Raw genomic sequence first — 108,026 nt, 5'->3', positions numbered from 1 at the left:
CCCCTCAGGACTCCTTGGGTTTGGCACCAGGACCCCACCCCCACCCCTGTGGGGAGCTAGATATGGTGTGAGGCAGGGTGGGAGCCTGGGCTTGGCTGAAGCCCAGTTCCTGCTCTGCTACCCACTCCACTTCTCACCCTCTCTAGGGTCTCAGATGAAAAGGGGTGGGCTGGTCTGGTGCAGAGCAGATCCCATTCAACCCTAACGTGCAGTGTTCCCATGCCTCTGTCAGGCTGCAGGGCCCTTCTGGGGCCTTGCTGAGGTCCTGGGTTCATCAGGCAGAATTCCTCAAGTTGGGGGAGGCACCTGGGGTGCTGGTTGCTTTGTCTCTGCCTGTCCCTCAGGTGGGACCCAAGGCCACACTGCCAGGACAGCGGTGTCAGGTTCTAGCTGAAGGGGGCCTAGACTCTGAGAGTCCTGACATGGTCAGGAGCTGGCCAGGATGCATCAGTGCACCTTCAACACATCACTCTGCCCTCAGGCCCTGGCCAGGAATGGGGGTGTACATCACGCTCCCTGACTTCTTGGCTGGGTGACCTGGTCACTTGCCAGGTGGGGGCTCAGCAGCTCCACAGCCCCTCCGCTTCCTGGCCCAGAAACTTGGCTCAGTGTGTGAAGGGCTGGGTGAGAGCCCCAGGGGAGGAGCTTCATGGTGGGCTGAGGGTCCTCCCTGGATTCATCCCTCCTTGCCCAAACAAGAGAGACATCTGGCCTCACACAAGGCTGTCAGTATCCATTCACCGGAGCTTACCTAGCATCTACTGCACACCAGCTCCTTTTAGCAGGACACGGGGTCTATGGAGTGGAAATGGCCACCAAGTCCCCCTCCTGACCTGTGGTCACAGCATTCCTGGGCCTGAGCTGGGAAACTGCCCTGCATCCTGGCAGAAGCCCGCGGGTGAGAGACATGAAGTGGATGTGGATACGCAGGGTATACCAACGTGTTTATACCAACTCTAAAATTTACAATGTACTGTACACACTGTCAAGTCCGTGACTCAAATTTGTCCTGCTGACCAGCATCATAGTGGTCACCAGAAAGCTATCCCGATACCAGCAGGATGCAGAAAGGGGGTGCACGGGGCTGCAGAAACCAGCCCATCTCAAGGGGCAGGGTTAGGTCCATCAGTAGAATGGCAGGGGCCACTGGTGGGCTCTGGCCCTTCTCACGTCATGGTGGTGCTCGCTGGAGAGACAGAGGCTCCCAGGCCACCTGGAGACGGACTGGGTGTCTGTCTCCATGGCACGAGTCACCCACTCTCAGGAGTGACACTGCAGTCACCCGACCCCTTGGGTCATCGCCGAGGACAGACAGACTGACCAACAATGTGAGCACCACTGTCCTCAAGGCAGGGTCCCTGAGGCACGTGCCACCCCTGTGTTTGGAGGCTCTGGGCCCTTCCAGGGCTGAGGTTCCACAAAAGGTGGAGAAAGGTCTCCTGTGCTGTGTGGTCACTGTGACGGGCACCAGGCCACAGGGTCACGGTTTGCAAAGCAGCGAGGCACCAATGCCTCCTCCTCCCACTGGGCTGGCTGGGGCAGGGCGGCAGAAGGCTTCTGCCGGCTTCCTCTCCTCCTCCTCCTCCCCATCCTCCTCCAGCTCGGTGCTTTTCACGTCTTCCCCAGAATAGAAGACCTGCAGATTTAAACATGCCGAGCGAGGGTGGTGAGAGCCCGCTGGCCCGGCCCGTGGTTATACTCCCGCCCAGCCCCCCACCCCACAGGGGCGTGCGCAATCCTCTTGGCTCAGTCCTTAGAGCCCGCTGCTGCCTATCATTTCCAACCTCTGCTCGGCTGTGTTAACAGGCCGAACAAGCAGGAGGTGGTGTGTGTCTCACTTTCTGACATAAGAGTATGGACTGGTGTTCCAGGCCCTGGGGCACACATCTCAGCTGCCCATGGGGCAGCCTCCAGTCATGGGGGATCGTGGTTCCAGCCTCTTCTCCGTACCCCAGTGCTTAAGTTCCTTCCCCGCCTCTAAGACCCTGGTCTGACCTGCCCTTCCCCACGGAGGGGCTCCCAGGAGGCTGACAACCGGGTGTAGATGAAGTCCCTCCACTCTGTCTTGGCCCCAAGCGCCCCACCCGCTCCCTCCACCTGCCTCCCACACTTGTCTTGGCACAGAGACTCACCTTAGAGATTTCCACCTCTCTTTTTCTGTTTGGTTTTCTGGGCTCTCACTTTCATAAGAAGCCAAATAAAGACCTAGTCAGAAAATGAAGTGACATTATGCATTTATGAGCCATGACAATAACCTCTTCTACACCCAGAGTCTCACCTGCTTTTTGTTTTTAAATTAAATTGTTGTTGGGAGGTAACTGTAGATTCACAAGCAATTGTAAGAAATAATACAGGGAGATCTGTGTATATTTTACCCAGTTTCCCCCAATGGTAACCACTTGCCAGACTATAGGACAAGATCATCACCAGGATATTGGCGCCAACACAGTCAAGATATAGAACATTCCATCACCACAAAGATCCCTCATGCTACCCTTTTATAGCCACACACACTTCCCTCCCATCCCCACACCTCTCTTAACCCCTGGCCACTACTAATCTGTTCCCTGTGTCTATATTTTGTCATTTCAAGAATGTGATATAAATGGAATCACACAGTATGTAACCTTTTGGGATTGATTCTTTTCACACTGTAATTCTCTAGAGATTCATCCATGCTGTAGTGTGTGTCAGTGGGGTTCATTGCATTTTGTTGCTGAATAGTATTCCATACCATACTTTGTTTAACCATTCACCCACTGAAGGACATCTGTATTGTTTCCAGTGTTTGGCTGTGACAAATTAAGCTTCTGTAAACATTGGTGTATGAGTTTTTGTGCAAACATGTAAATTCATTTCTCTGGAATAAATATATGCCCAAGACTGTAATTGCTGAGTCACATAGTAGTTGCATACTTAATTTTATAAGAAACTCTTTGTCTGGTTCTACATCCTGAAGATTTTCTCTTGCTTCTTTTTTTCTAAAAGTTTTATAGTTTTACATTTTACATTCAAGCCTGTGATCTATTTTGAGTTTATTTTTGTATAAAGTGTGAGACTTAGGTTGAAGTTCATTTTTTGCCCTATGGATGTCCAAATGCACCTGCACCATTTGTTGCAAAGACTATCTTTCCTCCACTGAATTGCTTTTGCACCTTTGTCAAGAATCACTGGGCATATTTGTGTGGGTCTCTTTAGGGGTCCTCTATTCTGTTATATTGATCTATGTGTCTGTCCTGCAAACACCACACTGTCTTGAATACTGTAGCTATTCAAGCTATATTGGCCTTAATATTGGGTAGAGTGATTCCTCCTGTTTCATTCTTCTTTTTCAAACTTGTTTCAGCTATTTTAGTTCCTTTGCATTTTCATATAAACTTTAGAATAATTTTGTCTGTATCTATAAAAAATCTTCCTGGAATTTTGATAGGAATTGCATTAAATCTGTCCTGAAATTTGGAAAGGAGAACTGATATCTTTGCTATGTTGGAGTCTTCCAATTTATGGATGTCATGTCTCTCCATTTATTTAGATCTTTGATTTCTTTCATCAGCATTGTGTAGTTTTTAGCATACAAATTCTATACATGTTGTGTTAGATTTATACCTTAGCATTTCTTTTTTGATTGATTGTAAATGGTATTGTATTTTTAATTTCAGTGAACTCACATTCATTGTGAGTACATGGAAATAAAATGATTTTTGCTTGTTTATTTTGTATTCTGTGATGCTTGCTGAACTCATTTTTTTCTAGGAGTTTTTATGGATCCCTTGGGATTTTTTACATCTGCAAATAGGGGCAGTGTTAATTCCTTTCTGATATGTATGTCTTTTATTCCTTTTCTTGTCTTATTGCACTGACTAGGTCTTCCACCAATGTTGAATAAGAGTGGTGAGAGTAGACATCCTTGAGTTGTTACCAATCTTAGTGGGAAAGCATTCCATCTTTCACCATTAAATATGATGTTAGCGGAAGGGTTTTTGTAGATGCAATTTATCAAGTTGGTAAATTCCCTTCTATTCTTATTTTTCTGAGCGTTTTTTACCATGCACGGGTGTTGAAATTTGTCAAATGCTTTTTCTCCACTGATTGACACAATCTAGTTTTTTTTTGTTCTTTGACCTGTTAATATGGTGGATTATATTGGCTGATTTTCAAATATTGAATAGCCTTGCATTTCTGGAATAAGGCCACTCGGTCATGATATATGATTATCTTTATATTTTGCTGAATTATACTAGCTAATATTTTCTTAAGGATTTTTTGCATCTATATTCATGAGGGATTATCTGGGTAGAGTGTATTATCTGTACTGTCTTTGTCCAGTTTTGATATCATGATAATACTAGCTTCATAAAATAAACTGGGAAGTTCCCTCCTCTTCTTTTTTCTGAAGGAGATTGTGCAGAGTTGGTGTTACTTCATTAAATATTTGGTAGAATTCTCTAGTGTAACTATCTCGGCTCAGACATTTCATTTTGGGATGTTTTTAAATGAAAAATTCAATTTCCCTAATAGCTATAGGGCTATTCAAATTATCTATTTTATGTTGAGTTGTGGCAGTTCGTGTTTTTTGAACAATTGGTCCATTTCATCTAAATTGTCAAATTTACATGCATAGAGTTGTTCATAGTATTTTCTTACAAGTCTTTTGATGTTGGCAGAGTCTGTAGTGATACTCTGTTTCATTCCCGATACTAGTAGTTTCTATCTTCTCTCTCTTTTTCTTTGTCAAGAAGTTCTTTGCTAGAGGATGGAAATTTTATTGTGCTTTTCAAAGAACCAGCTCTTCAATTAACTTTTAAAAAATGTTCTGTTTTCTGTTTCATTGATTTCTGCTCTCTTGTGCTCTTATTTCCTTCTTTCTGCTGACTTCTGGTTTATTTTGCTCCTCTTTTTCTAGGTTCTGGGGGTGGGAACTTAGATGATTGATTTGAGGTGTTTCCTTTTTTTCTAATGTATGCATTACATGCTGTAAAATTCCCTCTCAGCCCTGCTTTAGCTGCACCCTGCAAATTTTGATAGCATTTTCATTTAGTTCAATTTTTAAAAAAATTTCCTGAGACTTCTTAACTCATGGATTATTTAGAATTGTGTTGTTTAGATTATAAGTGTTTGGAGATTTTCCTGTTATCTTATGTTATTGATTTCTAGTTTGATTCCACTGTGATCAGAGAACACATGCTGTATGATTTCAATTACTTTAATTTGTTGCACTTAGGATATGGTCTATCTTGGTATATGTTCTGTGGGCAAATGAAAAAAATGTGTATTCTGCTGTAGTTGTATGGAATATTCTATAAATGTCTATTAGATCCTGTTGTTTGATGGTATTGGTGAGTTCTGCTATGTCTTTGCTGATTTTCTGTCTAGTTGTTATATTAATTGTTAAGAGAGGGTGTTGAAATCTCTAAACTATAATTGTGGATCTATTTATTTCTCCTTTCAGTTCTATTGGGTTTTGCTTCATAAATATTGCAACTCTGTTGTTTGGTAGATACACATTTAGGATTGCTATATCTTCTTGGGAGACTGACAATTTTGTCATTACATAATGTCCCTCTCTGCCTCTGGAAATTTTCTTTCCTCTGAAGTATACTTTATCTGATATTATTATTGCCATTTCTGCTTTCTTTTGATTAATGTGTCCCCATCCTTTTATTTTTTAACCTGTCTACATCATTATATTTGAAATGAGTTTCATGTAGGCAGCATATAGTTGGGTCACATTTTTAATTTACTCTGCCAGTCTCTGTCTTTTACTTGGTGTATTTGGACCACTTACATTCAATATAAGTATTGATATGTTAGAGCTTAAGTCTGCCTATTTATTTATTTACTTATTTATTATTTTCTATTTGTTCTGTGTTTTGTTTTTCTTCTCTTTCTGTGGGTTACCTGAACAGTTTTTAGAATTCCATTTTGACTTATCTACAGTAAATTCCTAAAGGATATTTTCACTGGATGTAGAATTATGAGTTGGCAGTTGTTTTCTTTCAGCACCTGAAAAATGTGCCACTGCCTCTGGCTATGGTTTCTGATGGGGAACCTGATGTCATTTGAATTGTTTTTCTCCTATAGGTAAAGTATCATTTCTCTCTCAGTGTTTACAAGATTTGTTTCTTTTTCTTTAGTTGCCAGAAGTTTGACTATGATGAGTCTTGGTATGGGTTTCTTTGGGTTTATCCTGTTTGGGATTCACTCAACTCCTTGAATCTGTAGGTTTATGTCTTTTCCACATTTGGGGAATTTCCAGGCATTACTTCTTCAAGTACTTTTCAACCATACCCAGTTTGTCCTCTCCTTCCCAGACTCTGATGACATGAGTGTTAGATCTTTGGTTATAGTTCCACTGGTCCCTGGGGCTCTGGTACAGTCTATTTTTTTCTCTGTTGTTCAGATTGTATAATTTCTATTATCTTCCAGCTCACTGATTCTTTCCTCTGTCCTCTCCATTATGCTGTTGAACCCATCTGTTCAGTTTTTTATTTTAGTTATTGCACTTTTCAGTTCTAAAATTTCCATTTGGTTCTTCCTTATATCTCCTGTTTCTCTGCTGAGATTTTCTATATTTTCACTTGTTTCAGGGAGCCTGAGACTGACTGGATTGCCAGCATGCCCTGTCAGGGGAGGTCTGATGGAGCTGAGGGCAGGGCCAGGCTTTTGTCAGAGGCTTTTATCATCCCACTTGGGGCCCAATACATCTTAGGTCCCTTCTCTTGAATTTCTCAGCTCTTTGGGAGGGGGTAGAGGGAAGGATAGGAAGAAGAGAGGGTCAAAAGAGAAGGTGCTTCTCTCTAAGGGTATTCCAGAAGGGCCGGGATTTTATTTGCAAGTTCATAGCAGTCTGTCTGACTGGCACACAGCAGACTCTCTAGAAGTATTGTTGACTGAAGGAGTGAATGAAATGCCCCCACCCCACCTCTGCCCTTCCTGCCTCTAGACTCTCCCCACCTCTCTCCTAATGTGCCTTTGACACATTTTATTGCCCAAGTTCCACTGGGTAATGACAACAGTCATCATAATAACTAGTGTAGTAGGTTGAATAATGGGTCCCAGAGATATTTAGGTCCTAATCCCCTGAATATGCCCTTTTGGGACTTCACAGATGTGATTTAGTTAAGGATCTGGAGATGAGGAGATTATCTGGGTGGGCCCTAAATGCAATCACAGGTGTCCTTATAAGAGAGAAAGGGGGAGACGACTACAGAAGGCAATATGATGGTGGAAGCAGAGGCTGGAGTTAATGTACTTTGAAGATGGAAGAAGGAGCCACAAGCCAAGGAATTCAGGCAGCCATTAGAAGTCATAAAAGGCCAGGAAATGGATTCTCCCACCAGAGCCTCCAGAAATAACCAGCTCTGCCAACACCTCTATTTTAGCCCAGTGGAACTGATTTCAGACTTGCTAACTTCTATAATCATAAGAGGATCAATTTATGTTGTTCTGAGGTACCAAATTTGTGGTGATTTGCCACAGCACCAATAAGAAACTAATACAACTAGTATTGATAGAGTGCAGTCCTGTGGGCTTTGCTTGTGTCACGTCAATTAATTCTCACCATGGCCCTGGGAAGTAGTTTCTCACATTACCTCATTACCTACCCTTTATAGATGCAGTAGGTGAGGCTTAGAGAGGGTGAGAAAGCTGCCCAGGGTAACACAGCTTCTGGGGTGGAAGCAGCCAGGCTGGTTTATCCATCAGGCTGCTGAGCTTCTCATGTATGTGGGGTAGGGGAGACTCTAGATATGGATGAGACCCCCCCAAAATTACTGGCTCCAAAATATAAAAAATAAAACGGCAAAATTGAAAGTATTAACGATTCAGATGCAAGTCATTAAAAAGTCCTTCCCCCTAGTTTTTTATTTTTGGCAGAAAATGTTTTCCTGAGCATGGGTGTGGGTCCCTGTGTAAAATGCCTGCCATGACAAGGAGCCAGGCCTCCTGTGTGCTGAGCAGCGTTCTCCCAGGGTGGTACCAGGGCATCCTGCATCCAGAGAGCAGCTAACCATGGGGCCACTCTGCTCCCCACAGGGCTCATCAACTCAGCCAGATGACTGTTTGCTTCTCCAGCACTTTCTCTTCTGGAGGAGGGAGCTCCAGGAGTATGCTCATTTAACAAATTCATAAGCAAATCTGTTGTGTCTGACAAATGATCGGATGGAAATACTGACTATTTAAGGGGACAGACATCAACAGTGCTCTGGAGAAAGGGTGCCTCATTTCATGCTGGTGTGTATTACACATGAACACACACACATACACAGGTACACACTTACACACACAAACATGCGCATGCACACACCAGTTGTGGAAAGACCCACGGTCAGCCTAGTGCTTTGCCACCCCCACATGAGTCCTGGAAGGGCTGTTTTTATAATCATGCCCACTTTCCTGTTGAGGAAATTAGGGTCAGACATCGTTCAGATTTACAATGTCCAACGGCATCCAAACTGTGCCTGGGGGAAGCCTGGCCTTGGGGCCCAACCTGCAGCTCCTCAGACCCTGTCCTGTGCTCTGGGGGTAGCAACTATTCAGTTGGGGGATGCAGACTTCCCTGCTTCCTCGCAGAACTAGCACACATGTGGTGCATCCCTGCTCAGAGCAGGGGCCCTGAATGGTGATGTGACCAAGAGACCACCCACGAGTTCTGTGGCTGGGGGTCAGGGAGGCCATGGGGCCACCTTACCATCCTCGCTGAAGATGGGAGCAGTGTGCAGGTAGTGGGTGATGCTGGGGTCTTGCTCGAAGGGACACTCCACTTGTTTCCATGTGATGAACTCTCCTACTTGCTTGGCCAGCTCCAGAAATTTCTGCCAGGGACACAGAGACACAAAACGATGCACCCTGAGTGCCTGGAGGTCACCTGTGACAGTGGGGCCGGCCCTGGCCTGGTGTCTCTCGTCATCCCCAGTGAGGCCTGCCTCTAGGGTGGGCAAGGTGGGACATGGGGCAGAAAAGTGACGGAATCACCCATCAGGAAATCTGGACGTTTGTCACATCTCTTCACTCTCTCTGAAGAATTTGCCATGCCCAGCACCTAGGGTTCACCTGTCCCCCTTGTCATGGCGAGAGAGCAGCCTTGGGCTATGCCATCAGCAGGCAGTGCATTTAGCTAAAGGTGACTATTACTTTAGTTTCATTCTGTTTATTTTTGTGGTTGTCTCAACTAATGGCAAGCGATATATCCCTACTTACAGCAAGTTTGTTTATGTAGAGAATGAGGCAAATACATTTAAATAAATGTATTTAAGTAAAATTTAATTCATTTAAGTAGAATTTTAATTGAGTAAAATTTAAGTACATTTATTTAAGATTTTAAAAACTGCTAACTTAAAGCAGGATTTTAAATACAAAGCTGTGACTGGGTGAGAACCTCACTCTGTGGCATTCTTTGATCAGCCTTGGTGTCTGCCCCCAGTCCCCACTGCTCATGCCCCGGGACCTGGGGCCACATGAACACCCTGCCTTCTTGCCCCTCACTGCTCGCCCGCCCATCCTTCCGCCCAGGCCTTGATTCTGAGGACCAATTCAAGAAAGGCAAGAGACAGATTGTGTGTTGGGATCACCTGGAGAGTGAGCTCGCAGGCCCCCTTGGCCCCTGCAGTCTCTCCCAAGCCCAGCCTCTTCCATATCGCCTCCAGCCTGGACTGCCCCCTGGGATGCAGAGCCCAGGCAACCTGCTGGACTGGGCTTCCTCCAGCTATGCCGGCCCCTAGGGGTAACCAGGCCTGTGGGCAGCATGTGAAGGTCTGCTGGGGTGTCCATGTGAGGCCCCACAGCAGAGGCAGCTCCAGGCCAAAGGGCCCAGGCGTTCACTGTGGGCCCTGTCAGCAGGAGACACGTGCAGAGCCTTTGGCGGGCCATGCGGCATGTCCACTCCTCCTAGCCACTCTGTGTGGTCATGGTGGCAGCCCTGTTTCACAGAGGGAGAGACTGAGACTTGGACAGAGCGAGGGGCTGGTCCAGGACTGCTGCTCCTTGGAGTTGGATGCTGAGTGGGGCAAGCACTAGGGTAGGGCTGGCCCTCTCGCAGGAGAAGAGCCCCTTCTTTCCTGTGGATTGGGGGGGTACCACTGCTCATGGCATGCTCTGTCTGACTCAGTGACCATCTGCTGTCACTGTCCTGTGCCCTTGGGGCTCCTGGGCCCCATTCCTCCCCTTCCCTATGCCTAGCCCACCAGCCACTTCAAGACATACATGCTGGGTAAGCCTGTATGTGGGGTCGAGACATGGAGTGGATCAGCCTGGCCTTGCTTCTAAAGAGCTTGGGGACTTGGGTGCTGTGACTGAGGGATAATAGCCCCCTATAGAAGCGGCCTCTCTCCTCCTGTGAGGTCAAGGGGAACTTCCTGGAGGAGGGAACACTTGAGCTGACAGTGATGAGTGTCTGCAGAGGGAGAGGAAGTCTTTCTCTCCTTCTTCCCACTCTGCCTGACACTTCCTCCTGTTGCTAAGGGCTCCTCCTTTGGGAGGCCTCTCCTGACCGTGAACTGTGCCCCTGTGCAGCTCCTGTCACAGCACCGCGTCAGTTGTCACTGTGGGTCCTCAGGGCTGTCTTTCTCGCCAGCCTGGTGCTCCTTAAGGACTGAAAATGATGCCACTTCACCTGTGCTAGACACGAGGCCTGCACAGAGCGGGGGTCAATGTCTTCATGAGCCTCAGTCTCTTCCTATGGAAGATGTGGGGAGACCCCAATAATCCCACTCTGATGTTGGCTGCAAACTGCTGCACTCTGCCTCAGAGTCCTCCTTTAATCGCACCATTCGGGGCCAGAGCTCCTGCTCTGGGAGCTTTTATCAGCCTGCTTAACTAGGTGGCAGGCCCTCCAAGGCCCCTGGACCCTACCTCAAAGTTGACGTGTCCATTGGGGAGGCGGTTGGCACAGCCTTCGTTTAGGAAGTAGATGTCTTTGATGAGCAGGCTGAAGAAGGGGATGACGATCTGGAAGGGAGAGGGTGCAGATCAGCCCTCAGCTGGCCTCCCCACAGTGGCTGCATAGGAGAGAGGCAGCGTTGCCAGCAGCCACCTGCCCCAGGGACCTCAGATACAACACCAGGATGCAGAAGGTGGGAGAGACTTCCCACCTGGGCAAGGCTGGCCAGCCTCAGGGCTTCATGGGCCATAGGCTACTTAGTGTGTACCATGGGGAGCCATGTGGAAACCACAAAGAAAGGAGGCACAAACTGGGGCCAGACTGTTTCTTCCCAGGTCCCATCAGACCCCAGTGCAGTGCTGATTGAGCTCCTACTGTATACAATGCCATTCCCCCTCCTATTGGGGCTGGGTGAAAGATGCATAGTTTCAGTGGCCTTTGAACGTTTCTCCCATCGTCTGTTGGGAAAGGCCAGTGGGAGCTTCTCCCCAGAGTTCAGGGGTCCACAGACTTAGGTCTCCTGACTCATGTGCCCCAGGAGGAATGGTGTGTGCTGAGCACACTGTTAAATATAAGATAAAAATTTTAGAAAAGAATAAATATACTGAAATAGAAAAAAAAATTTTTTTAAAGTTTCTGTTTTATGAATCAAAAAATATGCTAATGGAATGTGAATTATCTGCTGTGAAATTCTGTGGCCTCTTTTAAAAATATACATTTAACAATTTGCCATTCTATGTCTTTCTTGATGCTAAAGATCTGATCCTGCTGCACTATGGTAAGGCTGAAAGCATCCCTACTCTGGTTCCTGAAGGGACAGGCTTATGCGCTCAGCCTGAGAAGGATGGGGTCTCTGTGTTTCACTGTCAGATGTCTTGTTTCTCCCTCCTTGTTCCATACCTGCTAACCCCTAGAGAAAGGAGTCCAACTGGTGACAGCTCAGACTACTCTTGGGGAACCAGCTGGGTCTACCTTGTGCTGTGGGTTGAACTGTGTCCCTCAAAAAATTATGTTCAAGGACTTCCCTGGTGGTGCAGTGGTTAAGAATCCGCCTGCCAATGCAGGGGACACAGGTTCGATCCCTGGTCCGGGAAGATCCCATATGACGCGGAGCAACTAAGCCCGTGTGCCAAAACTACTGAGCCTGTGCTCTAGAGCCTGCAAGCCACAACTGCTGAAGCCTACTGAAGCCAACTGCTACAGCTACTGAAGCCCACAGGCCTAGAGCCCGTGCTCCACAACAAGAGAAGCCCACGCACCACAACGAAGAGTAGCCCCCACTCGCCACAACTAGAGGAAGCCCGTGCGCAGCAACGAAGACCCAATGCAGCCAAAAATAGAAGAAAAAAAAAAGTTATGTTCATGTCCTAAACCCCCCAGCGCCTATGAATGGGAACTTATTTGGAGATAGCGTCTTTGCTATGGATGGAATCAAATGGAGATGAGGTCACATGGATTAGGTGGGCTGGTATTTTTATAAAAAGAGGGAAATTTGGACACACACTGGGTAGGTAGCCATGTGACAACGGAGACAGAGATGGGAGTGATGCGGCCACTAGCCAAGGAGTGCCTACGGCCATCAGAATCTGGAAGAGGCAAAGAAGGATCCTCCCCTAGAGCCTTTGGAGGGAGCATGGCCCTTCCAACCTTGATTTTGGCCTCTGGCCTCCAGAACTGTAAGAGAATACATTTCTGCTCTTCTAAGCTACCTAGTTTATGTGCTTTGTTATGTCAGCCCAGGAAACTAACACATCTGCTCTGCCCTTAGGCACATGTGGCCAGGCCAGCTAGGGCCGGCTTCTAGCCCATCACCCTTAGGACCGGGCACCAGGCCCTGACACTTCTGGCTCAGGGACTGCCTAGGTCATTTCCCATCCAAGCTGACAAGGGCTTTGATGCGAGGACCTGGGCACTGACCACTCGGCAGAGCATAGAAGCATGGATGGCTCAGCTGGGCAGGGCAGATGGGGAAACCAAGGTCCATAGAGTGGCAGGGCCTGGCACAAGGTCATCCAGCTAGTGATCACCAGGGCCAGGACCAGAGCCAGGTTTAGCAGGGTTTGTCCACAACTGAGAGGTTTCCTGGGATGCAGGACTTGTGGTACTAAACCTGGGGCAGTCCTAGGCAAACTGGGATGAACTGGTCACCCTAGATTTATGTCACTTCCACAAACATTTGCTCATGTCTTCTCTATGCTAGGTGCCAGGGCTTGGGGGACAGTGAGAGTGTGTCACACAAGTTCATTCCTGATCCCAGTATAGTGGGAGACAGTCAAGGGAACAACCTACAAAACAAGGAAGCCTCATCTTGGCTTCCCCCACGCTGGCTTTAGTCCCTTTCTGTGCTCCCAAAGAGTCTCCACTTATGCCCTTGTCACCGGGGCATCGGTGGTGGGCCTGAGTGCTTCACTGTGCTGAATGCTTCACATGAGATCGTGTTCCATCCTCATCACTGTCCTGTGAAATAGGGCTTTTATGACCCCACCTCACAGATGAGGAAGCTGAGACTCAGACAGGTTAAGTAACTCATAGAAGCTCACACAACAGTAAGTAGAGGATGCAGGATTAGGACTCTGCCCCAGAGCCCCTGTCCTGTCTTCTTCCTCACTGTGCCAGGAGGGAGGGTGGTCTCCATCCATCTCCCACCACCCACACTGGTGCTGAGTCCCTGGTCCAGTTCTTGTGCATGATGGCTGAATTGAGTTGGAATTGGGAGACCCACTGAGACGGGCAGGGGTGGGGATTAAGGGCCGTGGGACTCTGGGGACAGAGACGGCTCCTTAGGGGCCTGGTGCAGGTTTCCTGGTGGCAGGGCCATTGAAGTGGTCCTTTGGGTGGCAGCATTTCCCATGTGTGAGAATTTTTCACCACTTCTGTCTGTCCACATTACTGTAAACCTGGGCCCTTGAATTAAATTGGGAAATGGTGGTCAAGCGGCCCTCGTGCGGTGGGTGCTCAGTGAAGCGAGGGCATGCCCCTGCTGCCCTGGGACAGGCTCACCTGCCCCGGGACTTGAGGACATGCCTTGCTGAGTGCTGCACCCCCTGCACCAGGCTTCCCGGGACCCAGCATTGCTGAAGTGCTGACAGCCTGAACAGGAAGGGCCAGCTGGACAGGACATGGCCAACAGCGTGGCCCGGGTCTGCGCACAATCTGTGCTCTGCGGGGAGGAGGCTGGGAAGGCCTGGTGGATTGCACAAGTGCGCATATCTCAGCCTGCTCCCCAAACCTGACCACGTGTGCATCCAATACAATCACAGAGTGACTTTGAATTTCAAGAACAGCACCTGGTTCTATTATTCCTCAAGCTGGAAGCAACTTCCACAAACTATGGCGGGGCCCTGATTCCACCAATGTTCCTGCAAGAGACCAGACTGAAAAGGCGCAGCAAGTCTTGCTGTTTTCTCCCCACGGAGATAAACGACTCTAATCATCAAGCTGGTGACAGGTTTTAAGCCAGAGGATCATGGCAATCCCAGGGCCTGGGATGGTTTCTTGTATCGGAGGCCACTAGGAGAATTTGGAGGAGAAACAACATTGATCAGGACGAGCAAATGTCCTCCAAATGCAAATGTATAAGAACAAGACCTGTGACAATGCAGTTCTGTGGCAAGAAGCTTTGGTTTAGTCATTTCCAAAAACATAAGTGTGATCTGAGTCCACATCAGCGAAGGGATTGCCTTTAGAATAAGGAGGTGTAAGACCCTATGTACCTGGAACCACAATTTGATCTGAAGCAGAGGGACCCTGACAAATGGAGCTGTTCAGAGGACAAAGGGGCCCAAGAGGGGAGGGAACCGGAGACCACAGCATGGCGGGGCTGCTGACTCAGGAGGCGAGAGGGGGCGGGGCCTGGGGCTCCAAAGGACCAGTGGCTGGAAGAGGGAACGGCCTTACTCTGTGTGGCCCTCTGGAGAGGACAGCCCCAGGTGGCTGACACAACCCCACAAGGCAGCACTTGCTACCAGTTAGAGCTGCTTGGGGGTGGGTTGATCTGCTTGAGGAGGCGGTGAGTTCCCTATATTGGAGGCCTGCGAGCAAGGTGACATGACTCTCTATTATAGATGCTGTAGAAGGGCAGGGGATTGGACCAGGTGACCTTCAAGTCACCACCCCACCTGGGCCTAGGTGGTCTGGAGCAGGGAGGAGCTCTGAGGGCTGGGCAAGCCTCTGACCTACCTTCTCCCGGCTGCTGTGGGCGGTCAGGGAGCGGTGGGCTGCCCCGCGTAGGGCTGTTCTGTAGTTGCAGAAATTCCCTGTTGGGTCCATCTGGTGCTGGAAGGAGATGGGGAGGCATTTGGGCAACTGTGTCCTGGGGATGGCTGGTGGCACCCAGCAGCCCAGCAGCCTTGCTTACCTCGAGGATGAAAAACTTGGCTGTCTTCACTTTGGCCCAGGTCTTCTTCAGCCTTGAGACAGGACTCATGTTCATGCCAGCTGAAAGAGGGAAGGCTGAGCTGGGGACAGGGCCAGGCGGGGAGGGCTGTTCTGAGCTGCACAGTCCCTCTGTGAGGCCCGCAGCTGGCCTAGCCCCTCAGGCTGCACCCTGACCAGGGCTGATGTTTGTGCAGCCTCGACTTGCCAGATGGAGAGTGGGTGGGTGCTAATGGACACCGCGTCCAGGTAGGCCCGGCTTCTGTATGTGCAGGGCCCCTGTCCCAGTCCCCACCACGCTGGCCCTATACTGTGACCAGGGGCCTGCTTTGGGCCCCTGCTTTCCCTGGTTCTGGGGACACACTGCCAAGCTCTCATCAAGCACCCTGAAAGGGCTGGGCTTGCCTCAAAAGGGGCACCTCCCCAGGACCTTTGGGGTGGGGTGGGGGGAACATGGGCCCAGCCTGCACCCACCCCCTGCTCAGGTGGCTTGCACCCCACCCGCCTGGGCGCACCCACTCCACCCTCTCTGGGAGCACTTGCACCGGGGGCCCCAGGCCTGGCCGGCCCACTCACAGATGATGGCCATTAGGGAGTTGAAGTTGCCGATGTTGAAGCACTCACGGGCTACGTCGATGAAGAACTCAATCACCTGGGCCCTCTGTTTCTTCTTGGCCGGCTGGGGACAGGGCATATGAGCCTCAGTGATGAGGTGTCCCCACCCTGCCCTGACCAGACATCCTGCTTACCTGTCCTGTCCCTCATTAACCTTCTTTAAGCCCATTTCACAGCTGAGATGCTTGATGCCAAGGCAATTTGTAGCCCAGGGGCTGAGGCTCTCAGTGCACCCCGGGCAGAGCTAGCACAGAGCCCATTGCCATGGAGGGCCGGATGGGGGCTGGCGGGACTCCTGTGCCCACACAAGAGCCACCTGCAGCATGGGAGGTGCTGGGGGCCCCCTCATGTCCTCCTGCTCTCTCAGGCCTAGCTCCAGCACCCCTACACCTAGAAGCAGAAAACACGGCTCCCTCACCTCTCTTCCCAGTACCAAACTTCTTCACTTCACATGGGGTGCGGGGGCCACATGGTGACCCCGAGGCCCTGTCCCCTAGCAGCCCCACCACTGCTTTCTGTCGACTGACTGTGATTTCAACCCCAGCTCGAGTCGAGTGCGTGAGACTTTGACCTCTCTGATGGGTCAGAACCAAACTGTGTCCTCTCCCAGGCTGAAGCGCTGCCTGACTCTGGGGTGGGCTCTGTCCAGGCTTCACTCAGACAAACCCCCGTCTTAGCTGCCAGGCCAGTGATGCGGTGTCAGAAGCAGGCAAGGCCCACGGAACCCTACAGTGTTCTTTCCACGTAGATTGCCCTCCTCCCATAAGTGCAGAAGTGGTCCTTACTGCTGCCAAGAAGCCTGCTGTGGTGCCTGAGGAGCTGTGCACCCAAAACCCCTTCGGAGAGCTGCCCGCCTGAGGTCCTGCCCTGTCTTTCATGGGACAGCCCACACGGGGATGGTGATGGTGACCGAGCAAGGTGGGGGATCAGGGCCAACTACTAGGGTGGATGTGGGCACTCTGACAGGAAGCGCTGTCTCAGGCTGAGGTATCACAGATGAGCTTCTCCTTCTGAGCCTCTTCTCCTTTCTCGGTCGCAGACCCCTCATAAACACCTTACGCCCCAAGCTCTGTCTCAGCGTCTGCTTCCAGAGAGCCCACCCTGGCACATATGCTGCCTCCAATCTTCCCCTGAGACGGGGGACCTTGGGCTTCACCTGACAGTGGGAGAATGGGTTTGGGAGAGGGTTCCACTGCCATAAGGAAGGGAAGAGGGTGGGCAGGGTCTGGCTTGGCGGGGCTGAGACCCGGTGGCGAGCATGTCCAGCTGCCAGAGACCTGGACTTTAAAGTGCAATCTCCCACTTCTTAAAGGTTAGATTATTTCTACCTCTAAGTCCTGAGTGAGCCAAATGGAATTCGGCTGCAGGCCAGGCCAGTCCGCCCCAGGCACAGGTGGAAGAAGCAGAGCCCGCCCCCCTCTCCCTCAGCAAGCATCTCTCTGACACCCTCTGTGACTGGCAGGTGGATCCACGCCAGGCAGGATCCATCGGCACGCCAGGATCCACCGCATCACTGGCCTGGCAGCTAAGACGGGGGTGTGCCAGGCTCTACCCAGAGGGGAGATATCACTACAGGCAAGCTGGGTGACACCCGGTGTCCCAGAGCTTGCCCAGCCTGGCCCTGGGCTTGGAGACAGGCTCATGATGCTCTTCTGGTTCCCTCCCAGGAAGCCTCCTTTCAAGCCCTGGCAGCCTTTGGCCATGCCAGGTCAGGCCCTGGCTTCCTACGCACCATGCAGATCTCAGTGGCCACGAGGTAGCACAATCTGTTGAACCATTTCACGTAAGCTTCCAGGTTGTTAGTCTTGTCACTGAAACAAGGCTAGGAAAGACACAAGGACCATGCTCAGGCTTTTTGTCAATAACTTTTTGAACATGAATAACTTTTTGAAGTCAGCCATGATCATTATAGACAATCTGGGAAATGTCGAAACCTCAAAACCATCCACAAATATCTCAAAACCATCCACAAATACATGATTTGGCATGTATCCTTCTAGTCTTTTTTTTCTATACACTTAAAGATGTAACTTAATATGATATATGTATATCATATACCCACACACACAATTAATCCTCATTATTCACAGATTTTGTGTTTGCGAATCTGTCTACATCCTAAAATTTCATTTGTAACCCCCCAAATAACACTCATGTCACTTCTTGGTCATTTGTGGACATGTGCAGAGTGGCAAAACATTTGAGTCACCCAATGCACCTGTGCGTTCCCAGCTGAGGTTGAGCTGATGCCCTGACTTCTGGTTTCAGCTCCCATGCTGTAAACAAGTGTCCTTTTTGTAGTCTATTTAGTGTCTTTTTTTTTTTTTTTTTTTTGCATTTTTGTGCTTTTTCTTGGTGATTTCACTATTTAAAGTGGTCGCAAGCACAGTGCTGCTGTGCTGTCTTGTGTTCCTAAGCACATGAAGGCTGTGACGTGTCCTAAGGAAAAAAATATGTGTTACATAAGCTTCGTTCAGACGTGAGTCACAGTGCTGTTGGCCATGAGTTCAATGTTATTGAATCAACAATATATATTAAATAAGGTCTCATTAAACAGAAACACACATAAATCAAGGCTATATATTGACTGGTTGACGAAAATGTTGTGATGAAAGGCTTGCAAGGAACCTAACCCTATATTTTCCCCAGGAGTAATGGCTCAGTATTTGCTAATTCAGTGTTCACAACGACTATAGGATATAATGATGGTGAATAATGAGGACCAACCATATGTATTTATGTACGTATGTGTGTATGTATGTATGTATGTTTCTATCTCTATCTCTATATTCTATATATAGTCCCACATCTTCCCACATGAACCCTTTCATGTGCTATAAAATATTCTTTGGAAACTTAACTTTAAAAATTGATGTAGACTATTCCACTGTATAAGTGTACTACAATTTCAAAGAATCCAAAAGAAGTAAAGAAAGAAGGAAAAAAAGAAGCACAAGAGGTAAAGAAGACAAGGTACAACAGAAGACAGTAAAAACAAATCCATCTAGAGCAGTAATTACCCTGATATAGACCAGTCACTGTAATTTAAAAAAAATCCAGCCTCCTGCTATTTTCAAGAGATACACCCCAAACCCAACGATATAAGTAAAAAAATTGAAAAATACACATGATATTTATGTGATATTTATCATCACATAGCTATATTAATATTAGACAAAATAGACTTTAAGGCAAAAAAAGACTCCAAGGCAAGAAGCATTAGGAGAGTTTAAAGGGTAACTGCATAAGGATAAAAGTTTTGATTTATTGAGAATATGTCATGAGTCTAAATTTGTCTGCACCTAATAGCATAGCTTCAAAATATGGAGGCAAAAATAATCCAGAAAGGTAAATTCCTTATAAGGAGGAAATTAAGAATACTTGTTCGTTAAAAGACACAGTAATGAGAACGAAAAGCAAAGCAACCAACTAGGAGAAGAAAATTTGCAGTACATCTAACTGACAAGGGATAATTAACTAGTACACATTTTAAAAACTCACACAGGGTTTCCCTGGTGGCGCAGTGGTTGAGAATCCGCCTGCCAATGCAGGGCACACGGGTTCGAGTCCTGGTCCAGGAAGATCCCACGTGCCGCGGAGGAACTATGCCCATGAGCCACAACTACTGAGTCTGCGCGTCTAGAGCCTGTGCTCCGCAACAAGAGAGGCTGCGATAGTGAGAGGCCCGCGCATTGCGATGAAGAGTGGCCCCCGCTTTGCGATGAAGAGTGGCCCCCGCTTGCCGCAGCTAGAGAAAGCCCTCGCGCAAAAACGGGGACCCAACACAGCCAAAAATAAATAATAAATAAATAATAAATAAAAAAATTTAAAAAAACCCAACTCACACAAAACTCTTAAAAATCCTTAAGAAAAAGACAAACCACCAATAGAAAACCGAACAAAAATCAGGGACAGGCATTTCATAGACGAGAAAACAAGAATGTCCGAAACACATGAAAAGATGCTCCATTTAACAGTTTGACAAAAATTAAAAAGCCTGACAATTTCAAGTGTCAGTGAGGCTGTGGAACAAGAATAACTCCCTGCTGGCAGCGGAAATGGATACAGCCTCACCTGGCATCACCTGGTAAGGTTGATCATATGCCCACCCCGTGACGGACACAATGATTCCCTTCATAGGTATATATTAGAGCAACATCTCAAAGTGTTGTCCATGGACTCCTGGGGGTCCCTGAGACCGTTTCAGGGGGTCCACAAGGGCAAACCTAATTTCATATTCATAGATTATTGCCTTTTCACCGTGTTGACGTTTGTACCAATGCATAATAGAATGATGGGTAAAACTGCTGCCACCTTAGCCTGAATCGAGACAGAGGCACCAAATGACACCAGTGGCCATTGTGTTCTTCACTACCACACACTCACAGTAAAAGAAAAAAAGTGAGTGAGACTAAGAATGTCCTTGAGGACACAAAACTTTTCAGTTTTATTAAATCTCAACCCTTGAGTACATGTCTTTTTCATATTCTATGTGAGAAAATGGGAGTGCAGTTGTCCCTCGGTGTCCCTGGGGGAATGGTTCCACCTCCCCCCTCAGATACCAAAATCAGAGGATGCTCAAGTTCCATATGTAAAATGGCATAGTATTTGCATAAACCCATGCACATCCTCCCGTATACTTTAAATCATCTCTAGATTACTTATAATACCTAATACAATGTAAATACTACGTAAATAGTTGCTTGGGTGAGCAGCAAATTCAAGTTTTGCTATTTAGAACTTCCTGGAATTTTAATTTTTTCTAATATTTTTGACCTGAGGCTGGTGGAATCCGCAGTTGCAGAACCTACAGATATGAAGGGAGGACTGTAGACATAGGCACTTCTGCTGCACACAGAGTTTTGATGGTGGTCTTGCGGAAAAACACTGGTGTGATTGACTTGTGAGCTGAACTTTACTCATGGAGCACCATTTTTACCCATTTTTAATGGGTCAGAAGGACTGACCCAGCATGGTTACTCAGACTTCAGTATTTGGCTGATATTTCCTTGAAAATCAACAAAATGAGCCTGTAACTTCAAGGAAAACAACTGATAGTATTCATTGCCAAGGATAAAATTCAAGTTTTCAAGAGAAAATTGGGAACTTATAAAACATGTATCTGCCTCTGGAGCTTGACAGCTTCCCAATACTTAAGAACTTTTTGGATGATATCTGTAGTGAATATATATAATGAATATCATTTTAAAATATCATATAATGAAACATGCCAACATTCAGAAGGTCTGCTTGATTCAGTGAATCCATATTTTCCAAATGGACAATATATGTCACAAAATCCTGCATGGGCAAAAAGATCCATTCAAGATGCAAGATGGACCAATGAATTTTAAAGTGATAGGGTTTATTTTCAGATTCCAAATTGCAGCTGATCTTAAAAAATTACCCCTTGTTGAGTTTTAGTGTACTATCAAAGAAGAATATTCACAATTATCTGAAAAGGCTGTAATATACTCCTCTCTTTTCCAACTACATATTTGTGTGAGGATGGATTTTCAACCAAAATAATGTTAGGTCAAGAGATTGAATGCAGAAGTAGATTAAGAGAATTCAACTGCCTTCTATTGTCAGTCATTAAAGAGATTTGTAAAAATACTGTAAAACAATATCACTCTTCTCATTAATTTTTTTTTATTTTGGAAAATAGAGTTATTTTTCATAAAACTTACATTAACATATAATGAGTTATGATTTTTGAATAAATAAATATTTTAAAAAGTTATTGGCGTTAATGGCTAATAGAATAAATACCGGTAGATATTATTAGTACATAATCAAAAGTTCTTTGGGGTCCTCCATAATTTTTAAGAGTAAAAAAGGCACCTTGAGACCAAAACATTTGAGAACTGATGCCCTAGAAAAAATGTACCCACATACATTAGAAATGTGTAAGAATGTTCATAGCAGCAATATCTACAATAGCCAAGAGTCTGGAAATAACACAAAAATGTTCATCTACAGTAGAGTGGGTAAAGAAATGTCACGGGCAATCCTGATGTATTTCACAATAAAAAATAATACTTGGAAATGGCCAAAACCCCAAACAAAACAAAACAGAACAACAAACAACTCACTAAGAGTAGCAAAGTCTCCTTCCCACTCTTGCTCCCAGCTCCATGCTGGGCTCCCCAGAGTAACCCGTATTCCTAGAGATTGTCCACACGCGTGTGCAAGGAGATATGTATCATGCACCCTCCTATCTGTTGTTGTTACACAGATGGTCACATACTCTTTGCCATTGCTCTTCACTCTACTTTCTTCTCTCAACAATGGACCTTTGGTGATTATTCCATTCTTACAGTCGCTCTTACTCTAATAGTTGCATAGCATTCTATGTATGGATGTATTATAATGTTTAATCGAGTCCCTGTGGATGGTAAGGTAGTTTGCTGCCAGCCTTTGGTCATAAAGCACAGAAAGTTATCCCCAATATCTTTGTGCATACATCTTTGTGTACATGTGTGTGTATATCTGCAGGGTAAATTGTTAGGTGTGGAAAGTTGGGGTCTGGAGTGTATATATTTCAAGTGTTGATGCTATTGCCATGCTGCTCTCCAAAGTGGCTGTGCCAATTTCACCCCTTACCAGCCGTGTATGAGACGGTCTTTCCCTGCACATACACACCCATAATGTTTAATCTTTGCTTATCCGAGAGGTGAAATGCAATTGCATATTTAGTTTACTCTTCTTTTATTAGGTGCCAGGGCAGAAGACAGGATATTTCCAGTTCTGGTTCGGATTTAACTCCTTGATAAGCACCAGGCTAACTGCTGGTTGGGCTCTGGGAGAGAGGGGCAGGCTCTGAAATTCCACCTTCAGAGGGAAGAGCATGCCCTCAACTTCCTTGGGCAGCTTGCACCAGCCCGCGTTCCCCCGAGTGGCCGCTAGAGGGCATCGGCGCCCACCGCAAAGCACCGGGAGGGCACATGGGGTCTTGGAGCGGGCCCCGTGCGAACCTCTACCCTCTAACCCACCCAGGGCTTCTGCTCCTCGACCGCCACTCCGCCCTCGCTGGGTGGGTGACCCGGCCAGGCTCATCCCGCCCTCCCAGGCTTCCCCGGGACTCAGGGCTGCTGGGGTGTGATGGCCTTGGGCTAGGGGCATGGGTGGAGTGGGCACGACCCCTCCAAGCCCATCTGCCCTTGGTCCCTCTGAAGTTGGCTCATCTGATGCTCCGGGGATCCCCAGAGGGACCGGTGAGTAGGGGTCATTGCTGGGACAGTCCGTCCAAGGGCCTTCTACCTTTGTGCTGGCCAGAGGGTCCTTGTTCACAAAAGCCTGGACAAACTCCTCAGGTCCAATGTGTCGTAGCCGTTCCTGCACCAGAGACAGAAAAGGAGTCGGGAAAAGGGGAAATGTATGGGGAAGGGATGCTCCCTGGGGGCCTGGCATGGGCCCACCTGCCCTTCTCACCGGGCCTCTACAGCCCTGTTCTGGGTTGTCACAGAGCTCAGCACCATCTTGAAGGGGGCAGCCCCTCCTTTCCCATGCTCAGGGGCTGCTGTATTTCATGGGGGCAGGGGTCAATGTCGCCATAGGGAGTGCTTGTGGGGTGTGATACCTAGGAAACCAGGTTCGAAATCGGGTAATTGAAATGACCTGCTCCCTCCAGGGTAGGCCTGGTGGCTAAGAGCATGGGGTCTGGGTCAGAATTGAATCCTGGCTCTGTCCCTTCTGCTGTGTGACTTCTGGCAAGTCACTTAAACACTCTGGGCTTTAGCTTCCTCATCTGTGAAAAGAGAATAATAATAGCACCTATCTGGCAAGGTGGTGGGAAGATGAGATAGTGCATGTAAATCTTGAATATAATGCCTGGAAAGCAGTAAGGGCGCCATAAATGATGGAGGTTTAAAAGAAAAGAACCCTACTCCGCAGCTTCCCTTCTCTCTGGGCAGGCCCCTTTGGCCTCTGCATCTACAAGGAACCCAATATACTGCAGGTTAGGCCAGGGCATCCCTTTCACACACAGGAAGGCCTGTCTGCGCTTCTCTGGAAAGCTGGGGTGGGTACAATGTGACTGTGTGAGTCCTGGGTGGGGAAAACCGAGGCCCGGGTGGGGAAGGCCCTAGATGTGGGAGGATCACACATCACATCAGATGGTGTCAGAGGCAGGATCTGAACCTAGTTCCTCTGTCCCAGGCCTGGACTCTCAGGCAGGCCAGAGGTCAAAGTTGGGCAGGGCTGGTACCTCCAGCCTTCCTGTTCCTCGCCCCAGGTGTGGTGAGAGACTGCTCCAGAGTCAGGGTGCTCTGGAGATGCCTGGGTGGCCCTGATGTGATGGGCTCAGGCCCTGGGTTAGGCTGAGACCACGTGGGGGACAAGATGGGGAGTTGGGGGGATGGGCGGCTATTTTCAGTGTTCCAGGCTCTGGGTCTGAGTGGAGGGCGGTGTGGGCCTGCTCACCAGCTCCACGTGGGTCAGCTGCTGAGCCAGTGTGTAGGGGTCACTGCAGATGTTGAGGAGCTCCCTGTGGATAGAGGCTGGAGGCTTGTTCCTGTAGGAGATGGGCTTGTCAGTGCCCAGCAGGCTTTCCGGCCCCTGGCCCAGAGCCGCCAGCTTCTGGTGCAGAGCCTGCAGGAGCTGATGCATCCTCCTTCGGTATGCCTGGAGGTGGGTAGAGAGAGGGTGCTCAGGCCTGGAAACCTGTCTCCGCATATCTAATATCTGAGGCAGGCAGGCTCCCCGGCTGTCAGGGATGGGCTGCTCCTAGGTGTGCCTGCACCTCCCCCACCCTGAAACAGGACCCAATCCAGGGCAGGCTGGGTTTGGGGCCTACAGTCAAGGCTGGCTGGGGAGAAGGCTGCAGGATCACCAGTGGGAGCCGAGAAGAGCACACATTAGGGAGGGTGGCTGTGTGCAAGCCCCCCCCAGCTGTCTGGGGAGAGGGGGCAGCGTGGGGTGGGGACCGCCAGGGAGTGGAGGGAGAGAGGAGGGAGATGTGGAATGGGCCCTGCCCTGGGCGCTAGTCTTTTGCTTGGCTTCAATGGGGGTCCCCTCCTGTCTCCCAGGCCTAGCTTAGAGAGGCTTTCCCTGACCAGCCTTGCTGTTCATCCTCTGCCCCTGGCACTCTGTCTCCAGCTCATCCTGTGTGACTTCCTTATGGGACCACTGCAGGAGATGATTGGGGTTGTTTACTCCCCTGCAGAATGACAGCTCGGCAGGGGCAGGGAAGTCCGCGTTAACCTCTCTGCGTCACAGCTCTGGGCATGCAGTGGACACTTGATAACCATTTACTGTACCGACAGAGCCCCTCACCATGCAGCTCAGATGCTCTGGGCTTGGTGCAGGGACCACCCTCCCACCCCACGGGGAAACTGATTATTGCCCCTCTTTCCAAGGAAGGTGCATCAGACTAGCTGGGTTTACTGAGCAAGATGTCCACCCATTCCCAAAGGTTTGGTCAGTAGCCCACAGATCAGGCCCCCGACTGGTCAGCAAATGGATCCCCCAGAGGTGGATTCAACCCCCTCGAGCCAGGAGCTGGCCTGGGAGTGGCAGTAGGCATCCGGGGCCCGGACTCCCGGCAACAGCAAGGTGTCAGGCAGACAGGTTCCCGGCAGGGCCTGGTCCCAGAGGCCTCAGAAGAAGGCTGTGGGCAGTCAGTACTGCCAGGTAATTTCAGATAGAAAAAGTGCACATCCTTCATGCACGCAAACCCAGAGGCATTTTTCAGGTGGGGCGTAGGGCGTAGGGCTTGCCTGGGGGACCTCAGTGTTTCCTCAAGTCTCTGATGGGGCTCAAAGGAGCACTGAGGTCCAGCATTGCTGGTGCCCAGAGCTCTGGTGACGGAGGTGGCATCCCAGCCCCTTATGAAAGTGCTTCTCTGTGGAGTGGCCAGGGCAGCTGTGGTAGAGCCCTCAGGACACAGGAAACCCGAACCCGAACCCAAACCCTAACACTAACCCTAACTCCCAGAGCTGTGGGGGGCAGACCCAGAAGGCACCCACGGGTTAGCTGGGCAGTGTGTGGGTAAACTGAGGTCCAGCTCTTCCCTTTGTCGCCAGTGGAAGGAAGAACCCGTATCAGCTTTGCTGTATCCAAAAGTGTGGTCAGCACACATGCTGCCTCCCAGGTCTTCATCTGAGTGCCAGGAAGATAGTGAGTTAGGTCCAGCCAGAGCCAGCCCCGGTGACACAGTCACCAGTGATCCCCGACACCTCCACCAGCCCCCCACCTCTCTCTGCTACCCAGCCCAGAGGTGGCTACATTGGCTGTTGAGATCCCGCATTTCCCACTCAACCCTCCACCACCCCATCTGGCTCCCCTCCTGTCACCAGACTAACTCTCACTGGCACAAAGGACCTCCTGTCATGAAAGCCAGGGGTTGTTTCTCAGGCAGCATCTGCCTCAGCTCCCCAGTTTCTCCTGCCTTGGGCTGTTTGCAGGCTTGGCTGTCTGCACTGTGATTGCATGCTGGGTTCCTCCTGCCTCTGTCTATTCCTCTCTTCACCATCCTCTGTACTTCATTCCTGGGTTTTCTGGTTCATGTGCAGAGTGTCGTTCAGTATTCGTGTGCGGACAACCTTCTCCTCTGATCTCCAGAGCCATGTGGGCGAGGGGCCACCTGGACCTGATGCATGCAAGAAGTCATGCTCTCCTCCCCAGGGCTGCCTCTTCCACCTGCATCCCTGTCCGGTGAACGGAGCAGTGGCGTCAGGCACCTGGACGTGGAGCCATCCTCAAACCACCTTCTCCCTCAGGCCCTCCAGGCCATCACCAACCCTCTTGATTTTGCTTTCTTGCATTTCCATGCTTGTCTTCCACCACAGTGTATGTGGTCCAGGCCATAGTCGTTTCCCTGGTGGCTGCAGTGGCCTCCTCAGTGGACCCCATGCATTCATGCCAGCCTCTCTCCATTCCACCCTGTAGCAAGAGTGTTCTGTTCAAAATGCACATTTGACCACTGCACCCTCCTTCCCTAAATTGCCTCCCTGCTTTTGCAAAGACAAAGAGCCTGACATGGCTTGGAAGCCCTGAGGTCAGCTCTGGCCATGCTCAATGGCCTCCATGTAGCCCTTGCTTCTCTTTTCTGTGCTCCAGACACAGAGCACTCCCCCATCCCTTTGACCCCTTGTCCCTCCTGCCCCATGACCCAGGCAGGACCTGTACAGCCTTCTCCCTCCGAGCTCCGTGCCCTTCCTTCACAGTCCTTGTCCAAGCCTCTCACTGGAGTACCAGCTCCATGAAGGCAACACTGGGTCACTCTTTGCTGGTCCCCAGCATGAACAGGAGGGGCCCACACATATTTGCTGATTGGATAAAACTGGCCTTCACCTGCTTCTAGTCAGTCAGCCTCTCCAAGGCAGACTTCAGAGCCCTACTGAAGTCAAGGATGCAGTGCGTCTGTGGCTACAGTTTGATAGAACCAGGCACTGGCCCTATTTTTAAAAAATATGCAGACAATTTAGCAGGACTTGTTTCTATTGAATCAATATTCACTCCAAACAATTGCCATTGCTTGCGTGCTAATTCATTTAAAAATTTTCCAATAGTGTTAACCTCAAGCTTGTCTGTTGGTTTTTTCCTGAATCTTCTGTTCCCCCTCTGAATGTGGGGAAGGTATTTGACCTTCTCTTTGACCTCCCCTCATTCTCTCACTGATTTCTACACCTTGTGGACACAGTCTGGGAGATCTCAGTGAATCCGGGCAGGCCCAGGGACCTACCGCTGAGAACGCCAGTGTGTTCCTTGTCAGGAGCCCACATGTGGAGCGCCAGGGTGCACCCAGCATGGCTCAGCTCCCCCCCAGTGGCTCGCCCGTGAGCTGGGAGGATGGGGGCTGGGCTGTTTTCTCTGTCATTCTCACAGAGCCGCCTGCTGCATGCACGGAGCCGGCTGTGAGTGTAGAGGTCGCCGTCCAAGGGTGGCCTGGGTGGTGGCCATGGGTCTCCAGGTGCCTCCAAGTTCTCTTGGACCGAGCGTTTCATGATTAGGATCCATTTCCATCCAGACAAGTACGGGCCCTTGTTTTCTGAAGTTCCTGAAAGCTCCCACCTGAGCCAGCCCACGGCCAATGTCCAACGGGCTTAGCCCACCTGCACAGGCAGGAGTTCTGCACCCACTGCCAGCTCGTTCTCTGAGTCAGTGGTCCACCACCTGTGCCCTTGGCGGGAGCCAGTAGACAGCCATGTGAGTGGGAAAGCAAGGCCAGAGCGAGGAGGGAGGGCTGCCCGTACAGTCAGCCTCCTCTGGCCAGCCCAGTGGGTGTGGCCAAGGCACTGCTGTCCTCCTGTCCTGTCTCCCCCACCGGGGCTGTGACCCTCTAGGCCTTCCTGCGATCCCCCAGTCTCCCTCAGCCTCGGCATTGGCCTTCCTGAGCTGTAACTGCTGAGCGCAACCTACCAGGACGGGAGCCGAGGGTGGACGGAGCAGCACAGAACCCACAGTCATAGAGAATGGCCTTCCCAGAGCCGCTCCAGCCCCTTGTTCCCGGTTACTGAGAGGTGGTGGGGAGCACAGTGAGGACATGAGGCTTCCAGGAAGTGGCAGGGGGGCAGGAAGAAAGAGAAAGGTGTCACCTTCCACAGCCACTTGGATGGGGACGCCCCACTCCTTCCTGGCCCTGTACCACCTCCTCCACGTTCCCGAGCAACATTGTTCTCCTCACAGCCCTTTGAGGGAGGGCTTATCATCTTCCCTCTTACAGAAATTAATTTAAGGTCCAGACAGGTTAAGTAACTTGCCCAAAGACACGCAGTTCTGAAAACACTTGGGCTCATCTCACTGTATTATGCACAACACTTTATATCATTTGATCCTATCTCTGTGTAAGAAATCTTTTACAAGATGATTCTGAAATGTTTTTGGAGCAAAAGATATAATGCTTATGATTTAAAAACATAATTTGGAGGGAGGGGAAGTGTGTGAGGGGGTAGAAGAAACAAGTTTGGCAAAATGTTGATAATTGTTGAAGCTAGGCTGTGAGCACACAGGAGTTCATGGTTACTATTATCTATGTTTGTATATGTTTGAAATGTTCCATAACAAAAGTTTCAAAAAAGTTAAAAATAATCCCCATGTGCCTGAATTTTGGAAAGAATTTGTTCCTCATCATAGCTCACATTTACTGAGTGCTGAAATACGAGCACACGTGACTTCAGGGCCTTTGCCGCAGACCTGTGTGGGTGGGAGCAGTTATCATCTCCGTTTGACTGATGAAGAAACTAAAGTTCAGAGAGGGGAAGCACCTTGCCCAAAGTCACACAGCTGTGGTTTCTGAGCTGGGATCTGGGCTCAGAAGGTCTGACCCAGACCTCATGTTCTGAGTCATGTGGGCCCGGCCTCATCAGTTTGGTTCAGGGCTCACCAGCTCCTTTCCCAGCTGAGACTGTGCCTGTGCTGGGAGGGGAGCAGCCTGCAGTCCACCCACAGCATCCAGGGGAGGGAAACCAGCACCTACAGGACATCCCCTTGGAGCAGGTGTTTTCTGGGGAAGGGCAACTTGGGGATCACAAAGACACATGGGGCACCCCTGGCCTGAGCCTGGGTGGGTGGCATGGGGACTAGGGAATCCCAGGTCCAGTTCACACCACTCAGCACACCTAATTGGATTCCAAGGGAAGGAATGAGAAATGCCCTGAATGAGTTATTTCTGCTTTGAAAATCCACACCTGGTGGATGACTGCTTTCAGTAGCCCATTCATAGGTCTTGGTTGTATCTTGTTTTCATCCACTGGGTAGTTAGAAAAGATTTCCCGGCACAGTCCTGACAGATTCTTGAGGGCTCAGTGAGGAGGCACTGCTTCTCAAGGAAGCAAGCCCAGGACTTACACCCATCCCACGCCACCGTGGCCAGAATGGCAGGGTCTGCCTCTGAAATTGCTCTGCCAATGGCAGAGGCAGGCCTGATAAGGGCAGATAATCCGTCTTGTCAATGGCTTAGACCTCACCTGCTTGAAGGCCTACTGTGGGGGTGGGGGAGATAAAGCAGAGGACTGGGCTCTCATCCCACTACATACCCTCTGCTCCATCCATCTATCCATCCATCTACTGTCCCTGCAACCATCTATTTCCCACCCATCTGTTATTGCGCACCTCCCCTTTTATACAGTCACCCACCCACAGATCCATCAATTCACTTATCTATCCTTCCTCCCTCCATTCTAACATTTTCCCTCATCCATCCATTCATACATCCATCCACCATCCATCCACCATCCATCCACCATCCATCCCTTCATACATATATCCACCATCCATCCATCTACCCACCCATCCATCCATCCATCCACCATCCATCCATCCATGCACCCACCCACCTTCCCATCCATGTTCTCACCCACCCATCCATACCCACACATACCCATCCACCTACCCATTCACTCACCCTCCCGTCCATCTAGTCATCCATCTACCCACTCATCTAGCTATCATTTCTACCTTTCTCCTCCACTTCTTTCCATCAATCTCTCCACATCCACTTACCCCATAAATCTCCCTGCCTACCCAACTGCCCAAACATCTTTCTTTCCCCCTCGACTCATCCATCAACGTAGCCAACTATGTACAAAGCCAGTCAGTCAGCATCTCCCCTTCCCGCTTCATCCTCCTGATCCACCCAGTCATTGAGCCTTCCCTGAGCCTCCTTTCTGCTGCAACCTAAGCCAAGTGTTATAATCCCCAGATAGACCGGGGATGCAAAGGAGGAGGAGGAGATGAACCTCATGTCACCGAGCTCTCAGAACAACTAACTTGCTGGCTATGTGAGATGACCTCAGGGCAGGGCATCCCTTTCTGAGCCTCAGTGAGGCCTTGGACTTTACAGTTTCCTGGTGCCCAGCCTGCCTTGGCAGTTCTCCTTTGCTCTGGCTGGCTCTGTGTTCAGACCCACTGTGGGGCATGTCACCAGCTCTCAGCTTGCCACATTCAGTCTCCTCCCAAGGCAAGCTACATGCACTCCCCCTCAGTGTTCTCACCCTAATCCTGGGAGGTAGGGAGTAGGGAGTTTTGTTCCTCTTTCACCTTTAAGTGCCTTCCCCAGAGTAATGCAGCTGGGAGAGCAGGGCAGGGTGTGGGGCGCAGAGGCACCAGATGCCAGTACACTGGCTGCCTTCCAAGCTACTGGGGAAGAGGGTTCTGCCAGGCCATCCTAATGGGTCATTGACCAATGGCCCGACCACGCAGCCACAAGAGCCCTTCACTTGCCATCTGATGCCACTGATGAGAGCAGGACAGGAGGAAGGTCAAGAGACCAGGCCTGGAGCCAGAGGCCTGCTCTCCCTGCCAGCTCTGCAGTGCCTGATTCTCTGATGGGGCAGAAAGGGGTTGATTTTAGAGGGGCTGCAGTGTGCTGGTGGGGAGATGAGGACCCTGAGGCCAGCCCAGGAACAGGCTCAGATCTGGAGTGTGAGGGTGTAGACAAGGTGAAGAGAATCCCGCTTGGCTTGCCCACCTCGTCACAGGGGGCGATGCGGCCCACCACGTCCTTCAGGTGACTGATGGTCGACTCCTCCTGGAAGTCCCGCGGGAACGTCTCTGTCCACTCGGCCAACAACTGGAGCAGTTTGGGGCCAAACTTCCGGACCTGGGCCTGCAAGGCAAGCCGAGGGTCGTCTGCATTTGGTGAGGGTTGCTTGGGAGGTGGGGGGGTCACAGCAGCCACTGTCTCAGCCACTCACTGTGCGTCTGGGCTGTCCGAGGGGCAGCAGCAATGGCCGAGGCGGGGTGGGTCTCGTGCCTTCTTTGCGCCAGGAGACAGAGACGGGACATGGGGATGGGGGCTGACCACAGCAGAACAGAGGGGGACAGACACACGTTTGGAATGGGGGTCATCTCTTGTTTGTAACTGCCAGTCATCCCATCTCCCTTTCTGTGGTGACAGCATCTCAGTTTTCCTGTGGGGTCCCCCTCTCCATCCTTCCCAGCTGATCCTGACCCAGGGCTCCAGGAGTGGTCCCAGATCAGTGCTGGCCAATCAGGGCATGGCACACCCCCATCATGCACTGTGATTGGCTCACAGAGGGGCATGTGGCCTAAGCTAAGCCAATGAGATCGGGGCTTTTATTTATCGGGATCCTCTTTCCACAGGATTGGGAAGGGTAGACCATGACCCTGGAGCCGCGGAGGCCACCAGTCACCGTGCAGAGAACCTGCCTGAGCAAGAGTGAGGCTGGCCCAGAGGAAAACAAAGCAAGGGGTCTTAGGGAGAAAGACCACGTTTTAATGGTGTTTGAGCCCCTGAAGCCAGTGGTAGCTTGAGACTTTGCAGTTACATGAGCCAGTAAAGTCCCTTTGCCTTAGGCCAGTTGAAACTGGGTTTCTATCACTGGACAGTGGAACCCTACTGACACACGTATAAATAGACAGTTGCAGCCCATGGGATATGGCGAGGGACAGAGGAAAGGATACGGGGAACCGAGGGAAGGCTGAGCCAACAGTGGACCCGCAGAAGAAGACAGGGTGGAACAGAGGGTGCTGGGGGCAGGGAGACCAGCAGGCACTGCAGGGCCATCCCAGGCCACAGATGGGGATCTACTCATGGGACTCTGGGGGCCCAGGTCTGGGCTGTGTGAGCTCAAGGGCTCCCCTAGGGCACTGGAAAACAGCACTGGGGTTAAAGGTTCTGACTCTGTCCCTTCTGGCTCTGGGCTTCAGACAAGTCAGAAACCCCTGTGGGCTCCTTGTCAGGAGAACGGGAGCAATCGCTGCCTCTCCAAGATGTTGATTCACAAGTGCATGTCAGGGGAGAGCCAGTACACTCGGGGGCCCCCGGCCCTGCCCTGCCTCTCACCTTGTCCAGCACTGGCTTGTCCAGCTGCTGCTGCTCGATGCACAAGTGGCAGACCCGGGCCAGGAGCTCCCGGGGCTCGATGAAGAGGCGGGAGCTCAGCAGGAAGGTAAAGATGTAGGCTTTCTGGGGGGATACGGGAGAAAGGCAGCATGTGCTCACAAGGGCATGGAAGGACGTGCCTCCCAGCCTACTCCACCCCCAGGCCCAGCCAGCCCCAGCTCTGCTGTCTCCCCCATGCCTGGTGGAAGACAGTCCAGTCTGCTACCCCTCCTCCCCACTGGGTGGATCACCCACCTCAGGGTAGTAGTCAGCTTTGGGCACCAGCTGCTCGATCAGGGCGTCCAGGGAGGCTGAGGATGGAGCTCCATCCAGGAGGGGCTGCCTGGCCTGCTCACCATCCGTGGGCTCAGGGTGGGGTGGGCCGAGGCTGCCTGGAGTGACCATGTCGGAGGTGCTCAGTGTCCGGGGCATGCCTACCTGCAATGGCAAGGGGCATTTGGACCTGCTGGTCCCCCGGGATCCTGGCTGGGCAGGCCCTGCCTCCCATAGGCTCTTCTGTGCCCACCTGAGCCCAGTGATCACCTCCTGGGAGGGCTGCCAGGGAGGGATCCTCCCACCCCATAGCCACTGCATCCCCAGGAATCATCTCTTTTCCATTACCAGTCCTAGCCGTTTAGGGGCTGACTGTTTCCAGTATCCACTCCTACTCGCAGTGAAGGTTGTTTTTGACCAGGGTTAGACAATCAACATATTTGCCCTGCCGCTGGCCACAGGAATGAATTAGGGGTGGACCTGATCCAAGCTAGAGGGCTCAGATGCAATCCTAGAACTTCTGTGGCACTTGAAAGCTCTTTCCCCTGGGTCCCTGAGCAGTGGAATGGAACTGTTGGGACCATCTTGTCCCTCAAGGAGCCAGGAAAGTGAGCACATTCCTGAGTTCAGTGGGTGAGGCCCTGGATCCTGCTGTGCCCGAAGCTGCTCTGTGGACTGCTCCATTACATGAGTCTGTTTGAGTTTCTCTCAGGTGCAGCCAAATGACTGTCCTCTATAGCCTGGCCTTCCAGGCTCTTTGTGATTAGGGCCCACTGACCTGTCCAGCTATTCCCCCACTGCAGGAAGGCTCTCCCACCATCTTCAATCCTCCATCCCTCTGCACGTGGCTGAAGTGACTCCCCCTAGGTGGGACCTTCCCTGTTTCCCTGCAGCAACCCCTCAAGGCTGGGCCTGACCTCCGATGGGCATCAGCAGATTCTCCCTGTCGGCACTGTGGAGTGCTTGGGGTGCTGCTGGTGCCTGGTACAGAGAAAGGTCTCCAGCCAGACCTCCTCCAGGTGGGGCCAGAGCACACATGTCTTCTGACCCAGCACTGAGTCAAGGTCCTGGCCTGCAGCAGGCACCCGTCCACGAGTGTGCACTGGACAGTGCTTCCTCCCTCGGGCTCTGCACATATGCCTGTTGGCCAGTCTTCCTGAACGAAGCCTTTGGGGCACTCGTGGCAACGAGTCCTGGCCAAGCCTGTGACTGTTTAACCATCTCCCACACGATGTTCGAGTAGCCCCCGCAGCGTTAACTGTGGAGTCCTGCAGGCTCACCACAGGGGCCTTCCAGGAAGCAGCCTCCCCACTGCCCCTCTCACCTCACCCCTGCTGCCCCCATGGCAGAGCCTGGCCCCAGGCTGTTTCTGACTTCTCCTGCTCCCTGGTGACCTGGCCCTGAAAGTAAAGACAGAGGGACTTGGAGAGTCCAAGCTGATGTTGGGGATCAGAAGGAGCCCCGCAGAGGGCCGTCCCCAGGGCGTGCAGGGACTGGGTTACGGTGCAGGGAGGGTGCGGGAACCAGTCTGGACAGCGGCCTGGACAGTCCCAGCCCTAGGGACAGCCGCAGCTTTATTTCACCTTTCCAGCAAAGTTGTGAGTGTTCAATTTTCAGTTGATGAAACTGTAAAATTTCACAAAATTGTCTCCTGTCCATCCCAGTGGGAAAGCTGCTACACATGAGGGCACACGGGGGCCGCCCTGCAGGGAATGGTGGTTAACTCTGGGGTGGGCGCTGCCTCTGCCCCACACCCAGAGCCCAGAACCGGAGCCCAGTTCCACTAGACAGAACGCTCTTGAGGCCAGCAAGGTCCGCTCTCTCCTGCCAGACGCCTGGCACCTCCTCCCTGTAGCCTGTCCCAGATCCCAGTTTTCTGAAAGATGAGCCAGTAGTGGAGGTGGAGGCGATTCTGGAAACCTCTCTGTAGCTCAGGGTGGTCTGTCAGACAATGTGAGAGGGGCTGCAGAGGGGCCTTTCTGGGGAAGCCGGGAAGCCACAACTTCAAGAGATGAACTGGGAAGCATCCAGAACACCTCAGGTTTGGCCTGGTCCTGGGGGCCGGGTGTGGGGGGCCGGACACACGAGCAAGGGGGGAGGGCTTGGACCCAGCTCTGTTCCGAAGCAGCAAGTTTACACTGGAGGTCAGGGGTTGCGTGGAGCTGGGGGCCAGAACCATTATGACTCACAGGGATGCCCAGAGAGCAGATGGGTGGCCAATGTCGCCCTCCCACCTCCAAGCACCCATCGTGTTGCCAGCTGGGCCCTGGCCTGAGTATCAGTGGATGGATGGGCTTGTCCCCCTGCTGCAGTCTCTGGTGTCTCCTGCTGTTGCTGACGGTCATTCATGCGTGCATGCATGGAGTGGCTGCAGATGGACAGGACCTCTCAGAGCTGGCAAGGGGTTGGGGCATGCAGAGAGACTGGACCACTGAGGCTCTGAAGGGTGTGCCCGGGCAAGGGGAGAGGGGATGATGACTTCCTGCATCTGGGTATGCCTTTGAGACAGGGTGGGTGCGGTCAGAGCCACGGTACTGCCCTCACATTCCTCCCGCCCCTCCCCGAAGGTGTCATCCTCCTCCCTTGAGCAGGGGCTCCAGCCTACTGGGAACACAGACGGGCTGCGGAAGTGGCCCCCATTCACCCTCTCCCATAGTAACTGCTTTTATTAATTTCTTACCTATTTTTCTGTCCTTCTGTATACAAGGACAAGAAAATATAAATATATATATTCCCTCCTTTCTTTCTTTATTACACAAAAAGTAGTGTATTGCACACACTCTCCTGTGCTCTTTTCACTAACAGTACATTTTGGAAATCTTCCCATGGCAGGACAGAGCATGCTCATGCTTTTTATTTTTTAACTGTCCCACAGTAATCCATTGTTTGGATGTCCGGTGGTAATTTTTTTTTAACATCTTTATTGCAGCATAATTGCTTTACAATGGTGTGTTAGTTTCTGCTTTATAACAAAGTGAATAAGCTATACATATCCATATATCCCCATATCTCCTCCCTCTTGCGTCTCCCTCCCACCCTCCCTATCCCACCCCTCTAGGTGGTCACAAAGCATGGAGCTGATCTCCCTGTGCTATGCGGCTGCTTCCCACTAGCTATCGGGGTAATTTTAAAAAGCCACCTCAACTGTCCATCAACAGATGAATGGATAACAAAATGTGATGTATACATACGATGGGCTATTATTCAGCCTTAAAAAGGAAGGACATTCTGACACGTGCTACCACGCGAGTGAAACTTGAGGACTCTAATGCTGAGTGAAATAAGCCAGACACAAAAGGACAAATCTGTATGATTCCTCTTACATGCAGCTCCTAGAGTAGTCAGGTTCATAGAGACAGACAGTAGAAGGTGGCTCCCAGGGGAGGAGGAGCATGGGGAGTTACTTTTATTCACAGAGAGCTTCAGTTCTGCAAGCTAAAAAGAATTCTGGAGATGGATGCTGGTGGTGGTTGCACAACAATGTGAATGTATTTAATGCAATTGAACTGCACACTTAAAAATGGTTAAGATAGTAAATTTCATGTTATGTGTATTTTACCACAATTTTAAAAGAAGCCAATGATGCTGGGAAAATTGTTTATTGTCACAATTTCCCTTGAGAATCCTTGAAATCACCAGTAGTTCCACAATGTGTGCTTCTAAGCACACAGCCTGCATGGTGTACATGAGCAGCAGCTGGGAGTACAGGGCCGGCATAGAGGTCCCGAGCGGGCTGGCGGGCTGCTCCGTCTGTGCCCCATCTAAAGAGCTGTTTCAAGTTATCTCTCTTTGCTTTGCCTGGGGGTCTGGGACTCCGTGTGTGTGTGTGTGTGTGTGTGTGTGTGTGTGTGTGTGTGTGTGGATAGACAAGTGCATGGTATGACTCCAGTAGGTGTCTGCTTTATACCCACTAAATGAACAAGACAACAAAACAACCAGTGCTGTCTGGCATGTTGGAACAGCCCTTTAAACACTGCTGGGCAGGGCTATACACCATCACAGCCCCTTTGACTCGATGTGCAAAGAGCCTTATGTTTGAGAGTGTTCTTTCACCTTAATCAAATCCTTGGAAATTTATCCCAAGAAAATAATCTAAAGAGGAAAAGTTTTGGAAAGGAGTTTGGTTTGGTGTTAATTATAAGCAGTGAACAAAATGCAGAACGCCACAGATGATGAACAGAAGGAGAACGGACAGGACGCTGTCACATACCCATTAGTGGAGTTTCTGTTGCCGTTGAAATGACAGTTATGAGGACTCAGTGATAACATAGAAATGGTTATGATGTAACGAAGTGAAAATGGCAGGAGAGAAAACTGCACATATGACACGATACAAGCAATATTATTCCAATGAATAAAATTACAGTGGGACACTGAAAAAATGCTTCATTGATGTGCATGCCCCCTTTGCCCCGATGTATGTTGTTATTGTCTTGGTGCTATCCATTCAGGCTGAATGAAGGTCGAGCTCAGTCATCAAACATAGCTGAGAAGACGAAAGGCCCCTGGAACACCTGAACACATCCCAGGGCTATGGCAGGTGGTGGGATTGCGGGCATGCTCACCCCGTGACCCCTTGAGGGGACGCAACCAACAGTGGCCCAGCCATGGTTTGAATGCAAAGTCCACTTTCTGATGTGTCCTGGTGAGGGCCCCTTTACCCCAGGGCTAGCCACACACCACACCTTCGAACACGCTGCACCTGCTTGCCTGGCATGCCTCCTGACCCCTGGGACCCCTGGGCCTCCCCAGTCCCCCAGACTTCACACTGGCCTTGGTCTCCTGGCATTGTGTTCTCTCCAGGAGGAGGCTGGCTCGCCCACCGCTGTACTCTAGGGCCCGGCCCCCTGACGCACACGCACGGTGGGTGCTCGGTCAAGATAGGTGGCATTCAAGTGACTCAGTGGTGCAGGTGAGAGGCAGTGAAGCCTGAAACTGAACAGTGCAAAAAGGGATGGTGAGGTGTGGCCAACACACCAGGCATTCAAGTATTAGAGTCTGTGGGAGGGAGGCTGGGGAGAAGCCTGGGGTCCTGACCTGGGAAGGCCAATCTTCCCTGTCTGACGCCCCATCTCATCCCTTAGGCCTCCCATCTTACAGATGAAGAAACTGAGGCTCAGAGTGGGAAAGGAAGGTACCCAGCGCTCATGCTGAGTATATGGAAGAGCTGGGACTTGAGCACAGGTGTGTCTGAACCCCAGGCCCTGTTCCTGACCATCAGCCCACCTGGGCACTGATGCTGGTATCCCCAGGCCACAGTGTCAGAGGGACTCGGTCAGACACTTGAGGTGTGACCAGCAGTGCCCAAAACACGAGGAGAGAAAAAGCCCATGCTGGTTGGCCCAGGGTCACAGTGGCCCCTACGGGAACAGGCCATCCCTTCCAGGTATTAACTTTGGCCTGTGGGCCCAGGTGCACAGAGGACCTCCTCTCCCAGGTGCCACATCTCCTTCCCAGCCCAGACCTGAGCTCCAGAATCAAATCCACCCCTCTTGGCACCTCCATTGGCTGGGTCTGCTTTCTTGGCCTCCATCTCCTTTCCTTCTGGCTACAAACAGAGGAGTTTTGCTTTGGGGAATAACCACACCCTCTGATGAATACTAACAGTCCTGGTGGGACTAACAGGGAGGCCCACCCTCACTTGGCCAAGGGGCGGCACCAGCCCAGCCTGGGCCAGTCAGATGCCACTGCCCTGGAAAATGCACCTGGGTTGGGAGGGGACCTGACCTAAGCAGGCCTGATCTGTTGCAGGCCAGGCCTGGGAGGGGTAGGGGTGGCTTCTGAGTCATAGTTTCCCCCCAACCTAGGCTTGCGCTCCTGCCTCAGTTTCTCTGCCCATGTCTCCTATTCCCCTGCCCAGTCCCTGCCCCTCAGGCGTATATATGGATCCTCGTGTTTAAGTCTCCAGGCCCCGCATGTGGAGGTCCTGGGACTCCCACGACAGTTATGGGGGGTGAGCAGCGAGCCTGCTTTGCATGGATCTGATCTGCAGGAAGACTGGCAGATGCAGGGAGAGGACCCCCAGCAAGCCACCCTGCAGGTGAGGCTGGTAGAGGGTGGCCAGAGCTGTGGGCACGAGAAAACACAGCTCCGCTGGGCTCCCCGAGGGCTGACCACGTGCTCAGACCTTCCAGGTTTAAGAGAGCCCAGAATTCCTGACATTTTTGTTTTGTATTTTGATTTTAATTAAATTTGTTTTTTAAAAAAAGCCACAGTGGGGACCATACTGTGTGACGAAAGCACATTTAGAAACGACATCTCTGGCTCCTGGGTGGCCAGTCTACAACCCTCATTCTGCTGGCCCAGCCCAGAGGGCTGATGATTGGCATAAAAAAGCTGCCAAAAATGGAAATCCAAAGACCCTACGGAAGGACTGTGTGTGGCTGGTCAGTGCAACATGTCTTGGGGACTGGAGAGGAGATGTTCTCCCCAGCCTTCTTTCCTGGGTGGGCACTGGGCCAGGCCTGGCCGAGGGGACAGAGGGAAAGGACACTCCTAGAAAACGGCCCTGAAAAGTGCCTTTGTGCACTGAGAACAGGGAAAAGAATCCCTCCTCTTCAGTTTATGAAGAGGAACCGGTGAGATTAAGTGCACAAAGCACTCAGCACAATACCTGCCATGGAGAAGAAAGGACCACCAAGGCCAGTCCTCCCCACGGGTGCTCACCACCTGCAAGGGCTTAGAACACAACATGAGCAGCAATTCCAACTGCTAATGGAGCTCTGTGCCAAAATTCCGAACAGCACTCCTGTGCTTCACCAGGGTTTCCAAGCTGGCTGTGGCCTGATGGCCCTCTACCCTGCTCCTCTGGCCTTGTAGCTGGAGCTTCTGAAACCAGCTATCGATAGCTGCTGGGGGTTATCCCTGCCAATTGACTCTTGAAGGATGTAGTTGGCCACAGCTTCAAATCAGAGCCACTTCTGCCTTTGCCTTCCTATGTAGCATACGTTTACACATTTACATATTTGCATCCCATCATTTCTTCCCCCCCCCCATTATATCTTTCTCAAAAATTGTTGTAATATCTGCTTAACATAAAATTTATCATATTAACCATTTTTAAGTGTACACTTCAGTGGCATTAACCATTTAGTTGCTCAATCATCACCACTATCCATCTCCAGAAAATTTCCATCTTCTCCAAATAAAACTCCATGCCCAGTAAGCAATAACTCCCCATTCTCCCCTCCCTTCAGCCCCTGGTCATCACCATTCTATTTTCTTCTTTAAGAATCTGACAATTCTAGGTACCTGTGTAAGTGGAATCATATAGTATTTGTCCTTTTGGAAGGCAGCTATGTTCACCACTATACCACCAACACTGCACAGCAGTATTTGTCCTTTTGGGACTGGCTTATTTCACTTAGCATAAGGTCTTCAAGGTTCATTCATGTTGTAGCATGTGTCAGAATTTCCTTTCTTTTTAAGGCTGGATATTTATACTGTATTTCACTGTATATTTATACTACATTTTCTTTATCCATTCATCCATCAGTGGACATTTGGGTTGCTTCCACCTTTGTCACACTGCTTTCCACAGCAGTTGTCCATTTTACATTCCTACCAGCAATGTAAAAGGGTTCCAATTTCTCCACATCCATGCTAATACCGATTTTCTTTATTTTTGATGGTAGTCACCATTAGGGTATGAAGTGGTATCTCATTGTGGTTTTGATTTGTATTTCCCTAATGATCAGTGATGTTGAGCATCTTTTCATGTGCTTATTGGCCATTCATATACATCTTCTTTGGAGAAATGTCTGTTCAAGTCCTTGGCCCATTTTTGTATTGAGCTGTTTTTATTGTTGAGTTTTAGGAGCCCTTTATGTATTTCAGATATTAATCCCTCTTAGCTTTGTGATTTGTAAATATTTTCTTCTATTATGTGGGTTGCCTTTTTACTCTGATGATAGTGTCTTTTGATGCATCAAAGTTTTTCATTTGGGTGAAGTCCAATTCATCTATTTTTTTCTTTTGTTGCCTGTGCCTTTGGTGTCATATATAAGAAATCATTGACAAATGCAATGTCATAAAGTTTTTTTCCAATGTTTTCTTCAAAGAGTTTTATAGTTTCAGCTCTTATGTTTAGGTCTTTGATCCATTTTGCATTAATTTTTGTATATGGTGTTAGGAAAGGGTCCAACTTCATTATTTGACATGTGGATATCCAGTTTTCCCAGCACCATTTGGGAAAGGATTTTTCTTTCCCCACTGAATGGTCTTGGCATGCTTGTCAAAAATAATTTGATTCTATACACTGGCATTTATTTCTGGGCTTTCTATTCTATTCCATTTGTCTATATGTTTGTCTTTACGGTAATACCACACTGTTTTGATTACTGTAGCTCTGTAGTAAAATTTGAATCAGGAAGTGCAATGCAAATCCTACAACTTTGTTTTTCCATTTCAAGATTGTTTTGGCTAGTCAGGGTCCCTTGAGATTCCATATAAACTTTAGATGGAGTTTTCTACCTTGACCAAAAACCCAATTGTAATTTTGATAGAGATTGCATTAAATCTGTAGATTGCTTTGGATAGTGTTAACATCTTAACAATATTAAGTCTTCCAATCCATGACACAGGTTGTCTCCATTTATTGGTGTCTTCTCTCATTTCTTTCACTAATGTTTTGTAGTTTTCAGGGTATAAGTGTTTTGCCTCCTGGGCTAAATTGATTCCTAAGTGTAAGTTTCTAAGTTTATTCTTTTTGATGCTATTGTAAATGGAGTTGTGTTCTTAATTTCCATTTTGGATTGTTCATTGTTAGTATATAGATACACAACTAATTTTTTTGGTGTTGATTTTGTAGCCTGCTACTTTGCTGAATTTGTTAATTAGTACTAACAGTTTTTTTTTTTTGGGGGTATGTAATCTTTAGGGCTTTCTATATATAAGGTCATTTGTTTGCAAACAGCTAATTTTACTTCTTTACTAATTTGGTTGCATTTTATTTTTTCTTGCTCTGGCTAGAGCTTTTTGCACTATGTTGACTAGAAGTGGCAAAAACAGGCATCCTTGTCTTGTCCCTGATTTTAGAGGGAAAGCTTTCAGTCTTTCACTAGTGAGTATAATGTTAGCTGTGGGTTTTTCATGTATGGCTTTTATTATGTTGAGGTAGTTTCCTTCTATTCCTAGTTTGTTGAGTGTTTTTATCATTAAAGGGTACTGAATTTTTTCAAATTCTTTTTCTGCATCAATTGAAATTATCAGACGATTTTTTCCTTCTTTCTGTTAATGTGATGTGTTACATTAATTGATTTTCATAGGTTGAGTCATCTTTGAATTCTAAGAATAAATCCCACTTGGTCCTTCTAATATGCTGCTGAATTCAGTTTTCTAGTATTTTGTAGAGGATCTTTGCATCGATGTTCATGAGGAGTATTGGTCTATAGTTTTCTTTTCTTGCAGTGTCTTTGTCTGGCTTTCATATCAGGGCAATGCTGGCCTCATACAATAAGTTAGGAAGTGTTCTCTCTTTACTTTTTGAGAAAAGTTTGAGAAGGATTGGTGTTAATTCTTCTTTAAATGTTTGGTAGAAATTCACCAGTGAAGCTATCAGCTCCAGGGCTTTTCTTTATCAGGAGGATTTTGATTACTGATTCAATCTCCTTACTAGTTATAGGTCTATTTAGATTTTCTATTTCTTGTGATTCAATCTTGGTAGGTTTTGTGTTTCTAGGAATTGTACATTTCATCGAGGTTATCTAATTTGTTCTCATACAATTGTTCATAGTATTTTCTTATAATCCTTCTGTAGAATTGGAAGTAATGTTCCCACTTTCATTTCTAACTTTAGTAATTCTCTTTTTTTTGTCAATCTAGTTAAAAGTTTGTCAATTCTGTTAATCTTTTTGAAGTACCAACTTTAGGTTTCATTCATTTTCTGTAATTTTTTTCTATTCTATATTTTATTTATCTCTTCTCTAATCTTCATCAGTTCCTCCATTCTGCTAGATTTGGGTTTAGGTTGTTCTTCTTTTTCTAGTTCCTTGTCGATTTGAGATCTTTCTTCTTCTTTTTTTTTGAATAAATGTATTTATTTATTTATTTATTTATTTTTGACTGCATTGGGTCTTCGTTGCTGCATGCAGGCTTTCTCTGGTTGTGGCTAGTGGGGGCTACTCTTCATTGTGGTGCATGGGCTTCTCCTTGCAGTGGCTTCTCTTATTGCAGAGCATGGGATCTAGGCATGCGGGCTTCAGTTGTTGTGGCACATGGGCTCAGTAGTTGTGGCTCGCGGGCTCTAGAGCGCAGGCTCAGCAGTTGTGGCACACGGGCTTAGTTGCTCTGCAGCATGTGGGATCTTCCCGGACCAGGGTTCGAACCCGTGTCCCCTGCATTGGCAGGCAGATTCTTAACCACTGCGCCACCAGGGAAGCTCTCTTTCTTCTTTTTTAATGTAAGTGTTTATAGCTATAAACTTCTCTCTTAATGTTGTTTTCACTGCAACCCATAAGTTTTAGTATGTTGTGTTTCCATTTTCATTTTTCTCTAAGGATTTTCTAATTTCCTTTATGCTTTTTTCTTTGAACCATTGGTTAAGAGTGCATTGTTTAGTTTCCACAAATTTGTGAATTTTCTAGTTTTCCTTTTATTGTTGACCTCTAACTCATCCTTGTTGTGGTTGGAGAAGATACTTTGTATGATAGATATCTTTTTTAATATACTGAGACTTGATTTGTGGCCCATTATATGGTCTATCCTGGAAAATGTCCCCTGTGCACTTGAGAAGAACGTGTAATCTATTGTTGTTGCATAGAGTGTTTTGTATATGTCTCATAGATCTAGTTGGCTCATTGTGTTTTTCAAATCCTATATTTCTTTACTTATCTTTTGTCTGATTGTTTTATCCATTATTGAGAGTGGGGTATTAAAGTCTCCAACTGTTACTGTAGAACTATCTCTCTCTTTAATTCTTGTAATTTTTTTTCTTCATATATTTTGATGGTCTGTTTTAAAGTTATGTAAATGTTTATAATTGCTGTATCTTGCTGTAATGAATCTTTTATTAATATATGATGTCTTTCCTTATCTCTTGTAACCTTTTTAAATTTAAAGTTTATTTTCTTCTATTAGTATAGCCACCCCACTCTCTTTTGGTTAGTGGAATATCTTTTTCCATCCTTCCACTTTTAACATATTTATGTCTTTGAATCTAAAATGAGTCTCTTGTAGACAGCATGTAGTTCGATCATTTTTTAAAATCCATTCTGCCAATCTCTTTTTGACTGGAGAGTTTAATCCATTTAGATTTAAAATAATAACTGTTAAGGGGAATTTACTTCTGCCATTTTGCTATTTTTTCTATATGCCTTATAGCTTTTTATCCCTCATTTCCTGTATTACTGTCTTCTTTTGTATTTAGTTAATTTTTTATTGTGAAACATTTAAATTATTTTCCAATTTCCTTTTGTGTATATTCCATAGTTATTTTCTTTGTGGTTACCATGGGGATTACATTCACCATCCTAAAGTTATAACACTCTAATTTGAATTTATACTAGCTTAACTTTAATAGCATACGAAAACTCTGTCCCTATACCATTCTGTCCCTACACTGTTTCAGTTACTGATGTCACAAAACCACATCTTTATGCAGTTAGTGTCATAGGCTAATAATTATTTTTTTAAAAAAATCCATTAGTCTCTTAAATCATGTAGAGAACAAAAAGTGGAGTTACAAACCAAAGTTATAATAATACTAACTTTTATACTTGCCCATGTATATATCTTTACTAGAGATCTTTATTTCTTCATATGGCTTTGAGTTACTGATTAGTGTCTTTTTGTTTCAACTTGAAGGACTCCATTGAGTATTTCTTGCTCTGGTATAATGAAACCATTCAGCTTTTGTTTATCTCAGAATATCTTAATTTCTCCCTCATTTTTGAAGGATAGTTTTGCTGTATATTGAATTCTTGGTTGGCAATGTTTTTACTGTCAGAACTTTGACTATATCAACCCATTGCCTTCTGGTCTCAAAGGTTTCTGATGAGAAAAATGCCGATAATCTTATTGAGGTTCTCTTGTATGTGATAATTTGCTTCTCTCTTGCTGCTTTCCATATTCTTTTTGTCTTTATCTTTTGATATTTGATTACAATGTGTTTCATCATGGTTCTCTTTAAGTTTATTTTACGTGGAGTTTGTTGAGATTCTTGAATGTTTATATTCATGTTTTTCATCAAATTTGGGAAGTTTTCAACCATCATTTCTTCAAACAATCTCTCTGCTCCTTTCTCTGTCTCCTCTCCTTCTGGGAGTCTCACAACATGTATGTTTGTTTTCTTATTAGTGTCCCACAGGTTCCTTAGGCTCGGTTCACTTTTCTTCAGTATTTTTTCTTTATGTTCTTAAGACTCAATAATTTCAATCATCCTAGAGTTAAGTTCACTGATTCTTTCTTCTATCTGCTCAAATCTGCTTTGGAATATATCTAGTGAATTTTCCATTTCAGGTATTGTACTTTTCTGCTCCGAAATTCCTTTTTTGTTCTTTTTTATGTTTTCCATCTCTTTATTGATATTTCTATTTTGTTCATGCATAGTTTTCTCAACTGGTCACCTCATCTTTGTCTAATAAGTCCATCATCTGGTCTTTCTCAGGGATGGTTTATGTTGATTTTTTTCTCCTTTCAATGGTCCATACTTTCCTGTTTCTTTGTATGCCTTATGATATTTTGTTGTTGTTGAACATTGGACGTTTGACTCTTATAAAGTAGTAACTAAAATCTGGAAATCAGATTTCCTCAGGATTAAAAAAAAAAATTTCTTCAGGGTGCCTTTGTGCTGGGATCAGACTAACATGTAAAATTAAGATCTTTTTGGGTCTTTTATGAGCCTGCACCTTTCCATAGGCATGTTCAGTAACTTTAGAAATTCTCCCCTATATGTGGTTGTTTTTGAAAGTTCTAATCCTTAAATGTTTGGCTCTCAAAAGGGGAAAAAGAGAAAAAAGAAGGGAGGGGGAACCAGGCTCTGGCCCTTTAAATCCCCTAAAGCCTGTTCAGCCAGCAGGAATTGCAACTATGGTGGCCTGCTTCTGTATCTGCGCCTCCATGATCAGAAGCAATAGGTATAAGAACCCAGATCCCTGATATTTGGAGAACAAGGGCATTATTGCCCACCTTGGCTCCCATCAACTGTGTTTAAGCTGCTCCAGGAATATGTGCATGGCTGCCTGCCATGAGGCTGAAGGGTGGAGGATGCTGCTACCATGCTCAGACCTGAAACTGACCAAAATTAACTGAGATTTACTGCTTAAGCCTTCCTCTGGGAGCTGCAAGCCTTTAAATAGACTCCAGAGTGCTGAAATAATTACATTAGACAGATTCTGCCAGTTCAACTGTCATCTAGGTGGAGATGGAATCCTGGTACTTCCTATGCCACTATCTTCCCTGATGCCCCCCCCCCCCATTATATCTTTAACTGGGTATTGCTTTTTGGTTTTTTTTTTTTTTGTTTAGTTTTTTTGTTTTTTGTTTTATAAATTTATTTATTTATTTATTTTTGGCTGTGTTGGGTCTTTGTTGATGCACACAGGCTTTCTCTAGTTGTGGTGAGTGGGGGCTACTCTTTGTTGCGGTGCACAGGCTTCTCATTGTGGTGGCTTCTCTTGTTGCGGAGCACGGCCTCTAGGCCTGTGGGCTTCAGTAGTAGTGGCACGCGGGCTCAGTAGGTGTGGCTCGCAGGCTCTGGAGAGCAGGCTCAGTAGTTGTGCATGGGCTTAGTTGCTCCATGGCATGTGGAGTCTTCCTGGGCCAGGGCTCAAACTCATGTCCCCTGCATTGGCAGGTGGATACCTAACTGCTGCGCCACCAGGTAAGTCCCTGCTATGGGGTTTTGTATATGGATTTTTATATCTCATTAGTTCTGATAGTTTTGGGTTTTCCAGAAACCAATCATGTCTACAATTAATAGTAATTTCATTTCTTCCTTTCTGGTGGTTAAACCTCACTCCTTTTTCTTGTCATAGTGTATTGGACAAAACTCCTGCAAAAACAATTCTAGTGGGAATAAACATCTTATATTGTTCCATCTCTCCATCAGGGACAGAGATGAGAGCCCTTCTACGATGATGCTCCTAGTCCCCTTGCAGCTTTTTGGGAGGGTTTGGGGCCACACACAGTTCCTGAATCTGTGTGTGCCCTGCAAGACCCAGGCATCCTCCTTCCCCTGCCATGAGAAAGAGCTGCCTGTCTAGATGGCCTCTTCAGAGACCATGTTTCAGTTTTACTTCTATCTGTGCAGGGCCACCAGAAGCTCTGAGAAGAGGCCTAAATTCCAAACTTTTCTCACAGGGTCCAGGCAAGACCTGCTCCCTAGGTAGGGCATCTGGAGCCTCAGCTGGCCCAAGGCATGACTGAGAGAGTTGAGTGGGCACCTTTGATTGGGACTGCTTCTGCAGGAATAGGGACAGTCTCTGTGCCCTTAGGGGAAGGGGAGCTAAACTTGGGGCTGTTTCCAAGGGTCCTGGATGAAGTACTTGCCCCATCTGACCCAGAGAGGTTCTGACCCCCAGAGGTTTCATTTCAAGAAGAAACAGATTCTGTGTCATGTTTCATGGGTCTTTTGTTCTCACATGTCACTTAATCCTTAAAACGACCATATGGGAATGATTGCCCACTTCATAGATGAGCAAACCTGGGTCCTACATGGTAAAGTGGAGTGGACAAGGTTACTAGCTGTTGACTATTACCCAGATCACAGACTCCAGACCCAGCTCCTACCCTTGGCCCTGGGAAGGAAACTGGTAAATGCTGAACGGAAGACAGACATGGCCCAGAGATTCAGCAGGGGAACTGGGCTCAGGGGCTGAGAGCTTGAGGAGGGCAGCCTGATTACTGGGAATCCCAACATGGCCCAGCCTCCAGGAGGCAGGAAGCCCCCTGAGCAGCCCCTAATGGACTCAGCTGAAGAAGAGGTTTCAGCCCATGGCCAAGTCCTTCCCCCACCCTCACTGGAACCTCAGAGGAGGAAAGGGTCCAAGGGTAGGGGCCTGAACCATGCCATCTCATGCTTGGCTGCTCTGAGCAGTGGCAGCATTTGTTCAGGGCCCAAAAAACTCTGTGGTCCTCCTCCCCTCCCTCCCTAACAAAGCCTGGAGCAGAGACACTCATCTCATTCCCGTTTGGGTCCCGTGAAGGGCTCCTCCCTGTTTCCTACTGTCTGAAGGGATACTGTGGGGGTGCTAGGGTCTCCCTCAGACCTGAGCACAGAGGTGGCACATGCGCAGCCTGGCCTTGCCTTTGGGAGGCCATCCAACAGACTTGGCTGTGAGGGGAGGACTGGCATGGGTTATTTTTGTGCTCCATATGGCCCTCAGCTCCTGCTGACAGAGCCTGCTGCTTCCATATCTTGGGAAGCTCGGGTTTCTGAGATCCTAGGGCCCAGCTTGCAGGCAATCTGTTGAGTGCAGGTTGACAGCACCAAGACCCACCACAGGTCAGTAAGTAAAATAGAGCTCTTCAAAGAGGGAAAATTGGTCTCTCTCTCACTCCATAATCCATCCAGTCAGTCCCTTACTCTTGGTCCACATCCTTGATTGTTTTCTGAGGACACACTGCTAGAAGGAGCAAGACTGGGCTGAAAGACACCAGTCCTTACAAGGGAATCAAACTATACTGCCCAGTTGCTCCCCCAAACCACAGTGAAGGGGTTTTGTTTTACCCTTCCAACTGCCATGTTTCCTTACTTCCAGGAACCACTTCTCCCCACTGGCTGGAACCCTGATTAGGTGGGCTTGGGGCGGGTGGTAAACTGGGTCCTGGCAAATGAAAATGAAGCATCCCCTCCTCTCACCCCTGAGTGAGGGACCCAGGTTATCCAAGCAGAGTAAATATGGGGCCTTGCTTGGAGACCGCCACAGAGAGATGTTCCCTTGATACTTTTTCCTCTCTTCACTTAAAAAAAAAACTAAACACAAAAGATTCTATGAACACATCTATAATTTAAATAAGAATTATTTTTATTATTATTAAAACAATATGAATGAACATCTGTGAACTGCTACCCAGGCTAAGAAAAAGAGAATTACCAGTACCTTAAAATCCCTTACATACTTTCCCTGATGAATCCACTCCTTACTCCCTAACCTCTAGGCAATAACCATTCTGACTTTTGTGCTAATTGTTCCCTTGCTTTTCTTTATAGGTCTACCTGTGTATCTATCCCAAGAAACATACTTCTTAGTCTTGAAATTGAAGGGCAAGCACACACCAGCCATGCAAGGAGCGGGCAGCACTGTCCCCGCTGGGCAGAGGCTCCAGGAGGAGGTGAGTGGAGCAGTCTTGGTTTGACTTCCGCCTCTCAGGGAGGTGACAAGGTCCTTTCTGGGGAACTCATGAGCAAGGTCACAAGTGAGTCTTGGGAAACACTGGGCTCTCCACAGTCGGGTGCCTGGCAAGACTGAGGTGTAGAGCAGGCGCTGGACATGCAGCAGAAGTCCGGTCAGTGAAAGTGGGCTGCTCTGTCCTTTCTATATTTGAGCCCATTGTGGTCTACCTCCCACTCTCAGGGAAAAGCTGGAAACTTCTGTGAGTGATATGCGTGTCTTCAGCAGAGCCTGAGGGGAGAGACCCTCATTAGCACATGGTCAAGACGAGACAAGTACTGATGAGAATCTGGCCCAAGTTCTCCTGGGCGTTCTGTCCTTGGGTTAAGAAGATGGCCTGATGGAAGGGGGGTCTTAATGATGACAGTTTGTCTCTTGGGTTGCCCTGATGCAGTGTGGCTCAGTTGCCCTCCACATGTGGTGCAGAGCTGCTATCCTGGAATCATTTTCACCATCCTCCAAAGGATGATTCCCTTGTCATTTCTTTTGTGTCGGGTTTCCTGCTTTCTGTAGCTCATGTCTTCTTCTTTTCTGGTTTATTCTTTCATTTCGATGGAGCTCATCCTCCAGTAGCTTCTTGAGAAGAGTGCTTAGGAAACAAATTTGAATTGTAGGACACCCAGCTGGTGCTGGGGGTGTTGTGAGTGTGAGAGTAAAGGAGAAACACGCACCGGATCATCTCAGATCACATCATGCAGACCTCCTTTGGAGGCCCCTAGACATTGCATCACCAGGGCTATTTTCTCACAGTCTTTGATACCTACTGAAATTCTCATGTCTGTTTGTTTACTTATTTCTCCTCAGTTTCCCCACAAGATCAAGAGCCCTGGAACATGGTCTCTCACAACCACTGCAGCATCCCCAGTGCCTGGACTGTGCCTAGGCACATGGTAGTTACCCCAAAACACATTTAAACGAAGAAGTGAGTGAGCAGATAGATGGCTATTAGAGTCTGGTCCTATCTGGCCACTGACCTGTGGTATAGCCTGGGACAGAATGCTTCCCTTCTCTGGGCCTCATTTCCTCACTGAACTAAGGGGACTGGGGTGGGAAGGTACCTGACCTTGTCTAGCTCTGGTCTGCACAGGGGCAAGAGGACTGTCCAAAGTCAACAGCTTCCTGCCCACAGGTCCTGCCTTCTTTCTGAAAATCAGGATGATGTTTGCGTGCCTCTAGACACGTGATCCCTCCATCCTTCTGGGCCACAGAGGTCCCACGCAGAGGCTGGAAATTCATCCCTGAGTCTCAAAGTGCCAGGCGAGAATCCAGCTGGACCAGGAGATGGAGAAACTGAGGACTGGAGAGGGGACACTCGCACTATAGGTCCAAGCTCTGGCTGCCAGCTTGGAGGATTCCCAGTCCTGGGTGGTGGATGGAGGGACCACAGTCCACATGCCACCATGCAGAGCAGACCCAGGTGGGTGTCTCAGATTCTCAGAGCCGAAAACAGAACTATCCTCTGGACTTAGATCTCCTCTGTGTCACCCTGAGCAACTCAAAGCCAAACAGCATTTCATTAGTGACATTTGATGATCAGCTCCCCTTATCTCATTAAGGAACTTTTTACAGGCATGCATTGTCATAAATAGATTTATGATTTTACTAATATTTTGATGTTTTAAACTATTCTGGTTCCTTTGCCTTTCCATATACATTTTAGAATGACCTTGTCTATATCTACAAAAAACCCTGCTGAGATTTTGACTGGAACTGTAGCAAATCTGTAGATTAATTTGGGGAGAACTGGTAACTTTACTATGTTGAGTGTTCCAACCCATGAGCACAGTATGTTTTTAATGTCATTGATTTCTACATTTATCTTTATTATTTCCTTCCTTCTGTCTGCTTTGGGTCTATCTTGCTCTTCTTTTTCTAGTTTCTTAAGGTGAAAGTTTTAATTATTATTTAAGACTTTTCTTCCCTTCTAATGTGAGAATTTAATGCTATCAATTTCTTTTTAAAGTACTGTTTGAGGCATATCCCACAAATTTTGATATACCGTATTTTCATTCTCATTCAGCTAAAAATATTTTCTAATTTCCCTTGAGACTTCCCCTCTTACCTACGAATTATTTAGAAATGTGTTGTTTTATTTCTAAGTGTTTGGAGATTTTTCTGTTATTGTTCTATATTTGATTTCCAATCTAATTCCTTTATGGTCAGAAGACATACTTTGTATTAATGCAATGTTTTTATATTTGTTAAGGTGTGTTTTATGATCCGACATAGGCTATCTTGGTAAATACTCAATGTGCATTTGAGAAGAATGTGTATTCTGCTGTTGTTGGGTAAAGTGTTGTATAAATGTCAATTAGATCCAGTTGGTTGATGGCATTGTTTGGTTCTGTATCCTTGCTGATTTCTGTCTACTAGTTCTCATGATTAGTGAGAGAGAAGTGTTGAAGTCCCTAACTATATTTGTGGATTTGTCTATTTTGCCTTTCAGTTCTGTCAGTTTTGCTTCATGCATTTTGACACTCTGCTGTTAGAAGCATACACATCTAGGACTGTTATGTACACTTTGCAAATGACCCTCTTATCATCATGTAACATCCCTCTTTATCTTTGGTGATTTTCTGGAGTTCATTCTGTTATTAATATTGCTACTCTAGGTTTCTTTTGATTAGTATTTTCATGGTATATCCTTCCCCATTCTTTTTCTTTGAACCTATCTATGTCATTATACAGTTGACCCTGGAACAATGCAGGGGTTAGCGGTGCTGACCCTCCATGCACTCAAAAATCCACATTTAACTTTACAGTCAGCACTCCGTATCTGTGGTTCTGTGTCTGCTGTTCTGTAGTAGATTTTGCATAATTCTTAAGGGCCCAAGGGTTTGAGGAGTGGTAAATGAACACTGGCTTTATCTTAAAGTTAGCGTTAGCCCCTAATGAGAGATTTCTCCTACTCTTTGAAGCTTTGAAGACAGGCACTGACTTGTCCTCTCCAGCTATTAAAGTCCTAGATGGCATCTTCTTCCAATATAAAGCTATATTAAAAATCTGTTGCTTAGTGTAGCCACCTTTATTCATTATCTTAGCTAGATCTCCTGGATAGCTTGCTGGAGCTTCTTCTTCAGCACTTGCTGCTTTACCTTGCACTTTTATGTTAGGGAGATGGCATCTTTCCTTAAACCTCATAAACCAACCTCTGCTAGCTTCAAACTTTTCTTCTGCAGCTTCCTCACCTCTCTCAGCCTTCACATAATTGAAGAGAGTTAGGGCCTTTCTCTGGATTAGGCTTTGGCTTAAGGGAATGTTGTGGCTGGTTTGATCTTCTCTCCAGAATATGAAAACTTTCTCCATATTAGCAATAAGGCTGTTTCACTTTTGTATCATTTGTGTGTTCACTGGAGTAGCACTTTTCGTTTCTTTCAGGAACTTTCCCTTTGCATTCACTACTTGCCTGTTTGGCACAAGAGATCTAGATTTCGGCCTATCTTGGCTTTTGACATACCTTCCTAAGTGTAATCATTTCTAGCTTTTGATTTAAAGTGAAAAGCATGTGATTCTTCCTTTTATTGAACACTTAGAGGCCCTTGTAAGGTTGTAATTGGCCTAATTTCAATATTGTTGTGTTTCAGGGAATAGGGAGGCCGGAGGAGAGTGAGAGAGACAGGGGAATGGCCTGTTGGTGGAGCAGTCGGAACACACACGTATTGATTAAATTTGTTGTCTTTATGGGTGCTGTTCGTGGTGCCTCAAAACAATTACAGTAGTAACATCAAAGATCACTGATCACAGACCACCCTAACAATTATAGTAATAATGAAATAGTTTGGAATATTGTGAGAATTAACAAAATATATTGCAGAGACACAAAGTGAGCAAATGCTGTTGGAAAAATTGCTTGACACAGAGTTGCCACAAGCCTTCAATTTGTGAAAAATGCAGTAACTACAAAGTGCAATAAAATGAGGTATGCTTGTAGGTACTTTTCATAGTCTATTTAGAATCAATATTTTTTCACCACTTCAAGTGAAATATAGAAAACTTAGCCACCACTAGGGTGCTTTACCCTCTCTCCTCTATATTGTAAGCACCTTATATGTTACATCTACATACACTGAAAACAACATCTGACAATGTTATCATCTTTGTTTTCAACCACCAAACATATTTTAAAAATTCAAAGGGAGAATAGTCTGTTGTATTTATACAGATATTTATCATTTCTGTTACTATTCCTTCATTCCTGATGTTATAAGTGTCCTTCTGGTATCATTTCCCTTCTACCAGAGCAACTTCCTTTAGCAATACAAAAGAGCAGGTCTGTTGGCAATAAATTCTTAGTTTCTTTTCAGCTGAGTGTTTCTTATAACATCTTCATTCCTGAAGGATCTTTTCAATGCATCTAGAATTGTGGGTTGACAGTTCTTTTCTTTCAGCACGTTAAAAAATGCTGTTCCAATTATTTGACCTCTATGGTTTCTAATGAGAAGTCCACAGTCATTTGACTCACTCTTCCCTTCTAAGTAAAGCATCATTTCTCTTGGCTGCTTTTAAGATTTTTTTCTTTGTGTTTAGTTTTCAGTGATTTGATTATGATGTGTCTGGGCATGAATTTCTTTGTGTTTTATTCTGTTTGGGATTCACCTTGTTTTGGGGTTCTTGAATATGTGGATTTATATCTTTGATTAAATTGAGAAGTTTTCAGCCATTATTTCTTCAAATACTTTTTCTGCATTACACTTTTTCTCCTGCCCTTTTGGAACTCCAGTGACATAACTGTTAGACTTTTTGCTATTATTACTCCATAGATGCCTGAAGCTCTGTTAATTTTTCTTTCAATTTCTCTCTGTTGTTCAGACTGGATAATTTCTATTGAACTACCTTCAGTATCACTGATCATTCTCTCTCATTTCCATTCTGTTACTGAGCCCTTCCAGTGAGTTTCTAGATTTGGGTTATTGCATTTTTCAGTTCTAAGATTTCCATTTGGTTCTTTATATCTCTTATTTCTTTGCTGAGATTTTCTATCTTTCCATTTGTTTCAAGAGTGTTTGCCCTTACTTGTTGGAGCATTTTTATAATAGCTGCTTTAAAGTCTTTGTCAGATTATTTGAATTTGCTAAGTTTCATCTTAGCATTGGCATCTATTCATTGTCTTTTCCCATGTGAGTTGAGATTTTCCTAGTTCTTCACATCTCAAGTAATTTTGGATGGTGTTCTAGACATTTTGAATACTATGTTTACAAATTTTGGTTCTTTTAAAAATCCCATGGAGAATATTTATGTTTCTGTTTTAGCAGGCAATTGATCCAGTTGGGCTTGTTCCAAAATTTGGGCTTGTTCTGATGGGGTTGCAGTTTTAATGTTAGTTTTATTTTCAAAGCCATTGAGTTGATGTTCAAATCTGTATGTCATGCAGTGGCTAATCTGAGATGTGGGCAATAGTCTGTTTTGTACTTTGGTTATCAAAGCCTATGATGTGCTCTTTAGGGTCAGATCCCCACATGTGCAGCTTGGGTAGGAGCCCAGGAGTTCATAAACAACTTTATGAGGTTGCTTTCGTGACCTCCTCCCTTTCTACAATCTATGGTATTTTCCAGTGTCCTGGGGCTCCCTTTTTTTGGTCTTCAAGGCAGAAAGCTAGGGCTTTACTTACCCCGTTCTGCTATGCACTTCCTATGACTATGCCTGCATCCATGGCTAAGTGGTAGGAGGACAGAGAGAGATAGAAAAGTGGCAAGTTCACCCTGCCTTCAGTGGGGCAACAACTCCTCTGCTCAGAGAGAAACGTTCCCCTTCCTCAGAGTTTTAGGTTCTTGCGGGGTCTAAGAAATGGTCTTGTGGGATTGCTTGTGAGCTGGAGTATAAAAGAGCACAGGAAAGATTTTTTAAATTGATTTTCCTGCTCTCTCAGAAATAAGAGGCCTCTCACTTGCTCCTTGAGCCAGAACCAGTGGGTGTCTCCTGAAGCTCTCTGTGTCAGTGTTGATGTCCCTTTTAGGTTTCAGGCTGCCCTGAGTTCAGGCTAGCGAACACCAGTGAAGGAAAAATGGTAAACTCACTGCCAGTTAGGTGGTACTTCAAATTCTGATTTTCTTCCCCAATCTGCCTGCTATTATTCAGTTTTCAAAGTCCTCTAGCTGCTCCATGTGTGCTGTTAGATTTTAAGCTGCAGTGGGAGAGATAGAATGGAGTATGCTTATACTATCCTAGAACCTGAAAGCTGGTGCTTATACTACATTTTGTAGTTTTATTCTTTTTAAAAATCAATAATGTTTGTTTTCATTACATTAATTTTATGGTCATTTTCAATTGATGGGAAGTGATACTGGTGATTTAGATAGGAATGTAAAATTTCATTACAGAATATTTTCATTTTAATAAATGAGTTGATTTTATAAAAAATAGTAAGCAAGACTACACCAGTATCTGCCTGCCTGCTGTGCCCCAAACATGCATCCACACTCCCACCACTGAGTCAGGTTTTCAACTGTTTCCTCCATTTTAGGGGACCCGTCTTCTGTTCCTCTTGAAGGTCCAGCTGCAGTGTCCCCTCCTGGAAGAAGCCTTCAAAAATGCAGTAGATAGGGGGCTGGGGCCAAATGCATTTGGAGGCGGCCACTAGAGGAACAGAGTAAAGAAAGGGTCCTCTGAGCAGCTGGGGTTATAGAGACAGACTTGGGAAGGGCTGGTAGGCTGGGACAGGGGGAGCGGGTGGCAGGTAGGCGTGAGCTGCAAGGGTGTGTGTGGACTCCTCCCTGAGCCTGAGTTTCCCCCCATGAACAATGGGGATGGTAAGCCCACATAAGCATGGAGAGGTTGTGAGCAACTGCGCCCAGGACAGCACTGGAACTTGGTCAGAACCATCCCCGGCTACATCCCATGACATGGCTGGGCCCTCCTCTAAAGTCCTTCTCATGGTCCATGAGGTCCCCCTGACTGGGCTCCAAGCCCACCACTCCAACCTCGTCCTAAATTCTCCCCTTGCACACACTGCACTCATTCTTGCCTCGGGGCTCTGTGCTTGCTGTTCCCCACTGGGAACACCCTTCCTCCCGGATGCCTCCCTCTCATCCCCCATCAGAGCCTTCCCTGACTGCAGGTCCACATGGCATTCACTGCCCAGTCATGCTCCACCCTGGACCTCATTTCATATTCCTGTGGCATGAAGCTATCGTGTGTCTTATTTGTCTCCTGTTCTCCCCATGGGACCGTGAACTCCTTGGGGGCACAGCTTTGTTAGTCCTACTCATGGCTGCACCCCCAACATCTGGAACAGGGCTCAGCAAGCACTTGCTGAATGAATGAATGAATGAATGAACAAACGAACAACAGTCACTAGGCGGTGACTGGATGCAACACCAGACAGAGGAGGGCAGAGAAAGTGCTTAGTGGTGCCTGGCCAGGGGCTGAGGCTGACAGTGGTGACCATGCTTCTTCATGGGGCTCGCCAGCCAGGCGACAGCTGCCAGGGAGGAGTGTGGCTTGTTTTGTGAGGGGAAAACAAGTGTCTTATTTACCAAAGACAATGACTATCAGACTGTGTGAAAAACACATTTGTCACTGAGATGTGTGAATCAAGGACCCAGGAATGAAAGCGCTAACTGTTCCTCAGCTGAGATTCTTTTAGCTACCCCTACCCACCAGCTGAGAGGCACAGCCCTGCCTGCCCTGCCCAGGCCCAGCCACCTCGTCCCCTTGGAGGCCACCACCCCAGTCAGGCTCACCACCCTCCTGTGACTAACCAGAGTCAGTTGTCCCCAGGTTTCTCTCCTGTTGAACCTCCTGATGGCTCCTGTGGCCCCAGCCCTCAGCTGAGCCCCTCTCTGTGCTGCAGCCAAAGGGGCTGCACTGGCAGCTAGGTCATGTCCCTCTCTTGCTCCCCGCATCATCAGAGCTGAGTCCTGAACATGGTGGTAGCTGTGGGAGCTGCCCCGAGGCTGGGACCCCTGATCTTGGCTCCCTGCCTCACCTCAGGCTGTGATGTGTGTGTCTCCCTCCAATGGGTGGGGTCAGGATCACCCCTCTGTGGCCCCTGTCCAGCGAGAGGCTGGACATAAGCACTCATAAGCACTGGCTCTCATAAGCACTGTAGAGCCTCTCCAAATTGGGGCCCTTGAGTCCCAGAGAGTTGGCGACAGCCCGGGTCAGAAGGCCACGGTCCTGGTTCCAGGTGCAGGGGCCACACCTTGAGACACAGGCCATGGCCCCCATCCTAGGCATCCTGGGGCCCTCCTCCAGCCCAGGAGTGGGATCCTCACCTCTTTAACCTCCTTGGGGAGGGAGTACCCAGTGGGCTACAGGGAAGGAAAACCATTCTCAGCTCAGGTTTTGTGGCTTCTGAGTTGCAAGAGCCTGGGACTTTCAGCTTCCACAGCTGAGCTCCAAAGGCAGGCCTCAGGTGACTCTGGAAGGTGTGAGTCATCTAGGAGGTCATGGGCCCTGGGGCCTGCTCACCTGGAGGTGGCAGGGCAGGGGGAGCCTCATGTTCAGACACTGAAGACTGGAAGAAAGGGGACATCAACAAGGACCACGGTCCCCACCCTGCATGGCCCTGGAGCCCAACATAACCCTGGAGATGACAACACCCCAGCAAACCCAGAGCCAGCCTTCGGGGCTGAGGGGTTTGTCTTTGTTAACGCTGAAAACATTTGGAATGTCTAGTCCACTGTGCTCGGCATCCACTGCCTTGACTCCCCGCTGTGGGTCAGCCCCGGCTGCCTGCGCACCTGCAGGGACGCTGCCCATATCTCCTTGGAGCTTGAGGCAAAAATAGCTAATCGCATCTCCAAGTGTCTGCATGAGTCACCCGCACCCCCTGACAAACACCTCTCAGGCGTTTTCAAGGATGGGAAATGGTTGGCAAAAATAAAGACTTTGTTTTTTTATCCCTGTGGCTTCTGGGATTCGTTTCAGAGTGTCTGGGGAGGCAAGCCTGGGAGGCTTGGGGACGTGCCCCGTGGGCTACGCGGTGGTGGTGGTGGGGTCTTCCTCACCGTCTGGCACTGGGACAGTCCCCTCACTTGTATAAGCCTCAGTTTCCACATCTATAAAGTGGGATGATAATAGCCACCTTGAGGTGGGTCTACTGGGGTCAGGAGCAGAGTCAGTGCTCTATCAGTGTGGTCCTGCCCACTCTCTGACAAGGGGCACTCAGGATCCTATCGTGCTCAGATGGCCGGGAGGCCACCCCAGCCTGCTCCCCTGTCTCCTTCAGGCAGGAACTGCCCCTGGCCCAGGCTGCCCGGCCCTCCACTGCCACTTGTGTTATCCTGGCCTCTCTCAGACCTCAGGGCCTGGCCAAGTGCACCTTATGCCATCCTGGTCAGGCCCCAGGAGTCACGAGGTGGCTAAGGAAGTGGGGGCATGGAGGTGCAGGGATCCCCAGCAGTCAGGACGGTCTGAGGTGTGCACAACTCCCAGATGCTGCTGCCCACTGGCTCCTCTCAGACCCTCCCGCCAAGCCCAGCCAGGGCCTTCCTGCCCCAGCCTGAAAAGAACTGGGCCCACCTCCTCCTTTCTCTAGGATCCCTGCCAGGCCCCACCGTGGAGCTGAAGCCCACCTGGATCTCCTCCCCACAAGTGTGGCCTCTCACCCTATAGCCCTCCCACCTGCCCACCAACATTCCATTCCCACCTCTCTGGACCCCTCCTGCCTCCAGGCCTTTGCACTTGCTGTACCCTCTTCTTGGATGGCAGAGGCTGAAGTTCAACCCGCTGTCCTTTCCTCCAGGGAGCCTGACTCAATCCCCTCCGCTGGTGGCCAGAGCTCCCTTTCTGGGCTCCCATGCCCTTCGCACAGTCCTCTGGGCACATTTGTCCCTGGGCAGGGCTTGTGTTCCCTGTCTGGCTCTCTCACCTACTTGTTCATGGCTAGGGAGGGTGCAGTTCACCCCTCTGTCCCCGGTACTGGTCTTGGTGGGCACCGGCCAAGTGCATGCTCAATGGTCACTCCAGGTAAGTCACCTGAGGTTGACAAGCAGAGGCCCAGGTGTCCTGCCCTTTTTTTTTTTTTTAATTTATTTATTTATTTTTGGCTGTGTTGGGTCTCCATTTCTGTCCGAGGGCCCTCTCCAGTTGCGGCAAGCGGGGGCCACTCCTCATCGCGGTGCACGGGCCTCTCACTATCGCGGCCTCTCTTGTTGCGGAGCACAGGCTCCAAACGCGCAGGCTCAGTAGTTGTGGCTCGCGGGCCCAGTTGCTCCGCGGCATGTGGGATCTTCCCAGACCAGAGCTCGAACCCGTGTCCCCTGCATTGGCAGGCAGATTCTCAACCACTGCGCCACCAGGGAAGCCCCGTCCTGCCCTTTTAAATGGTGAATTTGCTGACCTTATTTACACAAGGGCTTTCACAAGAATCAGCATTTCTGCCTTCGCTCAAGAGCTCAGAAGAGCCAGTCACATCAGGCCTGTGTTCCCGCCTGGCACCTGTCCCTCTACCCGGGGATGCCACCACCTCACTGTCCCCATCAGCTGCCTGCCCCTGCTCTGCCTGGCCTGATTAAATCCTCTGTGGTCGCCTGGGGTTTGGGCACCTCAGGGGACCCTGGGGCAGGGGTCCTGCTGTCCTGGGGCACACTGGAGACCAGACCCTCACACTGACTGTACTTGTGGAAGCCACATGGACATCACTCCCTGGGGCTGTTTCCTTCTAGCTAGAGATGTCTGTTAAGGGTCTGGAAAATCTTAATGAACAGAGAAATCATTTCATTTCCCCCTGAATTTGGAAATCTGGAGGAAGGAGTTAAAATCTGTGGGATGGTCCCAGAGAGTTGGGCAGCTGAATGACTAGGAGGGCGCTGCGGCCTTCCCACCTCTTCCCCTCCCCCCACGGACGGTAGGAACTGGAGAAGTAGGGCCTGAGTGACACCCAGCAGGGCCACTTATCTGAAAATAACTCCGAGAAGCAAGAAGCTGCTTCTAAATACTTCTCATTCTTGCTATAAGAGGAGGCTCTCACAGCTGAACTTTAACAAATTCGTCATTGTCTTTTCTGGGAAGACAAGGGAAGATGAAGTCATCAGTGTTATAATAAAACAAAGAAACATACTGTTTTTCTCTGGCTTCTCTCAGGAATGTCGAGTAGACAGAGAAAAGGCCCTTGTCAGAGAGGCTGGGAGGATGTATGTGTGTGTCTGAGCCCCGTAGCTGGTGGCTCCATTTGGCATTCTGAGTCACTCCCCATCCTGGGCTGTAGCCTCTGGACCACTGGGGCCCTTGTCCACGGCCAACACCATGCAGCATGTGCACAAACACAATTGTGAATCTGGTTCCCTCCAGGCTTGCTGAAAAGCAGTTTGACTGTCACCTGCAGGGGACACAGAAGGGGTCCTGTGGTTGTCACAGAAGGGGAAACTGAGGCTCAGAGAGAGGGCCTGACCTGTGCTAGGTCACGCAGCTGGATTGAGGAGGGGGGGACCAAGATGGCCCCCACCCCTTCCAGGGATTCAAATTGATATTGGGCTTTTATGGACTTCTGAAATGGGTCCGGGGTAGCCCACATCCGGGACTGATTCTGACTTGGGAGGGTCTCCACACAGAGACCCCAGGCAGCTCGTGTGGGAAAAGGCCCAGGCTGGATTGTGGGCTACTCGGATCACAGGCACTAGAGGCTGCCCCAGTGTGCATGGTCAACCCCGGGGGCCCAGGCAGATCAGTGCCTCCCCAGCCACTGTCCTAAAAGACAGTAAAGGAGGTAATGGTGTTAGAACTTGAGTCCTGTGTAAGAGGCCACTTGGCCATGGCCACCTTTGCAGAAGGCAGTGAGCCTCTGCCTCTGAGGCTGAGACCTCCCACACTGGGGGTAGGGCCATCTTGGTCAGATGTGGGCACTGGACATCTGTTCCTGCCCTCAGCATCGGGGGGAGGCTGGAAGTCACTGGAGTTGCTCCTGGAAAATGCAGATGCTCAACCAGCCAGATCCTTCACCTAGAGGAGTCCCAGATGTGGGGACCCACAGACCACCACCCATCTGGGAGCCCTCGGGCAAGTCCCATCCCCCTCAGAGCTTCCTAATAAAGTGGATACAGTGCACCGCCTCACTTGCGGACAGGAGGATACAGGTGTGAACCAGCCGCCACGCGCCAAACTCACAGCCCAAAGATGGTTAACGCACACATCCTTGAAAATAAACACATGAATATTAAGAAAGCCCAACAATGCCCTGGCAGAAAGGGGACAGCCAGTTTTCCCTCCGACAGATTCACCAGTCCTTCTAGTAGTAGCAGTAGTGATGGTGGAAGCAGTAAGAGGAATCACAGTGACAGCAGGAGCCCGGACTCACTGCTCAGCCTCTGCGTGGACTCCTCATTCAGTCTCTGTCCCCCACCACGCCGTTGCTCTCATCCTCCCTGTTCCACATGAGGTGACCCTGGTTGAGTGACTTGCCGCTGCAGTGTGGGGAGCTGGGGGAGCCAGGCCACGGCACGGCATGTGACCAAGAACCCAGCTCACCCGACTTCCTCCATGCTGGGCCCTGGGCCACATGTGTCAGTGCATGGAATCCCCAAGAGGGAGTGCTGGAGAAGTGAGGACACCCACCAGGAGGAGAAGTCTTCACAGGGCTATAGGGACACCGATATGCCAGGTACCAGCAGGGTGATAAGGGTGGGGGCCCCCCCTGCGCACACCTGCCCTGTGCAGCCCCCTGGGTCCCTCCAAGAGCCTGGCTTGGGCTCAGGACCTTCAGGACACGAAACCCTCCATTTCAACGTTCGTTGAACGACACACTCCAGGATCACTTTCATGATATTTCCGGGTCTGACTACTCTCTGCACAGCTATTCACTTAATCATGTTCTTCACATCAATTCACATTTTAAAATTAGCGTCATTCTTACCAATAATATCTATGAACTCATAGGTCTAATGTGCTGGCTGTGTGCTTTTTAAAATGCATTAAAATAAACATGTCAACACATAACAGTGACTGAATAGTGAACAAATGTTGTTGTAGTCAATCCTCAGCCCAGCCTGAAGAGGCAGCATTGCAGGCCCCTGAGGACAATGGCCGTCGGGTGAGGTGGATTTTAGGACCTCTAAAATCTTGGGGTCTCTTAGGCGAACGAAGCTGCCTCCTTGACATGCCTGAGACCCACAGGGACCCATGTCTTTGGGCCTCAGCTGGCTACACCCTCCAGCGGCAGGTGGCCCTTGAGGCAGAGGCCACGCAGGCCACGCCCTCCCCTCAGCACACTTTCGCTGTGGTCTCCAGTCCATGGAGGGCCTGGGAGGGCAGTGAATGGTCCAGCCATGCTGAGCGCTGCTTTAATCTTGCAAAGACCTGTCCTAAGTGGCTGTCAATCCTGTCATCAGGACAATGACTTCCAGGTTCTGTACGGGCCACCAGGCCAGCCCAGGCACCACCTATCACACCTCCAGGACTTGCCAGGATGTGGCAGGGAGGAATCACTGCTTGTGCAGATGGGCCCTGCTGCTCCGGGGACGGGGGCCCTGGCTTTCTGGGACTAATACTTTTCTTCAAAAAAAAGACACAGACACTATGAAAACACTGTTCTGGTGATGGCAGCTGTCAGGGCCTGGCAGAGGCCAGTCCCACGTGAGTATCCTCCTGGCCCCAATCTGCTCCTGGAGGAGGGGGCTACAGAGAAGAGGGGCTTCCAGGGACGGTGACTTTGCCAGCATGTGGGGGACCGAGTTGTGCGGGGTGAGACCCTCAGCGAGAGAAGGAGTGGCCAGGTAAGGGGCAGTGAGGGGGATGCTAGCCTAAGGGCCATAGAGCAACTGGAGCTACTTCCAGAAACATCCCTCCTAGGAAAGGATGTCTTTGGGGCTGTCTGCACATAATACCCCTGGCTCAGCAGCTCTGATCCCTTCCCTCTCCGGGCCCACCTCCTACCCGGTGCAGGGGCTGGCCTGCCTTAGTAACTTATTTCAAGGTGAACTCACTGAGTGCTTAGGCTCTGCTCACCTAGCAGTTTCCCTAAGGAAGCAGCCTGTTAATTGGCTCCATTTTTAGCCTCTTCTCAGTTCCAGCAGCCCCAGCAAAGGCCCTCAGATGAGTGTCTGCACGATCCCTCTGGCCAGGCTGCAGCACTACATGGACCAAGTGAGGCTAGGGCGCAGTAAGCAAGAGAAAGACCCCGGCTTGCCTCCTGGTCCACACCAAGACTTGGCCCTGCTGTAGCTGTCCAAGGTCACGGGCCTCTGTGGCTTCTGCCTACCCAGCATCCATTCCTCCTTCGGGCAACAGAACCCATTCTGTCCTCTCTCTCTTGCCTGTGGTAATAAAGGCACGTGGCCCTAGTGGCTACTTGGGGTAGGAACAAGCTTGGCCTACAGTGCTTTGGGATGGGCATGCGATTCAGGCCCGGCCACTCGGTGCATTCTACCTCCAGACTTTGGGATAGATTCATGGGTAGGCATGTCACTTGGGTGGGCCACCAGACAGATAAATGTTCTTGGGACATTTATTTGAACTGTTGGAGCAGAGACTCTGTCTTCTGCTTAGGGAAAGTAAAGGACAGGAGGTAAGTGCAAGGTTGCTGAGACCCTTCTTATAAAAGAAGCCCATGTGGAGAAAGCAGAGCCAACAGGCAGAGAGCCTGAGACCATGTCCTAGATCTAGCCATGCCTGAAGTCTACCCCTGGGCTTTTTATTTACAGATGCAAATACATTCTCTTTTTGTGCTTACATCTGCTTGAGCTGAGTTTCTGCGCATGCAATAGAAAGAACCTTAATGCCCCAGGCTCTCGAGACAGGCATGTTTTTGGAGTACACCACCACTGTGGGCTGTGGGAAGTGCATTGGCTTTACACATAGGCTGACCAGGGCAGATGTGGGTTTGGTCCTTAGCTGTGAGTTCCTGGGGAGGTCACTTTCCCTCTCACATTCTCTTCTGTAAAATGGATCTAATGACCCCAGCTCACAGGCTGATGTGCCAAGGTGACATCTGGCCTGGAACTCAATGGCAGGAAGGACCAGATATGGGAAGGACATCCTGGGAGTTGGGGAAGGGCTGTGTAGGGGGCAGCAAGTGCCAAGGCCCAGAGGAGGGAGCAAGCCAAGAAGAGCGAGGCCGCTGCGGCTAGAGCGGGTGACGAGAATCCTCACCATGGGGCACGGGATGGGGAAGAGGTAGGTTTCGTCAAGTGCTGTGGGATGGCCCTGGTGGGCCTCTGCTGGGTGAAGAATGGGCATGATTCTGGGATGAGCTGGAATCAGAGGGTGGAGAGAAGTGGCTGCATTCTGGACAGATTGGGAAGTTGACACCCACGGGCCATGCTGATGTTTGGATGGCAAGGGGGTGGCTGATGGAAAAGGACACTCAGCTACTCAGGTTGGCACTTGGCCATCTGGGTGACTTGACTGAGATGAGGGAGACTGTAGGGAGAAGAGGTGGGAGGGGTGGGGGGAAGCCCAGAGTGGAACAGTGGAGGAAGGAAGGGCTGATCAGTGGGCCAACCACACAGAGAGCAGAGGAGAGCATGAGGGGACGCCCCAAGGTTTTGAGGACCCGCTCCAGAGCAACTGATGGGTGGCATGAAGGCAGAAGCTAGCGTGGATCTTCACCTTCGGCCTTAGCAATTACTCTGAGACCCTAACCAGGGAGAGTGCAACGATCAATAGCACCTGCCAAGGGCAAGGACCCTCACCACACTGCTAAGAATGTGCAGCACGCAGCAACAGGCACTGGTTAAGCGAAGTGTGGTCCCTCGCTTCAACAGAATACCATGCAGCAGTCAGAGGAGCACAAGAGATGCTGAGAGTGTCTGCCAGCTAAGGAGTGAGAAAAGCCAGTTATAATTCAGGCTATGCTTAGAATGAGCGAAGCTTTGCAAAAGAAAAATATACCTCCATGCACCCAGAGAAGAAGTCCAGCACAGTCAATGATGAGAGGGATTATCTTGTACTTTAATAGGCTAGTGAGTGGTTTTGGTTTCTCCTTTACCACTTTCTGCATTTCTGACATTTTCCCCTTCAATGGCTTGTATTACTCTTACAAAGAAGCATCAAAGAGTTTTCATTTTGGGGAAAAAAGAAAGGAAAGACAAGGAGAGAGCAGACAGGTGATGGAGGAGGACCGTGGCTCCAGGTCCCCCTGCAGACGCCAGGAGGAGGCAGCTTGCTGAGGCCTGCAGCTTTGGGGAAGGCAGCCAATTCCTCTCTCTCCAGCCACTCATTAGTCTGAGGAGGTAATAACACACAGAAGCATGCAGGGCGCATTTTAGTTTAACAAAAAGCAGGGATGATTGACTCCAAGTCATTTCTCAAAGCAGAAGCCAGCACATGGGATGGCCCGGCTGCTGCCTTCAGACACCCAACAGCTGCAAGGCCAACTCTTTTCTAAAACCAGTGCTGCCACCACTGCTCTTTCAGATGAGCTCCAAGACCCAAATACTCAGAATACAAACTGCCATTTGGGGGTTCACACTGGCATGTGCACAGCTCTTTACAGTTGGCAGAGTCCTTTCACAGATGTCATTCCCTTTGAGTCCTAGGTCCCTACCTATACACTCAGGGAGCTAAGCCCCCACCCCAGGCTGGCCACTAGCAAGCAGCCCAGGACCCAGCTCCTGCCCAAGGGACCGCCAAGTTCACTCCCACAAGCAGAGCCCCTGGGGCCCTTAGCTTCTCTTTCAGCCTTAGTTATTGTTACTTGTGTTTTAACTTTTTAATGAAGTATAGCATACATCCTGAAATGCACACACATTTGAAGTGTGCAGCTAGGTGAGTTCTCCCAAAGTGAACACACTTGTGCAACCAGCACCCAGGTGGAGAAACAGCACATTTCCAGCTCCCTGAAGTCCAGCCTGGGCCCCTTTCCTCTCATTAACCCTTAATTTCAGCTGGAAAGAAAAATGAAGAGGGATCACCATGTACGAAACCATCACTGTTAAGACAAAGCCTGAGACGTGCAGTACCCAGAGGGCTACTCCTAAATGCAGAGAGAGGAGATGAGGAGGGGCCCCATGTGCCCTGCCTGTGTGGCCGTGGTGGGCTGCACACCCAGCTTGGGGCCACTCTGCCCCTCTCGTCACTGGTGGTCAGAAGGTCGCTGCCTGGGGATACACCAAGCCCACTCAGCCTCAGTCCCACCCCAGATCTACATAAAAGAAGCAAAAACAAGGGAAATATATGGGTAGATATAAAGACATTTTTTTTTTCATTTAAATATCTTTAAAATGTAATTGACTGTTCAAAGCAAAAATAACATAGTGTGGGGTTTATAAATATGTGGAAATACAATGTATGACAACAGCACTGTTATGGGTTTCACTGTTTCCCCGTAAAAAAGATATGTGGAATTTCTAACCCCTAGTATCTCCGAATGTAACATTATTTGGAAATAGGGTCACTGTAGATCTAATTAGTTAAGATGAGGTCATTCTAGAGTCAGATGGGCCCCTAATCTGACTTGTATCCTTAAAAGAAGATGGCCATTTGAAGACACAGGCACACTGAGAGGAAATCATGTGACAATGAAGGTGGAGATTGGAGCTGCAAGCCAAGTAATGTCAAAGATTTCTGGCAAACCACCAGAAGCTAGGAAGAGGCAAGGAAGGATTTTCCTATTGGTTTTAGAGAAAGCATGGCCCTGTTGATGCCTTGATTTTGGACTTCTACTCTATGAGAGAATAAATTTCTGTTGTTTTAAGCCAACCCAGTTTGTAGTACTTTGTTACACAACTCTAAGAAACAAATATCAGCACAAAGGCTGAGAGAGAATGGAAGTACACTGGCATCAGGTCCTCATACCATATGTGAAGTAGTATAGTATCACTTGAAGGTAGACTGTGCTAAGTTAAAGATGTGGTGGGAAGAATTCTAAGATGGCCCCTCAGATTCCCAGTCCCTGGTGTACATGTCTTGTGTAATCCCTTCTCCTTGAGTGTGGGTGAGACCCATGAATGTGATGGATGGTACTCCTATGATTAGGTTATGTTATACGGCAAAGGTGAAGGGAATTTTGCAAATTTAATTAAGGACCTTAATCAGTTGGCTTACAGCTAATCTAGATTAGTTCAGGCTCCTGGGTGAGCCTGACCTAATCAGGTGAGCTCTTTAAAAAAAAGGTCTAGAAGTCAGAGACTCGCATCAGAAGCTCTCCTGATGTCCTTGAGAAACTAAGCCACTATAAGTTCAACAGCTGCAAGGAAATGAATTCTGCCACCATCTACATGAGCTTGGAAGGGGATCCTAAGGCTCAGATGAGATTCCAACCCCAGGCTTCTGAGACTCTGAGGAAAGGACCCAGCTAACCTGTCCCTGGAAACTGACTCACGGAAGCTCTAAAATAATAAATGTGTGTTGTTTTATGTTGCCAAGATTGTTTTAATGCTTTAGGTAACAACAAAAAAGTAATACAATGTATATTATTACACCTAAATCAAGCCCTAAAATAACATAACACAGGAATATAGCTAATACATCAACAAAGGGGATAAAATGGGATCACTAAAAAATACCCAATTAACCCAAAATAAGTCAGAAAAAGAACATAAAAGGATAAAGAACATCTGAAATAAATAAAAAGTAAATAACAAGGTGGTAGATATAAATCCAAAAATATCAATAATCACATTAAATGTAAATGTTCTAAACAACCAAATGAAAAGGCAGAGATTTTCAGATTAGATATAAACCTAGAACCACACAGAACCCTCTATTTAAATATAAAGACACAAATAGTGGCAAAGTAAAAAGATGGAAAAAAAGGAAGGAAAGTTGGTGTGCCTACATTATTCTCAGACAGAGTAGATAAAGAGGGGCATTTCATAATGACAAAGGGGTCCATTTATTAAGAGGACATAAACATCCTAAATGTGTACTCACCTAATAACAGAGTTTCAAAATATATGAAGCAAGAACAGATAGAACATAGCAGAATAACTGAGGCAGAAGAATAAATAAGTGACCTGGAAGATAAAATAGTGGAAATAACTACCACAGAGCAGAATAAAGAAAAAGAATGAAAAGAATTGAGGACAGTCTCAGAGATCTCTGGGACAACATCAAATGCACCAACGTTCGAATTATAGGGGTCCCAGAAGAAGAAGAGAAAAAGAAAGGGGCAGAGAAAATATTTGAAGGATTACAGTTGAAAACTTCCCTAACATAGGAAACGAAATATTCAATCAAGTCCAGGAAGTGCAGAGAGTCCCATACAGGATAAATCGAGGAGAAACATGCCAAGACACATATTGATCAAACTATCAAAAATTAAATACAAAGAAAAAATATTAAAAGCAGTAAGGGAAAAGCAACAAATAACACACAAGGGAATCCCCATAAGGTTAACAGCTGATCTTTCAGCAGAAACTCTGCAAGCCAGAAGGGAGTGGCAGGACATATTTAAAGTGATGAAAGGGCAAAACCTACAACCAAGATTACTCTACCCAGCAAGGATCTCATTCAGATTTGACGGAGAAATTAAAACATTTACAGACAAGCAAAAGCTAAGAGAATTCAGCACCACCAAACCAGCTTTACAATAAATGCTAAAGGAACTTCTCTAGGCAGGAAACACAAGAGAAGGAAAAGACCTACAAAAGCAAACCCAAAACAATTAAGAAAATGGTAATAGGAACGTACATATTGATAATTACCTTAAATGTAAATGGATTAAGTGCTCCTACCAAAAGACATAGACTGGCTGAATGGATACAAAAACAAGACCCATATATGTGCTGTCTACAAGAGACCCACTTCAGACCTAGGGACACATACAGACCGAAAGTGAGGGGATGGAAAAAGATATTCCATGCAAATGGAAATCAAAAGAAACCTGGAGTAGCAATTCTCATATCAGAAAAAATAGACTTTAAAACAAAGACTATTACAAGAGACAAAGAAGGACACTACATAATGATCAAGGGATCAATCCAAGAAGAAGATATAACAATTGTAAATATTTATGCACCAAACATAGAAGCACCACAATACATGAGGCAAACGCTAACAGCCATAAAAGGGGAAATCGACAGTAACACAATAATAGCAGGGGACTTTAACAATCCACTTTCACCAATGGACAGATCATCCAAAATGAAAATAAATAAGGAAACACAAGCTTTAAATGATACATTAAACAAGATGGACTTAATTGATATTTATAGGACATTCCATCCAAAAACAACAGAATACACTTTCTTCTCAAGTGCTCATGGAACATTCTCCAGGATAGATCATATCTTGGGTCACAAATCAAGCCTTGGTAAATTTAAGAAAATTGAAATCGTATCAAGTATCTTTTCTGACCACAACGCTATGAGACTAGATATTAATTACAGGAAAAAATCTGTAAAAAGTACAAACACATGGAGGCTAAACAATACACTACTTAATAACCAAGAGATCACTGAAAAAATCAAAGAGGAAATCAAAAAATACCTAGAAACAAATAACAATGAAAATACAACGACCCAAAGCCTATGGGATGCAGCAAAAGCAGTTCTAAGAGGGAAGTTTATGGCAATACAATCCTACCCTAAGAAACAAGAAACATCTCAAATAAACAACCTAACCTTACACCTAAAGCAATTAGAGAAAGGAGAACAAAAACACCCCAAAGTTAGCAGAAGGAAAGAAATCATAAAGATCAGATCAAAAATAAATGAAAAAGAAATGAAGGAAACAGTAGCAAAGTTCAATAAAATTAAAAGCTTGTTGTTTGAGAAGATAAACAAAATTGACAAACCAGTAGACAGACTCATCAAGAAAAAAAGGGAGAAGACTCAAATCAACAGAATTAGAAATGAAAAGGAGAGGTAACAACTGACACTGCAGAAATACAAAGGGTCATGAGAGATTACTACAAGCAACTATATGCCAATAAAATGGAAGAAATGGACAAATTCCTAGAAATGCACAACCTTCCAAGACTGAACCAGGAAGAAATAGAAAATATGAACAGACCAATCAGCACTGAAATTGAAACTGTGATTAAAAATCTTCCAACAAACAAAAGCCCAGGACCAGATGGCTTCACAGGCGAATTCTGTCAAACATTTCGAGAAGAGCTAACACCTATCCTTCTCAAACTCTTCCAAAATATAGCAGAGGGAGGAACACTCCCAAAATCATTCCACGAGGCGACCATCACCTTGATACCAAAACCAGACAAACATGTCACAAAAAAGAAAACTACAGACCAACATCACTGATGAACATAGATGCAAAAATCCTCAACAAAATACTAGCAAACAGAATCCAACAGCACATTAAAAGGATCACACACCATGATCGAGTGGGGTTTAGCCCAGGAATGCAAGGATTCTTCAATATACGCAAATCAATCAATGTGATACACCATATTAACAAATTGAAGGAGAAAAACCATATGATCACGTCAATAGATGCAGAAAAAGCTTTTGACAAAATTCAACACCCATTTATGATAAAAACTCTCCAGAAAGTAGGCATAGAGGGAACTTTCCTCAACATAATAAACGCCATATATGACAAACCCACAGCCAACATCGTTTTCAATGGTGAAAAACTGAAACCATTTCCACTAAGATCAGGAACAAGACAAGGTTCCCCACTCTCACCACTGTTACTCAACATAGTTTTGGAAGTTTTAGCCACAGCAATCAGAGAAGAAAAAGAAATAAGAATCCAAATTGGAAAAGAAGAAGTAAAGCTGTCACTGTTTGCAGATGACATGATACCATACATAGAAAATCCTAAAGATACTACCAGAAAGCTACTAGAGCTAAGCAATGAATTTGGTAAAGTAGCAGGATACAAAATTAATGCACAGAAATCTCTTGCATTCCTATACAGTAATGATGAAAAATCTGAAAGTGAAATTAAGAAAACACTCCCATTTACCACTGCAACAAAAAGAATAAAATACCTAGGAATAAACCTACCTAAGGAGGTAAAAGATCTGTACTCAGAAAACTATAAGACACTGATGAAAGAAATCAAAGATGATACAAATAGATGGAGAGATATACCAAGTTCTTGGATTGGAAGAATCAACATTGTGAAAATGACTCTACTACCCAAAGCAATCTACAGATTCAATGCAATCCCTATGAAACTACCACTGGCATTGTTCACAGAGCCAGAACAAAAAATTTCACAATTTGTATGGAAACATAAAAGACCCCGAATAGCCAAAGCAATCTTGAGAAAGAAAAACGGAGCTGGATGAATCAGGCTCCCGGACTTCAGACTATACTATAAAGCTACAGTAATCAAGACAGTATGGTACTGGCACAAAAACAGAAATATAGATCAATGGAACAGGATAGAAAGTCCAGAGATAAACCCATGCACATATGGTCACCTTATCTTTGATAAAGGAGGCAAGAATATACAATGGAGAAAAGACAGCCTGTTCAATAAGTGGTGCTGGGAAAACTGGACAGCTACATGTAAAAGAATGAAATTAGAACACTCCCTAACACCACACACAAAAGTAAACTCAAAATGGATTAAAGACCTAAATGTACGGCCAGACACAAACTCTTAGAGGAAAACATAGACAGAGCACTCTATGACATAAATCGCAGCAAGATCCTTTTTGACCCACCTCCTAGAAAAATGGAAATAAAAACAAAAATAAATAAATGGGACCTAATGAAACTTAAAAGCTTTTGCACAGCAAAGGAAACCATAAACAAGACCAAAAGACAACCCTCAGAATGGGAGAAAATATTTGCAAATGAAGCAACTGACAAAGGATTAATCTCCAAAATTTACAAGCAGCTTATGCAGCTCAATATCAAAAAAACAAACAACCCAATCCAGAAATGGGCAGAAGACCTAAATAGACATTTCTCCAAAGAAGATATACAGATTGCCAACAAACACATGAAAGAATGCTCAACATCATTAATCATCAGAGAAATGCAAATCAAAACTACAATGCGATATCATCTCACACCGGTCAGAATGGCCATCATCAAAAAATCTACAAACAATAAATGCTGGAGAGGGTGTGGAGAAAAGGGAACCCTTTTGCACTGTTGGTGGGAATGTAAATTGATATAGCCATTATGGAGAACAGTAGGGAGGTTCCTTAAAAAACTAAAAATAGAACTACCATACGACCCAGGAATCCCACTACTGGGCTTATACCCTGAGAAAACCATAATTCAAAAAGAGTCATATACCACAATGTTCATTGCAGCTCTATTTACAATAGCCAGGACGTGGAAGCAACCTAAGTGTCCATCGACAGATGAATGGATAAAGAAGATGTGGCACATATATACAATGGAATAGTACTCAGCCATAAAAAGAAATGAAATTGAGTTATTTGTAGTGAGGTGGATGGACCTAAAGTCTGTCATACAGAGTGAAGTAAGTCAGAAAGAGGAAAACAAATACCGTATGCTAACACATGTATATGGAATCTAAAACAAAAATGATTCTGATGAACCTAGGGTCAGGACAGGAATAAAGATGCAGATGTAGAGAATGGATTTGATGACATGGTGGGGGGAAGGGAATGGTAAGCTGGGACGAAGTGAGAGAGTAGCACTGACATAAATACACTGCAAAATGTAAAACAGATAGCTAGTGTGAAGCAGCTACATAGCACAGGGGGATCAGGTTAGTGCTTTGTGACCACCTAGAGGGGTGGGATAGGGAGGGTGGGAGGGAGACGCAAGAGGGAGGGTATATGGGGATATATGTATACATATGGCTGATTCACTTTGTTATACAGCAGCAAGTAACACAACATGGTAAAGCAATTATACTCCAATAAAGATGTTAAAAAAAAAAAGAACAGATAGAACTGTGAGAAGAAAATCGACAACTGTAGCTGAGATTTTAATGCCCCCTACTCAATAATAGACAGAATAAGTAGACAGAAAATCAGGAAGAATATTGAACACTTGAACAACATTACCAAGCAACTTAAACTGATTGCTGTTTATAGAAGAACATACAAGAACAGCAGAATACACATTCATTTCAAATGCACACTCAAGAACAGCAGAATACACATTCATTTCAAATGCACATTCAAGATAGACTATATTCTAGGCTAGTTATAACACAAGTCTTAGTAAATTTAAAAGGACTCAAGGGGCTTCCCTGGTGGCGCAGTGGTTGAGAATCTGCCTGCCAATGCAGGGGACACGGGTTCGAGCCCTGGTCTGGGAGGATCCCACATGCCACAGAGCAACTAAGCCCGTGCGCCACAACTACTGAGCCTGCGCGTCTGGAGCCTGTGCTCCGCAACAGGAGAGGCCGCGATAATGAGAGGCCCGCGCAACGTGATGAAGAGTGGCCCCCACTTGCCGCAACTAGAGAAAGCCCTCACGCAGAAACGAAGACCCAACACAGCCATAAATAAATAAATAAATAAATAAAATTAAAAAAAAAAAAAGGACTCAAGTCACAGAAAGTATGTTCTTTGACTACAAAGGAATTGAATTAGATATAATTAACAAAGGTATTTGGAAAATCCCCAATTATTTGGAAGCTAAATAATACACTTCTAAATAAGTTATGGGTGAAAAAAATAATAATAAAGGAATTAAAACATATTCTGATTTGAATATAATGAAAACAACATATCAAAATATGTGGGATGCAGCTAAAGTGGTACTTAGAACAAATTTTATAGCAGTAAATGCCTATATTAGAAAAAAGTAGATCTCAAATCATATACTCACGTTGATGACCTCAGCTTCTACCTTAAGAAAAAAGAACAGCAAATGAAACCCAAAGTAAGCAGAAGAAAGGAAATGATACTATTCAGAGCAGAAAATAAATGAGGTACACAACAGAAAAACAATACAGCAAAACAATGAACCAAAAACCTTGTTCTCTGAGAAGATAAAAAAATTTAATAAACTTCTAGTCAGACTAATCAGGAAAAAAGAGAGAATATACAAATTACCAATATCACAAATGAGAGAGGTGACATTAATACAAGTTATAAAGATATCAAAAGGATAATAAGGAAATATCATGGACAACTTTATGCCAATCAATTGACAATTGACAATAGATAACATGGAAAATTTTCTTAATATATACAAACTACCAAATCTCATGAAAGTCGAAATAGATAACCCGAATAGCCCAATATCTATCAAAGAAATTGAAACTGTTATTAAAAGCCTTCCCATCAGGAGTAAGACAAGGATGTCTGCTTTCACCATTGCTATTCAATATTGTATTGGAAATGCTAGACACTGCAATGAGGCAAGAGAAAGAAATAAAAGGCATTAAATTAAAAGTAAACAGTAGAACTATCTTTATTCAGAGATGACATGATCCCCTATATACAAAATCCCAAAGAATCCACAAATAAACTACTAGAGCTAATAAACAAAATTTCAGTAAAGGTGCAAAAGTACAAGCTCAAGACACAAAAATCAGTTGTTTTTCTATATATTAGCAATTAACACTCTGAAAAAGAAATTAAGAAAACAATTTATTTTTTACCTTTATTCTTTTATTTTTTATTTTTATTTATTTATTTATTTATTTTGGCTGTGTCAGGTCTTAGTTGCAGCATGTGAGATCTTCGTTGAGGTATGCGGGATGTTTCGTTGCGGTGCGCAGGCTCTTCATTGCAGTATGTGGGCTTCTCTCTAGCTGTGGCGTGTGGGTTTTCCCTTCTCTAGTTGTGGTGTGCAGGCTCCAGGGCACGTGGGCTCTGTAGTTGTGGCGCATGGGTTCCAGAGTGCGTGGGCTCTGTAGTTTGCAGCACGCGGACTCTCACGTTGAGGTATGTGAGCTCAGCAGTTGTGGTATGTGGGCTTAGCTGCCCCGCTGCATGTGGGAACCTAGTTCCCCCACCAGGGATCGAACCCACATCCTCTGCATTGGAAGGCGGATTCTTTACCACTGGACCACCAGGGACATCCCTATTTATTTTTTAAATTAAAAAAAATTTTCTTGGAGTATAGTAGATTTACAACATTGTGTTTGTTTCAGGTGTAGAGCAAAGTGATTCAGTTATACATGTACATATACCTTTTAGATTCTTTTCTCATATAGGTTATCACAGAATATTGAGTAGAGTTCCCTGTGCTATACAGTAGGTCCTTGTTGGTTATCTATGTTATATATAGTAGTGTGTGTATGTTCACCCTAACTCCTGATTTATCCCTCCCCCCACATTTCCCCTTTAGTATCCATAAGTTTGTTTTCGATATCTGTAACTCTATTTCTGTTTTGTAAACAAGCTCATTTGTATCATTTTTTAAAATTAGATTCCAAATATGAGTGATATCCTATGATATTTGTCTTTCTTTGTCTGTCTTACTTCACTCAGTATGATAATCTCTAGGTCCATCCATGTTGCTGCAAATGGCATTATTTCATCCTTTTTTATGGCTGAGTAATATTCCATTGTATATATATACCACATCTTCTTTATCCATTCCTGTCAATGGACAGAGGTTGCTTCCATGTCCTGGTTATTGTATAGTGCTGCAATGAACATTGGGGTTCATGTATCTTTTCGAATTATGGTTTTCTCCAATATAGGTCCAGGAGTGGGATTGCTGGATCATATGGTAGCTCTATTTTTAGTTTTTTAAGGAATCTCCCTACTGTTCTTCATAGTGGTTGTACCAACTTACATTCCCATCGACAGTGTAGGAGGGTCCTCTTTTCTCCACACCCTCTGCAGCATTTATTGTTTGCAGATTTTTTTGATGGTTATTCTGACCGGTGTGTGGCGATACCTCATTGCAGTTTTGATTTGCATTTCTCTAATAACAGTGATGTTGAGCATCTTTTCATGTGCTTTTTGGCCATCTGCATGTCTTCTTTGAAGAAATGTCTATTTAGATCTTCTGCCCATTTTTTGATTGGGTTGTTTGTTTTTTTGACACAGAGCTGCATGAGCTGTTTGTATATTTTGGAGATTAATCCCTTGTCGGTTGCTTCATTTGAAAATATTTTATCCCATTCTGAGGGTTGTCTTTTGGTCTTGTTTATGGTTTCCTTTGCTGTGCAAAAGCTTTTAAGTTTAACTAGGTCCCATTTATTTATTTTTGTTTTTATTTCCATTACTCTAGGAGGTGGCTCCAAAAAATCTTGCTGCGATTTATGTCAAAGAGTGTTTTGCCTAAGTTTTCCTCTAAGAGTTTTATAGTATCAGGTCTTATATTTAGGTCTCTAATCCATTTTGATTTTATTTTTGTGTATGGTGTTAGAGAATATTCTAATTTCATTCTTTTACATGTAGCTGTCCAGTGTTCCCAGCACCACTTATTGAAGAGACTGTCTTTTCTCCATTGTATATTCTTGCCTCCTTTGTCGTAGATTAATTGACCACAGGTGCGTGGGTTTATCTCTGAAATTTCTATCCTGTTCCATTGACCTATATTTCTGTTTTTGTGCCAGTACCATACTCTTTTGATTACTGTAGATTTGTAGTATACTCTGAAGTCAGGGAATCTGATTCCTCCAGCTCCGTTTTTCTTTCTCAGAATTGCTTTGGCTATTTGAGGTCTTTTGTGTTTCCATATAGATTTAAAAATTTTTTGTTCTAGTTCTGTGAAAAATGCCACTGGTAATTTGATAGGGATTGCACTGAATCTGTAGATTGCCTTGGGTATTACAGTCATTTTGACCATATTGATTCTTCCAATCCAAGAACATGGTGTATCTTTCAATTTGTTTGTGTTGTCTTCTATTTCTTTCATCAACGTCTTATAGTTTTCAGAGTACTGGCCTTTGTCTCCTTAGGTAGGTTTATTCCTAGGTATTTTATTCTTTTTGATGTGATGGTAAGGGAATACAATTTATAATAGCCTCCAAAAGAAGAAAATATCTGAGAATAAATCTAACCAAGAAGGTGAAAGACTTGTACACTGCAAACTATAAAATATTGTTGAAAAGAAATGAAAGAAAACCTAAATAAAAGGAATGATATTTCATGTTCATAGATTAGAAGATTTAATATCATAAAAGTGGCAATACTACTCAAAGTGATCTATATATTTAATGCAATCCCAACCAAAATTCCAATGGCCATTTTTGCAGATATCAAAAAACCATCTTAAAATTCATATGGAATTGTGAAAACAAAGCTGGAGAACTCACACTTCCCGATTTCAAAACTTACTATAAGCTACAGTAATCAAAACAGTGCAGTACTGGCATAAGGACAGACATACAGATCAATGAAACAGAATCAAGGGTCCAGAAATAAACCCATACATGTATGGCCAGTCGATTTTTAAAAAGGGTGTTGAGATCATTCAATAGGGAAAAACAGTCTCTTCAACAAATGGTGCTGGAATAACTGGATATCCAAATGCAAAAGAAGTTGGACCCTTACCTTGCACCATATGCAAAAATTAACTCAAAATGGATCAGAGACCTGTATATAAAAGCTAAAAGTAAGAAACTCTTAGGAGAAAACATAAGGGGAAAGCTTCATGACATTAGATTTGGCAGTGGATTTGTAAATATGACACCAAAAGTATGAGCAACAAAAGAACAAATGGATAAAACAAAATTAAAAACTTGAGTGCAGCAAATGGCATTATAAAGAATATGAGGGCTTCCCTGGTGGTACAGTGGTTAAGAATCCGCTTGCCAGTGCAGGGGACACGGGTCCGATCCCTGTTCTGGGAAGATCCCACATGCCGCGGAGCAACTAAGCCCGTGCGCCACAACTACTGAGCCTGTGCTCTAGAGCCCGCGAGCCACAACTACTGAAGCCCGTGTGCCTAGAGCCTGTGGTCCACAACAAGAAAAGCCACTGCGATGAGAAGCCCACACACCGCAACGAAGAGTAGCCCTTGCTTGCCGCAGCTAGAGAAAGTCCGCGCACAGCAACAAAGGCCCAATGCAGACAAAAAAATAATAATAATAAAATAAAGAATATTAAAAAGACAAATTACAGAATGGTAGAAAATACTTGCAAATCATGTGTCTGATATAGGTCTAGTATCCTGAATATATAAAGAACTCCTACAATTCAACAACAAAAAGACAAACAACCCAATTTAAAAAATAAACAGGCAAATGACTTGAACAGACATTTCCCCAAGGAAGATCTGCAAATGGCCTAAAAGCAAATGAAAAGGTGGTTAACATCATTAGTCATTAGGGAAATACAAATCAAAACCACAATGAGATACCACTTCACATCCACAAGGATGGCCATAATCAACAAAATGGAAAGTAATGAGTGTTGGTGAGGATATGAAGAAACTGGAACCCTTGTTCATTGTTAGTGGGGATGTAAAATGGCCAGCTGCTATGGAAAACAGTTTGGTGCTTCCTCAGTAAGTTAATCATAGACCCAGAAGTTCTACTCCTAGTTATATACCTAAAAGAAGTGAAAACAGGTACTCAAACAAATACTTGTACATGAATGATCATAGCAGAACTATTCACAATAGCCAAAAGGTGGAAACATCCTAAAAGTCCATCAACAGATGAATGGATAAATAATTGTGGTATATACATACAATGGAATATTATTCACCCATAAAAAGCAATGAAGTACTGATATATGCTACAACATGGATGAACCTCAAAAACGTTAAGTGAAAGAAGCCAGACACGAAAGGTCACATACTGTATGATTCCATTTATATGAAATATCCAGAATAGGTACATCTGTAGAGCTAGAAACAGATTAGTGGCTGCTAGGGGCTGGGGGAGGGCAGAGTTGGGAGCAACTGCTTAAGGGGCATGGGGTTTTATTTTGCAGTAATAAAAATGTTTTGGAACTAGATGAGGTTGTGGTTACACAACCTTTGTAATTTACCATATTAACAGACTAAAAAAGAAAAACCATATGATCGTCTCAAGGATGCCAAAATGTATTGGACAAAGTTCAAAATCCATTCCTGATAAAAAACTCTCAGCAATCTAGGAATAGAAAGGAAGTTTCCCAACTTGATAAAGGGCATCTGTGAGAAAACTACAGCTCATATCATACCAAATATTGAAAAACTGAATGTGTTCCCCCTAAGATCAGGAAAAGGCAAGGATGTCCACTCTTATTACTGCTATTCAACACTGTACTGGAGGTTTCACTAGTGCAATGAGGTAAGAAAAAGAAATAAAAGGCACCCAGATTGAAAAGGAAGAAATAAAACTATTTTTATTTGTAAATGATGCAATCATCTATGTTGAAATTCCTTTAAAAGCACTGTAACTAATAAATGAGTTTGGCAAGGATGCTGTGTACAAGATCGATATACAAATATCAACTGCATTTCTATTTACCAGTAACAAGACATTGAAAATTGAAATTTAAAAATATGATTTACAATAGATAAAAAAGTACTGAAGGCTAAAGTTGAGAAAAGATGTGCAAGAGTACCTGGAAAAGTATAAAACATTTCTGAGAGAAATTAAGGATCTAAATAAATGTTTGTTCATAAATCAGAAAATTCAATATTCTTGTCAATTCTCCCAAATTGATCTATAGATGGTAGAAATTGGCAAGCTGATTCTCAAATTTATTTCAAAATGCAAGGGAACGAGAACATCTAAAACTACTTTGGAAAAGTAGAACAAAGTTGGAGTACTTACACTTCCTGTCTTCAAGACTTATTTTAAAGCTATAGTAATCAAGAGTGTGGGGTGCTGAAATCAAGATAGACCAAGTGATCACTGGAATACAACAGAGAGGCCAGAAACAGACCCACAAGTTTATGGTTAATTGATTTTTTAAGAAAATGCAAATGCAATTCAGTTAAGAAAGATGGTCACTTCAATAAATGGTGTTGGAACAATTGGTTATCTGATGCAAAAAAACTGATATTGATACATTCTTCCCCTCATAAGCAAAAATTAACTCAAAATGGACCACAGATTAAGAGTAAGACCTATAACTATAAAGTTTCTAGAAGAAAATATGGGAGAAAAATCTTTGTAACCTTGGGTTAGGTAAAAATTCCTTAAGCACCAAAACATAATTGAAAAGAAAAAATGGATAAAGTGGACTTCATCAAAATTAAAAACTCTGTTCCTCAAAAGACACTGTGAAAATAAACGACAGTCACATGCTAAGGGGAAAATTTATAAATCACTTACTGATAAAGAACTTGTATCCAGGGCTTCCCTGGTGGCGCAGTGGTTAAGAATCCTCCTGCCAATGCAAGGAACACGGGTTCGAGCCCTGGTCCAGGAAGATGCCACATGCCACAGAGCAACTAAGCCCGTGCGCCACAACTACTGAAGCCTGCAGGCCTAGGGCCCATGCTCTGCAACAAAGAGTAGCCCCCGCTTGCTGCAACTAGAGAAAGCCTGCGTGCAGCAATGAAGACCCAATGCAGCCAAAAATAAAAATAAATAATAAAATTTATAAAAAAAAAAAAAGAACTTGTATCCAGAACATGTAAGGATCTCTCAAAAAGTAATAACAAAACAAACCTGATTTTTAAATATGCAAAATATCTGAACAGACATTTCATCAAAGAAGATACACAGATGGCAAATAGGCATAAGGAAAGATGTCCAAATAATTAGCCATTAGGTGAATGAAAATTGAAACCACAATGAGATCCCTCTCTACAACTATTAGAACAGATAAAATGAAAAAGACTGACAATACCAAGTGTAGCAAGGATGTCGAGCAAGTGGAACTTCCATACATTGTTATAGGGTTCAACCATTTTGGAAAAGAATTTGGCAGTTTCTTTAAAAGTTAAACATGAACTTGCCATATTACCTAGCCATTCCACTCCCAAGTATTTATCTAAGAAAAATGAAAGCAGGTATCCATACAAAGATTTGCATGTAAGTGTTCATAGCAGCTTTATTTATCATAGTCCCAAAGCATAAAGAACCCATATGTCCATCAGCAGATGCAATGGATACATGTATTTGATATTTATTACTTTGTAACAAATACCATAAACTTAGAATACAATTACTGAAAACTTAAACAAATTAATTATCTCTCAGTTTCTTTGGGTCATGATCCTGGAACATTTTGGTTGGGTCCTCCACTCAAGGACTCACCAGGTTGAAATCAGGGTGCCAGCAGGGCTGCCATCTCATCTAGGCCTTAGGTTCCTCTTCCTACTTCACTGCTGGCTGGCAGAATTCAATCCCTTGCAGTTGCAGGACTGAGGCCCTCAGCTCTAAGAGGCCACCCACCTTCTGTACAACATGGCAGTTTGCACCTTCATGGCCAAAAGGAGAGGCTTTAAACCTGTCTGACTTCCAGAAGAACCCAATTAGGTCAGGCCCACCCAGAATAATCTCCTTTTTCATTAACTCAAAGTCAACTAGCCAGTGACCTTAATTACATCTGCAAAATCCCTTCTGGCATATAATGTAACCTAATAGCCTAAAATCTCATATTCACAAGTCCCTCTCACAGTCGAGGGGAGGGGATTATCCAGCACATGTACCCCAAGGAGTGGGAATCCTGGGGGCCATCTTAGAATGCTGTCTACCACATAAACAAGTTGTGGCACATCCAACCAAAAGAAATCCTGCTCAGCAATGAAAGGGAAGAAACTGTTGATACACACAACAACATGGATATACTTTAAAATAATTTTGCTGAGTGAAAGTAGGTAGATGGATATTTTGATTGTGGTGATGGATTCATGAGTGTTTACATGTTTACATGTGTCATGAGGGTCTACTGTATGTCAGTTATACACATGTTTAAAAAAGAAGTTTATAAAATGTGATATTTGATAGTTGTTAGAAAACATTTAAGTATGTTTTTCAACTTTTCAACTAATTTTTATGAAATTGAAATACAGATTAGTTATTTACAATGACACAATATTCAAACTGAGATGTGCTATGAGCACAAATGCACATCTGATTTTAAAGACCATATGAAAAAGGAACCTAAAATATATAATTGCTAACTTTTATATTGATTACATGTTGGAATGATAATACTTTGGATATGTTTGGTTAAATAAAGTATGTTACTAATCTTAATTTCACCTTTTTTAATGTGGCTACAAGAAAATTTCAAATTACCCATAGGGCTCCATGATATTTCTACTGGACAGTGCTGCTCTAGATCAAACTGCTTGGTTAGGGAAGTATGGGGGATAGACAAACAAGTTCACTGACATCAGAAGGAGACCAAATTCAGAACATGGGACACTCTACAGGACAAATGTCCCCTTTTCTCTAAGAAATCAATGGAATGAAGACCAAAAAATCCCCCAAAAAACCAAAAGGTGGGGGGGGAGGACTATTTATAGAATAAAAGAGACTTAAGAGTTATAAAAATCAAGTCCAATGTGTGAAACTTGCTAGGATCCTGATTTGAACAAACCAACTATAAAAAAATATTTCTGAATTAATTGGGGCATCTGATTATAGACTGGCTATTAGACAATAATCAGAAATTATTATTAATTTCATTAGGTGTGTCAATGGCATGATGCTAATAAATAAAATCCCTATCAGTTCCTTGATGCATATCATAGTTATGACAGGGGAAATGATAGGGTGTCTTGGATTTGCTTTAAACACCTAACAGGACAGAAGTACAAATAAAGGAAGATGGGCTGTGAGCTAATAGTGTGGGAGCCAGGAGATGAATGCATGCGGTTCATGTTTATCCTATTCTTTACATGTTTAAGTTTTTGAGAATTTCCATAAGAAAAAAAAATTTTTACTACAAAGCTACAGTAATCAAAACAGTATGGTACTGGCACAAAAACAGAAATATAGGTCAATGGAACAGAATAGAAAGTCCAGAGATAAACCCACACACCTATGGTCACCTAATCTATGACAAAGGAGGCAAGAATATACAATGGAGAAAAGACAGTCTCTTCAATAAGTGGTGCTGGGAAGACTAGACAGCTACCTGTAAAAGAATGAAATTAGAACACTCCCTAACACCATACACAATAATAAACTCCAAATGGATTAAACATCTAAATATAAGGCTGGATACTATAAAACTCTTAGAATAAAACATAGGCAGAACACTCTTTGACATAAATCGCAGCAAGATCTTTTTGGAGCCACCTCCTAGAGTAATGGAAATAAAAACAAAAATAAATAAATGGGACCTAGTTAAACTTAAAAGCTTTTGCACAGCAAAGGAAACCATAAACAAAACGAAAAAGCAACCCACAGAATGCGATAAAATATTTTCAAATGAAGCAACCGACAAGGGATTAATCTCCAAAATATACAACAGCTCATGCAGCTCTATGTCAAAAAAACAAACAACCCCATCAAAAAATGGGCAGAAGATCTAAATAGACATTTCTCCAAAGAAGACATACAGATGGCCAAAAAAGCGCATGAAAAGATGCTCAACATCACTAATTATTAGAGAAATGCAAATTAAAACTACAGTGAGGTCACCTCACACTGGTCAGAATGACCATCATCAAAAAAATGTGCAAACAACAAATGCTGGAGAGGGTGTGGAGAAAAGGAACCCTCCTACACTGTTGGTGGAAATGTAAATTGGTGCAGCCACTATGGAGAATAGTATGGAGGTTCCTTAAAAAACTAAAAATAGAGCTACCATATGACCCAGCAATCCAAATCCTGGGCAAATATCCAGAGAAAAGCATAATTTGAAAAGATACATGAACTCCAATGTTCATTGCAGCACTATACAATAGCCAGGACATGGAAGCAACCTAAATGTCCATCGACAGAGCAATGGATAAAGAAGATGTGGTATATATATACAATGGAATATTACTCAGCTGTAAAAAAGAATGAAATAATGCCATTTGCAGCAACATGGATGGACCTAGAGATTATCATACTGACTGAAGTAGGTCAGACAGAGAAAGACAAATATCATATGATATCGCTTATATGTGGAATCTAAAAAAAGGGTACAAATGAACTTATTTACAAAACAAAAATAGAGTTACAGATGTAGAAAACAGACTTATGGTTACTAGGGGGTAAGGGGGGGGAGGGATAAATTCGGAGACTGGAACTGACATATACTCACTACTATGTATAAAATAGATAACTAATAATGACCTACTGTATAGCACAGGGAACTCTACTCAATACTCTAATGGCCTACATGGGAAAAGAGTGGACGCATGTATATGTATAACTGATTCATTTTGCTGAACACCTGAAAGTAACACAACATTGTAAATCAACTATACTCCAATAAAAATTAAAAAAAAAAAGGAAAGTCTGTGACTTTCCTCCTGAAAGTTGCAGGGGGCCTGGGTGCCATGTGACCTTGGGCTGCCCTCCCTGTCTGAGCCAGGGGTGAAAATGGTCATAGGAAGGAATGAGGGCATTCCTCATTAAGGTGAGTGGCCACTGATCATATTTGTTATATGCAATGTGCATCTGTTAATGACTCTGCTCATGAAATTGGTTATGTATGGTGCAATAACCTAACTTGTTCCTTCTTCTTACACGCTATTTGCAAATTATAAGTACATTTTCCCTGGCAAACATTTCAGAATTGCAACATGCAGACACTTAAAGTCCTTTTCTTCATCCAAAGTGCTAAAAGAATTTGGCTGCATTTATGCAGAAACATCTGTTCTCAAAGCATAGGCCACTGGGGGCCTGCAATTGACATCAGGGGAGCAGCTGTCACACACACTGTCGTCTCAGCCTCCTTAACCCTTTCGACAATCCCCCTTGCACACGTTCACACAAACCACCAAGTGTGCAATGTTTTATTCTTAAGGGGTTTGTCAGAGCAGCCGGTTGTCAGAACTCCTGAGCTGGGGAGCCTTCCCACATGACTGATGGATACTGCCATTAAATGTGAAGGAACTGGAGAGTTCAACCATCCTCATGGAAATATGTCACAAGCGGATCGCCCCTCCCGACCAGGGCTCCGGATCATGGATAACCTTCTCTGAGGATCAGAGCCAGGCACATACCCAAATCCGCCTGCCCAGGTGGTGTCTAGGTGTGTGAGTGTGCAGGGTGACCTGCTCTGCCCCTCGGAGCCTGGGGTCCTCCCTCTTGGCTCCTCTGCCTTGCTCTCTAGTGTTTTGGGCCTGCTGAGGATTGGCAGGGAAACTGGGCAGTGGCTGGTTCAGAAGGCCCAGAGAGCCCTCCTGAGCTGTGCTTCCAGCCTTGTGCAGGATGGCAGTGACAGAGTGGGCCAGTGCCTATCCTCAAGCTGCTCACAGCCAAGATATAGAGAGCAGGCACTGAGCTGCCAGGGTCTCTCGTGCCAGGGGCCTGGACCCTGGCTCCTTCTTCCTTGCTTACCTGACCACCACATTTTGCCTAACTGCTGTTTGACCTTCCAGAGCAGCTGAGGTATAGCCTCCTCCCGGAAGCCTCTCTTGAGTTGACCCTGACTATGGCCCTCTCTCACCCACGCATGAGGTAGGGGACACTGCCGCCCTGCGCCAGGGCCTGCTGCAGAGCAGTACCCCGGTGATCTGGTGGTTTGATTAACTTAGTGGTCTCCAAAGTAGGAAGTGTGTCCCCAGAGTAAAGACCAACATGAGGAACTTGGGAAGAAAATGTGAGAACTCCTTTCAACATTTTAGCATTCACTTAAAGTGATTTTGTTATGAAATGTTTGTTACATAAAAAAATTATCTGTAACATATAAGTTATGAAGCATGATAACAAATTAGATGCCTGGAGGCTCTCCACCCAGTCGGGAGGTGGAATGTTGTCAACCCCTCCTGTGCTATCCTCCCAACCCACCCTACTTTCATCATTCCCACTATCTGGAATTTTTTTTTAACAACTCATACAACTTAACAGCAAAAAACAATGTTTTTTTTTAAACAAACAATTTGATTTAAAAATGGGCAGAATATCTGAATAGATATTCTTCTAAAGAAGACATACAGATGGTCAATAGTTACATGAAAAGATGTTCAACATCGCTAATCGTCAGGGAAATGCAAATCAAATTCACAATGAGATATCACCTCACAATTGTTAGGGTGGCTATTATAAAAAAGACAAGAAATAACAAGTGTTGGTGAGGAGGTGGAGAAAAGGGAACCCTTGTGCACTATTGGTGGGAATGTAAATTGGTGCAGCCACTTTAAAAAACAGCATGGACGTTCCTAAAAAAATTAAAAATAGAACTACCATATGATCCAGAAATTCCACTTCTGGGTATTCACCCGAAGGAAACAAAAACACTGACTTAAAAAGATATCTGCCCCCTCCTGTTCATTGCAGAATTATTCACAATAGCCAAGACATGGAAACAACCTAAGCGTCCATCAATGGATTAATGGATAAAGAAAATGTGGTATATTTATATATATACAATGGAATATTATGCAGACATAAAAAAGAATAAAATCCTACCATTTGTGACAACACGGATGGACCTTGAGGGCATTATGTTAAGTGAAATAAGTCAGACAGAGAAAGACAAATACTGTATGATCTCACTTATATGTGGAATCTAAAACAAAACAAAACAGAACAAAAAGTTGAGCTCATAGATACAGAGAACAGATTGGTGGTTGCCAAGGTGGGGGTGGGGGTGAGTGAAATGGGTGAAGGGGGTCAAAGGGACAAACTTCCAGTTATAAAATAAATAAGTCCTGGGCATGTAATGTACATGCCGACTATAGTTAACAATACTGTACTGTATATTTGCAAGTTGCTAAGAGTATATATCTTACAAGAAAAAAATTTATCCCAGAAATACGTATCCCTAAACAATATACTATACCGTTTAATTGCTTTTAAGTTTTATAAAAAAATGGTGTGTGGACTTCCCTGGTGGTGCAGTGGTTAAGAATCTGCCTGCCAATGCAGGGGGACATGGGTTCGAGCCCTGGTCCGGGAAGATCCCACATGCCACGGAGCAACTAAGCCTGTGCGCCACAACTACTGAGCCTGCGCTCTAGAGTCACGAGCCACAACTACTGAAGCCAGTGCGCCTAGAGCCCGTGCTCCGCAACAAGAGAAGCCACCACATTGAGAAGCCCATGCACCGCAACAAACAGTAGCCCCCGCTTGCTGCAACTAGAGAAAGCCCGTGCGCAGCAATGAAGACCCAACGCAGCCAAAAAAAATAACAAAAAAAAATGGCGTCATTCTGTACAGTACTAGTGACTTGATTTTTTGCACTTACCATGATGGATGAAGATTACCTCCATACAATGTTTCTAAGAGTCTGCTCTCTGACTGTTCATATATGAGTGTTCCATAATTTATTTTTCCATTTTCCTGCCAATGGAACATAGGTTGCTTCCAGTTACTGCTGCTTAGAGCAGGGGTCTGGGAGTACATGCACACACAATTCTCTCGGGGACACATCAGCAATGGGACTGCTCCTTTGCAGGATATGCTGCAAGTATATATATTCAACCTCACTGGATAATTCTCAGCTGTTTTGCAAACTGGCGAACCAATTTACACTCCCACACATAGATCAGAAGGGTTTCTATTGATCCACATTGTCTCCAGCATTTATTACCACACATATTAAATCTGCTTATTGAATGAGTGTGCAATAGTGTTTCTTTCTTAAATATTTGATAGAATTCACTAGGAAAGCCACGTGACATTTTATTTCTGGGAAAGTTTTTAATTATAAATTCAATTTCTTTAACAGAAATAGAATTGTTCAGATTTTCTACTTCTTCTTGTGTCAATTATGGTTTTATCTTTCAAGCATTTGTTCCTTTTATCAAATGTATTGGTATAAAGTACTTCATAAAAATCCCTTGTTATCCTTTTAATGTCTGTAGAATATTGATAAATTGTATTTTCGCCTACTTAGTCTTGGAATTTATCAATTTTATTAACCTTTTCAAAAGGTTTTTTTCTCTCCTGTTAGTTTTCTATTTTACTTATTTCCATTCTCATGAGAATGTTTATAAACAACCTGACACACCCTGCCTGATAGATAGTAAGCACTCAGAGAGGCACTCCTGGCTGAGCCCAGCTCAGGCATGAAACGGGGCAGCTGCTTAGCATGTGGGTGGTCAAATGGATGGACAGACAGGTGGCTGAGCAGAGAGTAGAGACCTCATAAAGACAGAAAAGAGGGCAGGCCACACTGCTTAAGAATAGCCCAGGCTGTAAACATCTCAGACCATAAACAGCATAGACCAAGTGCCAAGGCCCACACTGGCTGGATTACCCTGCAAAGTCCACTTACATCCCTGAGCCTCTGTTTCCTCAGAGGAAAGGAAAGTAGACGGAAGTTGCTGTGAGGTCACAGGTACACAGCTGCTGGCACTGTGCAGGTGCTTCAACCATCAAAGAGAGAAGTGGCCATTTGATTACTATTATTTAGCCAGACTCATGTACTTTTGAATGTTGCCTGGATTTAAAAACAAAAAATGAACAATTTACTGACCAAATTAACCAAGTACATAATGACTCTGCAGGGGCAATATTTAGCTGATTCCAAGGGGCTGCATTCCTTGCAGTCCTTGGCGAGATCCCTTGCATATAAGGCAGGAATTCACCAATTAGGATGATCCCTGGTGCCAGGACTGAAAGGCCTTTAACTGACAACACTGGAGCCTGTGTTAGCTTTACTCAAAAGTAATAAAACGAAGGTGACCACCACCCACCCCCCAAGTTCATGGACCTTTCACAGGTTAGTCCATAAGACTCTTCCTGGCTAAGTTTATGTGGTTTGGCAGTTTGGGGTATCCCTAGTGGCGGTGCCTGGGGTAGTAAGACCCTAAGGAAATCACGGAGATGACATGACACACACGAGAGGGCTCCTTTCTACAGGCCCCGGCCCCAGGGAGCTCTGCAGGGCAAAGGAGGGTCAGGCGACCTTTCGTCATCATTACCAAAAGTGAGGGATGCATGCTGGGTCACCAGGAAGGGAAGGGAATAAGCACAGAGTGGATTCCTCTTTTGCACCAGGCACCAGCATTATGGGCCCCATTTGGTGTTTGAAATCCAAAGTGATCCTGGGAGTGTAAGAGCAGTCACCCAGTGAGGAAGCAGCGGGTTCAAACCCCAGTCTCTGTGACCTGGGTGCCTTGTGCTATCTCTGGTTCCCTGGAGAATCTTTGGGGGCCCTGCATGAAAGGGGTATGGTGGGCACCTTTGCAGAAAAAGAGAACCCCCTGAGGTAGAGCCAGGCCCACAGGGCCAGGCCCAAAGGCCAAGGGTGTATTGACAGTGACAGGAAGGAGACTGGGAATGATGCCTGAAGGGTGGGAAGGGAAATGGAGGCCAGAGCCTAACATTTCCACAGGATGCCTGGTGAAAGCCTTCAGCCCCAGGTTCCTTAGCCTCTCTCCCCAAAACCCTTCCCCTCACGCTCCTGGCAGATGCCCTGGCCTCCAGGAGGGCACAGGACACACAGGCTGAAGGTGACACACATCACAGTTGGTAATTTTAAAGCAGTTTCAACCCAAAACAGTTAACCTGAATCAAATTTTGAGAAGGGAGTCCAATAAATCCAGGTCATGGGAGAAAATTCATGTAGATCCTTCAAAACAACACAGGAAAGATCAACCAAAAAATATGGAGAAACCACTGTGGATTAAACAGACTCTAACAGACACGACAAAAAAGGGCAATGCCTGATCACTGACTGGATCCTGGATGTAAAAATAAAACCCATAAAACATCACTGGGGCAACTGTTGAAAGCTGAATATGGACTGTTTATGAGAAACGTGTTAATGTTAAGTTTCTTGAGTGTGATACCTGAATGGAGGTTTTGTAGGAGAACATCCTTGTTCTAAGGGGATGCTGATGTATTTAGGCAGAGGGCATGATTCCAGTAAGTAACTCTTCAATGGTTCAGCAAAAGTAATGAGCACTGAGATAAAGCACGTGCTGCGAGATATTAACAAGTGATGGATTTAGGTGAAGAGTACATCATTCTTTATGAAGCTTTCCAAGTAAAAAGTCTGGGGAAATCTCTGGGTCCCCATAGATAACAGCAGTCAGCTAAATCCAAACCTCTCCATAAAGATGAACCAAAAGAGCAAATAAAACCACCCACACCCAGGCCTGGAACATGATCAGGAGACAGGCTGCTTGCTGCCCACCTGAAATTGGTATGAAAGAGACCCAACTTGCAGAGCCTGCTCCAGAGCCCGCTGGTATTGAGGGCCAGGCAGAGACCACGTGGGAAAGAGGAGCAGGGAGCTTGGTCCAAGACCTTAGAAAAAATAACACCAGAAGGAGAAAGTCCCACCTGCGTGGGGAAATTCTGAGAGCAGGTCTGAGACCCGGGGGGGATCAAGGCACTGAATACTGGGGAATTGAAAGGGGACAAAGTGTGTGGGACCAGAGGCAGCTGTCTTGGAAATGTCCTGCTTCTAGGAGACATGGCTCTGAAGTAGAGGCCCTTGGAGGCTTGGTGGTAGTAGATAGGAAGAAATAGCATGGAAATTCAAGGACCTACAGAAGCAAAAGTAAACACAGAAGACACATAACCATCCCAAAGCCTTAAAGACACCAAGTAAGGATACTGCACTTCTCTAAACCAACAGAAGAGGGAATTCTTGAACTAAGAAACATGATGTTATCCATATGCCCAACTCCCGCCTACATTCATTTTATTATTACCAGTCCCAGCTAACCTAAAGACATTTCTAAGTTAACAGAAGGTAACAGACAATACCCATACAAACCAATTTAAGGTTGACAACCATTTAAGAATGACAAGCATTCTCCCCACAAATCAGTTCACAGGGGGACAATTTAACACTGCCCCAACTTGAACTGCCTTAAGAAAACATTCAGATATGAAAAAAAAATCTGAAGTATAAATTTGATACGGACCAAAAAATAGGTAAGCGTGAAACTAGAGTTTCCCAAACTCAGGAAAGAAAATGAAAGCCAAAATCAACTCAGAAATGAACACTAAATTAGAAGCTCTCTTAGGGAGAATAGATTTGACTGAAAATTTTTTAAATGCTCATTGAGGAAATGAATGAAAACAACCACAAAACAGCAGTGAAGAGAACCATAAAGAAGTGATATATATGGAAGACAGGCAAAAAAAAAAAAAAAAAAAAAAAAAGATCTAGCATACAGACATTATTGGAAGAAAAAAATTTTAACATTTAAAATTATTATCCAAGAAAACTTTCTGGAAATGAAAGAAGACTTGAACCTGCATAGTCAAAGTCCCCACCCATCCTTGAGAAAACATCTCAAATGCTCAACTCCAAGACCTTTCCTAGTAAAGTGATTAGACGTTAAAGGTAAAGAAAAAAATAATCCTTTGGAGCTCTAAGAAAAACGATCAAGTCACTCACAAACGGAAGGAAAGCATGTTTATTTCAGACTTCTTGTCAACAACATGTAAGAAATACCATCCAGAGCAGCATTTTAACAAACTCAAGGAAAGAAAGTGTAGGTGAGGATCCTATAACCAGCCAAGCTATCCTTCAAGTATCAGGGTTATAGAAAACATATTCAACATGAAAGAAATCAGGGACTATTGTACTCATGAGCCCTTCCTGAAAAACCCATTGGAAGCTAAGCTTTATCAAACCAAGAGATGACTGGGGAAACTTTAGCAAAAAGAAAGATTAGCAAACAGAATCCAACACCATTGTGGTGGACAGACTCTAGGGTGACCATGATCCCTATATCTCCTGGTATTCATGCCTTGGGTGCGGATGGAACCTTTGACTTTCCTCTAGCCAACAGAATATCGCAAAAGTGATGGGATATCACCTCCTGATTCCCCTGCATAGGTCTCTGTCTAGCAGATTTACTCTAGAGACTCTCTTTGCTGGCCTGATAAAGAGGCCATGCTGGGGAAGCCCATGTGGCAAGAACCACAGGTGGTCCCCAGGAACTGTGGGTGGCCTCCAGAAGCTGAAAGCAGACTCCAACCACCAGCAAACACTTAAGCTGTCAGTCCTGCAACCACAAAGAACTGAAGTCTGCTAACAACCATACGAGTGGAAAAGCGAATCCATTCCTAGTTAAGCCTCTGGATGAAAACCCAGTCCTGGCCAACACCAGCAGGAACCCAGCTAAGCCACGCCTGGACTTCAAATCTACAGAAACTATGAGATAATATGTGTGTGTTGTTTTACGCCACTACATTTACGGTAATTCATTACACAGCCATAGAGCAATAGATAGCTAATCCAACCATATCAAAATATATCATGCCCTAGTGGTTTCTATTCCATGAATGCAAAGATGGCTTATTCATATTAATAAATTTTGTGTCTTATTGTTTGTCTCACTCTCATCCCAGACCTGATATTAGGAAATCCATTAATATCATTCACCTTATTAATTATGCTAAGGAGAAATATCATAATTGTCTCCACAGATGTCTTCAACAAAAATCAATATCCACTCCTTACTTTAAGAAACCACCCAATAAGATAGAAATTAATGGATACTCCATATATATATATGTACATATATATATATATATTCTTACCCTAAAGTCAGCATCTTTCTTAATGGAAGAAGCATTAGAGGTCTTTTTACTAAGGTCAGGAGCAAGGTAAGGGTGCCTATTATATCCAATATTTAATACTGAATTAGAGGTATTTAGCTAATTTAATTAGATAAGAGAAAGCAATTAGATGCATAAAAATCAGTAAAGAAGTAAAAGTATTTCAATTTTCAGATGACAGAATATCTGAACTATCTAACAGAGTCTAACAACAAAATAAATTTAATGAGGTAGATAGATATAAAATAACACACACGTAGACCATAACAAGTTACAAGATATAATGGAAAAAAAACTTTTATAAACAAACAAGGTAAAATACTCATGAATAAACCTGACAAAGAACGTGAAGAAAACTTCAAAATGCTCCTGAAAGAGGTCTTGATCAAGTAAAAGGTTAAGTAGTCTTGAACACAAAGGAAGACATTCCTTGTTTTTGGATAAGATGACTCAACTTCATAAAAACATCAATTATTCTGAAGTTATACATAAATTTAACAGGATCCTAACAAGAGCTACCAGCAACATGTTGGAATAGCTAGGAAATCCCTGAAATTAAAAGCAGTGGAAGGAGGATTAGCCCTACCAGATATCAAAACACAATAATGGGTATTGAGTTCAATCTCTTTCCCCTGTTGCAATAGTTGTAGATACAGTCTTCCTTGCTGTTCACACACACACACACACACACACACACACAATGTAATTCCTACGTGTAAGATCAGCATATGAAGGGACAGAGGTGTGAGACAGACTAGAAAGCCCAGAAATAGGTCCAACTGCATTTGGATGTTTAGTATGATACAGGTGTATTTCAGATCACTTGCAGAAAAGATGGCCTTTTAAATAAATCGTGTTAGGATAGAGGGATAGACATTTGGAAGAAGATTAAATTGGATCTGTAAACTAAGTACAAAACCAAACGAGTATTGGAAAACATAGGTGAATTCCATTACAACTGAGTGTGAGAAAAGCCTTTCTAATTAGGATTCAAAATTTAGATGCAATAAATGAAGGATGATTAAATCAACTATCTAAAAATAGAAAGCTTTTAATGGCAAAACCCACCATAAACAAGTTAAAAAAAACCTGGGAGAAATAGTTGCAATATAACAAAGATAAAGCACTAAATAAATATCTCTAATATGTATTTTGAACAAATTTTTAAATCCAATTTAAAGAATCCCCCCAAATGCAAAAGGAAATGGACAAAATATATGGACAGGCAATTCGCAGAAAAAAGATAATCAAATGACTCGTAAACAAATGAAAAGCTGTCTAATTTCACTCATAATAATAGGAATGTAAATTAAAATGCACTGAAATACTATTTCCTGGCTCTTAGATCCACGAGGGTGTGGGGGAAATAGACACTGTGATACCTTGCTGGTAGGAGTGCAAAATTTGGGAAGAGGGGAATCGAGAATAGTTAACAAAATAAATATTTATTTACTCTTCCTTCTTGGAATTAATAATATGCTTCCACAAACACAAGCAATCTATAGGCAAGGTTATCCATTACTCCACTATTTTTAATAGCAAAGGCCTGAAAAAAACCAAATGCCCATCCATAAGACAGTTGAATAAGTAGGGAACAGCCTCAGAATGGAGTACTATGTGGCTCTACAAAAGAATGCGGGAAGTCTCTGTGAACTGGTAAAAAGACATTTTTAACTGAAAAAAGCAAGGCACAAAAAAGATGTACATGCTAACTTTTGTAATAACGCATGAGCGGCTTATTTTGCAAAAGAGACCCAGGAAGAATAAACCAGAAATGATTTCAAATGATTACCCATGGTATGGGAACAAGAAGGAAGAGACAGGGATGGGATTGAGACTTCTAAGTACAGCTTTTCTTTTTTTTCTTTTTCTTTTTTGTAGTTTTGACCTTTGGACCACGTAAAACAAATGTTTTACATATTCAAAAAATAAAAGTATATCATAAAGACTAAAGGGAAAAAAACCACCAAACTGTGTGCAAACACAAACAGATGAAACTAATGGTATATCAAATTGAGAACATACTCACATAGTGATGACTTTACAGCCAAAGAAATCCTGAACTTGACCTGGTAGGTTTTGATTGGTAGTGGTTTGGATGTAGTGATTCTGAAACTATTCTGGGTGTATTCTAGGATTAAGCAAATTATTACATATATTTATATTCTGTGGGAAGCAGGTTCTTACTGTGGGAGAAAGGAGATGGAAACATTAACTTTTAGTTTTAAAAAAAGAGCTCTTGGCTCAGTCCACTGAGAAGGCCTAGAGCCAATGACGCCAAGGTAGCAATGAGCACATCTAATGCCCAGATACTGGTTTCTAGCCCCACTCCCAACCCCCACTGAAAGACACCAAGGCTTCTTGAGAAATGGCTGACTCTAGGTCTGGGTCAAAGTACAAGTGAGAGTTGGAATAATATTCAAAGACTTATGGGAACATGTCAGAGGATGCAGAGACCAACCTGAACACCCAGCCCAAACAGCCAGCATCTCTTCTCTACACATTCGGGGCAGGCAGGCACTCCTTCCCCTGCCGGGCACAGGGAGATCTGAGATCGGCACCCGGAAGGATGCAGGAAGTGGGGCAGTGCTTGAGACCAAACCAGGTTCTCTTGTCCACCACACCTAACAACTCCCCCACCTGCCGAAGACCCTGCCCTTCTCATGCCCCTGGCCTTGCCAGGATGGCAGACTCCACATCCAGCAGCCAGTTGGCTCATCCTTGAAAATCCCTGGCTCATCCTTGAAAACCCCTGCTCCCTCTCCTGCCCCCTGCAGTCCTCTCCACCCACCTCAGGGACGTCCTTTCAATACTCACAACTCTAAACCCTCCAGGGTCTGCCCACTGCGCCCAGAGGAAAATTCAAACTCCACAGCTCACATAACTGGCTCTGTTCCAGCTCCTCCCACCCACCACCTGTGCCTGCTTCAGGGGCCTTGCACCCTCAGATCTTTTTGTGGGAGTTCACATCACAGCCAGTGGTCACTGCTCAGAGACACACTCCCTGACCAGGATAAGGCTCCCCTCCCCCCTCCCCTAGTCTCTACCCTAATTACCCGGTTTTATTTTCTTCCTACCACTTATCTTCTGCCATGACCTTGGTTTTTCCTTTGATTACTTGTTCAGCTTCCTTCTCCCACACCTGCTTGTAAGCACTCACTGGGGCCAGGAGCAGATACCATACAGTAGGAGCTCAATGGATGCTCTAGGCGAGTGAGCCAACAACTCCAGCCACTCCCCTGACTCAGTGGCTGGAGTATGGCTTTTGGAACCAGTCCTACCACCGTTGAAACCCTAGCTTTGCCACTTCATGGTCCTGAGACCTTGAATAAGTCGTGTCACCTCTCTTAAGCCTCGGTTACTTCAACTCTAAGATGGGGACACAGCACCTGCCCTGCAGGCAAATCTTCCCAGGACACTTCTCTGACTCCTGAGGCTCAGCAGAACACCTGCCTCAGGGGCCCAGGAGGCAGGGGCGGGGGAGCAGGGGTGAGCCCCTCCACCACCCCAAGCTGGCTTGTCTGTCTTTTCAACATCGCTCCCCACGCTGAGCCTGGGGGAGGGTCGGGAGCCTCCCCTTGCCTCTTCCCCTCCCGGCCTCCCTTTCCCCACCTAAACACAGAGAGGAGTGGACTACGGGTTCCCTGGCCCTGCCTGCCGTCACTGAGTGAGGGACACACCCAGAACCCGGAGCTGACCCCACTGTCCCTGCAGGCTCTCTGGCGGCAGCATTGATCCTTTCCTCAATCCGATCCCAGCTTCACAGACACCACCACCCTCTTCTCCCACAGACAAGGCCCTTTCCCTTCTTCGCAACCACTCGGCAGGTCAGCCTTACTGTTCCCATTTCGCAGCTTGGGAAACTGAGGTCTAGTGTTGGGAAGGCCTTGGGTCCAGGCTGGCTTTTCCTGCCACCCGAACAACTGAGGAAGCTTGCTCCTCGCGCCGAATCAAGTGGCGGGGCGCGCGCGGCACAGCCGGTCTCTCGCAACGGCGGCTGGGGGTGTGCCCTCCGCCGGTCCCCTCCCGGTCGCCACCCCTGCCCACGCACCCGCGCCCCTTGGGGCACACTTCCGCGCGCCTCGCAGCCCCGCCCACCTCCCACCACCCCCGCCGCGAGGGCTGCACACTCTCGCGCGCTGCGGTTTTCCGGCCGGTCAGCAGGCCGGCTACGCGCACTGTCACCCGCGTGCGCACCTGTGCCCCGGGTCAGCCCTGCGCGTCCCCGGGCAGCGGCCCGGACACCCGCCGTCCCGCCAGGCTCGCAGCCCCGCACCTCCGCGTCGCGACCTACCAGGCACTCGCGCCCCGCCGCCGCCGCAGCCCCTCCCAGCGCCCCTGCCCGCAGCGCCCGTGTCCCGCCCGGCCGTGCCCCAACTCACCGGCTCCCGGTGCGCCCAACCCCGGAGACCGACCCATGGGCAGCGCCCGCCGCGCCCGCTGCCAGCCGCGCGCGCGGCTCCTGGACGCAGCCCGCCGTGCGCTGGCGGCCGGCCCTGTAGCAGCGCGGCGCGGCGCCCCCTCGCGGCAGCATGGGGAAGCGCAGGGCGGGCAGGGCGAGGGGAGGGGCTGCGGGAGCCCCTGCCGGGCGGTCCCATTCCCGCTCCCTCCTGAGGCTTCCCACACCCGAGGTGTCCCTGCTCACCAGGCCTTTCCTCTGCTGCAGGCCTCAGGGTCAAGGCCACACGTGCAGCCTTGCATTCAGAACCCTCAGCTGTGACTCGCCTCCCACCCCCATGGAGGGGGACCCACTACAAGCATCAGATGCCAACCCCCTCCGCCCCAGCATGGCTTCTGCTGGACTCTGCACCTGAACTGACCCCCACCGACTCCCTCACCTGGAAAACCCCTGGCACCCTAAAATCTGGTTCACCTGTTTTCCTCAAGGCTAGGCTCTGGCCGCTCCTCTGGACTCTCCTCCTGAGATGGCTACTGAACTGTGGTTTGTCTGTGCCCCTGTGCCTGGTGGGCACAGGGTGGGCATCAAAGGGTGGGGAAGAGTGCTCATCAACCCCCAAGCGGCTTCTGTAGGGGAGATGGTCCCGGGAACTGGCCCACTGGGAGGGTGGGTCACCACTGTGAAGACACTGAGCTACACTAAGAGGATAACTAAGAGGATAACCGGTGTGCTATTTCACTTTTAGAATGGAGGAGGGGGCCTGAACAAGATCCGGTGACCTTTCTCAGCTGGCTCCACCTGGACATTAAAAGTGTCCTGGTTTGTCCCAGTGTAGAGGTCAGGATATCTGTCTTCTGCTTTAGTCAGGACCTGCCTGAGGAGATGTGGCAGGTTACCCAACCCAACTAGCTTTAGCAAAAATAATTTATTGGCTCATGAAGCATTAAAAGTCCAGGTATTTGCTTTCAGGAATAGTTAGATGCAGACGCTTAAACATTATGAATAGGAATCCACCTCTCCCATCTCCCAGACCTTCTATGGCAGAATGGCCCCTAGCAGCCCTGGGTTGACACCCTCAGAAAGAGCACACGTGCCTGATATTCCTAAGAGAGTCCAGAGCTGCCGCAGAGGCTCTGAGGAGGCCAGCTCTGGCTATTTCCAAAGACCTGAAGAATGAGGGTTACAGGCCTGGGTGTTGCCTCCCTGGAGCTGAGGGTGAAGTAGCCCTTGTGCTAAGCCTGAGGATGGAGTAGGGCTCTGCTCTAGCATGCCCCAAGGGCTGTTTCCAGAAGACTGGACAAATGAAAACAACAGAGTCCAGCCGGTATCTTGCACAGTTGGCAAAACTGAGGCCTGGAGACAGCAGGCATCTGCCTGGGGCTCATAGATGTATTAGGGCAGGTGGGTTGGTTGGGCTGGGCAGGGAGGCAGCAGGGCCTTGTGACAGGGCTAGGGCCAGAGGCTGGTCCCAGTGAGGGTCATGCCTGAAACCAGTGCCAACGACCAGGCTGTGGTGAAGGGGAAGAAGAAACAGAGGCAGGTTGGGGGAGGTTCCCAGCACGCAGATTCGCCTCGGGGCTTAGGCGCTAAGGCCAGTCCTGAGGCCAGTGGGTCTTCTCTGATTCTCACCCCACGGCCCAAACCCTCAGGTCAGGCCTCAGAGACATGCTGGGGTTCTAGGGAGAGAGGCCTGCATGAGAGGACTCAGGAGAGCTGGCCCACTCACCCGTGACACGCTGAGGCCCGAGCAGCACTTCAGGGCCCCCTCGCAGACTGTAGCTCAGCGGAGGAGGGCCAGTCTCTCCCTATCCCACCCCACCCCTCTCTGTGAACAAAGGCTTGGGGACCCCTGAGGCACTGTTGTCACGCTGGGTGCAGGGTTGGGGCTGCTTGGAGTCGGGGCAGTGCTTGGTGGAGGAACTGAAACCTGTGGACTTGCTTGTGGCCACAGCACATGTCCCAGCTGCCTGAGCGAGGCAGGGCTATGCCTGTGACAGTGAAGAAGGCCGTGTCTCCTGAGGTCTCCTGCATCCTGTCTCACTGCCCCGGAGGTCAGGTATGTGTTGAGAGTACAGCATGTGCTGCAGTCACCACCTCCCAGCAGCTCCTTCAGCCGAGCCTCGAGGCCAGCAGGGAGTTCTGCTCTGAGCTGTCCCCAGCTTGGGGGACACTGGCTGCAGGTGCCGTGGCTAGACCCTGGGAGAGGTCTGGCCCCATGCAGGCACCACATTTTCCCAGGCCCCTCCCCTGCCTACCTGCATCCATCAAGTCCCTTTGGCCTGCGCTGCCCCAGCCTAACTTCCCACTCCAGAATATGCCCAGGGACTAGTCCCTGGAGTGTCTGGTGTTGGAACAGAGGGTGAGCAATCCCGAGAGCTATCATCTCAGTCTACTCTGCCCCAGCCCCACCCTGGGACACACCTCTGATGGATATTTCCTGAGGGCCTATGTGTGCTCTGCGCCATGCCGGATGCTAGGATACCGCAGCGAGCTGGACACGGGGTTCTTGCCACCTCAGAGCCCACAGTTTAGAGAGAAGAGACTGAAAACTAACCATACAAACAAAAGAATAATAAAAATGATCATTTCAGAGAATCCTAAGTGCCATGAAGTCACCAACACAGGGTGAGGTCTTTGAGTGTGTCCGGGGCTACTTTAGATGGAAGGGCTCAGGAAAGGCCCCTCTGGACACATGGGGTTTGGGCTGAGACCCAAAGGAGGAGTCAGCCCTACAAGGTCTGTGGGAACATTGTCCTTGGCAGAGAGGATAGCAGGAGCAAAGACCCTGTGGCCAGCTTGCACTCCTCTTTTGTGAGAAAGACAGGAGGCAGTTGTGCCTGGAGAGGAGGAGAGGGTGCGGGAGAGTACAGAAGCCCAGGTGGAAGGGGCCAGGTCCAGGTCAGGGCCTCCTGGGGGTAAGGAGCTGGGACTCTGTTCTTTGCGTGTGGCCCAGGGGCGGGCTCCACCTCATCTCTGTCAGCAGCCCCTCCAGCAGGAGGTGTACTGGTCGTGACACCCATGAGACCTTTCCCAGCACCCCCAGTCGCTGCCTTGGTTGCCCATGGTCCAGATGGCACCTCCCACCCACATATGGCTCTGGGACCACCTGAATTTGTCCCACCAGCCCAACACTGGGATGGCGGGGCTGGGGTCCTTGTCCACTGAGGAGGCCACCGCTGGAGCTGCTGCACTGAAGTGCACATGAGGGAGGGAGGCAGGCAGGGGACATCTGAGAAGCACAGACCCTGGGCAGGGGCAGGGGGCTGGGGGACTGGGTGATGGGAAGATGAGGAGAAAGTATGAGAAATGAGAGGCAGCGGGGGTCTGGCCAGGGTGGATGGGGGATTTGCTGAGACTGTGGGGCCAGGGAGCTATTAGGGGACATCTGGAGGCAGCTGGACCTGTGGGTGCAGTCTGATGTAGGCCCTCATAGGTGAAGGAAGGAGATCCTGTGGTCCCAGCTGCTGTAGATACTCAGACAGTGGCCAGAGCCTGTGAGGGCCCCTGCAGCATGTCTGCCCCAACTCTTGGCCCAGCTGGAGCAGGTGACTCAGGAACGAGCCTGACACCAAGCGGGCTGCCAAGCACTGGCACCAATAATCAGAGAACAGTGAGGACAATTTTGGCCTCTGGCCAGTGCATTTTATTAGTGAAACCCACAACTCATCTATTCTTGGGTCTGGTGAAAACTCATCCTCTCTCGCTGCCCCAGAGGTCAGATCTGTGTTGAGGGTACAGCATGTGCTGCAGTCATCACCTCCTAGCAGCTCCTTGAGCCGAGCTGGCTCTGGTGAAAACTCTGCAAACTTACTATGAGGGCAAATCTCCAGGAGAAAGTCATCACATGGCCAGCCACTGGTGGGGGGTAACCGTTATGGACTGAACGTGTCCCACTCAAATTCATATGTTGATTGTGAATCTCTATATTGTACACCTGCAACTTATATAATATTGTACATCAACTATACTTCAATTAAAAAATCTACTATGGGGGCTTCCCTGGTGGCGCAGTGGTTGAGAATCTGCCTGCTAATGCAGGGGACACGAGTTCGAGCCCTGGTCTGGGAAGATCCCACACGCCGCGGAGCGGCTGGGCCCGTGAGCCACAATTACTGAGCCTGCGTGTCTGGAGCCTGTGCTCCGCAACAAGAGAGGCCGCGATAGTGAGAGGCCCGCGCACAGCGATGAAGAGTGGCTCCCACTTGCCACAACTAGAGAAAGCCCTCGCACAGAAACGAAGACCCAACATAGCCATAAATTAAAAATAAATAAAGAAATAAATAAAAATTAAAAAAAAAATCTACTATGTATAATATAAATGAACTGCAAGGATATATTGTACAGCACAGGGAATATAACCAATACTTTATAATAACTTTAAATGAAGTATAATCTATAAAAATTTGGAATCACTATGTTGTACACCTGAAACTAATATAATATTGTAAATCAACTATACCTCAATTCAAACACAATTCATATGTTGAAATCCTAAGCCCCAAGGTGACGGTATTTGGAGGTGGGGCCTTTGGGAGGTGAACAGGTCATGAAGGAGGAGCCCTCATGAATGGGATTATCACCCTTATAAAAGGGACGCCACAGAGCTCCCTTGCTCCCTCTGCCAGGTGAAAACACAGTGAGAAAGTGGCCATCTGCAACCTGAAAGAGGGCTCTCACCAGAACCTGACCATGCTGGTACCCTGATCTCAGACTTCCAGCCTGCAGAACTGTCAGAGAGAAATTTCTGTTATTTATAAGCCCCCTGTCTGTGGTACTTTGTACAGCAGCCTGAGTGGACTAAGACAGTCACATTTAATGACTGTGTATAGACCAGGGCCCTGACCATCCACTGAGTCTGGGCAGGGATCAGGGAGGAGAGAGAGAGTGAGTGTGCTTGTAATATGTGAGTGTGTGTGGCACGTGTGGTGCATGTGTGTGGGAGGTGAGTGTGGGTCTGGTCCCCCATCACAAAGCTCCAGGCTTGGCTGGCTGAGGACAAAGGCTGGCATTACAGATTGGGGGGTCCCTGGAAGCGGAGCCTGAGATGAGGTGCAGGTGGTTCATGTAGGAGAGGATCCCAGGGAGCTGGGGAAAAGAGGGAAGGTGAGATAGGGAAGGGTGGACAGCCCATAAAGGGTGCACTGTTCAGATGTTTACTGTCATGGCTGATAAAGGCCTAGACCCTTTAAGGAACTGTACAGGAAGTGTCTCAGCATTCTCCTGCTGGGCAGAGAAATTTATCCATGTCCCCTATACTTCCAGGTTGCTCCTGCATGAAGGCTGAGTGTACATCCACATCTCAAGCAAAATTCCTGAGGCAGAAAAGCATGAGCTGAAGGCTGGCCACCCCAACACGTGCACAGTGCCATCCACCCACCTGTGCTGAATGCAAGCAGGTGAGATTGAGTCTCAGAGTGCAAAAATTGCCTGCCACAGGCCCCCCGTGGGACACTCAGATTCCCTCAGGTCACCCCCCTTTCCCACCCCTCCCAGAGTCCCCTTGCCTGCAGGCAGCACTTCTGCCAGCTAGGCGGCATAGCTGGGGGTGGCCACCCCTGCCGACTCCTTTCACTGCCTACTGGTTCAGTGGCACGAGGAGCCCAAAGTGGCCCAAAGGAGAGACTGCGGTTCAGAGGAGGCATTATTGGGTGCTGGGGGCAGTGTCCAGCAGAGCCTAAATCTGCAGGCCTGGAAAACACCTCCTGAGGGTCCTCAGCTCCCAAGCTTAGGGGAGAGTATGTGACATGATGGGCCCACCAGGTTCTTCTCAGGGGACTGATGGCATAAACCTCCCCTTCCATCCTAAGTGCCCTTGGCACCTGCCACAACTTAAGATCTCACTTATCCAAGCTGTCAAATGTCACTGTGCTTAGGAATCACCTGGAGCACTTGAGGAGAGGCAGTGCCCCAAGACCCCCATCAAGACTCAGGTTTGGGGGTCTAGGTGGCCCCACAGTCTGTGCTTGTAACAAGAGCCCCAGGTGATGCTGATGCAGGCAGAAGATGGGTCAAACTTCAAGAAATGCTGATTAAAAAGGGTACACGGTGATCCCTTCCATTTGTGGTGGGCAGAATAATGGCCCCCACAGATGCCCAAGTCCTAATCCCCAGAACCAGTGAATATGTGACCTTACACGGTGAAAGGAACTTTGCAGGTGTGACTTAATTAGGACTTTGAGATGGGGACGTTACCTTGGATTATCAGGGTGAGCCCCATATAATTAATGGGTGCTTAAAGGCAGAAGAGGGAGACAGAAGAAGAGTCAGAGAAAGATGTGAGTATGGAAGCAGGGTCAGAGAGATGCTACTCTGCTGGTTTTGAAGATGGAGCAAGGGGCCAAGAGCCGAGGAATGTGGGTGGCCTCTAGAGGCTGGAAAGGGCAAGGAAACGAATTCTCCCCTAGAACCTGTAGGAGGAACTGGCCTTGCCGACACCTGCTTTAAGCTCAGTGAGACCCACGTGAGACTTCTGACCTACAGAACCGTAAGAAAATACACTTGCATTGTTTTGAGCCACTGTTTGTGGTAATTTGCAATAGTGGTAACGGGAAACTTGGACACCATTCCGCAAGAGAGGCATGGAGAAGGCAGGCAACTTATGCAGGTGGCACAACAGGGCGGTGGCCCAAACCCTGCATGCTTCCCATTAACTGCCCTGGGGGCGGGGTGGGAGGCAGGCAGGTCAGGATCAAGCTGCTGCCCGCCGATGGGCCCACAACTGGGCAGAGTGGATGTGTTATGGGCCTTCCCTGGGAGCTCATTTACAACACAGATGCCCAAGACCTTGGACTCAGAGCGTCTGTGTGGGGCCCAGGAATCTGCATCACGGCATCAAAATGGTTTACCGACCTTCAATTGTTTAGAATTTACCAGCAGAAAAAGCACAGAAGGTGGTTTTAGGACATCCAAATATTCCAGATGTGACACTGGCAACCTTGATCATGTAAAAGTGTGCGTGAGCAATGTGGCAGTGGAGCCCAGGTTTAACACCCATGTGGTCAAGTGGGACCCACGGGGGCTGCCACAGAGGCAGTGACGTGTGGTTACAGCTGCATCGTAGCAGGCTCATTCCAGTGTGGGGTAAAGGCCGGGCTGTGGCTGGACAAGGGTGGAAGGCCATCACAGTCACTGCTGAGCTATCTGTTGGAGATGGAGCCAAAAGGATTGGAGCCTCCTTTGCCCAGGCAACTTCTTGTCCTTAGTTGTCAACTCAGCTGGATTAAGTATTTGTGTCTTATTAATGGGACACGGGAGCCTCTCAGCAGGCGTTTGTTGAAAATGAAGGAGTTGCATGAGGGGAAGAGGGGACAGGAGGGGTCCTGGAAGTGCAGACCCCTGGGAAGCATCCTGGTCCAGCTGAGGAGTCCCGACATAGTCCTGTAGAAGGATGCATTTTGATTTTGTGCAGAGGCGGCAGTGTGTCCATGGGGAGTGGGGCTTTCTGCCGCCAGCTAGGCTGCTGGGCTGTTTCTAGACCAGTGGGTTTGGGAAGAGCCTCGGCCAGGCTGTCTGCCTATGCTCAGCAGGGCTCAGCCTCGTTCCACAGGCCCACAGCACACACAAGCCCCAAGTCCTCTCACTGCCACCGCCACATCGCCTTAGTCTTTCCTGGTCTGATGGGTCCGAGGTGGCCCCTCACAGCTGTCACACCCTGCACTTCTCTGCTAGCTCACCCTCACGCGTTTGACATTTGCTGCCTCCTGCTCTTCCCAGAATAAGCCCTGCCACTCCCCAAAGGAAGCTCTTTTCTATTTAGTTTTCTGAGAGCCTAAAACCAAAACAAAAATATGTTATTTATTGAAACAGTTTCAATAAACACCCTTGCATTCGCGAATAAAGAATAAACAATACAATCTTGGATTCAGTTAGCATCTATGAAAAGGGTATAATCTTGATCTGTCTTTATTCAGTTTTGGAATCAAGATTAATCCAGCCTCCTAAACTGAGTTGGGTGGCTTTGAAAATCTTGGATAAGTTAGTTTGTTTCTTGAAAATTAGTGAAAAGTGATCTGTAAGATTAATTTTTCCTGGAGAGTATTTGGGGGTGGGAGGGTACCCTTTGATTACCATTTCACTTTCTCTGACAGCCACTGATCCATTCAAGTTTTCTGGAGGCCATCCAGAGCACACCTGCTCCTCTGGCCTCAGACCCCATTTTTGCATGCTCTCTGGCTGTGGGAGCTTATGTTTTCTTCCTGCCTCCATTTCCCCGACTTTAAGATGGAGATGATATTGACCTCATGGAACTGTTCAGAAGATTAAATAAGTTCGTATGTATGATGTGCATAGTACCATCATTCCTTGAGACAATTTCAGTGCTTTATATTTCTATAGAAATTTGTCTACTTCTTGTAGATTATCACATTTATTAGAATACTGTATATTTTCTTTTATGTCTATAATAACTTCCCTTTTCCACTTTGTCTGTCACTTGTATATTATTTCTTGATCGTATTTCCAGAGGTTTATCTAGCTTATTAATCTTTCAGTTTTGCTGATTTTTTTCTCTCATTTTTATTTTCCAGTTTCTTGTCCCTGTCCTTATCTTTATTATTACTCCTTTTCTGTCTTTAGGCTTGCTCTGTTGCTCTTTTGTCAATCTCCTGACTTGAACATTGAACTCATTAAAAAAAAACTGTCCTGTTTTTCATAAATGTATTTAAGCCTTAGCTGGGTCAAATATGGCATGCAGTGTTTTACTGAGGTCATGCACTTTTAGGAATTTCATAATTTTTCTTATGATTTCCTCTTTCACCTAGATTGCTTTTAGAGTACTGTTTAGTTCCCAGATGTGTGAGATCTTTTCAAATTTATTTTGAAATTTATTGCAGTATCACAGAAAAAGTTGTGTATTTTTAACTTTGGAATTATTGAGGCATCCTCTGTGGCCTGGTATATAGTCAATTTCCTTTAAATTCTATGTGTGATCAAAAGGAATTTGCCTATTGGGTATAATATTCTCTATGAGTCAAAGTTTAATAACTGTGGCATTCCAGTCTTCTAGATCTCTGCTAATTTTTCACTTGCTTGACCTGTCAATTTCTGAGAGGAGTGAATTCAAATTTCCACTACATTTTAAAATTTATTTCTCCCCATGGTACTGTCAGTCATTACACACACACACACACACACACACACACTCTTTAGTAGGTTTCTCTGAAGCCATGTGGATACATTTACCCACACGAATGCTGCCTATTATAAACACTACTAACACATCCACATTTAATAAAGTGTTTATTTATGTATATGTCTATGTATACTTGTGTCTTTGTCTGTAAAGTACATGCATATACCTCATTATACACGAATTTACAGACACTAAAAAAGTCCGGGGAACTTCCCTGGTGGTGCAGTGGTTAAGAATCCGCTTGCCAATGCAGGGCACACAGGTTTGAGCCCTGGTCCGGGAAGATCCCACATGCTGCGAAGCCACTAAGCCCATGCGCCACAACTACGGAGCCTGTGTTCTAGAGCCACGAGCCACAACTACTGAGCCCGCGCGCCTACAGCCCGTGCTCTGCAACAAGAGAAGCCACCGCAGTGAGAAGCCTGTGCACCACAATGAAGAGTAGCCCCTACTCACCGCAACTAGGGAAAGGCCACGCACAGCAACGAAGACTCAATGCAGCCATAAATAAATAAATAAATAAATAAATAAATAATTTGTTTAAAAAAAATCTGGTTGCATGTAAAAACAATCAGTGGGGGGAAATTAGTGACTATATGCCAGCATAAATGTGTGTATACAGGAACACATGCATCTATATAAGCAAATGTGCATGCATGCATGTATAGCTGTGTGTATGCAGAGAAGGCTCAAGCACATGTGGTAAGATGTTAACCTTTGGGGAATTGGGGTGAGGAAAGGTATACAAGAATCCTTTGGACTATTTTTGCAACTTTTCTGTCAGCCTGAAATTATTTCAAAATTAAAAGTTAAAAACTTAATGAAGTCAGTAGAAAGGACTGGAAGGAATCAGCTTTAAGGAGCTTCCCTGGCCACAGTTACAGCAATTTAAGTCTCCAAAAGAATGACTGGAAATACCCAAAGAAAGAGAAAGTCAGAAATATAAACCTTCTTGTGATACCATTTGAGGTAGGGATTGAACCCACACCCTACTCTGAGCACTGGTTGCTGAAGGGAAGGAACAACACGTGGAGCCTGCCTTTCAGCCAGAGCGGATCCGGGAAGCTCTCCTTGAGAGCAGAGTGACAGCGAATGATGTCAGTGGGATGGCTGAACTAAGCCCTTGTGAAATTCCTGCTCATGGCAAGGATTATCACCTGGGGTTAACTGCACGAGATATGTGGTGGATGGGACCCCTGCCAAAGTAAGCCCACGTGGATGACTTTCTAGTCATGAGAAAAACACGACTGTGTGACAGAGGACTGGACTGGCATCATCCAAACCCAGAGGTCAATTTTAGCATCGGTGACAGTGGGTCAAAAAGATATGAAATGTCTTCTGGTGTGAGTTCATATGAAGAACACACTATCACTTAAATGTATTATAACCAAAAGGTGTGGGTGAATCTATCAAACCTTTGGATATGCATTCCAGATCCAAGAAATACTGGAGATGGAGAGCATGGTCAATGCAACCCCGTGGAAGCAGCCACACAGAGCTAGAGGGTGCACATCCTGCAGGCCAACCTGCCTGACAATCCTGGTGTCATGGAGGATTAAAAGATTCTTAAGAACAGGACAACCAGAAACCAGACACCAGGAATGCAAGAGCTTCAACTAGATCCTGGCAGGACACACTAGTAAAAGGACTTTGGGGACACTAGGGAAATCCCAAGGCCCTGGGTATTAAACCAGATGAAAACTTACCGACATGGACAGCTAGAGACCATTAACTGAAAAATGTAGGTTATAAAAAGCATGTACAGTGTGACCTCATTTGGGCAAAAAGCAAAACAAAAAATCATCTAGATATGTATGTGTCCATAGAAAACTATCTGAAAGATATACAATAAAGTATCAAGTGGTCATCTCTGGATGGGGGAATATGTTGTGTTTAGTTTCTCATTCTTGATTGTGTTTTCACACATATCTTTTTTTTATTTAAAAAAGGGAGCAGATGGGACAAGAGGAGGTGGAGAGACTGAGTATAGACTGCTCTTCATTTCTGTTGTGAAGGGGAGCAACTCAAGGGTTAAGCAGCTTTTTTCTTTTTAACACAGGTGACATAAAGGTAGG

The 108,026-nt window shown here is 46.4% G+C and overlaps 1 protein-coding gene across 8 annotated transcripts; it reads right to left on the bottom strand.

Annotated features, from left to right (window-relative positions):
- Window positions 1-923: 923 nt before the first annotated feature.
- Window positions 924-106,425, bottom strand: RASGEF1C (RasGEF domain family member 1C). 8 transcript variants are annotated; one of them, XM_036848895.1, is made up of 15 exons: window positions 106,408-106,425; window positions 94,452-94,553; window positions 32,910-33,088; window positions 32,616-32,738; window positions 31,278-31,415; window positions 24,290-24,490; window positions 23,129-23,203; window positions 17,598-17,687; window positions 15,827-15,929; window positions 15,234-15,313; window positions 15,056-15,151; window positions 10,849-10,944; window positions 8,690-8,813; window positions 2,133-2,205; window positions 924-1,636 (listed from the first exon to the last, which is right to left on the bottom strand). In XM_036848895.1, exons 3-15 carry the CDS (start codon window positions 33,084-33,086, stop codon window positions 1,612-1,614), a joined length of 1,401 nt encoding a protein of 466 aa, XP_036704790.1. In that variant the 5' UTR covers window positions 33,087-33,088; window positions 94,452-94,553; window positions 106,408-106,425; the 3' UTR covers window positions 924-1,611. The 8 variants fall into 8 exon arrangements, with proteins under 8 accessions (XP_036704790.1, XP_036704784.1, XP_036704783.1 ...); XM_036848889.1 differs by lacking the exon at window positions 106,408-106,425 and adding an exon at window positions 96,805-96,876; XM_036848888.1 differs by lacking the exon at window positions 106,408-106,425 and adding an exon at window positions 94,884-94,922.
- Between the last annotated feature and the right edge of the window lie 1,601 nt (window positions 106,426-108,026).

This window comes from Balaenoptera musculus, chromosome 3 (assembly GCF_009873245.2).
Source record: "Balaenoptera musculus isolate JJ_BM4_2016_0621 chromosome 3, mBalMus1.pri.v3, whole genome shotgun sequence".
In the NCBI taxonomy this organism is placed as follows: Eukaryota; Metazoa; Chordata; class Mammalia; order Artiodactyla; family Balaenopteridae; genus Balaenoptera; species Balaenoptera musculus.
Note: the sequence above shows the minus strand (reverse complement) of the source record. Positions and strands in the feature narration are given on the sequence as shown.

Bases quoted from the DNA above. Each gene is read 5' to 3' on its own strand.
- RASGEF1C (XM_036848889.1), bottom strand. From the start codon at position 96,841: ATGGGTCGGTCTCCGGGGTTGGGCGCACCGGGAGCCG. The intron at 24,491-31,277 runs GTGGGCAAGCCA...ACCCACCTCCAG, and splicing joins GCATCGCCCCCTGTGACGAG to GCATACCGAAGGAGGATGCA. The intron at 15,930-17,597 runs GTGCGTAGGAAG...CCCTGTCCCCAG, and splicing joins TGGCCACTGAGATCTGCATG to CCGGCCAAGAAGAAACAGAG.